Here is a 144,179-nt window from a genome sequence, read left to right as displayed (position 1 = left end):
TGCGCATAATCGCATGTGTGTGCAATCAGAGCCACGTCTGGATTTCTTGGAATGTGGATTGTTTGGGGTGAGTTTATCTCTGGATGTGTGCAAATGTATGTGCATTCATGTGTGCCTGCGTGGAGATCTGAGGTTGGCTGGTAGGGTGGACCTCTGCGCATAATCGCATGTGTGTGCAATCAGAGCCATGTCTGGATTTCTTGGAATGTGGATTGTTTGGGGTGAGTTTATCTCTGGATGTGTGCAAAGGTATGTGCATTCATGTGTGCCTGCGTGGAGATCTGAGGTTGGCTGGTAGGGTGGACCTCTGCGCATAATCACATGTGTGTGCAATCAGAGCCATGTCTGGATTTCTTGGAATGTGGATTGTTTGGGGTGAGTTTATCTCTGGATGTGTGCAAATGTATGTGCATTCATGTGTGCCTGCGTGGAGATCTGAGGTTGGCTGGTAGGGTGGACCTCTGCGCATAATCACATGTGTGTGCAATCAGAGCCACGTCTGGATTTCTTGGAATGTGGATTGTTTGGGGTGAGTTTATCTCTGGATGTGTGCAAATGTATGTGCATTCATGTGTGCCTGCGTGGAGATCTGAGGTTGGCTGGTAGGGTGGACCTCTGCGCATAATCGCATGTGTGTGCAATCAGAGCCACGTCTGGATTTCTTGGAATGTGGATTGTTTGGGGTGAGTTTATCTCTGGATGTGTGCAAATGTATGTGCATTCATGTGTGCCTGCGTGGAGATCTGAGGTTGGCTGGTAGGGTGGACCTCTGCGCATAATCACATGTGTGTGCAATCAGAGCCATGTCTGGATTTCTTGGAATGTGGATTGTTTGGGGTTAGTTTATCTCTGGATGTGTGCAAATGTATGTGCATTCATGTGTGCCTGCGTGGAGATCTGAGGTTGGCTGGTAGGGTGGACCTCTGCGCATAATCACATGTGTGTGCAATCAGAGCCACGTCTGGATTTCTTGGAATGTGGATTGTTTGGGGTGAGTTTATCTCTGGATGTGTGCAAATGTATGTGCATTCATGTGTGCCTGCGTGGAGATCTGAGGTTGGCTGGTAGGGTGGACCTCTGCGCATAATCGCATGTGTGTGCAATCAGAGCCACGTCTGGATTTCTTGGAATGTGGATTGTTTGGGGTGAGTTTATCTCTGGATGTGTGCAAATGTATGTGCATTCATGTGTGCCTGCGTGGAGATCTGAGGTTGGCTGGTAGGGTGGACCTCTGCGCATAATCACATGTGTGTGCAATCAGAGCCACGTCTGGATTCCTTGGAATGTGGATTGTTTGGGGTTAGTTTATCTCTGGATGTGTGCAAATGTATGTGCATTCATGTGTGCCTGCGTGGAGATCTGGGGTTGGGTGGTAGGGTGGACCTCTGCGCATAATCACATGTGTGCGCAATCAGAGCCACGTCTGGATTTCTTGGAATGTGGATTGTTTGGGGTGAGTTTATCTCTGGATGTGTGCAAATGTATGTGCATTCATGTGTGCCTGCGTGGAGATCTGAGGTTGGCTGGTAGGGTGGACCTCTGCGCATAATCACATGTGTGTGCAATCAGAGCCATGTCTGGATTTCTTGGAATGTGGATTGTTTGGGGTGAGTTTATCTCTGGATGTGTGCAAATGTATGTGCATTCATGTGTGCCTGCGTGGAGATCTGAGGTTGGCTGGTAGGGTGGACCTCTGCGCATAATCGCATGTGTGTGCAATCAGAGCCACGTCTGGATTTCTTGGAATGTGGATTGTTTGGGGTGAGTTTATCTCTGGATGTGTGCAAATATATGTGCATTCATGTGTGCCTGCGTGGAGATCTGAGGTTGGCTGGTAGGGTGGACCTCTGCGCATAATCACATGTGTGTGCAATCAGAGCCACGTCTGGATTTCTTGGAATGTGGATTGTTTGGGGTGAGTTTATCTCTGGATGTGTGCAAATGTATGTGCATTCATGTGTGCCTGCGTGGAGATCTGAGGTTGGCTGGTAGGGTGGACCTCTGCGCATAATCGCATGTGTGTGCAATCAGAGCCACGTCTGGATTTCTTGGAATGTGGATTGTTTGGGGTGAGTTTATCTCTGGATGTGTGCAAATGTATGTGCATTCATGTGTGCCTGCGTGGAGATCTGAGGTTGGCTGGTAGGGTGGACCTCTGCGCATAATCACATGTGTGTGCAATCAGAGCCACGTCTGGATTCCTTGGAATGTGGATTGTTTGGGGTTAGTTTATCTCTGGATGTGTGCAAATGTATGTGCATTCATGTGTGCCTGCGTGGAGATCTGGGGTTGGGTGGTAGGGTGGACCTCTGCGCATAATCACATGTGTGTGCAATCAGAGCCACGTCTGGATTTCTTGGAATGTGGATTGTTTGGGGTGAGTTTATCTCTGGATGTGTGCAAATGTATGTGCATTCATGTGTGCCTGCGTGGAGATCTGAGGTTGGCTGGTAGGGTGGACCTCTGCGCATAATCACATGTGTGTGCAATCAGAGCCACGTCTGGATTCCTTGGAATGTGGATTGTTTGGGGTTAGTTTATCTCTGGATGTGTGCAAATGTATGTGCATTCATGTGTGCCTGCGTGGAGATCTGGGGTTGGCTGGTAGGGTGGACCTCTGCGCATAATCACATGTGTGTGCAATCAGAGCCACGTCTGGATTTCTTGGAATGTGGATTGTTTGGGGTGAGTTTATCTCTGGATGTGTGCAAATGTATGTGCATTCATGTGTGCCTGCGTGGAGATCTGAGGTTGGCTGGTAGGGTGGACCTCTGCGCATAATCGCATGTGTGTGCAATCAGAGCCACGTCTGGATTTCTTGGAATGTGGATTGTTTGGGGTGAGTTTATCTCTGGATGTGTGCAAATGTATGTGCATTCATGTGTGCCTGCGTGGAGATCTGAGGTTGGCTGGTAGGGTGGACCTCTGCGCATAATCGCATGTGTGTGCAATCAGAGCCATGTCTGGATTTCTTGGAATGTGGATTGTTTGGGGTGAGTTTATCTCTGGATGTGTGCAAAGGTATGTGCATTCATGTGTGCCTGCGTGGAGATCTGAGGTTGGCTGGTAGGGTGGACCTCTGCGCATAATCACATGTGTGTGCAATCAGAGCCATGTCTGGATTTCTTGGAATGTGGATTGTTTGGGGTGAGTTTATCTCTGGATGTGTGCAAATGTATGTGCATTCATGTGTGCCTGCGTGGAGATCTGAGGTTGGCTGGTAGGGTGGACCTCTGCGCATAATCACATGTGTGTGCAATCAGAGCCACGTCTGGATTTCTTGGAATGTGGATTGTTTGGGGTGAGTTTATCTCTGGATGTGTGCAAATGTATGTGCATTCATGTGTGCCTGCGTGGAGATCTGAGGTTGGCTGGTAGGGTGGACCTCTGCGCATAATCGCATGTGTGTGCAATCAGAGCCACGTCTGGATTTCTTGGAATGTGGATTGTTTGGGGTGAGTTTATCTCTGGATGTGTGCAAATGTATGTGCATTCATGTGTGCCTGCGTGGAGATCTGAGGTTGGCTGGTAGGGTGGACCTCTGCGCATAATCACATGTGTGTGCAATCAGAGCCATGTCTGGATTTCTTGGAATGTGGATTGTTTGGGGTTAGTTTATCTCTGGATGTGTGCAAATGTATGTGCATTCATGTGTGCCTGCGTGGAGATCTGAGGTTGGCTGGTAGGGTGGACCTCTGCGCATAATCGCATGTGTGTGCAATCAGAGCCACGTCTGGATTTCTTGGAATGTGGATTGTTTGGGGTGAGTTTATCTCTGGATGTGTGCAAATGTATGTGCATTCATGTGTGCCTGCGTGGAGATCTGAGGTTGGCTGGTAGGGTGGACCTCTGCGCATAATCACATGTGTGTGCAATCAGAGCCATGTCTGGATTTCTTGGAATGTGGATTGTTTGGGGTTAGTTTATCTCTGGATGTGTGCAAATGTATGTGCATTCATGTGTGCCTGCGTGGAGATCTGAGGTTGGCTGGTAGGGTGGACCTCTGCGCATAATCACATGTGTGTGCAATCAGAGCCACGTCTGGATTTCTTGGAATGTGGATTGTTTGGGGTGAGTTTATCTCTGGATGTGTGCAAATGTATGTGCATTCATGTGTGCCTGCGTGGAGATCTGAGGTTGGCTGGTAGGGTGGACCTCTGCGCATAATCGCATGTGTGTGCAATCAGAGCCACGTCTGGATTTCTTGGAATGTGGATTGTTTGGGGTGAGTTTATCTCTGGATGTGTGCAAATGTATGTGCATTCATGTGTGCCTGCGTGGAGATCTGAGGTTGGCTGGTAGGGTGGACCTCTGCGCATAATCACATGTGTGTGCAATCAGAGCCACGTCTGGATTCCTTGGAATGTGGATTGTTTGGGGTTAGTTTATCTCTGGATGTGTGCAAATGTATGTGCATTCATGTGTGCCTGCGTGGAGATCTGGGGTTGGGTGGTAGGGTGGACCTCTGCGCATAATCACATGTGTGCGCAATCAGAGCCACGTCTGGATTTCTTGGAATGTGGATTGTTTGGGGTGAGTTTATCTCTGGATGTGTGCAAATGTATGTGCATTCATGTGTGCCTGCGTGGAGATCTGAGGTTGGCTGGTAGGGTGGACCTCTGCGCATAATCACATGTGTGTGCAATCAGAGCCATGTCTGGATTTCTTGGAATGTGGATTGTTTGGGGTGAGTTTATCTCTGGATGTGTGCAAATGTATGTGCATTCATGTGTGCCTGCGTGGAGATCTGAGGTTGGCTGGTAGGGTGGACCTCTGCGCATAATCGCATGTGTGTGCAATCAGAGCCACGTCTGGATTTCTTGGAATGTGGATTGTTTGGGGTGAGTTTATCTCTGGATGTGTGCAAAGGTATGTGCATTCATGTGTGCCTGCGTGGAGATCTGAGGTTGGCTGGTAGGGTGGACCTCTGCGCATAATCACATGTGTGTGCAATCAGAGCCACGTCTGGATTTCTTGGAATGTGGATTGTTTGGGGTGAGTTTATCTCTGGATGTGTGCAAATTTATGTGCATTCATGTGTGCCTGCGTGGAGATCTGAGGTTGGCTGGTAGGGTGGACCTCTGCGCATAATCGCATGTGTGTGCAATCAGAGCCACGTCTGGATTTCTTGGAATGTGGATTGTTTGGGGTGAGTTTATCTCTGGATGTGTGCAAATGTATGTGCATTCATGTGTGCCTGCGTGGAGATCTGAGGTTGGCTGGTAGGGTGGACCTCTGCGCATAATCGCATGTGTGTGCAATCAGAGCCACGTCTGGATTTCTTGGAATGTGGATTGTTTGGGGTGAGTTTATCTCTGGATGTGTGCAAAGGTATGTGCATTCATGTGTGCCTGCGTGGAGATCTGAGGTTGGCTGGTAGGGTGGACCTCTGCGCATAATCACATGTGTGTGCAATCAGAGCCATGTCTGGATTTCTTGGAATGTGGATTGTTTGGGGTTAGTTTATCTCTGGATGTGTGCAAATGTATGTGCATTCATGTGTGCCTGCGTGGAGATCTGAGGTTGGCTGGTAGGGTGGACCTCTGCGCATAATCGCATGTGTGTGCAATCAGAGCCACGTCTGGATTTCTTGGAATGTGGATTGTTTGGGGTGAGTTTATCTCTGGATGTGTGCAAATGTATGTGCATTCATGTGTGCCTGCGTGGAGATCTGGGGTTGGGTGGTAGGGTGGACCTCTGCGCATAATCACATGTGTGCGCAATCAGAGCCACGTCTGGATTTCTTGGAATGTGGATTGTTTGGGGTGAGTTTATCTCTGGATGTGTGCAAAGGTATGTGCATTCATGTGTGCCTGCGTGGAGATCTGAGGTTGGCTGGTAGGGTGGACCTCTGCGCATAATCACATGTGTGTGCAATCAGAGCCACGTCTGGATTTCTTGGAATGTGGATTGTTTGGGGTGAGTTTATCTCTGGATGTGTGCAAATGTATGTGCATTCATGTGTGCCTGCGTGGAGATCTGAGGTTGGCTGGTAGGGTGGACCTCTGCGCATAATCGCATGTGTGTGCAATCAGAGCCACGTCTGGATTTCTTGGAATGTGGATTGTTTGGGGTGAGTTTATCTCTGGATGTGTGCAAATGTATGTGCATTCATGTGTGCCTGCGTGGAGATCTGAGGTTGGCTGGTAGGGTGGACCTCTGCGCATAATCACATGTGTGTGCAATCAGAGCCATGTCTGGATTTCTTGGAATGTGGATTGTTTGGGGTTAGTTTATCTCTGGATGTGTGCAAATGTATGTGCATTCATGTGTGCCTGCGTGGAGATCTGAGGTTGGCTGGTAGGGTGGACCTCTGCGCATAATCACATGTGTGTGCAATCAGAGCCACGTCTGGATTTCTTGGAATGTGGATTGTTTGGGGTGAGTTTATCTCTGGATGTGTGCAAATGTATGTGCATTCATGTGTGCCTGCGTGGAGATCTGAGGTTGGCTGGTAGGGTGGACCTCTGCGCATAATCGCATGTGTGTGCAATCAGAGCCACGTCTGGATTTCTTGGAATGTGGATTGTTTGGGGTGAGTTTATCTCTGGATGTGTGCAAATGTATGTGCATTCATGTGTGCCTGCGTGGAGATCTGAGGTTGGCTGGTAGGGTGGACCTCTGCGCATAATCACATGTGTGTGCAATCAGAGCCACGTCTGGATTCCTTGGAATGTGGATTGTTTGGGGTTAGTTTATCTCTGGATGTGTGCAAATGTATGTGCATTCATGTGTGCCTGCGTGGAGATCTGGGGTTGGGTGGTAGGGTGGACCTCTGCGCATAATCACATGTGTGCGCAATCAGAGCCACGTCTGGATTTCTTGGAATGTGGATTGTTTGGGGTGAGTTTATCTCTGGATGTGTGCAAATGTATGTGCATTCATGTGTGCCTGCGTGGAGATCTGAGGTTGGCTGGTAGGGTGGACCTCTGCGCATAATCACATGTGTGTGCAATCAGAGCCATGTCTGGATTTCTTGGAATGTGGATTGTTTGGGGTGAGTTTATCTCTGGATGTGTGCAAATGTATGTGCATTCATGTGTGCCTGCGTGGAGATCTGAGGTTGGCTGGTAGGGTGGACCTCTGCGCATAATCGCATGTGTGTGCAATCAGAGCCACGTCTGGATTTCTTGGAATGTGGATTGTTTGGGGTGAGTTTATCTCTGGATGTGTGCAAAGGTATGTGCATTCATGTGTGCCTGCGTGGAGATCTGAGGTTGGCTGGTAGGGTGGACCTCTGCGCATAATCACATGTGTGTGCAATCAGAGCCACGTCTGGATTTCTTGGAATGTGGATTGTTTGGGGTGAGTTTATCTCTGGATGTGTGCAAATTTATGTGCATTCATGTGTGCCTGCGTGGAGATCTGAGGTTGGCTGGTAGGGTGGAACTCTGCGCATAATCGCATGTGTGTCCAATCAGAGCCACGTCTGGATTTCTTGGAATGTGGATTGTTTGGGGTGAGTTTATCTCTGGATGTGTGCAAATGTATGTGCATTCATGTGTGCCTGCGTGGAGATCTGAGGTTGGCTGGTAGGGTGGACCTCTGCGCATAATCGCATGTGTGTGCAATCAGAGCCACGTCTGGATTTCTTGGAATGTGGATTGTTTGGGGTGAGTTTATCTCTGGATGTGTGCAAAGGTATGTGCATTCATGTGTGCCTGCGTGGAGATCTGAGGTTGGCTGGTAGGGTGGACCTCTGCGCATAATCACATGTGTGTGCAATCAGAGCCATGTCTGGATTTCTTGGAATGTGGATTGTTTGGGGTTAGTTTATCTCTGGATGTGTGCAAATGTATGTGCATTCATGTGTGCCTGCGTGGAGATCTGAGGTTGGCTGGTAGGGTGGACCTCTGCGCATAATCGCATGTGTGTGCAATCAGAGCCACGTCTGGATTTCTTGGAATGTGGATTGTTTGGGGTGAGTTTATCTCTGGATGTGTGCAAATGTATGTGCATTCATGTGTGCCTGCGTGGAGATCTGGGGTTGGGTGGTAGGGTGGACCTCTGCGCATAATCACATGTGTGCGCAATCAGAGCCACGTCTGGATTTCTTGGAATGTGGATTGTTTGGGGTGAGTTTATCTCTGGATGTGTGCAAATGTATGTGCATTCATGTGTGCCTGCGTGGAGATCTGAGGTTGGCTGGTAGGGTGGACCTCTGCGCATAATCACATGTGTGTGCAATCAGAGCCACGTCTGGATTTCTTGGAATGTGGATTGTTTGGGGTTAGTTTATCTCTGGATGTGTGCAAATGTATGTGCATTCATGTGTGCCTGCGTGGAGATCTGAGGTTGGCTGGTAGGGTGGACCTCTGCGCATAATCGCATGTGTGTGCAATCAGAGCCACGTCTGGATTTCTTGGAATGTGGATTGTCTGGGGTGAGTTTATCTCTGGATGTGTGCAAAGGTATGTGCATTCATGTGTGCCTGCATGGAGATCTGAGGTTGGCTGGTAGGATGGACCTCTGCGCATAATCACATGTGTGTGCAATCAGAGCCACGTCTGGATTTCTTGGAATGTGGATTGTTTGGGGTTAGTTTATCTCTGGATGTGTGCAAATGTATGTGCATTCATGTGTGCCTGCGTGGAGATCTGAGGTTGGCTGGTAGGGTGGACCTCTGCGCATAATCGCATGTGTGTGCAATCAGAGCCACGTCTGGATTTCTTGGAATGTGGATTGTTTGGGGTTAGTTTATCTCTGGATGTGTGCAAATGTATGTGCATTCATGTGTGCCTGCGTGGAGATCTGAGGTTGGCTGGTAGGGTGGACCTCTGCGCATAATCGTATGTGTGTGCAATCAGAGCCACGTCTGAATTTCTTGGAATGTGGATTGTTTGGGGTGAGTTTATCTCTGGATGTGTGCAAATGTATGTGCATTCATGTGTGCCTGCGTGGAGATCTGAGGTTGGCTGGTAGGGTGGACCTCTGCGCATAATCGCATGTGTGTGCAATCAGAGCCACGTCTGGATTTCTTGGAATGTGGATTGTTTGGGGTGAGTTTATCTCTGGATGTGTGCAAATGTATGTGCATTCATGTGTGCCTGCGTGGAGATCTGAGGTTGGCTGGTAGGGTGGACCTCTGCGCATAATCACATGTGTGTGCAATCAGAGCCATGTCTGGATTTTTTGGAATGTGGATTGTTTGGGGTGAGTTTATCTCTGGATGTGTGCAAATGTATGTGCATTCATGTGTGCCTGCGTGGAGATCTGGGGTTGGGTGGTAGGATGGACCTCTGCGCATAATCGCATGTGTGTGCAATCAGAGCCACGTCTGGATTTCTTGGAATGTGGATTGTTTGGGGTGAGTTTATCTCTGGATGTGTGCAAAGGTATGTGCATTCATGTGTGCCTGCGTGGAGATCTGAGGTTGGCTGGTAGGGTGGACCTCTGCGCATAATCGCATGTGTGTGCAATCAGAGCCACGTCTGGATTTCTTGGAATGTGGATTGTTTGGGGTTAGTTTATCTCTGGATGTGTGCAAATGTATGTGCATTCATGTTGCCTGCGTGGAGATCTGAGGTTGGCTGGTAGGGTGGACCTCTGCGCATAATCACATGTGTGTGCAATCAGAGCCACGTCTGGATTTCTTGGAATGTGGATTGTTTGGGGTTAGTTTATCTCTGGATGTGTGCAAATGTATGTGCATTCATGTGTGCCTGCGTGGAGATCTGAGGTTGGCTGGTAGGGTGGACCTCTGCGCATAATCACATGTGTGTGCAATCAGAGCCACGTCTGGATTCCTTGGAATGTGGATTGTTTGGGGTTAGTTTATCTCTGGATGTGTGCAAATGTATGTGCATTCATGTGTGCCTGCGTGGAGATCTGGGGTTGGGTGGTAGGGTGGACCTCTGCGCATAATCACATGTGTGCGCAATCAGAGCCACGTCTGGATTTCTTGGAATGTGGATTGTTTGGGGTGAGTTTATCTCTGGATGTGTGCAAATGTATGTGCATTCATGTGTGCCTGCGTGGAGATCTGAGGTTGGCTGGTAGGGTGGACCTCTGCGCATAATCACATGTGTGTGCAATCAGAGCCACGTCTGGATTTCTTGGAATGTGGATTGTTTGGGGTGAGTTTATCTCTGGATGTGTGCAAATTTATGTGCATTCATGTGTGCCTGCGTGGAGATCTGAGGTTGGCTGGTAGGGTGGACCTCTGCGCATAATCGCATGTGTGTGCAATCAGAGCCATGTCTGGATTTCTTGGAATGTGGATTGTTTGGGGTGAGTTTATCTCTGGATGTGTGCAAATGTATGTGCATTCATGTGTGCCTGCGTGGAGATCTGAGGTTGGCTGGTAGGGTGGACCTCTGCGCATAATCACATGTGTGTGCAATCAGAGCCATGTCTGGATTTCTTGGAATGTGGATTGTTTGGGGTTAGTTTATCTCTGGATGTGTGCAAATGTATGTGCATTCATGTGTGCCTGCGTGGAGATCTGAGGTTGGCTGGTAGGGTGGACCTCTGCGCATAATCACATGTGTGTGCAATCAGAGCCACGTCTGGATTTCTTGGAATGTGGATTGTTTGGGGTGAGTTTATCTCTGGATGTGTGCAAATGTATGTGCATTCATGTGTGCCTGCGTGGAGATCTGAGGTTGGCTGGTAGGGTGGACCTCTGCGCATAATCGCATGTGTGTGCAATCAGAGCCACGTCTGGATTTCTTGGAATGTGGATTGTTTGGGGTGAGTTTATCTCTGGATGTGTGCAAATGTATGTGCATTCATGTGTGCCTGCGTGGAGATCTGAGGTTGGCTGGTAGGGTGGACCTCTGCGCATAATCACATGTGTGTGCAATCAGAGCCATGTCTGGATTTCTTGGAATGTGGATTGTTTGGGGTTAGTTTATCTCTGGATGTGTGCAAATGTATGTGCATTCATGTGTGCCTGCGTGGAGATCTGAGGTTGGCTGGTAGGGTGGACCTCTGCGCATAATCGCATGTGTGTGCAATCAGAGCCACGTCTGGATTTCTTGGAATGTGGATTGTTTGGGGTGAGTTTATCTCTGGATGTGTGCAAATGTATGTGCATTCATGTGTGCCTGCGTGGAGATCTGAGGTTGGCTGGTAGGGTGGACCTCTGCGCATAATCGCATGTGTGTGCAATCAGAGCCACGTCTGGATTTCTTGGAATGTGGATTGTTTGGGGTGAGTTTATCTCTGGATGTGTGCAAATGTATGTGCATTCATGTGTGCCTGCGTGGAGATCTGGGGTTGGGTGGTAGGGTGGACCTCTGCGCATAATCACATGTGTGCGCAATCAGAGCCACGTCTGGATTTCTTGGAATGTGGATTGTTTGGGGTGAGTTTATCTCTGGATGTGTGCAAATGTATGTGCATTCATGTGTGCCTGCGTGGAGATCTGAGGTTGGCTGGTAGGGTGGACCTCTGCGCATAATCACATGTGTGTGCAATCAGAGCCACGTCTGGATTTCTTGGAATGTGGATTGTTTGGGGTTAGTTTATCTCTGGATGTGTGCAAATGTATGTGCATTCATGTGTGCCTGCGTGGAGATCTGAGGTTGGCTGGTAGGGTGGACCTCTGCGCATAATCGCATGTGTGTGCAATCAGAGCCACGTCTGGATTTCTTGGAATGTGGATTGTCTGGGGTGAGTTTATCTCTGGATGTGTGCAAAGGTATGTGCATTCATGTGTGCCTGCGTGGAGATCTGAGGTTGGCTGGTAGGGTGGACCTCTGCGCATAATCACATGTGTGTGCAATCAGAGCCATGTCTGGATTTCTTGGAATGTGGATTGTTTGGGGTGAGTTTATCTCTGGATGTGTGCAAATGTATGTGCATTCATGTGTGCCTGTGTGGAGATCTGAGGTTGGCTGGTAGGGTGGACCTCTGCGCATAATCACATGTGTGTGCAATCAGAGCCACGTCTGGATTTCTTGGAATGTGGATTGTTTGGGGTGAGTTTATCTCTGGATGTGTGCAAATGCATTTGCATTCATGTGTGCCTGTGTGGAGATCTGAGGTTGGCTGGTAGGGTGGACCTCTGCGCATAATCACATGTGTGCGCAATCAGAGCCACGTCTGGATTTCTTGGAATGTGGATTGTTTGGGGTGAGTTTATCTCTGGATGTGTGCAAATGTATGTGCATTCATGTGTGTCTGCATGGAGATCTGAGGTTGGCTGGTAGGATGGACCTCTGCGCATAATCACATGTGTGTGCAATCAGAGCCACGTCTGGATTTCTTGGAATGTGGATTGTTTGGGGTTAGTTTATCTCTGGATGTGTGCAAATGTATGTGCATTCATGTGTGCCTGCGTGGAGATCTGAGGTTGGCTGGTAGGGTGGACCTCTGCGCATAATCGCATGTGTGTGCAATCAGAGCCACGTCTGGATTTCTTGGAATGTGGATTGTTTGGGGTTAGTTTATCTCTGGATGTGTGCAAATGTATGTGCATTCATGTGTGCCTGCGTGGAGATCTGAGGTTGGCTGGTAGGGTGGACCTCTGCGCATAATCGCATGTGTGTGCAATCAGAGCCACGTCTGGATTTCTTGGAATGTGGATTGTTTGGGGTGAGTTTATCTCTGGATGTGTGCAAAGGTATGTGCATTCATGTGTGCCTGCGTGGAGATCTGAGGTTGGCTGGTAGGGTGGACCTCTGCGCATAATCGCATGTGTGTGCAATCAGAGCCACGTCTGGATTTCTTGGAATGTGGATTGTCTGGGGTGAGTTTATCTCTGGATGTGTGCAAAGGTATGTGCATTCATGTGTGCCTGCGTGGAGATCTGAGGTTGGCTGGTAGGGTGGACCTCTGCGCATAATCACATGTGTGTGCAATCAGAGCCATGTCTGGATTTCTTGGAATGTGGATTGTTTGGGGTTAGTTTATCTCTGGATGTGTGCAAATGTATGTGCATTCATGTGTGCCTGCGTGGAGATCTGAGGTTGGCTGGTAGGGTGGACCTCTGCGCATAATCGCATGTGTGTGCAATCAGAGCCACGTCTGGATTTCTTGGAATGTGGATTGTCTGGGGTGAGTTTATCTCTGGATGTGTGCAAAGGTATGTGCATTCATGTGTGCCTGCGTGGAGATCTGAGGTTGGCTGGTAGGGTGGACCTCTGCGCATAATCACATGTGTGTGCAATCAGAGCCATGTCTGGATTTCTTGGAATGTGGATTGTTTGGGGTGAGTTTATCTCTGGATGTGTGCAAATGTATGTGCATTCATGTGTGCCTGTGTGGAGATCTGAGGTTGGCTGGTAGGGTGGACCTCTGCGCATAATCACATGTGTGTGCAATCAGAGCCACGTCTGGATTTCTTGGAATGTGGATTGTTTGGGGTGAGTTTATCTCTGGATGTGTGCAAATGCATGTGCATTCATGTGTGCCTGTGTGGAGATCTGAGGTTGACTGGTAGGGTGGACCTCTGCGCATAATCACATGTGTGCGCAATCAGAGCCATGTCTGGATTTCTTGGAATGTGGATTGTTTGGGGTGAGTTTATCTCTGGATGTGTGCAAATGTATGTGCATTCATGTGTGCCTGCATGGAGATCTGAGGTTGGCTGGTAGGATGGACCTCTGCGCATAATCACATGTGTGTGCAATCAGAGCCACGTCTGGATTTCTTGGAATGTGGATTGTTTGGGGTTAGTTTATCTCTGGATGTGTGCAAATGTATGTGCATTCATGTGTGCCTGCGTGGAGATCTGAGGTTGGCTGGTAGGGTGGACCTCTGCGCATAATCGCATGTGTGTGCAATCAGAGCCACGTCTGGATTTCTTGGAATGTGGATTGTTTGGGGTTAGTTTATCTCTGGATGTGTGCAAATGTATGTGCATTCATGTGTGCCTGCGTGGAGATCTGAGGTTGGCTGGTAGGGTGGACCTCTGCGCATAATCGTATGTGTGTGCAATCAGAGCCACGTCTGGATTTCTTGGAATGTGGATTGTTTGGGGTGAGTTTATCTCTGGATGTGTGCAAATGTATGTGCATTCATGTGTGCCTGCGTGGAGATCTGGGGTTGGGTGGTAGGGTGGACCTCTGCGCATAATCACATGTGTGTGCAATCAGAGCCACGTCTGGATTTCTTGGAATGTGGATTGTTTGGGGTTAGTTTATCTCTGGATGTGTGCAAATGTATGTGCATTCATGTGTGCCTGCGTGGAGATCTGAGGTTGGCTGGTAGGGTGGACCTCTGCGCATAATCACATGTGTGTGCAATCAGAGCCATGTCTGGATTTCTTGGAATGTGGATTGTTTGGGGTGAGTTTATCTCTGGATGTGTGCAAATGTATGTGCATTCATGTGTGCCTGCATGGAGATCTGAGGTTGGCTGGTAGGATGGACCTCTGCGCATAATCACATGTGTGTGCAATCAGAGCCACGTCTGGATTTCTTGGAATGTGGATTGTTTGGGGTTAGTTTATCTCTGGATGTGTGCAAATGTATGTGCATTCATGTGTGCCTGCGTGGAGATCTGAGGTTGGCTGGTAGGGTGGACCTCTGCGCATAATCGCATGTGTGTGCAATCAGAGCCACGTCTGGATTTCTTGGAATGTGGATTGTTTGGGGTTAGTTTATCTCTGGATGTGTGCAAATGTATGTGCATTCATGTGTGCCTGCGTGGAGATCTGAGGTTGGCTGGTAGGGTGGACCTCTGCGCATAATCGTATGTGTGTGCAATCAGAGCCACGTCTGAATTTCTTGGAATGTGGATTGTTTGGGGTGAGTTTATCTCTGGATGTGTGCAAATGTATGTGCATTCATGTGTGCCTGCGTGGAGATCTGAGGTTGGCTGGTAGGGTGGACCTCTGCGCATAATCACATGTGTGTGCAATCAGAGCCACGTCTGGATTTCTTGGAATGTGGATTGTTTGGGGTGAGTTTATCTCTGGATGTGTGCAAAGGTATGTGCATTCATGTGTGCCTGCGTGGAGATCTGAGGTTGGCTGGTAGGGTGGACCTCTGCGCATAATCACATGTGTGTGCAATCAGAGCCACGTCTGGATTTCTTGGAATGTGGATTGTTTGGGGTGAGTTTATCTCTGGATGTGTGCAAATGTATGTGCATTCATGTGTGCCTGCATGGAGATCTGAGGTTGGCTGGTAGGATGGACCTCTGCGCATAATCACATGTGTGTGCAATCAGAGCCACGTCTGGATTTCTTGGAATGTGGATTGTTTGGGGTTAGTTTATCTCTGGATGTGTGCAAATGTATGTGCATTCATGTGTGCCTGCGTGGAGATCTGAGGTTGGCTGGTAGGGTGGACCTCTGCGCATAATCGCATGTGTGTGCAATCAGAGCCACGTCTGGATTTCTTGGAATGTGGATTGTTTGGGGTTAGTTTATCTCTGGATGTGTGCAAATGTATGTGCATTCATGTGTGCCTGCGTGGAGATCTGAGGTTGGCTGGTAGGGTGGACCTCTGCGCATAATCGTATGTGTGTGCAATCAGAGCCACGTCTGAATTTCTTGGAATGTGGATTGTTTGGGGTGAGTTTATCTCTGAATGTGTGCAAATGTATGTGCATTCATGTGTGCCTGCGTGGAGATCTGAGGTTGGCTGGTAGGGTGGACCTCTGCGCATAATCACGTGTGTGCAATCAGAGCCACGTCTGGATTTCTTGGAATGTGGATTGTTTGGGGTGAGTTTATCTCTGGATGTGTGCAAAGGTATGTGCATTCATGTGTGCCTGCGTGGAGATCTGAGGTTGGCTGGTAGGGTGGACCTCTGCGCATAATCACATGTGTGTGCAATCAGAGCCACGTCTGGATTTCTTGGAATGTGGATTGTTTGGGGTGAGTTTATCTCTGGATGTGTGCAAATGTATGTGCATTCATGTGTGCATGCGTGGAGATCTGAGGTTGGCTGGTAGGGTGGACCTCTGCGCATAATCACATGTGTGTGCAATCAGAGCCACGTCTGGATTTCTTGGAATGTGGATTGTTTGGGGTGAGTTTATCTCTGGATGTGTGCAAATGTATGTGCATTCATGTGTGCCTGCGTGGAGATCTGAGGTTGGCTGGTAGGGTGGACCTCTGCGCATAATCACATGTGTGTGCAATCAGAGCCACGTCTGGATTTCTTGGAATGTGGATTGTTTGGGGTGAGTTTATCTCTGGATGTGTGCAAATGTATGTGCATTCATGTGTGCCTGCGTGGAGATCTGAGGTTGGCTGGTAGGGTGGACCTCTGCGCATAATCGCATGTGTGTGCAATCAGAGCCACGTCTGGATTTCTTGGAATGTGGATTGTTTGGGGTGAGTTTATCTCTGGATGTGTGCAAATGTATGTGCATTCATGTGTGCCTGCGTGGAGATCTGGGGTTGGGTGGTAGGGTGGACCTCTGCGCATAATCACATGTGTGTGCAATCAGAGCCACGTCTGGATTTCTTGGAATGTGGATTGTTTGGGGTTAGTTTATCTCTGGATGTGTGCAAATGTATGTGCATTCATGTGTGCCTGCGTGGAGATCTGAGGTTGGCTGGTAGGGTGGACCTCTGCGCATAATCGCATGTGTGTGCAATCAGAGCCACGTCTGGATTTCTTGGAATGTGGATTGTTTGGGGTTAGTTTATCTCTGGATGTGTGCAAATGTATGTGCATTCATGTGTGCCTGCGTGGAGATCTGAGGTTGGCTGGTAGGGTGGACCTCTGCGCATAATCGTATGTGTGTGCAACCAGAGCCACGTCTGGATTTCTTGGAATGTGGATTGTTTGGGGTGAGTTTATCTCTGGATGTGTGCAAATGTATGTGCATTCATGTGTGCCTGCGTGGAGATCTGGGGTTGGGTGGTAGGGTGGACCTCTGCGCATAATCACATGTGTGTGCAATCAGAGCCACGTCTGGATTTCTTGGAATGTGGATTGTTTGGGGTTAGTTTATCTCTGGATGTGTGCAAATGTATGTGCATTCATGTGTGCCTGCGTGGAGATCTGAGGTTGGCTGGTAGGGTGGACCTCTGCGCATAATCGCATGTGTGTGCAATCAGAGCCACGTCTGGATTTCTTGGAATGTGGATTGTTTGGGGTGAGTTTATCTCTGGATGTGTGCAAAGGTATGTGCATTCATGTGTGCCTGCGTGGAGATCTGAGGTTGGCTGGTAGGGTGGACCTCTGCGCATAATCACATGTGTGTGCAATCAGAGCCATGTCTGGATTTCTTGGAATGTGGATTGTTTGGGGTTAGTTTATCTCTGGATGTGTGCAAATGTATGTGCATTCATGTGTGCCTGCGTGGAGATCTGAGGTTGGCTGGTAGGGTGGACCTCTGCGCATAATCACATGTGTGTGCAATCAGAGCCACGTCTGGATTTCTTGGAATGTGGATTGTTTGGGGTGAGTTTATCTCTGGATGTGTGCAAATGCATGTGCATTCATGTGTGCCTGTGTGGAGATCTGAGGTTGGCTGGTAGGGTGGACCTCTGCGCATAATCACATGTGTGCGCAATCAGAGCCACGTCTGGATTTCTTGGAATGTGGATTGTTTGGGGTGAGTTTATCTCTGGATGTGTGCAAATGTATGTGCATTCATGTGTGCCTGCATGGAGATCTGAGGTTGGCTGGTAGGATCGACCTCTGCGCATAATCACATGTGTGTGCAATCAGAGCCACGTCTGGATTTCTTGGAATGTGGATTGTTTGGGGTTAGTTTATCTCTGGATGTGTGCAAATGTATGTGCATTCATGTGTGCCTGCGTGGAGATCTGAGGTTGGCTGGTAGGGTGGACCTCTGCGCATAATCGCATGTGTGTGCAATCAGAGCCACGTCTGGATTTCTTGGAATGTGGATTGTTTGGGGTTAGTTTATCTCTGGATGTGTGCAAATGTATGTGCATTCATGTGTGCCTGCGTGGAGATCTGAGGTTGGCTGGTAGGGTGGACCTCTGCGCATAATCACATGTGTGTGCAATCAGAGCCACGTCTGGATTTCTTGGAATGTGGATTGTTTGGGGTGAGTTTATCTCTGGATGTGTGCAAATGTATGTGCATTCATATGTGCCTGCGTGGAGATCTGAGGTTGGCTGGTAGGGTGGACCTCTGCGCATAATCACATGTGTGTGCAATCAGAGCCACGTCTGGATTTCTTGGAATGTGGATTGTTTGGGGTGAGTTTATCTCTGGATGTGTGCAAATGTATGTGCATTCATGTGTGCCTGCGTGGAGATCTGAGGTTGGCTGGTAGGGTGGACCTCTGCGCATAATCACATGTGTGTGCAATCAGAGCCACGTCTGGATTTCTTGGAATGTGGATTGTTTGGGGTGAGTTTATCTCTGGATGTGTGCAAATGTATGTGCATTCATGTGTGCCTGCGTGGAGATCTGGGGTTGGGTGGTAGGGTGGACCTCTGCGCATAATCACATGTGTGCGCAATCAGAGCCACGTCTGGATTTCTTGGAATGTGGATTGTTTGGGGTGAGTTTATCTCTGGATGTGTGCAAATGTATGTGCATTCATGTGTGCCTGCGTGGAGATCTGAGGTTGGCTGGTAGGGTGGACCTCTGCGCATAATCACATGTGTGTGCAATCAGAGCCACGTCTGGATTTCTTGGAATGTGGATATTTTGGGGTGAGTTTATCTCTGGATGTGTGCAAATGTATGTGCATTCATGTGTGCCTGCGTGGAGATCTGAGGTTGGCTGGTAGGGTGGACCTCTGCGCATAATCACATGTGTGTGCAATCAGAGCCATGTCTGGATTTCTTGGAATGTGGATTGTTTGGGGTGAGTTTATCTCTGGATGTGTGCAAATGTATGTGCATTCATGTGTGCCTGCGTGGAGATCTGAGGTTGGCTGGTAGGGTGGACCTCTGCGCATAATCACATGTGTGTGCAATCAGAGCCACGTCTGGATTTCTTGGAATGTGGATTGTTTGGGGTTAGTTTATCTCTGGATGTGTGCAAATGTATGTGCATTCATGTGTGCCTGCGTGGAGATCTGAGGTTGGCTGGTAGGGTGGACCTCTGCGCATAATCGCATGTGTGTGCAATCAGAGCCACGTCTGGATTTCTTGGAATGTGGATTGTTTGGGGTGAGTTTATCTCTGGATGTGTGCAAAGGTATGTGCATTCATGTGTGCCTGCGTGGAGATCTGAGGTTGGCTGGTAGGGTGGACCTCTGCGCATAATCGTATGTGTGTGCAATCAGAGCCACGTCTGAATTTCTTGGAATGTGGATTGTTTGGGGTGAGTTTATCTCTGGATGTGTGCAAATGTATGTGCATTCATGTGTGCCTGCGTGGAGATCTGAGGTTGGCTGGTAGGGTGGACCTCTGCGCATAATCACATGTGTGTGCAATCAGAGCCACGTCTGGATTTCTTGGAATGTGGATTGTTTGGGGTGAGTTTATCTCTGGATGTGTGCAAATGTATGTGCATTCATGTGTGCCTGCGTGGAGATCTGAGGTTGGCTGGTAGGGTGGACCTCTGCGCATAATCGTATGTGTGTGCAATCAGAGCCACGTCTGGATTTCTTGGAATGTGGATTGTTTGGGGTTAGTTTATCTCTGGATGTGTGCAAATGTATGTGCATTCATGTGTGCCTGCGTGGAGATCTGAGGTTGGCTGGTAGGGTGGACCTCTGCGCATAATCACATGTGTGTGCAATCAGAGCCATGTCTGGATTTCTTGGAATGTGGATTGTTTGGGGTTAGTTTATCTCTGGATGTGTGCAAATGTATGTGCATTCATGTGTGCCTGCGTGGAGATCTGAGGTTGGCTGGTAGGGTGGACCTCTGCGCATAATCGCATGTGTGTGCAATCAGAGCCACGTCTGGATTCCTTGGAATGTGGATTGTTTGGGGTTAGTTTATCTCTGGATGTGTGCAAATGTATGTGCATTCATGTGTGCCTGCGTGGAGATCTGAGGTTGGCTGGTAGGGTGGACCTCTGCGCATAATCGCATGTGTGTGCAATCAGAGCCACGTCTGGATTTCTTGGAATGTGGATTGTTTGGGGTTAGTTTATCTCTGGATGTGTGCAAATGTATGTGCATTCATGTGTGCCTGCGTGGAGATCTGAGGTTGGCTGGTAGGGTGGACCTCTGCGCATAATCACATGTGTGTGCAATCAGAGCCATGTCTGGATTTCTTGGAATGTGGATTGTTTGGGGTGAGTTTATCTCTGGATGTGTGCAAATGTATGTGCATTCATGTGTGCCTGCGTGGAGATCTGAGGTTGGCTGGTAGGGTGGACCTCTGCGCATAATCGCATGTGTGTGCAATCAGAGCCACGTCTGGATTTCTTGGAATGTGGATTGTTTGGGGTGAGTTTATCTCTGGATGTGTGCAAATGTATGTGCATTCATGTGTGCCTGCGTGGAGATCTGAGGTTGGCTGGTAGGGTGGACCTCTGCGCATAATCACATGTGTGTGCAATCAGAGCCATGTCTGGATTTCTTGGAATGTGGATTGTTTGGGGTGAGTTTATCTCTGGATGTGTGCAAATGTATGTGCATTCATGTGTGCCTGCGTGGAGATCTGAGGTTGGCTGGTAGGGTGGACCTCTGCGCATAATCACATGTGTGTGCAATCAGAGCCACGTCTGGATTTCTTGGAATGTGGATTGTTTGGGGTGAGTTTATCTCTGGATGTGTGCAAATGCATGTGCATTCATGTGTGCCTGTGTGGAGATCTGAGGTTGGCTGGTAGGGTGGACCTCTGCGCATAATCACATGTGTGCGCAATCAGAGCCACGTCTGGATTTCTTGGAATGTGGATTGTTTGGGGTGAGTTTATCTCTGGATGTGTGCAAATGTATGTGCATTCATGTGTGCCTGCATGGAGATCTGAGGTTGGCTGGTAGGATGGACCTCTGCGCATAATCACATGTGTGTGCAATCAGAGCCACGTCTGGATTTCTTGGAATGTGGATTGTTTGGGGTGAGTTTATCTCTGGATGTGTGCAAATGTATGTGCATTCATGTGTGCCTGCGTGGAGATCTGAGGTTGGCTGGTAGGGTGGACCTCTGCGCATAATCGTATTTGTGTGCAATCAGAGCCACGTCTGGATTTCTTGGAATGTGGATTGTTTGGGGTTAGTTTATCTCTGGATGTGTGCAAATGTATGTGCATTCATGTGTGCCTGCGTGGAGATCTGAGGTTGGCTGGTAGGGTGGACCTCTGCGCATAATCACATGTGTGTGCAATCAGAGCCATGTCTGGATTTCTTGGAATGTGGATTGTTTGGGGTTAGTTTATCTCTGGATGTGTGCAAATGTATGTGCATTCATGTGTGCCTGCGTGGAGATCTGAGGTTGGCTGGTAGGGTGGACCTCTGCGCATAATCGCATGTGTGTGCAATCAGAGCCACGTCTGGATTTCTTGGAATGTGGATTGTTTGGGGTGAGTTTATCTCTGGATGTGTGCAAATGTATGTGCATTCATGTGTGCCTGCGTGGAGATCTGAGGTTGGCTGGTAGGGTGGACCTCTGCGCATAATCACATGTGTGTGCAATCAGAGCCACGTCTGGATTCCTTGGAATGTGGATTGTTTGGGGTTAGTTTATCTCTGGATGTGTGCAAATGTATGTGCATTCATGTGTGCCTACGTGGAGATCTGGGGTTGGGTGGTAGGGTGGACCTCTGCGCATAATCACATGTGTGCGCAATCAGAGCCACGTCTGGATTTCTTGGAATGTGGATTGTTTGGGGTGAGTTTATCTCTGGATGTGTGCAAATGTATGTGCATTCATGTGTGCCTGCGTGGAGATCTGAGGTTGGCTGGTAGGGTGGACCTCTGCGCATAATCACATGTGTGTGCAATCAGAGCCACGTCTGGATTTCTTGGAATGTGGATTGTTTGGGGTTAGTTTATCTCTGGATGTGTGCAAATGTATGTGCATTCATGTGTGCCTGCGTGGAGATCTGAGGTTGGCTGGTAGGGTGGACCTCTGCGCATAATCGCATGTGTGTGCAATCAGAGCCACGTCTGGATTTCTTGGAATGTGGATTGTTTGGGGTGAGTTTATCTCTGGATGTGTGCAAAGGTATGTGCATTCATGTGTGCCTGCGTGGAGATCTGAGGTTGGCTGGTAGGGTGGACCTCTGCGCATAATCACATGTGTGTGCAATCAGAGCCACGTCTGGATTTCTTGGAATGTGGATTGTTTGGGGTGAGTTTATCTCTGGATGTGTGCAAATGTATGTGCATTCATGTGTGCCTGCGTGGAGATCTGAGGTTGGCTGGTAGGGTGGACCTCTGCGCATAATCACATGTGTGTGCAATCAGAGCCACGTCTGGATTTCTTGGAATGTGGATTGTTTGGGGTGAGTTTATCTCTGGATGTGTGCAAATGTATGTGCATTCATGTGTGCCTGCGTGGAGATCTGAGGTTGGCTGGTAGGGTGGACCTCTGCGCATAATCGCATGTGTGTGCAATCAGAGCCACGTCTGGATTTCTTGGAATGTGGATTGTTTGGGGTGAGTTTATCTCTGGATGTGTGCAAATGTATGTGCATTCATGTGTGCCTGCGTGGAGATCTGAGGTTGGCTGGTAGGGTGGACCTCTGCGCATAATCGCATGTGTGTGCAATCAGAGCCACGTCTGGATTTCTTGGAATGTGGATTGTTTGGGGTGAGTTTATCTCTGGATGTGTGCAAATGTATGTGCATTCATGTGTGCCTGCGTGGAGATCTGAGGTTGGCTGGTAGGGTGGACCTCTGCGCATAATCACATGTGTGTGCAATCAGAGCCACGTCTGGATTTCTTGGAATGTGGATTGTTTGGGGTGAGTTTATCTCTGGATGTGTGCAAATGTATGTGCATTCATGTGTGCCTGCGTGGAGATCTGAGGTTGGCTGGTAGGGTGGACCTCTGCGCATAATCGCATGTGTGTGCAATCAGAGCCACGTCTGGATTTCTTGGAATGTGGATTGTTTGGGGTGAGTTTATCTCTGGATGTGTGCAAATGTATGTGCATTCATGTGTGCCTGCGTGGAGATCTGAGGTTGGCTGGTAGGGTGGACCTCTGCGCATAATCGCATGTGTGTGCAATCAGAGCCACGTCTGGATTTCTTGGAATGTGGATTGTTTGGGGTGAGTTTATCTCTGGATGTGTGCAAATGTATGTGCATTCATGTGTGCCTGCGTGGAGATCTGAGGTTGGCTGGTAGGGTGGACCTCTGCGCATAATCACATGTGTGTGCAATCAGAGCCACGTCTGGATTCCTTGGAATGTGGATTGTTTGGGGTTAGTTTATCTCTGGATGTGTGCAAATGTATGTGCATTCATGTGTGCCTGCGTGGAGATCTGGGGTTGGGTGGTAGGGTGGACCTCTGCGCATAATCACATGTGTGCGCAATCAGAGCCACGTCTGGATTCCTTGGAATGTGGATTGTTTGGGGTGAGTTTATCTCTGGATGTGTGCAAATGTATGTGCATTCATGTGTGCCTGCGTGGAGATCTGAGGTTGGCTGGTAGGGTGGACCTCTGCGCATAATCACATGTGTGTGCAATCAGAGCCACGTCTGGATTTCTTGGAATGTGGATTGTTTGGGGTGAGTTTATCTCTGGATGTGTGCAAATGTATGTGCATTCATGTGTGCCTGCGTGGAGATCTGAGGTTGGCTGGTAGGGTGGACCTCTGCGCATAATCACATGTGTGTGCAATCAGAGCCATGTCTGGATTTCTTGGAATGTGGATTGTTTGGGGTGAGTTTATCTCTGGATGTGTGCAAATGTATGTGCATTCATGTGTGCCTGCGTGGAGATCTGAGGTTGGCTGGTAGGGTGGACCTCTGCGCATAATCACATGTGTGTGCAATCAGAGCCACGTCTGGATTTCTTGGAATGTGGATTGTTTGGGGTTAGTTTATCTCTGGATGTGTGCAAATGTATGTGCATTCATGTGTGCCTGCGTGGAGATCTGAGGTTGGCTGGTAGGGTGGACCTCTGCGCATAATCGCATGTGTGTGCAATCAGAGCCACGTCTGGATTTCTTGGAATGTGGATTGTTTGGGGTGAGTTTATCTCTGGATGTGTGCAAAGGTATGTGCATTCATGTGTGCCTGCGTGGAGATCTGAGGTTGGCTGGTAGGGTGGACCTCTGCGCATAATCGTATGTGTGTGCAATCAGAGCCATGTCTGGATTTCTTGGAATGTGGATTGTTTGGGGTTAGTTTATCTCTGGATGTGTGCAAAGGTATGTGCATTCATGTGTGCCTGCGTGGAGATCTGAGGTTGGCTGGTAGGGTGGACCTCTGCGCATAATCACATGTGTGTGCAATCAGAGCCACGTCTGGATTTCTTGGAATGTGGATTGTTTGGGGTGAGTTTATCTCTGGATGTGTGCAAATGTATGTGCATTCATGTGTGCCTGCGTGGAGATCTGAGGTTGGCTGGTAGGGTGGACCTCTGCGCATAATCACATGTGTGTGCAATCAGAGCCACGTCTGGATTTCTTGGAATGTGGATTGTTTGGGGTGAGTTTATCTCTGGATGTGTGCAAATGTATGTGCATTCATGTGTGCCTGCGTGGAGATCTGAGGTTGGCTGGTAGGGTGGACCTCTGCGCATAATCGCATGTGTGTGCAATCAGAGCCACGTCTGGATTTCTTGGAATGTGGATTGTTTGGGGTGAGTTTATCTCTGGATGTGTGCAAATGTATGTGCATTCATGTGTGCCTGCGTGGAGATCTGAGGTTGGCTGGTAGGGTGGACCTCTGCGCATAATCGCATGTGTGTGCAATCAGAGCCACGTCTGGATTTCTTGGAATGTGGATTGTTTGGGGTGAGTTTATCTCTGGATGTGTGCAAATGTATGTGCATTCATGTGTGCCTGCGTGGAGATCTGAGGTTGGCTGGTAGGGTGGACCTCTGCGCATAATCACATGTGTGTGCAATCAGAGCCACGTCTGGATTTCTTGGAATGTGGATTGTTTGGGGTGAGTTTATCTCTGGATGTGTGCAAATGTATGTGCATTCATGTGTGCCTGCGTGGAGATCTGAGGTTGGCTGGTAGGGTGGACCTCTGCGCATAATCGCATGTGTGTGCAATCAGAGCCACGTCTGGATTTCTTGGAATGTGGATTGTTTGGGGTGAGTTTATCTCTGGATGTGTGCAAATGTATGTGCATTCATGTGTGCCTGCGTGGAGATCTGAGGTTGGCTGGTAGGGTGGACCTCTGCGCATAATCGCATGTGTGTGCAATCAGAGCCACGTCTGGATTTCTTGGAATGTGGATTGTTTGGGGTGAGTTTATCTCTGGATGTGTGCAAATGTATGTGCATTCATGTGTGCCTGCGTGGAGATCTGAGGTTGGCTGGTAGGGTGGACCTCTGCGCATAATCACATGTGTGTGCAATCAGAGCCACGTCTGGATTCCTTGGAATGTGGATTGTTTGGGGTTAGTTTATCTCTGGATGTGTGCAAATGTATGTGCATTCATGTGTGCCTGCGTGGAGATCTGGGGTTGGGTGGTAGGGTGGACCTCTGCGCATAATCGCATGTGTGCGCAATCAGAGCCACGTCTGGATTCCTTGGAATGTGGATTGTTTGGGGTGAGTTTATCTCTGGATGTGTGCAAATGTATGTGCATTCATGTGTGCCTGCGTGGAGATCTGAGGTTGGCTGGTAGGGTGGACCTCTGCGCATAATCACATGTGTGTGCAATCAGAGCCACGTCTGGATTTCTTGGAATGTGGATTGTTTGGGGTGAGTTTATCTCTGGATGTGTGCAAATGTATGTGCATTCATGTGTGCCTGCGTGGAGATCTGAGGTTGGCTGGTAGGGTGGACCTCTGCGCATAATCACATGTGTGTGCAATCAGAGCCATGTCTGGATTTCTTGGAATGTGGATTGTTTGGGGTGAGTTTATCTCTGGATGTGTGCAAATGTATGTGCATTCATGTGTGCCTGCGTGGAGATCTGAGGTTGGCTGGTAGGGTGGACCTCTGCGCATAATCACATGTGTGTGCAATCAGAGCCACGTCTGGATTTCTTGGAATGTGGATTGTTTGGGGTTAGTTTATCTCTGGATGTGTGCAAATGTATGTGCATTCATGTGTGCCTGCGTGGAGATCTGAGGTTGGCTGGTAGGGTGGACCTCTGCGCATAATCGCATGTGTGTGCAATCAGAGCCACGTCTGGATTTCTTGGAATGTGGATTGTTTGGGGTGAGTTTATCTCTGGATGTGTGCAAAGGTATGTGCATTCATGTGTGCCTGCGTGGAGATCTGAGGTTGGCTGGTAGGGTGGACCTCTGCGCATAATCGTATGTGTGTGCAATCAGAGCCATGTCTGGATTTCTTGGAATGTGGATTGTTTGGGGTTAGTTTATCTCTGGATGTGTGCAAATGTATGTGCATTCATGTGTGCCTGCGTGGAGATCTGAGGTTGGCTGGTAGGGTGGACCTCTGCGCATAATCGCATGTGTGTGCAATCAGAGCCACGTCTGGATTTCTTGGAATGTGGATTGTTTGGGGTGAGTTTATCTCTGGATGTGTGCAAATGTATGTGCATTCATGTGTGCCTGCGTGGAGATCTGAGGTTGGCTGGTAGGGTGGACCTCTGCGCATAATCGCATGTGTGTGCAATCAGAGCCACGTCTGGATTTCTTGAAATGTGGATTGTTTGGGGTGAGTTTATCTCTGGATGTGTGCAAATGTATGTGCATTCATGTGTGCCTGTGTGGAGATCTGAGGTTGGCTGGTAGGGTGGACCTCTGCGCATAATCGCATGTGTGTGCAATCAGAGCCACGTCTGGATTTCTTGGAATGTGGATTGTCTGGGGTGAGTTTATCTCTGGATGTGTGCAAAGGTATGTGCATTCATGTGTGCCTGCGTGGAGATCTGAGGTTGGCTGGTAGGGTGGACCTCTGCGCATAATCACATGTGTGTGCAATCAGAGCCATGTCTGGATTTCTTGGAATGTGGATTGTTTGGGGTGAGTTTATCTCTGGATGTGTGCAAATGTATGTGCATTCATGTGTGCCTGTGTGGAGATCTGAGGTTGGCTGGTAGGGTGGACCTCTGCGCATAATCACATGTGTGTGCAATCAGAGCCACGTCTGGATTTCTTGGAATGTGGATTGTTTGGGGTGAGTTTATCTCTGGATGTGTGCAAATGCATGTGCATTCATGTGTGCCTGTGTGGAGATCTGAGGTTGGCTGGTAGGGTGGACCTCTGCGCATAATCACATGTGTGCGCAATCAGAGCCACGTCTGGATTTCTTGGAATGTGGATTGTTTGGGGTGAGTTTATCTCTGGATGTGTGCAAATGTATGTGCATTCATGTGTGCCTGCATGGAGATCTGAGGTTGGCTGGTAGGATGGACCTCTGCGCATAATCACATGTGTGTGCAATCAGAGCCACGTCTGGATTTCTTGGAATGTGGATTGTTTGGGGTTAGTTTATCTCTGGATGTGTGCAAATGTATGTGCATTCATGTGTGCCTGCGTGGAGATCTGAGGTTGGCTGGTAGGGTGGACCTCTGCGCATAATCGCATGTGTGTGCAATCAGAGCCACGTCTGGATTTCTTGGAATGTGGATTGTTTGGGGTTAGTTTATCTCTGGATGTGTGCAAATGTATGTGCATTCATGTGTGCCTGCGTGGAGATCTGAGGTTGGCTGGTAGGGTGGACCTCTGCGCATAATCGTATGTGTGTGCAATCAGAGCCACGTCTGAATTTCTTGGAATGTGGATTGTTTGGGGTGAGTTTATCTCTGGATGTGTGCAAATGTATGTGCATTCATGTGTGCCTGCGTGGAGATCTGAGGTTGGCTGGTAGGGTGGACCTCTGCGCATAATCACATGTGTGTGCAATCAGAGCCACGTCTGGATTTCTTGGAATGTGGATTGTTTGGGGTGAGTTTATCTCTGGATGTGTGCAAATGTATGTGCATTCATGTGTGCCTGCGTGGAGATCTGAGGTTGGCTGGTAGGGTGGACCTCTGCGCATAATCGTATGTGTGTGCAATCAGAGCCACGTCTGGATTTCTTGGAATGTGGATTGTTTGGGGTTAGTTTATCTCTGGATGTGTGCAAATGTATGTGCATTCATGTGTGCCTGCGTGGAGATCTGAGGTTGGCTGGTAGGGTGGACCTCTGCGCATAATCACATGTGTGTGCAATCAGAGCCATGTCTGGATTTCTTGGAATGTGGATTGTTTGGGGTTAGTTTATCTCTGGATGTGTGCAAATGTATGTGCATTCATGTGTGCCTGCGTGGAGATCTGAGGTTGGCTGGTAGGGTGGACCTCTGCGCATAATCGCATGTGTGTGCAATCAGAGCCACGTCTGGATTTCTTGGAATGTGGATTGTTTGGGGTGAGTTTATCTCTGGATGTGTGCAAATGTATGTGCATTCATGTGTGCCTGCGTGGAGATCTGAGGTTGGCTGGTAGGGTGGACCTCTGCGCATAATCACATGTGTGTGCAATCAGAGCCACGTCTGGATTCCTTGGAATGTGGATTGTTTGGGGTTAGTTTATCTCTGGATGTGTGCAAATGTATGTGCATTCATGTGTGCCTGCGTGGAGATCTGGGGTTGGGTGGTAGGGTGGACCTCTGCGCATAATCACATGTGTGCGCAATCAGAGCCACGTCTGGATTTCTTGGAATGTGGATTGTTTGGGGTGAGTTTATCTCTGGATGTGTGCAAATGTATGTGCATTCATGTGTGCCTGTGTGGAGATCTGAGGTTGGCTGGTAGGGTGGACCTCTGCGCATAATCACATGTGTGTGCAATCAGAGCCACGTCTGTATTTCTTGGAATGTGGATTGTTTGGGGTGAGTTTATCTCTGGATGTGTGCAAATGTATGTGCATTCATGTGTGCCTGCGTGGAGATCTGAGGTTGGCTGGTAGGGTGGACCTCTGCGCATAATCACATGTGTGTGCAATCAGAGCCATGTCTGGATTTCTTGGAATGTGGATTGTTTGGGGTGAGTTTATCTCTGGATGTGTGCAAATGTATGTGCATTCATGTGTGCCTGCGTGGAGATCTGAGGTTGGCTGGTAGGGTGGACCTCTGCGCATAATCGCATGTGTGTGCAATCAGAGCCACGTCTGGATTTCTTGGAATGTGGATTGTTTGGGGTGAGTTTATCTCTGGATGTGTGCAAATGTATGTGCATTCATGTGTGCCTGCGTGGAGATCTGAGGTTGGCTGGTAGGGTGGACCTCTGCGCATAATCGCATGTGTGTGCAATCAGAGCCACGTCTGGATTTCTTGGAATGTGGATTGTTTGGGGTGAGTTTATCTCTGGATGTGTGCAAATGTATGTGCATTCATGTGTGCCTGCGTGGAGATCTGAGGTTGGCTGGTAGGGTGGACCTCTGCGCATAATCACATGTGTGTGCAATCAGAGCCACGTCTGGATTCCTTGGAATGTGGATTGTTTGGGGTTAGTTTATCTCTGGATGTGTGCAAATGTATGTGCATTCATGTGTGCCTGCGTGGAGATCTGGGGTTGGGTGGTAGGGTGGACCTCTGCGCATAATCACATGTGTGCGCAATCAGAGCCACGTCTGGATTTCTTGGAATGTGGATTGTTTGGGGTGAGTTTATCTCTGGATGTGTGCAAATGTATGTGCATTCATGTGTGCCTGCGTGGAGATCTGAGGTTGGCTGGTAGGGTGGACCTCTGCGCATAATCACATGTGTGTGCAATCAGAGCCACGTCTGGATTTCTTGGAATGTGGATTGTTTGGGGTGAGTTTATCTCTGGATGTGTGCAAATGTATGTGCATTCATGTGTGCCTGCGTGGAGATCTGAGGTTGGCTGGTAGGGTGGACCTCTGCGCATAATCACATGTGTGTGCAATCAGAGCCATGTCTGGATTTCTTGGAATGTGGATTGTTTGGGGTGAGTTTATCTCTGGATGTGTGCAAATGTATGTGCATTCATGTGTGCCTGCGTGGAGATCTGAGGTTGGCTGGTAGGGTGGACCTCTGCGCATAATCACATGTGTGTGCAATCAGAGCCACGTCTGGATTTCTTGGAATGTGGATTGTTTGGGGTTAGTTTATCTCTGGATGTGTGCAAATGTATGTGCATTCATGTGTGCCTGCGTGGAGATCTGAGGTTGGCTGGTAGGGTGGACCTCTGCGCATAATCGCATGTGTGTGCAATCAGAGCCACGTCTGGATTTCTTGGAATGTGGATTGTTTGGGGTGAGTTTATCTCTGGATGTGTGCAAAGGTATGTGCATTCATGTGTGCCTGCGTGGAGATCTGAGGTTGGCTGGTAGGGTGGACCTCTGCGCATAATCGTATGTGTGTGCAATCAGAGCCATGTCTGGATTTCTTGGAATGTGGATTGTTTGGGGTTAGTTTATCTCTGGATGTGTGCAAATGTATGTGCATTCATGTGTGCCTGCGTGGAGATCTGAGGTTGGCTGGTAGGGTGGACCTCTGCGCATAATCGCATGTGTGTGCAATCAGAGCCACGTCTGGATTTCTTGGAATGTGGATTGTTTGGGGTGAGTTTATCTCTGGATGTGTGCAAATGTATGTGCATTCATGTGTGCCTGCGTGGAGATCTGAGGTTGGCTGGTAGGGTGGACCTCTGCGCATAATCGCATGTGTGTGCAATCAGAGCCACGTCTGGATTTCTTGAAATGTGGATTGTTTGGGGTGAGTTTATCTCTGGATGTGTGCAAATGTATGTGCATTCATGTGTGCCTGCGTGGAGATCTGGGGTTGGCTGGTAGGGTGGACCTCTGCGCATAATCACATGTGTGCGCAATCAGAGCCACGTCTGGATTTCTTGGAATGTGGATTGTTTGGGGTGAGTTTATCTCTGGATGTGTGCAAATGTATGTGCATTCATGTGTGCCTGCGTGGAGATCTGAGGTTGGCTGGTAGGGTGGACCTCTGCGCATAATCACATGTGTGTGCAATCAGAGCCACGTCTGGATTCCTTGGAATGTGGATTGTTTGGGGTTAGTTTATCTCTGGATGTGTGCAAATGTATGTGCATTCATGTGTGCCTGCGTGGAGATCTGAGGTTGGCTGGTAGGGTGGACCTCTGCGCATAATCGCATGTGTGTGCAATCAGAGCCACGTCTGGATTTCTTGGAATGTGGATTGTCTGGGGTGAGTTTATCTCTGGATGTGTGCAAAGGTATGTGCATTCATGTGTGCCTGCGTGGAGATCTGAGGTTGGCTGGTAGGGTGGACCTCTGCGCATAATCACATGTGTGTGCAATCAGAGCCATGTCTGGATTTCTTGGAATGTGGATTGTTTGGGGTGAGTTTATCTCTGGATGTGTGCAAATGTATGTGCATTCATGTGTGCCTGTGTGGAGATCTGAGGTTGGCTGGTAGGGTGGACCTCTGCGCATAATCACATGTGTGTGCAATCAGAGCCACGTCTGGATTTCTTGGAATGTGGATTGTTTGGGGTGAGTTTATCTCTGGATGTGTGCAAATGCATGTGCATTCATGTGTGCCTGTGTGGAGATCTGAGGTTGGCTGGTAGGGTGGACCTCTGCGCATAATCACATGTGTGCGCAATCAGAGCCACGTCTGGATTTCTTGGAATGTGGATTGTTTGGGGTGAGTTTATCTCTGGATGTGTGCAAATGTATGTGCATTCATGTGTGCCTGCATGGAGATCTGAGGTTGGCTGGTAGGATGGACCTCTGCGCATAATCACATGTGTGTGCAATCAGAGCCACGTCTGGATTTCTTGGAATGTGGATTGTTTGGGGTTAGTTTATCTCTGGATGTGTGCAAATGTATGTGCATTCATGTGTGCCTGCGTGGAGATCTGAGGTTGGCTGGTAGGGTGGACCTCTGCGCATAATCGCATGTGTGTGCAATCAGAGCCACGTCTGGATTTCTTGGAATGTGGATTGTTTGGGGTTAGTTTATCTCTGGATGTGTGCAAATGTATGTGCATTCATGTGTGCCTGCGTGGAGATCTGAGGTTGGCTGGTAGGGTGGACCTCTGCGCATAATCGTATGTGTGTGCAATCAGAGCCACGTCTGAATTTCTTGGAATGTGGATTGTTTGGGGTGAGTTTATCTCTGGATGTGTGCAAATGTATGTGCATTCATGTGTGCCTGCGTGGAGATCTGAGGTTGGCTGGTAGGGTGGACCTCTGCGCATAATCACATGTGTGTGCAATCAGAGCCACGTCTGGATTTCTTGGAATGTGGATTGTTTGGGGTGAGTTTATCTCTGGATGTGTGCAAATGTATGTGCATTCATGTGTGCCTGCGTGGAGATCTGAGGTTGGCTGGTAGGGTGGACCTCTGCGCATAATCGTATGTGTGTGCAATCAGAGCCACGTCTGGATTTCTTGGAATGTGGATTGTTTGGGGTTAGTTTATCTCTGGATGTGTGCAAATGTATGTGCATTCATGTGTGCCTGCGTGGAGATCTGAGGTTGGCTGGTAGGGTGGACCTCTGCGCATAATCACATGTGTGTGCAATCAGAGCCATGTCTGGATTTCTTGGAATGTGGATTGTTTGGGGTTAGTTTATCTCTGGATGTGTGCAAATGTATGTGCATTCATGTGTGCCTGCGTGGAGATCTGAGGTTGGCTGGTAGGGTGGACCTCTGCGCATAATCGCATGTGTGTGCAATCAGAGCCACGTCTGGATTTCTTGGAATGTGGATTGTTTGGGGTGAGTTTATCTCTGGATGTGTGCAAATGTATGTGCATTCATGTGTGCCTGCGTGGAGATCTGAGGTTGGCTGGTAGGGTGGACCTCTGCGCATAATCACATGTGTGCGCAATCAGAGCCACGTCTGGATTTCTTGGAATGTGGATTGTTTGGGGTGAGTTTATCTCTGGATGTGTGCAAATGTATGTGCATTCATGTGTGCCTGCGTGGAGATCTGAGGTTGGCTGGTAGGGTGGACCTCTGCGCATAATCACATGTGTGTGCAATCAGAGCCACGTCTGGATTCCTTGGAATGTGGATTGTTTGGGGTTAGTTTATCTCTGGATGTGTGCAAATGTATGTGCATTCATGTGTGCCTGCGTGGAGATCTGAGGTTGGCTGGTAGGGTGGACCTCTGCGCATAATCGCATGTGTGTGCAATCAGAGCCACGTCTGGATTTCTTGGAATGTGGATTGTCTGGGGTGAGTTTATCTCTGGATGTGTGCAAATGTATGTGCATTCATGTGTGCCTGCGTGGAGATCTGAGGTTGGCTGGTAGGGTGGACCTCTGCGCATAATCACATGTGTGTGCAATCAGAGCCATGTCTGGATTTCTTGGAATGTGGATTGTTTGGGGTGAGTTTATCTCTGGATGTGTGCAAATGTATGTGCATTCATGTGTGCCTGTGTGGAGATCTGAGGTTGGCTGGTAGGGTGGACCTCTGCGCATAATCGCATGTGTGTGCAATCAGAGCCACGTCTGGATTTCTTGGAATGTGGATTGTTTGGGGTGAGTTTATCTCTGGATGTGTGCAAAGGTATGTGCATTCATGTGTGCCTGCGTGGAGATCTGAGGTTGGCTGGTAGGGTGGACCTCTGCGCATAATCACATGTGTGTGCAATCAGAGCCATGTCTGGATTTCTTGGAATGTGGATTGTTTGGGGTGAGTTTATCTCTGGATGTGTGCAAATGTATGTGCATTCATGTGTGCCTGCGTGGAGATCTGAGGTTGGCTGGTAGGGTGGACCTCTGCGCATAATCACATGTGTGTGCAATCAGAGCCACGTCTGGATTTCTTGGAATGTGGGTTCTTTGGGGTGAGTTTATCTCTGGATGTGTGCAAATGTATGTGCATTCATGTGTTCTTGCGTGGAGATCTGAGGTTGGTTGGTAGGGTGGACCTCTGCGCATAATCACATGTATGTGCCAGCATTGCCACGTTTGGATTTCTTGGAATGTGGATTCTTTGGGGTGAGTTTGTCTCTGGATTTGTTCAAATAGCTGTGCATTCATGTGTGCCTGCGTGCAGATCTGAGGTTGGCTGGTAGGGTGGACCTCTGCGCATAATCACATGTGTGTGCAAACATTTCCATGTCTGGATATCTTGGAATTTGGTTTCTTTGGGGGAGTTTATTTGTGGATGTGTGCAAATGTCCTGTTATCTTGTCTTCCTTCTCTCACCCCAACCGTTCACAGCTCCCTGAGCCTGGTTCTGCCTGAGGTTTCTTCCTGTTAAAAGCGAGTTTTTCCTTCCCACTGTTGCCAAAGTGCTTGCTCATAGGGGGTCATATGATTGTTGGCTGTTTCTCTGTATCTATGAAGCGCCTTGAGGCAACTTTTGTTGTGATTTGGCGCTATATAAATAAAATTGAATTGAATTGAATTGATGTATGTTCATCATGTCTGCCTGCGTGGAGATCTGAGGTTGGCTGGTAGGGTGGATCTCTGTGCATAATCACATGTGTGTGCAAACATTTCCATGTTTGGGTATTGTAACTTTGGGTTGTGTTGCGTGGTTGAGAGGAGGCGGTAAAACACCTAGTAGGCTAGTCGGAAGAACACACACCCACGCTGGTATCGGTAATCCACGGTGGTTCTTTAATACGCCTTCTTCAACAACCATATAAAAGCCCGGCTGAACGGCAGCGGTTTAACAACATAACGCCCAGCGTCCATACAACCCAAGCGTTGCAAACAAAACAAAAAAGGTTTAGAGAAGAAAACATAAATCCGTCCCTCGTTAAACACAAGCGTGCAGGCACGTGTCCTCATAATCCCAGAGAGAGAGAGCAGTGGCACAAACTGATGACACCATCAACCCTCGACTTGGGTGTCTTAAAGAGACACCACACCATTGTGACTGTTACATATTCCCCCCGGGTTAAACAAAGGCTGTCCCCAGCCGAACACAGCAAAGGTACAGTTCAGACTTAACCAGCCTCCATACATGGTCAGCAGGATAAGACGTTAAAACCAAAACAGGGAAATGTACAGTTCAAAATTGACAAACTGGCATACATGACAGTGTCCCACATGGTGAATGTCCATTTAAATAAATGTTAAAGAAAGAAAATAAACTCAGGAGAGCCAGGACAATTACAGAACGAAATTCCCTCTTTTTCTTACATTGCGTTTCTTCCTTTTCCCCAAAAACTGTAACAGTAAGCATGAACATATTACCACAACATGAAAACATTGCCAACATGAATCGTAGAAAACTCAAACAACGGTCCTGTTACAACAGTAGACCACATGAAACACATCAAAAAGCAAACAAGGTCACTTTAGGTCAAATCTGTCAGTATGAAAAGGGTTGGTCCACCTATTGACTGACCAGTCAGCGGTCACTCTAGGAACTCGTCTTGGTCTGAGGTTATAATAACCTCTAACAGCACACCCATCGTCAGCAGGAGGTGAACTGTTAACCTCTGTCTCCAGAGCAATGTCAGCAGTCTCTTGGAAAGAGTTCTGGTCCACGAAAAGCGGGACAGTGTCAGCATAGTCAAAGTCAGTCTCAGCAGAGGCGTTGCTAAAGACCGCGGGAGTGGTGTCAACAGCGTCACAGTCAATGCGGCCTGGGACTGAAAGAGCAGGAGGCAAGCTGCTGTCCGGGACACTGAGATCCAAAGCTGCTGCAGCCTTTAGGTTTGCACGCTTGCCAGATAAAGCTGAGGCCCAGGTGTAGAATGGTTGCAGGTTTGCAACATGAAAAACTCCAACTCTCTTCCCAGTGTCCACTGTGGTGAGACAGTAATTCACATCAGACATCCTCTTGGAGATGCGGTAGGGACCCGTGTAAAGGGGGGCCAACTTAGCAGAAAAGTTGGACGATGCACATGATTTTGGGTGCGACTTTACTCTGACGAGGTCCCCAACTTCATAAGAGACTGTGCGACGTCTCAGATCATAGTAGTGCTTTTGCCTTTTATGACTCTCTCCGAGCACCAAGCGAGCATGTTCATGAGCATCCCGAAGTAAAGCTCTCAGGTCATCTGAGTGGGACATTTCAGGGTCGCTCAGTCCCTCCCCGGAGGGCTGAGTGACAAGGTCCAAGGGCGTGTCCAACTCTCGCCCATACAGCATCATGGACGGGCTCAGGCCTGTGCTCTCGTGAGGCGCAGTGCGCAGTGCAAAACAGATCTGGGGAATATATTTGTCCCAAGAGGTGTGTTTATCCCCAACATAGGCTCGAATGGCCGTTTTCAAAGCGCGATTTACACGCTCAGTTGCATTCGTTTGAGGATGGTATGCAGTCGTTAGTCTGTGTTCAGTCCCAAGAGTCAACAAAACATGCTCAAAGAGTTCACTGACAAAAGGCGTTCCCCTATCAGAAATAAGGTGAAAAAAAAAAAAGAAATAAGGTGGGAGGGAGAACCATGTCGGGCAAAAATGTCAGTAATGAACTTGTTCGCAGCATCTTGAGCAGTGGCTTCTCTCACAGCACTCACCTCGACCCATTTTGAGAAATAGTCCACAAAAACAAGGATATAAGCATTCCCTCTTTGTGTGCGGGGCAGTGGGCCAACATAGTCCACACCTGTGTACTCCCATGGTCTTTGTGGCTGGATAGGGACCATAAGGCCTGCTGTTTTTCTTTGACTTGGCTTAGTGGCTTGACATGAACAACATGAGACCACATACTTTTTCACATCAGAGTTCATGTGTGGCCAGAAGAATCTGAGACGCAAGCGTGCCAGCGTTTTTGCAATGCCCAGATGTCCGGCTGTAGGATGATCGTGGTAATACTTGAGCAGATAACCACGGAGTGTAGTAGGAGCAAACAGTTTAAGCTGCTTGAGTGGGTGGAGACCACATTTTGTTTTTGGGTCGAGGAAATAGAGGAGACCATCATGTACAACATACTTTTCCAGATCTTGATTATCCTCCCCAGTTTGTTGGTCACTCTCCAGCTGATTGAGCAATGAGCCTGTGACTGGGTCCTCAAGCTGCAGTTGACGAACATGCGGGCGGTCTGAAACAATTACAGAAGGCAGAGCACGAAGGTCCATGCTCCCAATCATGGCAGAGGGAGGGAGAAGATCAATGGGGGCATCCACATCTGGTAGAGGATTACATGAAAGGGCATCGGGCACCTTATTACGTTCTCCAGGTTTGTGGATAATGCTGAAGTCAAAGTCTTGAAGGCGAAGAGACCACCGAGCAAGCCTGCCAGAGGGGTTTGGTCGAGACATCAACCACTTGAGGCTGCTGTGGTCAGTGTAAATGGTTACGTGCAAGCCTTCAACATAGGGTCGGAAATGTTCCAAGGCCCAGATCACGGCCAGACACTCCTTCTCTGGAGTTGAGTAGGGCTTTTCCGATTTGTACATAGCACAGCTAGCAAATGCTACAGCAACATCTTTGCCATCCTCATCTTTCTGCATTAATGCTGCTCCAAGACCAGCATCGCATGCATCAGTGTGAATGAAGAATGGACGCGAAAAATCTGGGAACCTGAGGACTGGTGCTGAGGTTATAGAATGTTTCAGAAAGTCCACAGCTGCCTGGCACTTGTCATCTCAGTGACACTGCACGTCCTTTTTAGTGAGGGCGAAGAGTGGCTCTGCATGGCGGGCATAGTCCTGTACAAAGCGGCGATAGTAGCCAGTTAGGCCAAGGAACTGTCGCACCTGCTTTGTTGTGGTTGGCACTCTGAACTCAGTCACAGCTCTCACCTTGTCAGGGTCAGGATGAATGCCAGCCGGCGTAACCCGATAACCAAGGAAGGCGAGTTCTGAAAGGCAGAATTGGCATTTGCTCAGCTTTAAAGAGAGGCCAGCGGACTGAAGCCTACCAAGGACCTCTTTTAAGCCAAGCAGGTGTTGCTCAAAGGTCGGTGATGCGGCAACAATGTCATCTAGCTACACCACGCAGGACTTATAAATCAGGCCAGCTAGAACATTGTTCATAAGCCGCTGAAAAGTCGCAGGGGCGTTACACAGGCCGAAAGGAAGGACTCTGAACTGAAACAGGCCACAGTGCATGATAAAAGCAGTCTTTGGTTTAGCTTCTTCAGCAATGGGGACCTGCCAGTAACCTCGAGCGAGGTCTAGTGTCATGAGAAACTTCCCTCTCGACAGAAAGTCCAGTGATTCATCCACCCGCGGAGTGGGTAAGAATCCTCCACGGTCAGCTGATTCAGACCACGGAAGTCAACACAGAACCGTGGTTCGCGGGGGGGGTTTGTTCACAATGACCACGGGGGCTGCCCATGGTCCTGATGCAGGTTCGATGATGTTATCCTGTAGCATTTTTTCCACTTGCTCGTCTATGATTTGCTTTTTAGCTGGTGAGGTGCGGTATGGTGGCAAGTTAACAGGCTTTGCATCCCCAGTTACAATGACATGTTCTGCCAGAGAAGTGCGACCAAGGTGGCCATCAAACAGGTCACCAAAACTATTTAACAACTCCAACAGTTCTTCCCTCTCCTCAGAATCCAAGTTAGCTTCTCCAGCCTTATCATGGAGGGAGAGCTGTGGGGTGTTCTGCAGGGTCATAGTTCCACACTCAAGATCAGCTTCCACAAAGCCATTTTCACCGAGTTCATCAAGACATGGGGGGTTATCGTCCATAATTACAGTTCTTGTTGGGACATGTATTGTTAGTGAAGTGCGAGTCATAAAGTCCATCCCAAGAACAAAGGGGGATGACAGGTCCTGCACTATCACAAACCGCTGATAGACTCGCTTGCCCATTAATCCAATGGTTAACCAGGTTATTCCCAATGGACTGCAGTTAGTGCCATTGGCCAGTCTTATGGGTGGAGAATCCCACGGATTCTTTAATGACTGATTTTGGTTTTTCTCAGACAACAGGTCTGCATTTACTGCTGAAAGAGATGCCCCTGTATCTAGTGTGGCATCCAGAGCTGCCCCATTAAAGTTCACTTTAACTCTGAGAGGGGTGTTCCACGATGCTTGCGAAGTTCCATCTTCAACGTGACTGAGCACTGGTGGCACACTTTGATCTGACAAAGGCGATGAGGGCTGAGTTATTGGCTGGGGGGAGGGTTGCACCTGTGAAACACTCTCCCCCCCTGAAGTTTCCCTGCCTCCTGCCAGCTGCTCTCGTCTCCCTGACAACGCCAGTTTCATCTGGATCCACAGGATGAGTTACTGGATGTTGGTCGGGAGACAGCGTTTGAGGAAGCTCCGGAGCCATCCTGGGAGAGTGTCGAGCTCCCTGAAAATCAGTGGAACAGTTAGGGCACGTACGAGATGTAACACCAGGCATGGCACATTTGAAACAGCGGGGTCCTCCCTCAGCTCTGTTTTTCAGCTGAGCTCGGGAAGGCTGTGAAAGGCTGGTGCCAAGAACAGAATGCAGCTCGTGGGCACGCAGCACTAGATCAATTTCTGACCTTACAGGTGTTCCATACAGTGTTACTCTGTACTTCTCCACTGCGTGTTTACAGATGAGCTCAATTTGCTCCTGTTCAGATGGTGGGTTCCTCAGTCTAAATTCACTGAGCATATGGGCAACAAATGTTGGCAGAGGCTCTTCAGGGTGCTGGAAACGGTCCAGGATGCCTCTCAAAATCTGCTCCTGGTTGTCAGCAGGCAAGAAGACAGTTCTGAAAAGTTCACAAAACTTAGCCCATGTAGATACATGAGGAATGAGCACATTAAACCACTTTCTTGGTTCCTTAGCTAGGAAGTGTGGTAGCTCTCTGAGGATTTGGGCGTCTGTTAGGTCTAAGGAGGTTTTATAAGCATTAACAGACTGTAGCCATTCTTCTGGGTGAAGACTGGCATCATTAGTGAGCACATTGGGCTCCAATTTAGCTTGGTGCAATGCCGCAGCAAGGACTCTGGTTGTATTAATTAGCTCCAGTGAATCTGACTGGGATTGGGACAAGGCCCTGGCGGGCTGCGTGGGGCCAGGTGCTGAGATAGATCGCTCCGTTTCCCTGGTTGGTAGGCCTGGCACATATGGAGTAGAGGAGGCCTGAGGAAAAGGGTGAGTAATCTGGGCAGCTGGTATTTTTGGGACTGGTCTTTTTTGTTGAATCCACTGCTCCAAAATATTCCTCTGGAGATCCAAAGAGTCATGAAGGCACATCTGTAACCGGAAGGTCGCCGGTTCGATCCCCGGGCTCTCTGTCCTGGTCGTTGTGTCCTTGGGCAAGACACTTTACCCTACTTGCCTACTGGTGTTGGCCTGAGGGGCCGATGGCGCAATATGGCAGCCTGGCTTCTGTCAGCCTGCCCCAGGGCAGCTGTGGCTACAACTCTAGCTGCCTCCACCAGTGTGTGAATGTGAGAGTGAATGAATAGTGGCATTGTAAAGCGCTTTGGGTGCCTTGAAAAGTGCTATATAAATCCAATCCATTATTATTATTATTATTATTATTATTAATAATATTTTTAACTGTATTTGTTTTTTGAAAAACGATGTCATGAAATAACAGTTTTTTAACTGTTTTACCATACTATATTCCTTTTTTAACACTGATGTTTATGCCCTGTCCCATGAAACTGTTTTTTCAGAAAATATTATTTTGAATACACTGATTTTAATGTTTCACATGATTCCACGGTTTTTTAATCTAAATATAATTTTTTTATCTCTGTGAAGGTTCTCAGTCATCCAGGTCATTGTAGTCAAAGGAGCTTGCAAAGAAAAGCGTCTGGACTTCTTTAAGTTACTTGAGGACGTTTCACCTCTCATCCGAGAAGCTTCTTCAGTTCTAAGGTCAAATGGTGGAGAGTCCCAGATATAAACCTAGTGGGAGTATCCTCCCACAGAGGGAATTTTTTATCCAATAAAAAGAGGTTTCAATCAATTTTTGTAATGTAGAGAATATCCATGTCCAATTGTAATTTACTGTAAACATTAAGATGAGGGTTTTGTGTTATGGCCCCCAGGGTAAGATTAGAATTAGGATGGGGGAGGGGGTATGGTTAGGGTTAGGGGGTTTAGATGGGGGAGTTCAAGTTGGGAGGTTGGCCACCGAAGGTGGCCAAACTCCATGCACAGACCACACCTGTTCCCATCCCTGGCCCCCACGTCACTCACGGATTGCTCTCCAGGAGGGAAGTGTCCTCTCTTATCCCAAATAAAGGGGTTTGAAAGTGGGCTTAGGGAACCCAGAGGTTAGGTTTAGGGCCGGAAGATAGGGGATGAAGTTAGGGCCCAATGTTCAATCAGGGCTCTAGGCGGTTAGGTTTAGGGCCGGAATGAAATCCCTGCATGGGGTTAAAGGAGGTTAAGGTTAGGGAAGGCTTCAAGGCCAGGTGTTTATAATGGGATGGCCATAAAAGGGCCTATACAAATAAAAAATGAAGAAACAAGGAGAAAAGTAAAGAGGAGGGGAAAATTCCCTTAAATGGAGTTACAGCACCCTCTAGTGGGTTATATTGGGGTTAAACTCTCACAAAATGGCATCTGAAGCCTCCCTCAAGCACAGAAGTACATCAAATCAGTCCCTCAAATTGGTTTCATGGAGATGCTCCATTAACATGATCATTCCAATGATCCAACATGTGCTCTGCAGTCTTGTCCGTCCAGCGAAGATTGTCCGATTCTGTGCTGAACTTATCAGCAGGTAGAGCAGGTATGTGCTCCTTTAAACCTGTAATAAAATTGTTTATGTGTAATAATGTTTCTTGTTCTGTTTTGGGAAGGGCAGAAGAAAAGTTAATCAATGGAATATAAATGTCAGCTTGGGGGAATTTGTCTTGTGCCGACCTCAGTGTTCTTCTCAGCTCCCTTATTGGTACATTTTTATCCCTCTGACACCTGTTATTCAGGCCGAAGGAGAGAACCAGCTTCTCCACCGATGTGTCACTGTCTGCTTTATCCAGAAGGATCTCTGCATGGCCCCATTTGGCTCCTGGGAAGCTGTCAATTTGGACTCCCTCCGCAACATAAGGAGGAATCAAGCCCACATTGGTGTCTCCAATGATCACCGATGCTTCCTTTGTGTGCAGTCTCCACTCTCTGAGCTTTTTCTTTGAGCTTGGATGTCTCGTCGGGGTGCATACCTGTTGTCCAGCTGAAGCTGTGTTGGTCTTCTTGGGGGTGGATTCCCCCTGTATGAGGTCCATCGCCTCCGTGTTCTGTTGTAGCTGAATGGCGGGAGAAGATTTCCTCTCAGAAGAAGCCCCATGAAGTGCTGTAGGGATTCCCCTCACCCTCTGGTCTCTCGGTGCCACTTGATTGGGCCCTGGTTCCTGTAGATGCACAGGAGGAGTGGCAGGTCTCAGATCGCCGTCTCTTCCCTCCTCTGTCTTACTGGAGAGTGACAGTTCACCTCTTTTTTTTTTTTCCCCACCTTTTATTGTTTATTTTATTTTCACTTGCTAAATACGGGACAGACTTGACTGGGGGAAAGAAGGGGAGAAAGAAAGAGGGAAAGAGAAACAGCTGAGAAGAGGGACGGGGGAGAAGGGCAAAAAACAAAAACCAACAGAATGGGCAGAAAAAAAAATGCATCTATCGATCACCTGGATCACCTGTTGAGAAAGAAAAAAGAAAACAAGCAGAAGAGAACAAGAGTAATAGAATAAACAACATCACAATGATATATGGGAATATGACAGTAAATACTAAATATTAAACATTATTGTGCAGCACATAAGATCAACAGAACACAGTGTGCTTTGAGGTAGGAGCCAAAAAGGGTGTAGTTTGTGGGTGTGATCACCCGTGTGTACACCTGTGAGCATGGACGCGCTTGTTTTTTTTAAAAGGTTCCTTCATGTAATGATCTGCTGGAGGGTGTGGGGGGGCCACAGCCCCGTCCTCCAGGGCATGAAGCAGGTATGGAGGAGATCAAAACTCCAGACATCCAGAGGCCCCCAGAATACAAGAGACCAAGGAAGACCAACAGAGGGGCAGCCGCGCCACTGTCCCAGATAGAGCTGAGGAGAGTCCCAGATGAGGGCTCACTCAGCAGCTGCGGAGCAGAAGCCAGGGGGAGTTGCAGTGACGCGCCCGTGAGCTCCGCCGGCAGCCAGCTGTGCCTGAGTGACCGAGCCCCAGGCCGAGAGGCCGGGGGCACCCCACCTCCGAAGTGGCCCGAGCGAGCCCCAGGCTCCAGGCCCCGACAAGCAGCCACCAAGGAGTGAGCCGGTGTGTACCCGGACGCCCATCCCCAGACACAAAGAACCACCAACGCACCGATGTCTGAGGGAGTCCGCCACTGGCAGGGGAAGTGGTGGTGGGGGGAGATATGCCTTCAAACCTTGGAGGGCCTGAGATGTCCCCAGAGAGGTGGCGTCTGATACCCGACCTGATATATAGACACAGAAATACAGGCACACACATATACAAACATCCATTCCCACCCTCATGCTCTCATATGCACTTACTCCACACTCAACCAACGTGGAAACAGACATAAAGAGACGCTGTACACACGATCACACTCCCCAAGCGTACTCTACAAACCGGGTCTAGGTACCCTTGCCCCTGGAGGGGGGGAACTGCACCCAGACCCAGGTGGTGTTACCCTTTTCCCTGCGGTGGGGAGAGGCAGACCGCCCCGACTCCGCAGCAGCAGGGAGGCCCCACACTCCAGACCGCAGTCGGACGGCCAACTCCTCCTCCTAGCCCCCCCGCTCCAGCAGGCCGCAGAGAATGGGGGTGAGAGAAGACTCCAAACCTCCCTCCACCCGCTCATTGTAGTGTTGATGCATGTGTGTTCTAAGGTGCATTTAAAACCCAGGAGGGCATGGAGCTACCTGCCAGAGAGCAGCAGGTAAGCGCATAGTCCCTCCTGCTAGCCCTCAATGTCTACGTGTATTTAAAATTGAGAGGTGGGCAACAACGCCAGGGGTGGGGTGTACACCCCGATGGTCTTTTGGAATCCGTGTAGCGTGCCCACCCCCAAGATCCTATATGTATGTGTCAAGAAATATACTCTAAAACACTTCTTCAGTAAGGACTCAGAGAAGAGAAACACACAAAACTTCTTGCTAGCAAGGGCAGCCCCCAGCACTGAGGCTCGCACTGAGAAACTGCCCCGGTCTTTATTTATACTTCAGTGAGCGTTTTTTCCTTACATTGGAATGTGTGTGTGTGTGTGTGTGTGTGTGTGTGTGTGTGTGTGTGTGTGTGTGTGTGTGTGTGTGTGTGTGTGTGTGTGTGTGTGTGTGTGTGGTCAGAGTGTGGCCCCATAAACAACTTCCCTTAACCTGCTGGTCTGGAAAATCCAACAGTTCATCTATATGTAAAGAAGCACTTAAACTAAAACTGACATAGCTACGTTAATCGTACCGTAAAACAATAAGACAAGGTATGACCTCTCTCATGCTCCTAGGATGTGGGGGTGAACACCCTAGAATGTTACAGACCTCCTAGGATGAAACATTCTTTCAATATGCCACCAACTATATACTTCTACACACAAATGATTACATGCAGCATTCTACCATATGCAAACTTATATCATTAAAAGATTATACTGACTAATAAGTACAATTTTCCTATTAACAGTATGTGTAATGAGAGTGTGAGTAATGTGAATGTCTAAGTTGTGGGATAAAATTGAGGCAGAGGCAGCCAGAAGGGGACAGAGGGGGGGGGGGGGGGGTAGCCTCCTCTGCACCCTGGTGACACACCCCTACTCCAAGGCCCTGCATGTGGGGGTGGTTGTGGTGGAGCGGGCAGAGGGAGGCAGCTGGAGATGGGGAGGGAAGGAAGGGAGGGGCAAGTGACCCCTCCCTGGGGCCAGCTCCCCCGCTGACCCCAGTAGGCACTCCCATACTCCGCGACCCGCCAGGGAAAGGGGGCCCAGGCCCATCCAGACCGGGGCCCAGTGCAGCAGCGCCCCCCGGCCCCACAGAGCCCGGGACAGTCCACCCAACCCCACCATCCACTCATCTTCCAGACTACATAAGACAATAGACGCCCAGGCTGAGATCTTCCTCCACCTCTCCACCTCTCCTGTATCTCCCCCTCCTGCAGAGAGAGTTCCTGAAGAGAGGAAAGCAAGATGTGACAACCTCCCTCACCAGTTGAAGAGCCCCCCAGCATTGCCCTCTATTAGAGTCTGCCCTGGTTCCTGTAGATGCACAGGAGGAGTGGAAGGTCTCAGATCGCCGTCTCTTCCCTCCTCCGTCTTACTGGAGAGTGACAGTTCACCTCCAATCGGGTCAGACGTCGTAGCAGTCGTAGTTTTGGGTGCGGTGTTAGCTGTGGGTGGAGCATGAACTTGTGCTGTGACAGAAACGATCCGGCCAGTAGTGGCCTGCAGTGCTGCGGGTTGTGTGTGCAGAGAAGCTGATTGTGATGCTTCAATCAGGGGTGCAATCATGTCCAAATGTCTCACCTCTCCATTTACTTGTGGCTGATGATCTGATTCATTGATGGTGTTGCTCCACTCCGTCGATCCAATAGTTGCCTGCACGTCTGCCAGCTTCGCCACAATGACAGCCTCAGTTTGCTCCAAAGATTCAGGCTGAAGACGGCGGCCCAGATTCCTTTTGGCCCAGGATGTCACGATCTGAGGGGACAGACCGTGCGGTGGTGTGTGTGGTGGACCCAGGTGCGAACACAAGAGAGTAGACCGGAGTTCTCAACACAAAGCAGAAACACCGTAACTAAACTGAACCTAAACTAAACTGGGAAACAGATACTGATAAACTAAGGAGACTCAGAAAACCATGACGATGATTGTACAGACTGGCTGTGAGGACATGGAGGGTGGGAACACAGACGACGCGACACAGACTGTATGAAACACAGAGACTAAATACACATGAGGGATGATCAGGAGAAGTGGCCACACATGGGAGCACAGCTGACACACATGAACCTAACGACAGGACAGGAGGAGTGAAACTGAATACACTGACATTGAATACAGACTTTCAAAGTAAAACAGGAAACATGGAGATTAGACATGACATGAACTATAATATAACTGTAATATATCTATATCACTAAAGCACTTCTGGATGGATGCAAACTGCATTTCGTTGCCCTGTACCTGTGCATGTGCAATGACAATAAAGTTGAATTCTATTCTATTCTATTCTATTCTATTCTATTCTAACTAAACATAACCACGCAGACATGACGCATGAACCAGGGAGACTTAGTACAGGGGGAGATGACATAAACAACTAAGGAACAAGGACTAAACAGCAATCTCAAAATAAACTAGATGAGCTAAACTAGGGCACAAATGAATACAAAAGATACATAAAACTCAAACACTGGGTCACTCGACCCAGGACCATGACACCACCCCCCCTCCAAGGGCTGGCTCCAGACAGCCCCAAACAAAACAGACCAACGACCCCGGGCGGGCGGCGGGGGGTCCAGGACGGAGGGCACAGAACAGGAAACAAAAGTAGTCAACAGAGAACACTGGAGCTCATGACCACAGTTCAAACATGGCTCCGGGGGCCGGCCCGGAGGACGGTAACACAACAGCCCACAGTTTATGAGTTCAGGGGGCCGACCCGGAGGTTGACGGCACAACGGCCCATACCATCCTCTATCAGGAGGCCGTCCACGACGGCAATGATGTCCAGCTGACGGCTTGGCAGGGGCCGGTCGTGGACGTGGCTTGGCAGGGCCAGGCAACATAGGCACTGCAGGGGACGGAACTGCAGGCTGGGACTGGACGGGCTCCTCGGCCCTCCAGCGGACGAGGCGTGGGACTGGACGGGCTCAGACAATGATCCAAAGTTCATAGTGGGTTGGACGAGCTCGAGTGAGCTCTCCACTGCTGGGCTTAGAGGGCCTGAGTCTGCTGAGGTCTGTAGTTTGGCATCTGAGGAAGCCCTGGAGAGAGTCTCAGGCTCAGAAGTGAGTGGTGAGGCAGCACATAGAACACCGTTAGCATGACAATCTTTGAAACCATAATTTCTCAGGTCATGAACACTTTCGGTAACTCAAGTGGTAGATGCCAACTCCCTGTCGGCATTGTCAACACAATAGTTCATGGTAGGATTACACATAAGTCCATGGCTGAATTCAGAGTCACATAAAGAGACAGACATGCTCATGGCTGGCCTAACAGTCTGCAACTGAGAAGCAGTATCATCAGAGCTCACGTTCCTGTACATTTGGTCTTGATCACTGTCTGCAATTCCAACATCAGGGAATACAGTATTAGACTCCACTACAATCTGCACACGGGGGCAACACTCTGTCTCGGCTGTACGAGTTGGCTGCGGTAGAAAACAGTCTGAGGCGGAGAGAAAGCTCACGCAGCCCTTGGCCATCTTTGATGTTTCACAATCATTCCCAGCAGGCTCAGAAGCAGACTGTACAGTTGACGTATGAACCCCTTTCACTGTCTCATGAACCTTGGCTTCATGTGGTGCGGCTATGGGAGCAACACTAGAAAAAGTCCTGATTTCTACAGAGTCAAGAACATGGTCTGTGATTTCATTGTGCGCTTCTTCAAAACAGTTACACACAGTCTTTTTATTATCACAACACGACTCTGACTGGCCCTCAGTCTTAACCAGAGTTAGGTCGGCCACAGCATGGAAGTCTATGAAATCATGATTAACACCTGGAGTCCCAGGCTTCTACCGTTCTACCTATAAAACCCGAGAGCAGCCAAATGGCTGGTAGGCTTTTAGCTAAGCTTTAGCTTCAGCCAAGTGGAAGCTAAATTGGCTAGTCATTCATATGTATATTAGGTCGTTACCTGGGAATTCTGGAGGGAGGGGAGTGGGGGTGTGTGATTGAGGGCGTGGGGGAGCGGAGCTGCTAAAAGCTGTGCACTTCCTTTTGTGTTTCATCTTGATGCATTCTCAATCATCCAGTGAAATAAATCTCAAAGTCACCAACTTGGAGTGTTTCAGTTTGCCATCTTAGGGAGAAATCAACACACATGGGTGTATGTCCTTTGTTGCTGAGATTTATTGATAAAGACAGTACAAAAAACCAACCATTTGTACACATATTTACAAATAATAATAAAAAGTGAGTGAGTACATTTCAACATTTTCAGCAATCACTCACAATCCTGGCACTGCCATGGTATCTGTAGTCTGCATTTACCACATGTGTATCTGTTGCAGTGAACACATCGCACAGTGGCATGATTGTTCTTGCATTTGTGTGTTTGTGTCCCAAACTTGTCAGGTTTACTTGCAATATACTGCAGGAAACAGCACCGAGTCTTTGATGGGAAAAGCTGTTCATCAACGGTGATATGTAGACCAGGGTTGTAGCACGTGATGCAGTTGGTGACAAATGATCCCCACACACTGGAAATTGCAGCGAACTTTGCTCGATCACTGCGGGTGGACTTGTCATCAAAGCGTAGGTGTTGCATGATGTCTTGGAAGCGGTTTCGTGCCATAGTTCCAATTATCTGTGGGTTTCCCAGGTTTGCTGACCAGCAGTCATTTAGAGATGGAACCCTGGTAACCCCCCGCAAGATGCATGGCCAGACTAGACTGTCAAAAGATACATGCGAAAAATAAAAAGTAATATTAACTGGCACCATAGAAAAATCGTGAACTGGTTCTTGTAGAAAACCGGTACCCAGCATCCAATTTTTTGAATTTGCTAGTCTGCTTGTTTATCCATCCGATTTCAGGTTGTGTGCCAGAGGAGGGAAATGGCATTGCAGTATATAGTGTGGATATGGACATAACTTTTATTTTTATTGCACAACAGCGCGATGGTAAAGTGGAGGAATTAATTTTTCTTGGTGTAATTAACATACTGCATTACTTTTAGGGAAACGCATTCAGTGTAATGTGTGTAATAATTACTTTTTCTGAGTAGAGATCCGAACACTGATCACAACAAACATGCAACAACATTGTATCAATGTAATGTCTTTCGTATGCAGCTTAGCAATGGTGGTCATTGTCAAAGTGAATCAATGAGGAATCGAATCAGTAAGTGATATCAATAATAGAATCAGAATTACTAAATTCTTATCCATTCCCATTCCTTGTTCACAGTACTCAAATGGACTCCACAGTCACCAGATCTCAATCCAGTAGAGCACCTTAGATGGGAAATGTGCATCATGGATATTCGCTGACAAATCTACTGCAACTGTGTAATGCTATCATGTCAAAGTCTAAGGAATCTTTCCATCATCTTGCTGAAAATTAAGGCAGTTCTGAAGGCACAAAGCCCGTAAATATGTGTACAAATGGTTGGTTTTTGTACTGTTTTTATCAATAAATCTCAGCAACAAAGGACATACACCCATGTGTGTTGATTTCTCCCTAAGATGGCAAACTGAAACACTCCAAGTTGGTGACTTTTGGAGATTTATTTCCCTGGATGATTGAGAATGCATCAAGATGAAACACAAAAGGAAGTGCACAGCTTTTAGCAGCTCCCCCACGCCCTCAATCACACACCCCCACTCCCCTCCCTCCAGAATTCCCAGATAACGACCTAATATACATATGAATGACTAGCCAATTTAGCTTCCACTTGGCTGAAGCTAAAGCTTAGCTAAAAGCCATTTGGCTGCTCTCCCGGGTTTTAAAGGTAGAAAAAGCCAAATGGCAGTCCGTGGGGGTTTAAGTAAGTTAATGGTAGAGCAGTCTTTGGCACCAGTTTCTTCGTAGCTGGGCTCACAAAAGGGCAACCCAGTACACTCCACTATATCAGGCTCATGGGATGAAAAAGCACAGTCACTCACCTCCGTTATAAGAGGAGTCTGGGACAAAACTAGGACGGGTGCTGACTGGACAGCTGCTGCCCCCACCTGGGAATCAGATGCGGGTATAAGGTCAAGCAGTGCCACAGCCGCCTTGGAAGTGCACCCAGAGTCCTGAACATGCAATTCAAGGGGTGCTAGCAGAGGGGCAACAACAAAATTAGATCTTAACTCTTCAGAGACTTCAGCACAGTTCAAACAGTCTTTAGTTGCTCCTTGAGGAAAGCTAGACAGTCTCTCTTCAGACTTAGAAAATGGTTTAAGCAAAGTTTCAAACCTGGCATGAGGTGGCTTGGTAATTGTTAAATTGTCTGAGGTAACAGGATTTAATTCTTGATCACACATACAACTAGGACTGCTCGCTGATGATTTCAACACATTAAATCAAAAGTCATATGATACAGAATACTTTGAGTCTGAACCTTTACTCCCAGCATCTTTCATTATTTCAGAAAAACCCACCGACTGCAGGTTCACTGTGTGAGACTTAACGTCCTCATCACTAGTTAACTCAGAAAAACCCTTTGATTTGGTAGGAAGACACAGTACAGAAGTACAACGGTTGGTGGCTGCAAATAATGGTGGGTTAGTTATCACAGTGTTGCACGTTACAGACAATCCGTCCTGTACTGCGCTAAAAACCCCTGTAGAGCTGGGTGCTAGGTTAGTGTTGGCGGATACAGACACATTTTCATCAACGGCAACATTGGGACTGTTGATCGTAGTACCAGATTCAGACATTGTCTGCTCAAAGCTTGCTGTACCAGGGATAAACAACTCTAGAACAAGACAGTTATTGTTTGCATCAGTACAACATTCAGGTTCAGAAGTCATAGAATAGAATAGAATAGAATAGAATAGAATAGAATAGAATAGAATAGAATAGCCTTTATTGTCATTGTACAGAGTACAACGAAATTGGAGTGCCACTCCCTTGGTGCAAGTTTCAATAATAAATATAAATGTAAAATATAAAAAGTACAAAAAAAACAATCGTAAGTACTCAAACAATAGTATGTACAATATATACAGGATAGCAGCATTAATATAATGACAGTATGAATAGCAGCATAATATAATGACAGTGACGGTATGGAATAGGTTCAATTGTTTTTGTGCTTATTTACTACGGTGGTAGCTCTGGGAAAGAAGCTATCCCTGAATCTGTTTGTCCTGGTTTTATGTGACCTGTACCGTCGGCCTGACGGTAATAGTTCAAACAGTTGGTTGCTGGGGTGAGAGTGGTCCTTGATGATATTGCCAGCTCTGCTGAGGTACCGAGAGTTTGCAGTGACCTCCAGGCTGGGCAGAGAGCAGCCAGTGATCTTCTGGGCTGTGTTGATGACCCTCTGCAGTACTTTCCTGTCCGCAGCTGAGCACCCTGCATACCATGTTGTTATGCCGTACGTTAGGATGCTCTCTATGGTGGCTCTGTAAAATGTCACCAGCAGCCTCTCCTCCAGGTTGTTCCTCCTGAGCACTCTCAGAAAGTGGAGACGCTGCTGGGCCTTTTTAACCACCGCCGTGGTATTTGCAGTCCAGGAGAGGTCATCAGAGATGTGCACGCCCAGAAACCTCATGGAGTGTACCCTCTCCACACAATTCCCGTGGATGTAGAGTGGGGCCGGGTCTGCTCTGCCCTTCCTGAAGTCCAAGATAAGTTCTTTCGTTTCGTGGTGTTCAGTTGGAGGTTGTTAACTGAACACCACTCAGTCAGTCTGTTGACCTCATCTCTGTAGTCCGACTCATCCCCCTTGCGATGAATCCAACCACTGTGGTGTCATCCGCGAACTTTATGATGGTGTTTGAGAGATGGGTAGGGGAGCAGTCGGATGTGTAGAGCGTAAACAGGAGGGGACTCAAAACACATCCTTGTGGAGACCTGGTGCTGAGTGTGATGGTGCTGGACCGGTGGGGGCCGAGTCTGACAGACTGTGGTCTATTTGTCAGGAAGTCCTTGATCCAGAGGCAGATGGGGGTGTAATCAGGACCATGATACCGGATGCCGCTATCTCAAATGGGCCTCTCCAGTCCTGTTCAGGAAACTCAAAAAGAGTCTTAACTGCCTCCTCAATGCGTTCATTAGGTTCGAGGTTCTTTATTTGTCACATGCATAGTTATACAAGTATAACACACAGTGAAATGTAGCCTGACACGCTGGGGGGGGGGGGGGGGGGGGGGGAGGTGTAGAGGAAGAACATTATATATATATACATATAGTATATACACTGGGTGAATGTGCAGTAGTAGCAGCAAGCAGGTGAATTCTGTACATTAATATGAATAGACATCTGACTATTTTACAGGATAGACAATATAAACATATTTAAAATTAAAGGAATTGAAATGTACATTGTGCCTTGGTTTAGTGTCTGGAAGAGTCCTGTCTCAGTCAATTATAGATGATGTGAGAGGGCGGGTGTGTGTGTTTAGGGCACGGATGGCTTGGGGATAGAAGCTCCTCTTGAGTCTCTCTGTCCTTGCCCGGAAGATGCGGAACCTTCTACCAGATTGCAGAAGTTGGAACAGTTTGTTGCCAGGATGGGACGGGTCCTTCAGTATCTGCGCTGCTCTAGTCCGGCATCTCCTGGTGTAGGTGTCCTGAAGCGGGGGGAGAGCAATCCTGCAGCAGCGTTCTGCTGTACGGATCACTCTCTGGAGAGCTTTTTGGTCCTTCACACAGCTGTTCCCGAACCACGATGTCATGTTCTGTGTGAGGATGCTCTCCACAGCGCCTGTATAGAAAATCCTGAGGATCTTTGGAGAGACCCTGAACTTCCTCAGTTGTCGTAGGTGATACAGGCGCTGCCTAGCCTTTTTGGTCTGGACCTGAATGTGGGCAGCCCATGTCAGGTCTGAGGAGATGTGGACACCAAGATACTTGAAGGACTGCACCCTCTCCACTGGAGCTCCATTGATGATAATGGGCTTGTAGTCTCTGTGCTGACCCCTTCTGAAGTCCACCACCAGCTCCTTGGTCTTGCTGACGTTCAGCTGGAGGTGGTTGTCCTGGCACCACGATGCCAGATTCTTCACTTCATCCATGTAGGCCGCCTCATCTTTGTTGGAGATGGCACCCAACACCACTGTGTCGTCAGCAAACTTCACAATGATGTTGGAGCCATGGGTGGCCACACAGTCTGAAGTGTAGAGGGAGTAGAGCAGTGGCGAGAGGACACATCCCTGAGGTGCTCCTGTGTTGATGGTGATGCTGTTGGAGAAGCACCTGCCCACCCTCACCACCTGAGTTCTGCCAGTGAGGAAGTCCAACACCCATGCACACAGACGCCTGTTAAGTCCCAGATGCCTCAGCTTTGTGAACAGTCTGCAGGGCACTATTGTATTAAACGCTGAACTGTAATCAACAAACAGCATTCGCACATAGTTACCCTGTTTCTTGTCCACGTGGCTGAGAGTGGTGTGTAGGACGTGGGCGATGGCATCCTCTGTGGATCTGTTGGATCTGTAGGCGAACTGCAGCGGATCTGTGGTGTCTGGGATGGAGGAGGAGATGATGTTCTTCAGCAGCCTCTCAAACACCTTCATTACTACCGAGGTCAGTGCAACTGGCCGGTAATCGTTCAGGGATGAGGGTTTGCTGTTCTTGGGCACAGGGATGATGGTGGATCTTTTGAAGCATGTGGGGACCACAGACTTCGCCAGGGACTCGTTGAAGATGTAAGTGAACATACCTGCTAGCTGGTCAGCACAGCAGCGCAGCAGACGGCCGGTGATGCCGTCTGGCCCCGCCGCTTTCCTTGTGTTCACTCTCCTCAGTGCCGCTCGGACGTCATGCTCCGCGATGCTGGTCACCGGTCTTTCGCTGATGACGTCACTGTCCTCGGTAGTCAGGCGGTAGATAGCATTAGCCGCCTGACTCACCGCACGCCGCACGCCGTATGAGGCCGCTTTGTAGGCGCTCATATCGCCAGTGGCGAGACCCGCGTTGTAGGAGGCGGTCCTGGCGTTTACTGCAGTGCGGATCGATCTGTCCATCCACGGTTTCTGGTTTGGGAATGTGGTGACTCTCGCAGTGGGGATAATCTCCTCCGCTAGCATATTGACGAAGCATACTGCTACTTCCGTAAACTCGTTGATGTTGACTGCGCATGCTCTGAACATGTCCCAGTCTACGTCGTTGAGTGCGTCCTGTAGCGTAGCTTCTGATTGGGCAGTCCACCGTTTTACTTCCCTCGTGGTCACGTCTTCCCTCCGTATGCTTTGTTTATACTGGGGAATGAGGAAGATGGCGTTGTGGTCAGACTTCCCAAAAGCCGGGTGTGAGACAGCTTTGTAGCCCTGCTTGTATGGCGTGTAGCAGTGATCCAAAATCCGATCCCCTCTCGTTGGACACGAGACATGCTGGTAAAAGTTTGGCATGACTTGTCTGAGGTTCGCTTTGTTAAAGTCTCCTGCTACAATGAGGGCTGCGCCCGGGTCCTTGTTTTGAAGCGAGCTCAGCACATCATGTAATTCGGACAAAGCCATACCTGTGTCCGCTTGGGGTGGGATGTAGACCGCCGTGGCGATGACTGAGGTGAACTCACGGGGCAGATAGAAAGGGCGGCACTTAATGCTCAGGAACTCCAGATGTGGCGAGCAGCCGCTGGAGAGAGTAGAAATGCTCCTGGCATCACACCACTTTCTGTTTACCATGAAACACACTCCTCCACCTTTGGTTTTGTTTGACTCTGCCGTTCTGTCCGCGCGGAGCACAAAGAATGAATCCGACGGAGTTACGGCCTGGTCCGGCACGGTGGGGGTCAGCCATGTCTCCGTGAAGCACAGAATGTTGCAGTCCCTCATGTCACGTTGGAAGGTGACCCTTGCTCTTAGGTCATCGAGCTTGTTCTCCATGGATTGTACATTGGCCAGTAGGATACTGGGCAGTGGTGCGCGATGCGCCTGCTGTCTCAGTCTGTTCCTAATACCAGCGCGTTTTCCCCGGCGCTTCTTTGTTCTGCGCCTCGGATGAGCGGCCCGTCCTTTGTTGTTCTCCGCGCCGCGTAGAATCTCTGGCGGCCAGGAAGGGTCAGGTTTAAAAGTGTCCAAGATTAGATGTTGCAACCTTGGCACCGATGTTTACAAGTGATCCGCTGTCGTATACTATAAGACTAGAGGATTTTGGGATGTAAACCAGAGCAAAAAATAAGTAAAAAACAAGAAAAGTGGATAGTTATAATTATAATGATCCCGAAGGATTATGATGGTTGTATGAGCCCAGTTCTTAGCATTGCCCTCTATTAGAGTCTGCCCTGGTTCCTGTAGATGCACAGGAGGAGTGGCAGGTCTCAGATCGCCGTCTCTTCCCTCCACCGTCTTACTGGAGAGTGACAGTTCACCTCCAATCGGGTCAGACGTCGTAGCAGTCGTAGTTTTGGGTGCGGCGTTAGCTGTGGGTGGAGCATGAACTTGTGCTGTGACAGAAACGATCCGGCCAGTAGTGGCCTGCAGTGCTGCGGGTTGTGTGTGCAGAGAAGCTGATTGTGATGCTTCAATCAGGGGTGCAATCATGTCCAAATGTCTCACCTCTCCATTTACTTGTGGCTGATGATCTGGTTCATTGATGGTGTTGCTCCACTCCGTCGATCCAATAGTTGCCTGCAAGTCTGCCAGCTTCGCCACAATGACAGCCTCAGTTTGCTCCAAAGATTCAGGCTGAAGACGGCGGCCCAGATTCCTTTTGGCCCAGGATGCCGCTATCTCAAACGGGCCTCTCCAGTCCTGTTCAGGAAACTCAAAAAGAGTCTTAACTGCCTCTTCCATGCATTCATTATAATGATCCCGAAGGATTATGATGGTTGTATGAGCCCAGTTCTTAGCATTGCCCTCAATTAGAGTCTGCACTTCTCTATTGGGGATAGCTGGCTTAATCACAGTCATTAGATTTTGAGCTATCTTGTTCAGAGAGGGAGGAGGAACGTCCCCTGAAACATTTTTTAAATGGTGCACTGTCTTAATGAGTTTATGAATGATGCGAACCTTTGCTGAGAAGTCAGGATCATCTGACTGTATTTTCTTCTGTGGAGGTTCGGCCCGGTCCGTTCGCAGTGGCGTGTCCAGTGGGGTGGCCTGGGGGGGCACAGGCCACCCCCCTAACCAGACTGGCCACCCCAGGTGCCACCCCAAAGGCAAAACAATAAAATTCAATCAAATATCAAATGTACGATTATGTTTTCACGGTGAAGCTCAGATATCCAAGTGTAAGTGAATGCAGCATCGGCTTCTGCACTATGTGCATCACGTTAGCAAAGGTAGGAGAGCCAAGCACGAAAGACGGCACCGCAGGAAACAATTTTTCGGTGAAAGAAAATGAGGAGAGAATAAATGTCCCGGTAAGTAATATTAAGTTTGAGTTTAGTAAACTTCGGTGAAATTAGAATACCAAGAAAAAATAACACTTAAAGAATTATTGCAGCCGTCGAATATTTCAGACAGTAGGCTACTGAGGGGAGCTAACATAAGAGTTATGAGTTATAAGATATAATCTAAGTCGTAACATTGCTGTATGGAGCTGCAGATTTGGTTGCAGGTTAACATAGCTGGACTGGCCATCGGGCATACCGGGCATGTGCCCGGTGACTTATTTTTTATTTATTTTTTGTAATGGCATGAACAATGAGAGGTGGTGGATTGGCCAGATGCAGGTCGATGTGTAAAAATAACTCAGTTGTTTGGTGGTGGCTATAGCGGGGCTTCCACAGAGGCCAGCAGGTGGATGAGGGAAGGGGAGGCAGGAGGAGAGCCCCGAGGCAGCCGCCACGCTTGTGGTGATGAAGTGCTTTGAGAGACTGGTCTGTCAGCACATCAGGGCCGGTCTGCCTCCCACTCTGGACCCCCACCAATTTGCCTACAGGACAAATCGATCCACCGAGGACGCTATCACCATAGCGCTCCACACTGCTCTGAGTCACCTGGAGCACCGAGGAAGCTATGTGAGAATGCTCTTTCTGGACTTCAGCTCAGCATTCAATCATATCATCCTGGAGATCCTGGTCCAGAAACTGTCTCACCTGGGACTCTCCACCCCCATCTGCCTCTGGATCAAGGACTTCCTGACAAATAGACCACAGTCTGTCAGACTCGGCCCCCACCGGTCCAGCACCATCACACTCAGCACCAGGTCTCCACAAGGATGTGTTTTGAGTCCCCTCCTGTTTACGCTCTACACATCCGACTGCTCCCCTACCCATCTCTCAAACACCATCATAAAGTTCGCGGATGACACCACAGTGGTTGGATTCATCGCAAGGGGGATGAGTCGGACTACAGAGATGAGGTCAACAGACTGACTGAGTGGTGTTCAGTTAACAACCTCCAACTGAACACCACGAAAACGAAAGAACTTATCTTGGACTTCAGGAAGGGCAGAGCAGACCCGGCCCCACTCTACATCCACGGGAACTGTGTGGAGAGGGTACACTCCATGAGGTTTCTGGGCGTGCACATCTCTGATGACCTCTCCTGGACTGCAAATACCACGGCGGTGGTTAAAAAGGCCCAGCACCGTCTCCACTTTCTGAGAGTGCTCAGGAGGAACAACCTGGAGGAGAGGCTGCTGGTGACATTTTACAGAGCCACCATAGAGAGCATCCTAACGTACGGCATAACAACATGGTATGCAGGGTGCTCAGCTGCGGACAGGAAAGTACTGCAGAGGGTCATCAACACAGCCCAGAAGATCACTGGCTGCTCTCTGCCCAGCCTGGAGGTCACTGCAAACTCTCGGTACCTCAGCAGAGCTGGCAATATCATCAAGGACCACTCTCACCCCTGCAACCAACTGTTTGAACTATTACCGTCAGGCCGACGGTACAGGTCACATAAAACCAGGACAAACAGATTCAGGGATAGCTTCTTTCCCAGAGCTACCACCGTAGTAAATAAGCACAAAACAATTGAACCTATTCCATACCGTCACTGTCATTATATTATGCTGCTATTCATACTGTCATTATATTAATGCTGCTATCCTGTATATATTGTACATACTATTGTTTGAGTAATACGATTGTTTTTTTTTTGTACTTTTATATTTTACATTTATATTTATTATTGAAACTTGCACCAAGGGAGTGGCACTCCAATTTCGTTGTACTCTGTACAATGACAATAAAGGCTATTCTATTCTATTCTATTCTATTCTATTCTATTCTAGTTTATTTTCATTGTGCTGACTTTTTACAGTCAGTTACAGTAACTCGTACTGCTACTAGCTAGCATGACGGAGTTTCTATACAGCTGGGTGGGTGCTATGATGTTACTGATAGTAAGCTTTATTTTATTCATAAGGTTAGTTAGTAGAGTTGCCAACAGCTCCTTAAAAAAATGGAATGGTCCCTCATTCAGAGAAAATATTACGCGTTTCGTATTGAGCTGAGAAGAGACGCAGTTTGTCCTGGTCTTTTGCTATAATGAAAAAAAGACACAAAGCTGGAGTTATTCTGTCGTTACGCTGCACAGCTGCCTCTTCTTTTCTCATTCTCTCCCCTCTCTCCCTTGTTGCTACTTCAATCATGAAACTGATCAATGATCAGCTGATCGGCTTTTCTCTCTTGTTTATTTATTGCCCACTTTTCGCCAGAAAGAGGAAACCAGGAGATGTCCTTATTGAATCATCAGAGCTGAACAGGTGATAGAGAAACAGGTTTACCTTTTAGGTGACATGAATGAGTTGAAGGGAAGTTATGAACTGTTTCTGAGAGACAAATAACACCAGGATCCTTTTCTAAGCAACTGACAGCTGGTAACTGTGCAGGGGCGGGTCTAGGAAAGTTTTGCCAGGGGGCCAGGTAGGCATTAACAGGGAGAGGGGGGCACAAAGAAATACTTTTCTTTCTTATTCTCATTTAAAATATCTAGCTTTTATTAAATAATTATCTGAATCTTACAACCAAAGTTTTTATCTGACGTAAAATGTATAGAAATCATACATATACCAACAAGACTGTACATCACTGTCACAACAGCGTTTGTTTTCATTCAAAGTTTTTATGGCTTTAATACCTGGTGGGCCGGTCTGTAGTCAAAATACTACAATACCGTCTACATATGTCTGTGCTTTCCATCTGACATGTTCATTGTTTTTTTCAGAGGCGAGCGGGACAAAGTATCTGCTGTCCAGAGTGATTTTCCTGGGGCGTACGGCACACTGTACGAGTCTCATGAGTCTCGTACAGTGTCTCGTACAGCATGAGTCTCATTCTGAATTGCTTGATCCTGGGTGGCAAGAGATCCAGAGCTTGTCCTCCCAGTAAGGAAACGTGAGGTTTGTGGTCAGTTTTGAGACAGAAATGTTTTCCAATCAGAAAATCACGAAATTGCTCACACGCCCATGTAGACGCCAGTGCCTCTTTTTCCACTTGTGCTTTTTGTTGTTCAGTAGGAGAAAGTGACCTTGGGTCGCCATCTTTCTTCTCACAGTTACAAAAGAACACCAACGAGACCATAGGATGAAGCATCTGCTGATACTTTAATGTCTCCGTTGGGGTCATACATTGCAAGTAGGGCTGGGTTTTGATTATCGATTTATCGATTAAAATCGATTCTAGCTTGGATAACGTGATATCGATTCATTAAAATCCTGAATCGATTTTAAAAATTTTAAATTTATTTTGTCCTCAGGTTAAACCTCACAAAATTTCAACAACCACCAAACAGCTAAAACAGTAAATGAGAGCAGGAACACGGATTCTGCACTAAGACGAAAACACAAAGCGCGGAGCTGCCGATGCATCAGAATCAGTGAGCTGAGCTTTCTCACCCGACGGCACGGACAGCTCGCTGATTCTGATCCGTCGGCAGCTCCGCGCTTTGTGTTTACGTCCTCTTTGCGCTGATTCTGAAACTGCAGGTTTTATCTCTCTCCAATATTGACTGAACCAGCAGCAAAAGAAGATCCAAACTACGCTTCACATTTCGCTTCAGATAAACATCGTCATGAATTCGCTCTGACTTTTCCTGTTTTGCTTCCACCAGGATAAAATCACACTTCATACAGAGCTCTCTCTCTCTCTCTCTCTCTCTCTCTCTCTCTCTCTCTCTCTCTCTCTCTCTCTCTCTGTACTTCAAGAACAGTTTCCCGTCTAAAAATCTGTTTTCTGCATTATTCGCTTGCTTGTTACGCACAAGTCTACCGTTGTTTACAGCGCTGTGGGCCGCTGTGTTTTCCTTTTACTTACTTCCAACAAGAAAGCCTCATTTCTGCTGCTCAATAGGCTTCTGAACAAATTTAAACTTTTTAAAATTATGCAAAATTGCAAAACGCTTGGTTGTGTCTCTAATAAAACCTCTGTAACTTTGCTCTGCTTCACTTCAGCAGCATCAGGAAATGTTCATATGGTGATTCTTCATTTTTGATCTACTGCAGAATATTTTTAAGGTTATCTGCTATAAAATCCCAGGCCAGGAAAATCTCCTTCATGTTTTTCTGTGTTTTATCTTCAGTTACTTTGACACAAAGGCCTCTGCTGTGATGCTTACACCTTGGATAAAGTCTCGCAGGTGTCAGCTTTCTTTTTATAGACAAAAAAATATAGAAATGTACTGATGCGTGATCAGAATTATAATTTCCCCGATTCAAATTTCCCCGATTCAATTCGAATCGGAATAGAATCGAATAGAATCGAATCAAATCGTGGATCGACTCGATTCGGGACCTTGTGAATCGGAATCAAATCGATTCTAGAGATTAGTGACGATACCCAGCCCTAAGCACTGGAGGTGAGGTCAGGGCATCTGTTAATGTTTTGAAAGCTCTCGCTTGGTCCGTTCCCCAGTACCATGGATCATATTTGGAAAGAATATCTTGCAGGGCTTTGTCTTTTTCAGCTAAATGGGGGAAGAACTTGCCCACTTGATTCACCATGCCCAGAAAAATGCGCAACGTCCCCACACCAACACATCATCAATGTGACACACCACTCTTTTGAGACCCTCAATGACCCTCAAAAGTGTTCGGGCGCTGAGTTGATCCCGAATGGTAGGCGAGTAAAATGGAACCGCCCAAAGGGTGTGATGAAGGTGGTGAGTTTGGCAGACTCATCGGACAGGGGAATCTGCCAGGAGCCCATGTCAGCGTCCAGTTTGCTAAACACTTTGGCTCCTGCGAGCATTCCAAGATTTGTTCAACCGATGGCAGCACATATTTCTCCCTGCACACATACTCATTTAGTCCAGTAAAGTCTACACAAAGTCTCAGCCTAGGGCTGTTTTTCTTTGGAACAACAACCATGCTGGCACACCAATCCGTTGGTTCCTCAACTCGGTTAATGACACCAAGTTCTTCCATTCGTTGGAGTTCCTCCTTTACCCTTCACATTAGAGGCAGAGGAAGCCTTCTCGGAGTTTTGAGCGAGTACGGCACAGCGTTTGGTTTGAGTTTAATATGACAGACCCGCTGCACTTTCCCTAGACCATTGCAAAGTTTAGGGTAAGTAGTCTTCAGAGTATCCACTGATACCACATCAACTCGCACCAGCAGGCCAAGAGCTGTAACACAGGCAGGCCTAGCAGTGGAGTGCTCAGGTTTCTTACAACATAGACCTTCTCTGTTGTTTGTTTTGCTCCGTAGTTGAGCTGTAGCTTTGTAAAACCTGCAACGTCCAGTGGTGTTTTTCCAGGGCCTAACAAAGGTCTTTCTGGCTGCTGGAGAACTGGTCTTTGTTCGTTAGCAAAGATCTTTGACAGAGAAAGTCAGAGTCAGCTATTACAGTCACATCTGCTCCAGTATGTTGGCTGTCCACGCCTGGCTGTCACTGGAAACTGAGCCTAGGAAGAAACCTTGCTCCTCTTCCTCCTCAATACTTTGTACTGTCTTGCTTTGTCTGCAGACGTGCTGGTAGTGACCTTTTTTTATAAACGACATTTTACATCATTTGCTGGGCACTCAAGTTTCAGATGTGGAGAGTCTCCGCACTTGTAGCATTTGTTACTTTGTCTCTCGCTATATTGCTGTTGTGTTTTGACAGTTTTATTCTTGAACATGTTGAACTTTGTTTTGTCGTGCTTTTTTATCACTCTGTCAATTGCATTCACATTTACTTGCATCGCGTTTGTTTCAAAGCTGACTGTTGCTTTTAGATGTCTTCTGACGGCCTGGCCATATTTATAGCTTTATCCAAGTTCAAGTCTTTTTCCATCTGCATGCGCTCAGACAGCCTCGTGTCAACCAAGCCCACCACTATTCTGTCTTTTATCAGCTCATCGTGGAGCGGTCCGTAGTTACAGTGCTCTACTAATGCATGAAAGGCAGTCATGAATGCATGAATGACGAAATCTCTCGAAGTGACGGACCCATCTTGTCCATTCATGTGGTTTGGAAAAATCAAAGGGCTCCGGTGTTCTGGCAAACCATCCTACCCGTTGTTTCTGCGCATGTGCACAACTCAAAATTAAGTGGCGAACCATCCTACCTTTGTGAATATTAGCTAGAAAAATATTGTGATGGCTAAAATTAAGTGGCAAATCATCCTACCATTGTGAATGTTACCTATAAGCATATTTTAACGGGTAAAATGAAGTGGCAAACCATCCTGTCTTTAAGAATATGAGCTATAAGCATACTCTGATGGGCAACGTTAAGTTGCAAACCATCATACCTAGTTAAATTTGTGCTGGAATTATTCTGTGACAGCAGAAATGTGCATAAACTACTTACGGTAGGATGTTTTGCCAAAGTAGGATGGTTTGCCAAAGTAGGATGGTTCGTCAGAACACCAGTGGTTGGATGCTAAACATAGTGCTGGGAGTGCTAGCCGCAATGCTAACTCCTGCCCTCGGACGATCGTCTGCATCATCATTTGGCATTTCCTTTTTACCTTCCATTTCTCCTCACACTTGGCAGATGTATGTCTTAGTCACACAGCACTTCTGACACCATGTGTGATTCTTTCTCTGAATCGGAATAAGTACGCGGGACAACTGTGTGCGATAAGGCCAACTCTTTACTCACTTTATTGCCAGTGCGTAACACGTAATTACACAATTACACAATTATTACACAATTGAACAATAAACACATACAACAAACAAATGTACAACATATGTACCAGGGACAATTATTCAATTTTGAATACATAACAGTTGCTTGGATTCTGATAAAAGGTGGTCTTTGGAACATTTTGTCCTGAAAGTTAATTTAAGCTAAAAATAAATAAATAAATAAATCTCAAAATCAAAGTCAAATTAATCAGACACACTGACATTTAATATTTCATGTGGGACATTAATCCTATGTTTCACCCATCAAATTCTTCACCACCTGCTCACTACACGGACTGTTTTACTCACTTGGAGTATTACATGTAAATAAACACAAAGTTTAAAAACTGAGATAACTGTATGCAAATGTACTGTTCTCTTCCCTATAAAGCAGCCATGTGAGCTGTATGATTTAACACACTGTGTGGACCTCTTACTGCGTTCTGTCTATAGAAATTAAAAAGAAACAAAAAAAACTTTAAAGCCTAAATGCATAGTTTCATATTAGCTTTTACATTTATGCAAATAAATTTCTGGTTGTTTGTCTTGCCAAGATGGGAGCCTGTGCATGGCTTAAACTGTCAGTTTTAAAATGTATGGAGATTATATGTCCTGTAAATGTCTTGTTCTCTGATTTTATAAGCTGTTGGCTCTCTTAGCTTCCTGGAGGTTGGAAAAGTAATAAAGGGCTTCCACGGTGTTGCGGCTCTCCTTTGATTTCACAATACAATGATGTTTTGTACCACTAGAGGGCAGTAGACACACACAATGACCTAATGGATTTCATCTGATCCTCCGATCATATATGAATATAGTTTGAATGAAATGACGCTGAATATTTACAATGAAAACATTTATCTGCTAAAAATAAAATCAAGAATGGATTCATTTCGTAGGAACCACTAGTGTTAGTACTGGTACCTAAATTTTGTGCTTTTACTTTATATAAATAAATATTCTTTCGTCATGAATTATGCACTTCTGCATTGTGTGCTACAGCTATATATAAATTCAGCACCTAGTACATTCAACACATGCACAAACAACCTATCAGCATAATGCTAAAGACTGTTACAGGTTATTGAATAAATTGGTTTTTAAATGTTATCTGATCATAGATTCTTTTTCTTTTTTTTCTCTCATGGACTGCTCGAGATAAGATAAGAGCCAGTCCATTACAGTTTTCCAACATTCGGAAGAATTGCGGCCATTTCAAACAGAAGGAGCAGGTGAAGAGTCACAACACGGACATGAAAGGAACGAACTTCAGTGTAAACGATCAGTTCCCAAAAGAGATCCTGGAACGACGCAAGGTCCTGTTCCCCGTCTGACGCACCTTAATACAGATTGGCTCCCGTGCATCGCCATGCAGGTCCGGCTCTACCCTGTTAGTTTGTACTAACGCCATTCCAGATAAGAATCCGCGACGTTTTTCTCTCCTCCTCTTGCATTAACATAAATCTAACTTATCAACTTTTTAATACAATGTGACGTCATAATAGAGAAAACCCATCAGTCTCCATAGCGCTAATGCATTAGTTACAGTGTTCTTCAACGTTCTTCAACGTTCTTGAGAAAACTTGAACGAAGAAAACTTCGTTTAGGTTTTCTCTTTCATCCCTCCCGCTTGCCCTTTTCCATGGTTTTCCTCCTTCTAATTTCTTTCATGCACCGATCACCTGTTTTTCTACGCAGTCACAAACGTCACCTGCTATTTTTACACAACTGCACAGCATGATCACGCACATTCACATCACCACATCACCACAGCCTCACAGCGTACACAGACATAGAGGACACACATGTGTCATATATATGAATATGCACGCACATAATAAGACTTATGGAGCCTCTCGCCACACATGTTTTTCTCTGTTTCTTTCTTACACTCGATTGATGTATTTCCTTGTTCCTCACTCATTTGAGCTGCAACGTTAGCTGCACACACACAACTGTGGGACGCTAAGGTTTGTCACATGGAATGTGCATGGAGCTGGCTCCACAGGGAAGAGGTTAAAAACTAGGGCTGGGTATCGTCACTGATTTCTAGAATTGATTAGATTCCAATTCACAAGGTCCCGAATCGATTTGAATCGGGAAAATTTTGCCTCAGAAATATTATAATTCCGATCACGCATCAGTACATTTCCATATTTCTTTGTCTATAAAAAGAAAGCTGAAACTTGCAAGACTTAAACCAAGGTGTAAGTGTCACGGTTTGCAATGGCAAACCGTGGGGAAGGAGGACCCAAGATGCAGGACTCTGCCATGCAAACTGCATTTATTTACAGTGTGGTTAACAATAGATGCACAGTTTATCCCCGTTGCTCCCCAAGACTCCCGTGTGTGTTTCCCACTCAGACGTCCGTGTTCGTGCTCCCCGCTGTTGTGTTTGCTGTCCTTCCTGCAGGAAAACAATAGAAGCAGCCGTTAAACACTGACCCCCGCGGGGACACACGCACGCACGCACGCACGCACGCACGCACGCACGCACGCACGCACGCACGCACGCACGCACGCACACACACACACACACACACACACAGACTTGGAGTCTAACTCAATGATCCTGCGCCGGTGGGAGCTCCAACACTCTCCTAAATAGCTCCCCTGACGAGCCCTGATCAGCAGCAGGCGTGTGGCAGGGGCTTCAGGTGTGGCCAGTCCCCTAGCAGGGCCATACCCACCAGGCCTGAAGGCGCCTGTAAACAGGTGTTCGCAGAAACACCTGCATCCACACACACACACACACACATCTGCAAACAGGAAGAAGAGGGAAAGCACTACCAAAAATACATATAATGAAAGATAAGTCCATAACTGCTCAGGACAGTAAGCATCACAGCAGAGGCCTTTGTGTCAAAGTAACTGAGGATAAAACACAGAAAAACATGAAGGAGATTTTCCTGGCCTGGGACTTTATAGCAGATAACCTTAAAAATATTCTGCAGTAGATCAAAAACGAAAGAAAACCATGAATCAGCATATGAACTGTAAGTCCGCTGCTGCTCTGCTGGTTAATAAAACCACGTCAGTTGAAACTACTGCTTCATCATTATCATACTGGTGAACATACAACATGGTGTCAGAAGCGACGGAACACGTACTCCGTAGTTAACGGTATTTTTTTTTCGTTTATGCACCCACAAAAAGTCTATTTTGTGGGTGCATTTTTTTTTTGTCTCTGGACTGTAGCCGACATGGCAGAAGGATTCAGGAGGCCCGACCCGCTTGTTTTCAATGGTAATGTTGCTGAAAATTGGCGCATTTTTGAGCAAGAATATGACATCTTTATAGCGGCGACACACTCTGACAAGCCAGCGTGCACACAAGCCTACATATTGCTCAACTTAGCCCCAAAGCTATAGAACGAGAGCGGCCTTTTGTTTACGCGCCAGAAGTGAGAGAGCCCGGCGATGGAGGACGAGTCCTTATTCCTGCAGAATCGAAGGAGGATCCTGAGTGCCTCAAAAGGAAGTTCAGAGAAATGTGCAGCCCACAAACCAACGTCACGATGGAAAGACACAAGTTCAACATGCGGAATCAGAGGACGAGACTGTTGAATCCTATGTAAGTGGTTTACGGATTAAAGCAAAAAGCTGCAGATTTGGTGATCTGAGTGATGCACTAATAAGAGACAGACATCAACAATGACAATTTAAGGAAAGTGCTACTGCAGTGATTTAACGTTAGCGAAAGCCATATCTGTCTGCCAGATTCATGAAATGACTGAAGAGCACAATAAAACACTTGCTTTTCCTCAACAATCTGCGACAAATGTTGATGTGCTCCAGCCCAAATTTACAAGAAAGCACAGAGGAGATAAAATAAAAATGCAAGGAGACAGGTCTGAAACACAGCATATCACTAACTGTACTAACTGTGGGGGCGATCATTTGGTTTGCAAATTTAAATGTTCCTAAGGACCAGCATATGTGACCTTTAATGCTGTGATTATTATTATTTAGCATGCATTAAACTTTATATCTGGTTAGGGATGTACTAAAGAAGGGGGGTGTAGATAACCTCCTGTCAGTTTCGTATTTTGTCCTAATCCGCTTGCCGTACCTCCGTGTAGGTCTGTATATGTTTGAGTGGTGTATGCGGCATTCGGCTATTGAATCCAAGCGCTGCTGCTCTGCCGGTTAATAAAACCACGTCAGCTGAATCTACTGCTTGATCATTATCATACTGGTGAACATACAACATGAACATTACCTGATGTTGCTGAAGTGAAGCAGAACAAAGTTACAGAGGTTTTATTAGAGACACTGTTACGGCCCTGGGCCTTGGAGGGACTGAGACTGCCTTTTTTTTGTTCATGCAAATCCAAGTGTGCTATGACTCGCGGATGATTGGTTGCTGGGAGACCCGTGCCAGCCCTCTTCTATGCAGATTGCAGTGTGCCAGACCACGCGGACGATTGGCTGCCTGGAGATCCCATGACACTCCAAAAGGAAATGACTGGCTGATTGTGTGCACCTGTGGGTATAAAAGGCAATTGTTTGCCCAGTGGTCTGTTGAACAGTCCTGTTGGTTTTCTGTTTAAAGTTTGCAATAAACCCTTTTATTTTACTCAGTTTTCATGTGGGGGCTTGTGTATGTTACTCCCCTCCTGTCGCCCAGCAGAGGGGGTCATAACAGACACAGCCAAGCGTTTTGCAAATTTTAAAAAGTTTTTTAAAATTTGTTCAGTAGCCTGTTGAACGGCAGAAATGAGGCTTTCTTGTTGGAAGTAAGTAAAAGGAAAACACAGCGGCCCACAGGCTGTAAACAACGGTAAACTTGTGCGTAATAAGCAAGCGAATAATGAAGAAAACAGATTTTTAGACGGGAAACTGTTCTTGAAGTACAGAGAGAGAGAGAGAGCTGTGCATGAAGTGTGATTTTATCCTGGTGGAAGCAAAACAGGAAAAGTCAGAGGGAATTCATGTTTGCGTGAAGCGAAATGTGAAGCGTAGTTTGGATCTTCTTTTGCTGCTGGTTCAGTCAATATTGGAGAGAGATAAAACCTGCAGCTTCAGAATCAGCGCAAAGAGGACGTAAACACAAAGCGCGGACCCGCCGACGGATCAGAATCAGCGAGCTGTCGGCTTTCAGCCCCGGCCGTGTCCGTGCCGTCGGGTGAGAAAGCTCAGCTCACTGATTCTGATCCGTCGGCGGGTCCACGCTTTTTTTGTTCACGTCTTAGTGCAGAATCCGTACTCCTGCTCTCATTTACTGTTTTAGCTGTTTGGTGGTTGTTGAAATTTTGTGAGGTTTAACCTGAGGACAAAATAAATTTATATTTAAAAATCGATTCAGGATTTTAATGAATCGATATCACGTTATCCAAGCTAGAATCGATAAATCGATAATCAAAACCCACCCCTAACCACAACTTCTGAGGGACAAGCTGGAGCTATCAGGAGTGGACGACCACATGTCCCAGTGGATACTGGACTACCTCACAGGACGCCCACAGTATGTGAGGACACAGGGCTGTGTCTCTGACACGCTGGTCTGCAGTACGGGGGCCCCACAGGGAACTGTGCTGGCACCGTTCCTCTTCACCCTCACCTTCACGCAGACCCACCACACTGACAGCGGTGAACATCCAGGGAGTGGACATTGAGATAGTGGACTCTCATAGGTACCTGGGTGTTCACCTGAATAATAAACTGGACTGCAGCCACAACACTGATGCTCACCAAACTCAAAATGCTGGGACAAAAAACCCAGAGCCAACCATGACATAGAGCAGGATACAGGACTCTAAGACCAGGCAGACCAACCTAAGAACCACCTGGATTGGGTACCAGAGAGCCTGTAATTCAATAGATGAAACAATCCTGTCACCACTTGTGGACACAAGCAGTTAAAAACATTCACTACTCTGAGATCCACTAAACGTATCATTTACATTGTATTCGTTTGTCTGTTTTCTTCTTATATGGCTTTGTTTTTTTGGTCATGTAATTTTATTTTTCTGCCCTATTGCTGAAAAACCTACATTTGATCAAATGTGCTAGTTTCTCAGTACTATTTGAGCCTGCAAAGCTGTTGCTTAAAATACTAGCATTCATCACCACCTCCAATTATATCTAGCAGCCCCTGAGCAGGGCACTGAGGCTGCTGCACAGTGAACATGGAAACCTGACTGTAAAACCAACCTTTTCCTGTTCTCGTCTTCGTCTGTGAGTAAAACAATGCATTCCCCTCCAAGCATAATTTTCTCCAAAAGTAGAATGAGATGGCCCAGCCCATGTAATTGGTTACATTATTAGTCATTAGTTCCATCGTATGCTAATTAGCTCATATGTTAATTTGCAGGGCCCGATGAATCCCAACGCCCGTCTCTGTGTAATTAGTCTGTAATTCCTTTGCATCCTGTGGAACAGGCAAACCAAAGTGTGTCTGAGCCAACAGAGGGAGGAACTGGGGACTAATTAGAAATATCTCACATGAAGCATTTCTGTATTAATTACAACAGTTTCTGTGTCCTTCCTTCTCCCCATAACTGGGCTGTGTCAGAGGAGGACATCGCAAACCAACAAGGAGCCCAACTGCTGCTTAATCAAAGATGTGGCTCTTTTTTTTTTTGCATCTTTAATTGGAATTAATTAGGATTGCCCAAATACTGTGTGTGTGTGTCTGTGTGTATTCGCTGTACTCTGAGATGTTCTTACTTCTTTTGGATTTCTTCATTTATCTGATGATGTCATTCTCAACAACACACAGGCAGCAGGATTGAACCAACATATCAGAGGGAGTCGGCTGTTTTTAAGGCGGACACATTGTTGTGTCCAAAACTGCCGATGCCCACTGTAATGTACTGCAGTTTAACAGATATCACTATACTCTGTGTCCCGTAGATCAGCTTTCAATCACATTCTTGGCGTATGGTTTCTCTTTTTTCACACCTCATTTTGTCCAATTAGCAGTCTTTGGTTGCTTCATCATCTTCATGCTTTCCATCAGCCCGATGTCATCTCCCGCTGCAGCTGTACAGGGCTTTCTGACCCTAACGTTTCAACAGTAAATATTACAGGTCGATGCTTTCATTTTTTAGAGCCTTCTTAGAAGACAACATTAAGTTAAGGGAAGAACAACCACTGAACCTGTGAAAGAATCATGGGCACATAAGGCTCAATAATTGGCATCGAGAGCAAAAGCTGGCTGCGTAGATTCAGAATGGACAAAGTGCCAACGCCAAAAGATCCTACATTGAACGCAAGCATCACAATTGAACCACGAAGAGGTGGTTACGCTGTGTTTTAGTTAAAAGTGCTGAGTGAGAAACCTCTGGCAGAACTTTTAACAGTATTTGCTCTGATTGCTTGTTTTCTCTCCAATACTGTGGGATCTTTACAATACAAAGCACCATTGCTGTGGTTAAATCTGAATTCATCTCAAACACTTCCAGTACCTAATGTATCTGCTGCTGTGTCTGCGCTCAGTCTCAGGAATGCCTGCACCCACAGCTTTAGTCAGGCTTATTGGTGTATTCAGTGACACGCCAAGTGTGTATGATGGCTCTTTTTCAATACAGCAACATGAATCTCTGTGCAGTTCAGCCATGATTCTGCACGGTCAGCCATGAAACATCAAATCTCACGTTCATGTAAATACACATCGAGCAGTGCTACTGGCACCCGCACGTGGAATATGTAGTACATGACCTTGGCTCAGGCTGTGTCTAATTCAGTCTGTCGTTTTTGAGGACAGCACCGCAGGCGACGCCGCACGTCTCACTTCCACCCACATGATCTCAGGCTGTCTGTCTGACAGCCAGCAATTAGAACTTCACCAGTAACTACCCCAGACCCTCATTAGCAGTTAATTAAATTAATTCTATCAGGAATTATCCGTTTAAACCTGGGAGGAATAACATCGAGAAAGCGTTGAAACCCTCAAAAACATGAGAAGTCAACAGACCTTTTGTTCTCAACATGTCCATCTTTTACTGCGTGACTGCTTGAATTGTGAATTTAGCATACTCTGCTATGAGGCTTTATTGCACATGCACAGACATTAACTTTATCTAAAATGCTAATGTTTTACTTTAGTTATTAACAGTTTTCTTGATCAGGTATGAAGCTGAAAGCATTTTTCACAATCAAAGTGTAGTTTTTATTCCAAAAAGCAGCATTTGTGAGCTGAAGCTTTACACATCCTATTCTCAACAACAGAAAACAAAGTTTCATCCTCCATAATTTAAACAATTATTTCACAAAAATAACATCCATTTAATTCGTCTCAAACAGGTAACAAAAGGCTACAAAAAGACTGGAGACATCTGCACAGAAATAAAAACATAGAAAAGTCAGTGTGGCTGGACTGTACACACGGTCGTCCTCATTCTGTCCCGCGTCCTCTTCTTTATGCTTCACTGCTGCGTCATCAAGTGAACTTATATGTGTGACTGTCAAGGAAACTGACTGAACACAGTAACACCACCATCCGGTCACTCTACATCACACAGCAAAACATTTCTCCATGGGCTCAAACGCAGCTGCAGTTCTGGCCTCTATCTGGTAATAACATCCACATTAGTATTACAGGGGAGGGGCTCCAGGCCGCTTTGGAAAATACCCCTATTGCGTACTTTTGTTGATGCCAAACGATTGGCATGTGTGCATTAGTTCATAGATAACATGACAGTAAGTGAAGACCTGTGCAATCTCAGGCAGACTTATTAGATTCATCACTGTGGATTCATCATGAGTGATGAATCCACAAATCTCCCAATAGTGTGTTTAGTCCACACTGCAGTGAAGAGGACATGTGACTAATGCGTTTGTTTCCCACTGACTGCATGATCCCTGCCTGGAAGAACAACTCTACAGCTTTAATTTGGGATCATTTTGGGTTTAAAGACTGAAAGTATCATTCAGCCATACAACATGTCAGCAAACTAAACTAGTTGCTGTGAGACTGTAAAGGATATGATTCATAGTCAAGTTTCTGGGTGAGAACTCCAGTCAGAATGAACTCAGCATTGTGGACATCTGGAAAACAGAGACCACAAGAGTGCAAATGAAACACAATGTCAACTTTATGAAGACACTCTGTAAAAAAAATAAAATGAGGATAAATACAAGTGGGCCCTGGGAGAGAATCTTACCAATGTTTTTCAAGAAGTATTCCCTACAGAGGTGAAGGTCATTGTCGCAGGAAATTAATATGATCTCCGGAAGGTTCTGCAACCAAATGCCAACATGTGGTTACTGATTTATAGAGAAAAACTGTAATAAAAGACTTCTGTCAAACACATGTCTGTTTTATTTTGTGCTGAAATGAAAATACATGAAATAAAAGCTACACTCCTCCCAGGTTTCTGCCATATTGTCACAAGAACCCACCACCTCTGTGGACATTTACGAGTGCCTAGAGACATGAAAGAGTTGCAGCAACTTTCAGCACCTTATTCTGATTGTGCTCCATGATCTTTCTGTATGAGGGCTGCTTGGTCAGCAGCTTTCCTCCGGCGCTCTCCAGAATGGACTTCATTGTGCTGAGGCTTGGACAGATCCCTGGTGTGAGGTAGAAGTACTTCCCCTGCATCACCGTGTCACAGGAAACGCAAAAAGAGACTCAACCGTTAATCATCAGAACAATTAGTACACTGGTTTCCAGTTAGTCCAGCTCAGTTTAAATATACTAGTTCAGTCAACTGACCCACTATATATAAAGGCCTAATATATTTAAATGTTGTTGTGTGATCATCAGCACGAGTGACTTTTTAATAGTTGAACAAAAAGGTAAAATGAGTTTAGCACTTCTGAATAGGGCTGTGCAATATGACGAAATACATCAGATATGAAAACATCTGTCGTTTCAAATTATACGCTATCGTTTGTTTCATGGTGTTGCAAAGCACACTGTTTACAGCAATATTTGTTCATCGGGGCACAGAGAATCCCAGCATGGCCAGTGAAGAGGAGGCAGGAACAACTGGCTCCAAACAGACCAGTCAAAACAAATCAAGGACCTTATTCCTAAACGAGGGGCTGTAGCATGGACATGGTTTGGTTATACAAACTCTGACATGGACCAGAAAACTGTACTATGCAAATTATGCTGCAAACCGGTCCACCTCAGACTCAAACACAACAAACCTCTTCTAATGCAAGAATCACGTGAAAGAGGATGGAGAGAGCTGAGAAGCAATAAAAAAAGAGCCGTCAGGTGCTCAAAATAAACCTTAGACTCAAACGCTTTTCCCCGCAGCGCCGCATGTAAGAAATACAAAGAAAACAGCGGCCGTTACAACTTATATCTAAAAATATAGTTTCATGCATCGGTCAAAACACTTGACTCCAGGTACAGGACGCCCAGCTGAAAACACTTCACACAAGTCGGGTTCCCAGAACATATATTGTTATCAGGATATGATTTTGGTCACATGGCACAGCCCTACTTCTGAATTCTTTAACTGGCATCAAGAAAAAGACGGTTTTTGGTTGAACACAGCAGTTATGTTGTCAGAGGACCTTAAAGAGAGGTGCACTTTGGGCTCTCTTTAGCGACTCCTCCAGGCTGAAGCCAAACAACACCTCCGCTTCTGCGTCCCTCAGAGTGCAACTCTGCTCGTCTGTAACACACACAACAGGTTTGCTCCCGTTAACGAAACATATACAGGTAAAACCGCAGCACAAGACCAATTTCAGTTCCACTTTGATCTCTACAAAACACAGTTAGATAAGAAAAAGGAGGGGTGGGACGCAAACATACCCACAAACTTCTGACTCCTCCAGCTTTCCTCCAGCCACTCTGGGGTGACTATGTGTTTGACCACCGACATGGCAGTGAGGAACTTGACGGTGCGAGTCACCTTACTGGCCACAAGGTGAGTGACTTTCTGACTGCTGTCTGCAAGCTCACCACCTAAAGCATGTAACCTCTGCAGGAGGAAAGGGGACACATTCAAATAGCAGCTGAGGCTGCAGATGTGCTTTGAGAGTAACTTCAGCGTTCTCACTAATCTGAGCTTCAGTCTAACAACACACTAAATGTTTGAGCGTGGGAAGGCTGCTTTCACCTTGGTGTACTGCTGTACTTGCATAGGCTCAAAGCCTGTGAACATGACCCGAGGAGTGGACTCTGGAGGAAGCTTCTTACTCGGGGACTGGATCTCTTCCAGTCTTCAGAGACAGAAATGCAAAGTATCATTAGAACATGGCAGTCTGGAGGGTGTGTGGTCCAACTCTGTTCTCGTGCAGAGGAGTGACAGGCTAGTCCCTAACCTGCTATACCGACCTGGCCTTCTTGTTTGCAGGTGGGTTTGCTGAGTCGCTGATCTTCTGCTTCTGCAGCAGCTGGAGGCTCTAAACACCAAACAGACGCCACAAAAGCACAATCAGACGAGCCGGTACACTGTTCCTCTGTTGCTTCTCTCTCTTCTATGACTGATTCAACTTTTTAAGGACAAACGCACTAAAAAACAAATCACTCTCACACAGATATTTTCCTGTGAATAACTGCCCCCAACAACTGAAGAGGTGTGTGAGGTGTTGTGGTTAAAGCTAGAAATGTGTGACGTTATGTCAATCCAAGAGTCGGAAAACTGTCTGGAGCAGAGGATTCAGAGCAGGCTGAGAGAGGGGTTACGGAGCTTCTCGACATTCCAAACAAAAGAATGTGAAGAACACTGTGACACAAAAACTCACCGCCAAAGCTTCAGAAGAGACTTTGATTGGTGTTCTCCAAGCAGCTACAGAGAAATGCACAAGGTAATCAGGACAGTATCTTAAAGTGTGGCCATTCCAAGTGATAAAACATCAAAAGCTCTTCACTCTCCTGACGAACCAAAATCAAGCCACACAAAACCAGAGCTGTGTGGCTCCAGTCAGGTTAGACTAACTAAGCATACCCCACAGGAGAGAGTGTGTGGCAAGTAAGAGATATTGGGTAATATCTTCATGTAATTGCTCACTACGTAACAACTCCAGTGACGGCGTACATACCAAGCAGGTTCTGGACCAGCTGTGGGTTAGGCACCAGTGGTTCAGGATGTGTGTAGATGGAGTATCGGCTGTGCTGGATTTGTCTCAGTGCTTCAAAGTTGCCCAGCAGTATATCACACAGCCACTGGGCATTCACACAAGGGATCTTCCACTCCTTGGCCTTCTCATATTTAAGCCCACTGGGTCTAAAGTGATATTAGCAAGACAACCATAAAACTGACAGTGTGCTTGAGAAGTGAAGGTTCTCAAGCAAACTGAACGTTCAACCTTCACACAAGAAGGTTCAACTGAAAAATGTTTAAAAGAAAATGAGACATTTCAAACAAGTTGCAACAAAGTTGGGAAATAAAAGAGTGAAAATGCTGGATTAACAAAACAAAGCATCTGATCTGACTAAAAAAGGTTAACACTTAGGATAAAGAGAAGCTTGAAGATAGGCTGAGTCCTTCACACATACAAATGAGGAGGAGTACACTCCAAGAACGACATAAAACCAAAAGTAAGATAGTTCTTGTATAGTTTGAGTTCTATGGATATACTGCGTGCAGTACAAAAGAATACCCAAAGAGGAACTCATCTACCCGACCCCAACTCTTACTCTTTGCAAATGAGGACAGTGTTACTGCGACAAAGATATCCGGTGTATCTGGCACCAGCCAGGTAGGCCATCAGTTTTAGATCATCTCTGTCAGCATCCATAAAACCCGTCACTGATATGATCTGAGGAAAGACGGCAACAGAGAGCTGGAGTAAAGATCTGACAAGCAGAAATGCTTCCTGCCAATTGGAGTACAGTATTTTGAAGTTCATTAAGTTCACCAAGTACAAAGACTGTAGAAAAACTACTGTTAAAAGAAACGGCAGACGTACATGCTGAGAACAGGGTTTGGCTCCAGGAGGGAAGGCAAATGGCACATGTAACATCCGGTGAGGAGGAACCATCCTCTTCTTCTTCAGCACAGTGTTGAGCCAGTGGGCGGTTACACAGCGTTTCCCCTCTCTGAGTGCCTGGAAGAGGAAACGTGCTTTTGGTTCAATTTCAACCAGCAGAAGTTCAGTATTTATCCTCTATACTCTGAGGAGACAGCGGGTAATATCGGTCCCATTCAAGGGTTTGTCTCATTCCATCGCAATAAAGTATCAATTAGGTGATACTAAATATTGCACTCCAGTTAAAGGCCAATAATGATTAGGGATGGGTACCGGTATCGCACCGGTTCTGACATAAACGGTAGTAACCAGACCGAAAAGCAGCGCACATTTCAGTGCTTTATTTTGGTGCTTTTTTTCCCCCTGAGACGTGATACACTTTGGATTCTAGCCAATCATTTTACCTTTGTAAGCGTAGTAGGCGGGCCCAGGTACGTACGTTCTTTTAGAGCAGAGCTACAGATTAAAAATGCCCAAGGCGAAGCGGTCAAAGTCTGGCTGTACTTCACAGCAAAAGATGCAAACTCAGCAGCAACAAGTGCTTTAAGCTGATACTGTGATACTGTCAAAGGAGGTAACACCTCAAATCCGATGAAACACCTGGCGACGCATAGCGTTTTTTTTTAAAAGCCGAGAAATCCACCCTATTTGATAGCTTGCTGCGAGACCTCACACCGAGCACATCTACTGCGGGTGTAGCCGTAGCCCTGCCAGTGTAGCAGAAATGATGAGGATGATGATGCAGCAGCAGCCGTTCTTCTCTGCGTGAGTAGCTTAATGTTGTTCGTGTGTAATTTACGTTGAGTAGGCTAACCACGTTATTACATGAATGCATGTAAGGTGAACTAGCAAACACCGTCGTAGTTACATGCAGCTGTCTTCTTGTTTGATGGCAGATACTCCCTTCACCCTGGCCAAAAAGGCTAAAATGACCAAAGAAAAGTGGAAAACAGTTAAACATGAGAGGTTTTTGGACAAAGTTTGTGTTTTTTCCATTGTTTAAGCACTGCTTCCAGCCAAGAGTGATACCATATATGCCCCATAGCTGCAGAAAAGGCTAACATTGTTATCTTTTCACAAAAAAACAGCTGAACATGAGAGGTTTTTGGACAAAGTTTGTGTTCTCCATTCTTTAAGCACCGGCACCATTTCAAAAGTACCAGTTTGGTACTGGTATCGGATAAAACCTAAACGATACCCATCCCTAATAATGAATGAGTACGAAAACATTTATGATAGTCATACTGGGATTCCACACTCCATAAACTGTGTCTGTTCTCATGGGAGACATCCTTACCTGTACGTACATGCTGCTGACCTGACTTTCACACAGCAGATGTGTGCAGCGGCTGGTTAGGGTTGGATCAACTGAGCCTCCACACGCCTGAATGACCTGACGAAGGAGATCGGTAAACAAACACTGTCTGATGCTCAGCATTGTTTCCTGTCTTTCACCCTACTTGGGTACTCATACTCTCTCTCAGTGACTTACCCTCTTCCATGTAGCAAGGAGCTGTTTGTCAGCCATCTGTTCTGGATAGTCGGCAATACCAAACACACAGCCCAGGAGGAAGCCATCCTGTGGGACTGCGGAAAGAAAGAAATTACTGTCACTGAATCACAGACTGAAGAGAGTGCAGGACTAACAGCAGTTTCAATCCTGCAGTTACCAGAGACCCAGCCTTCTATAGAAATTCATCTCAATCAGCAGGTGTGCTTATTTTCTTAATTAGACTTAAAAGACTTGGACAGGTTCAGTTTGTGGTCACACAGACTTTGTGTGACTGTGTTTCAGTGCATTCTGTGATCGAAGCACAAGTCACGCAATAACACAAAACAATATCAAGCCAGCAACAGATAATCAGTCACCCTGTATTACTTGGAGTCTCCTATGTTGGAAAGATAGGTGGTGAAAACAGCTGCTGTCCTCTCAGCCATCAGAGCTGACTCTTTCTCCCGTCTTCGACCTGTGCTGCTGCTGACTGTGAGCACAGCAGCACATCAGTTTCTGTGTGGCCATTACACCACCTATTAGTGTTTAACCCAATGACTATACATGACCTTTCACCTCTGTTGGATAAAATGAAAATCACGACTTGTCCAAATGACATACTACCTGCTGGGCTGTTTAAAAAAAGCTCTCTCTGCTATTGGCTCCTCACTGTAGAGATATGCCTCTGTTTTAACAGGTGTGGTCCCTCGGCCCTTTAAGCATGCTGTTGTTTTTCCCGATATTAAAAAAGAGCAGTTTGGACCCAACAGAGTTTAAGAATTATAGGTCCATCTCCAAGCTCCCGTTATTGTCTACAATTCTGAAAAAAGGAGTTTCACATGAACTTGGGGCTTTTTTAGAAAAACATGAGATGTATGACAAATTTCAGTCTGGATGCCACTCAAAGGAAACCACATTACTTAAAGCGACATAGTCACAGTTATGGTTTTGCTGGACTTTGAAACCGTCGACCCTACCAGCCTGATGAACAGGCTCCGGGATGTAGTCGATGTGTCCGGTCTGGCTTTGCAGTGGTTTCAGTCATAACTTTCCAACAGATCTTGTAGCATTTTTGCAAATCAGTTTATGTCACACTGTAAGAACCTGACTAGTGGGGTACCAAAGGGTTCAGTTCTTGGACCTATTCTTTTTCTCCTGTACACCTCTAGGACTTATAATTAGTCAGTTCCCTGATTTGTTTATCACTTCTATGCTGATAATATTCAGCTTCAAAAGTTGTTCTTTTTAAATGCTTTGTTTAGCTTCCACTGAACAGTGGCTTGCAGGTAGGGCCGCCACAAACTATTATTTTGATAGTCACTAGTCACCAATTATTTTTAGTCGACTAATCAGATCATCATCCACTGGATGTAAAATGTACAGCTTATTGCACCAGCAGCATCTGCTCTTATTTAACTATCATTAGCTTACAGCTTGAAGTGTTTAAGGTCTGTGCTAACTAAAAATAAAGACAAGATGATAGTTTATTAAATTTTAATGAAATTTGCAGATTGTCTCAGGTTTAAAAATATTTTAAAAAAAATTTAAAAAACATTTTAAAATATAACAGCACACTGGAGTAAACTCTCGACCATCTCACACTTCTGTTTTATCAGTTCTCTCTTTGACGTTTATTCAGCTGTGTGAAAACTATAACTTTAATCTCAGTCAAACCAATTTACTGAGGAACAAATAAAACACTGAAAAAAGCCAAACAATAACATTTTTAAATTATCTGAGTGACTTATATATCATGTTTAACCTGAGTAGCGAAAGACCGCGGGGGGTTTGAAAACGATGTGCCGGGAGTCCGGTGTTCTCGCCGGCTCTAGTGAGCCTCGAACCCCAGCTAGCTATCGAGCTGGTGGGTAAGAATAGAATAGAATAATCCTTTAATTGTCCCACAAGGGGAAATTTGGTTGTAACAGCAGCCAAAAAGACACATATACAAACAAACAGTACGCAGGACACAGAGCAGAAACATACACAATTTTTCTTACATATTTACATTGAGGACAATGGTTACTATATACAGAGTACTGTACAGTTATTAAATTAAATAAAAATAACTACAGATAAGAGGCAAACCAGGTTGTAGTGCGAATCGGTTAACTTTTTGCAGTTACAGCGCTGATGTGAACATCTATGTTTGTTGGGAGCAGGTCTGATTGTACAGTCTGACAGCTGCAGGGAGGAAGGACCTGCAGAAACGCTCCTTCATGCATCGAGGATGCATCAGTCTGACACTGAAGCAGCTCTGCAGTTCAGCAACATTTACATGCATGGGCTGGGAGACTGTCCATCAGAGATGTTATTTTGGCCAAAGTCCTTCTGTCTCCCACCACCTGCACTGGGTCCAGGTGCATCCCAGAACAGAGCTGGCCTTCCTGATGTGGTTATCCAGCCTCTTCCTCTCAGCTGCTGATAAACTGCTGCTCCAACATACAACACTGTAAAAAATGACAGATGCCACCACAGAGTCATAGAAGGTCTTTAAAAGCGCTCCCTGGACTCCAAATGACCTCAGCCACCTCAGCAGGTAGAGTCTGCTCTGACCCTTCCTGTAAAGAGCATCAGTGTTGTGGCTGCAGTCCAGTTTATTATTCAGGTGAACACCCAGGTACCTATGAGAGTCCACTATCTCAATGTCCACTCCCTGGATGTTCACCGCTGTCAGTGTGGTGGGTCTGCGTCTCTGGAAGTCCACCACCAACTCCTTGGTTTTCCTGGCGTTGATCAGCAGGTGGTTCTGCTGACACCAGTCCACAAAGTCCAGAGTCCACTGTCTGTACTCTGAGTCGTCCTCACCTGTGATGAGGCGACTATGGCAGAGTCGTCAGAGAACTTCTGTAGGTGGCAGCGTGGGGAGTTGATGGAGAAGTCTGCAGTGTAGAGGGTGAAGAGGAACGGTGCCAGCACAGTTCCCTGTGGGGCCCCCGTACTGCAGACCAGCGTGTCAGAGACACAGCCCTGTGTCCTCACATACTGTGGGCGTCCTGTGAGGTAGTCCAGTATCCACTGGGACATGTGGTCGTCCACTCCTGATAGCTCCAGCTTGTCCCTCAGAAGTCGTGACTGGATTGTGTTGAAAGCACTGGAGAAATCAAAGAACATGATCCTCACAGTGCTTCCAGGCTTCTCCAGGTGAGTCAGAGCTCGGTGCAGGAGGTAGATGATGGCGTCCTCCACCCCAATGCCAGGCTGGTAAGCAAACTGTAGCAGATCCAATGAAGACCTCACCAGGGGGCGCAGATGGTTTAGAACCAACCTCTCGAGGGTCTTCATCAGATGCGATGTCAGGGCTACCGGCCTGTAGCTGCTGGGGTCCTTGGGATGGGAGGTCTTTGGTACCAGTACCACACAGGAGGTCTTCCACAGCTGTGATACTTTCCCCAGTGACAGGCTCAGGTTGAACAGATATCCTAGGATGCCACACAGTTCATCTGCGCAGCATCTCAGGAGCCTGGAGCTGACGCCATCTGGACCTGCAGCCTTCCGCACCTTGATCTTGCGAAGCTCATTCCTCACTTGAAGTGCTGAGATAGAAAGAGAGGATTTTGGGGGAGGGGTGTGTATGTTGGAGTCCACAGAAGCTGGGGGTGGGTGTAATGACTGGGAGCTGGGAGGTGTGAAGTCCTGAGATGAAGGACAGGCAGGCCCTGAAGATGAAGGAGATTGCAGCAGGGGGGACGATGCTGTGGGAGGGGTGGGTGTTTGATCAAACCTATTAAAATATTTATTTAGGTCATTCACCCACCCCAAGTCTCCTGCAGCCTGGGGGGTTGGTTTTTGTCCTGAGATTGTCTTCAGGCTGTTCCAAACCCCTCTGATGTTGTCCTGTTGCAGCTGCTCTTCCATCTTCCTGCTGTAGTTTTCCTTTCCTTGCCTTATCTTCCATTTCAGCTTCTTCTGAACAACTCTCAGCTCCTGTTTGTCTGCAGATCTAAAGACTCTTCTTCTCCTTGAGGAGAGCCTTAATTTCAGGATTTATCCATGGCTTGTTGTTAGAAAAACAACGTACCTTTTTGATGGGTACGGTGTTGTCCACACAGAAGTTCATGTAATCCGTAATGCAGTCTGTGATGCTGTTGAGGTCATCCTACAGGGGGCTGCAGAGGTTGTCCCACACAGTAGAACGGAAACAGTCCCTCAGGGCCTCTTCAGTCTCTGCCGACCATTTCCTTACTGTGCGTTTCACTACTGGTTCTCTGTGTACCAGAGGTTTATACACAGGATGGACATGAACCAGGTTGTGATCTGAGCCCCCCAGGGGAGGAAGAGGTGATGAGCTGTATGCCTCCTTGGTGTTGGCATACAATAAGTCCAATGTTTTATTGTCTCTGGTGTAGCAGGTGACATACTGGGTGAAGGTGGGGAAAGTGGAGGACAGGGAGATGTGATTAAAGTCCCCAGAGATCAGGAAAAGGGCCTGAGGGTGCTGTGTTTGGAGTCTGCTGGTTACAGTGTGCAGGACCTCACAGGCTGCTGCAGCGCTAGCAGAGGGCGGGACATACACAGCTATCATAATCACGTGTGTAAACTCTCGCGGTAGATAGTACGGTCTCATGCTAACTGCTAGCAGCTCAATGTCCTTACAGCATAGCGTCTCTTTGATAGATAAACTCTGTGAAGCACATCAGGCTGCACTCCCTGTAGCTCCTCTGATGTCGGGTAAGGGCTGCCAGTTCGTCTACTTTATTGGGGAGAGATCTCACATTCCTCATAATAATAGATGGAATCGCTGGCCGGTACCTGCTAACTTTACTGCGACGCCCGGTCCCGGCCCAAGAACTACGTCTCTTCCTCCTCACCTCGCGGGGGATGTTAGCTTGCTCGGCGGTAGGCAGGGCAACGGAGGCTCCAAGGGCTAACAGCTGATCCCTGCTGTAAACAATGGGAGGTCGGACCTCCGAGCGCTCTCCGGACAAAGACGCCGTAAAAATGTAATAAAGAACACGATAGAATTCTGAGCTCCATTGTGGGGGGAAACAAAAACAAACACAAAACAACAGAGAAACATATATTAAAGAGAAAAAAGGACTGTCAGCTCGGAGCTGCTGATACTGGCTGCCAGCTCGGAGCGGCGCCGGAAGTACTGTAACAGACGTCTCCAAAAACATCGGAGAACTTTTTGCAAATATGTGGTGTCTTGATAAACCGAGCAGATATTTGAAGTTTACACAGCTACATTCTCACCTGAAAATATGTCAAAAGTTTATTTTGTGACCCAGAAACAGTCATAAGAGTAATATTCAAACTAAGTAGCCGCCGCCATTGTTGGAAACTGGAATTGGCTGGACCGCGCTATGAATTCTGGGATAGGTTGGGCCACGAAGGATACGCCCGACCCATTCTTCAAACCTGGGGAAATGAAGGACGCATTATTCCGCCGCATTTAGGGGAGTCTTCGAATTTGGACAGGCTTTGCCGCGTCGCTGTAACGTAATCGGCCTACAAATGCAGCCTCCGAAGGATGCAGCCACTAAATTTGGACACAGCTATGAAAGCGGACACTAGCGCTGGGCCATTTCATACCGTTCACGGTAATAGTATAATGTTGGGCAACGATAAGAAAATGAAATATTGCGATAGAATATGGGTAAAACGTGCATGCACAGTGCCTTTGTTTTCATACGCACATGGTGAAAAAAGCATGGCGGTGACACAGAATGAGAAGAGCGAAAGCGGATCGTTGAATGAAACAGATGAACCAGAACTGGTTTGTAAAAATGCTGCAGCTTCAGTGGTGTGGAATTGGTTTAGCTTTCGTCCGTCAGATACAACCGAACACTATTTTTGGTAGAGCATGCTAGCGGGCCGTCGTTATTACCGTGTTGTTTGGAAAATACGGCGCACTTAAAATCAATCCTTTGATTTTTCTGAAAGTCGACAGAGCCCCTTATAATCCCGTGTGCCTTATGTATGAACTCTGGTTGTGTTTACTGACCTCGAAACGATTTTATGTACACGGCGCTCAAAAATCTGTCAAATGTTTCAGTACGACTTTGCTAAGCTACGAAGCCGCACCGCTTGATGGATTGTCGGAGCATTACGGCTATCGTAGGCGGAGCCTCGCGGAGTGATACGTACTGTGCTTCAACATAATATTACCGTACTGTGTGTGTATAACCTCTTTAAGTTTTGTGGATATTATACATGGTTATGCTGAGGATACGTCGGCCAGTTTCCACTGGAAATGCCTTTTAGTTAAACTGTCAGCAAGGAATTTGCACTGTTAAAGTTTATATAACTTTAATGCATACAGTGGGGCAAAAAAGTATTTAGTCAGCCACCGATTGTGCAAGTTCCCCCACTTAAAATGATGACAGAGGTCAGTAATTTGCACCAGAGGTACACTTCAACTGTGAGAGACAGAATGTGGAAAAAAAAAAATCCATGAATCCACATGGTAGGATTTGTAAAGAATTTATTCGTAAATTAGGGTGGAAAATAAGTATTTGGTCACCTCAAACAAGGAAAATCTCTGGCTCTCACAGACCTGTAACGTCTCTGTAAGAAGCTTTTCTGTCCCCCACTCATTACCTGTATGAATGGCACCTGTTTGAACTCATCATCTGTATAAAAGACACCTGTCCACAGCCTCAAACAGTCAGACTCCAAACTCCGCCATGGCCAAGACCAAAGAGCTTTCGAAGGACACCAGGAAAAGTATTGTAGACCTGCACCAGACTGGGAAGAGTGAATCTACAATAGGCAAGCAGCTTGGTGTGAAAAAATCAACTGTGGGAGCAATCATCAGAAAATGGAAGACATACAAGACCACTGATAATCTCCCTCGATCTGGGGCTCCACGCAAGATCTCATCCCGTGGGGTCAAAATGATCACGAGAACGGTGAGCAAAGATCCCAGAACCACACGGGGGGACCTGGTGAATGACCTGCAGAGAGCTGGGACCAAAGTAACAAAGGTCACCATCAGTAACACACTACAACGGCAGGGAATCAAATCCCGCAGTGCCAGACGTGTTCCGCTGCTGAAGCCAGTGCATGTCCAGGCCCGTCTGAAGTTTGCCAGAGAGCACATGGATGATACAGCAGAGGATTGGGAGAATGTCATGTGGTCAGATGAAACCAAAGTAGAACTTTTTGGTATAATCTCAACTCGTCGTGTTTGGAGGAAGAAGAATACTGAGTTGCATCCCAAGAACACCATACCTACTGTGAAGCATGGGGGTGGAAACATCATGCTATGGGGCTGTTTTTCTGCCAAGGGGACAGGACGACTGATCCGTGTTAAGGACAGAATGAATGGGGCCATGTATCGTGAGATTTTGAGCCAAAACCTCCTTCCATCAGTGAGAACTTTGAAGATGAAACGAGGCTGGGTCTTCCAACATGACAATGATCCAAAACACACCGCCCGGGCAACAAAGGAGTGGCTCCGTAAGAAGCATTTGAAAGTCCTGGAGTGGCCTAGCCAGTCTCCAGACCTCAACCCCATAGAAAATCTGTGGCGGGAGTTGAAAGTCCGTGTTACTTGGCGACAGCCCCAAAACATCACTGCTCTCGAGAAGATCTGCATGGAGGAATGGGCCAAAATACCAGCTACTGTGTGTGCAAACCTGGTAAAGACCTATAGTAAACGTTTGACCTCTGTTATTGCCAACAAAGGTTATGTTACAAAGTATTGAGTTGTATTTTTGTTATTGACCAAATACTTATTTTCCACCCTGATTTACCAATAAATTCTTTACAAATCCTACCATGTGGATTCATGGATTTTTTTTTCACATTCTGTCTCTCACAGTTGAAGTGTACCTCTGGTGCAAATTACTGACCTCTGTCATCATTTTAGGTGGGGGAACTTGCACAATCGGTGGCTGACTAAATACTTTTTTGCCCCACTGTAAATAAAAAGCAGCTGCTTGTTTAAGAGAAAATACATTGATGGTTTTTTTTGCACTAATAAAGTTGTGGAGTTGTAAAGTATTTTGTCTCGCGTCAGTTATATCGTTATCGTAAATTTTCAAATGTATATCGTGATAAATATTTTTGGTCATATCGCCCTGCTCTACCGCACACAGCTTCTTCTTCAGGGTTCGGGGTCCAGCTTGCATCTCTGGACATGCAGTGCTGCCATCTTCTGTTTTAGTCCGCTATTACACTCTTAAATCCTGCTACTTATTCCTGCACCTTTTGGGATCTTACAAAGCTTCAAACGACGCGTCGACTATTAAATTAGTCGTCGCCGATTCGTAATCGTGACTAGTCGACTAATCGTGGCAGTCTTACTTGCAGGTGAACTCAGAGAAGTCCGAAACAGTAATTATTGCTCCCGACAGCGAAATATCTGTAATCAAACAGCATCTTGGTTCTCTTGGCTCCTCTGTTCAGCCGAGCCTCAGGTACCTCAGTGTTATTTTTTGAGTCTACCATATCCCTAGAGCAACACTCTCGACAGATAATTAGGAACTGCCTCTTTCAGCTAAAAAATATATATATATTTATGAACCCTGTTGTCTAAATCTGAATTGGAAATAGTTAATCATGCTTTTATTTCATCTCGCTTATTGCAACAGCCTTTTTCTTTGTTTGAGAATGCTGCTGCAAAGCTCTTAACAAAGACACGAAAAAGAGAGCTGGTTTTATTCTCATTACACTGGTTTCCAGTACGTTTTAGAATTCGTTAAAAAAAAAAAAAATCTTAGTACTGACTTTCAAAGCTCTGAGTCGTGACGCTCCTGCCTACATCTCTGACATCATCATCTCAAAGGCTAATCAAAATCAGTCTTTTAGAGCGGCGGCCCCGAAGACGTGGAATGCTTTGCCTCCATCTTTACATCGCCTTGATTATATTCATTCTTTTAACTCATTCACTGCCAGCCATTGGCAGTGAATGAGTTAAACCCATTGACTCATTCACTGCCATTGACGGCTATAGACGTCAATGGCAGTGAATGAGTTAAACAAAAGCTAAAGACTCATTTATTTAGACTGGCTTTAATTAGATTTGTGCTAAATGATCGATTGGGTTGTTTTTGCACATCTGTTTTATATTATTGTGAAGCATTTTGTGGTTCTTATCCTGTGAAGAATGCTATATAAATTATTACTATTATTAATTATTATCACTATTATACGTGACACTCATTCTGTCAGGCCCTTAAACAAGCCCACCACAAAGAACCTGAAGCATCTCTAGCTGAGTCTAAGCAATTTAGATGTTGTTATAGCAGAGAGCAGAGCAAGTATGGAAAATCATTGTACTAAATTTCCTGAAGACTGCAGCAGCTTCTGGTAGAGCATGCAGCTACTTTATTGAGGGCCTAATAAAATTATATTTGGCTCACTTCAAGCCATCACATCGAAATAAAAACTTTATGGGCCAAAGTTTGGGTATAGACAATGATTGTACCAAAGCAGTTGTTCCCTCACAGCAAGAAGGTTCCGAGTTTGAATCCACCACTGAATCTGTGTGGGTTCTTTCCAGGTACTCCAGCTCCTCCCACAGTCCTGAGATGTGCACCTTAAGGCCCTTCACATGCACTGTGCTCACCGCTAACTAGAGCGAAGGACCCAAAATCATCATTTATTGGATGAAGGTGTACAATTTCTCAGTTTAAACATTTGTCATGTTATTTGTTTTGTTGTGAATAAAAAAAAAATGGCTCATGTGATTTCAAAGTGTTTCAAATTAAAAGAAAGTCCCAACTTTTCTGGAATTTGTATTCATTTTTAGTAAACTCTGGCTCTCTTTTGTTTTCGGTTTCTCCCCTCACCCCCAGCCGTGGCAGATACCTCCCTGAGCCTAGTTCTGCCAGAATTTCTTCCTGTTCAAACGGTGTTCTTCCTTCCCACTGTTGCCAAGTGCTTGCTTAAAAGGTGTTCTTTAACTGTTGGGTCTTTTCTCTGTATTATTGTGGGGTCTTTACAATATAAAGTGCCTTGACGCAACTGCACAATATAAATTAAATTCCACTGAATTGAATTAAACTGAAAAAAGATAAATTTAATAAAATAGCCCATTCACCCCTCTTAAGAACCTGAAATTTTCTCTTACCATAGAAATGAATCAGGATCTATAATTTGTGAAAGATGCATCAAAAATCAAAAGTCTGAGTAAAAATTATTTAAAAAAAAAAACAAACAAAACTAAAACCAAACTGTCCTGTACAAACTTAATATGATTAAAAGTCCAAAAAACAATTAGTGAATATCTGAATGGTATATAGTTGTGGTAAATGGACGGATTCTTATATAGTGATTTTCTATTCTCCCGGAGCGCTTTATACTACATGCCACATTCACACAAGCATTCCCTTCTATGCTTTTAATTGTTTACTAACTAAAATTCAAACAACATTGTTCAAACCCTGGGGAGCCAGGGATCAAACCACTAACCTTCCGATCAGTAGATGACCTGCTCTACCTCCCGAGCTACAGCCACCCCAGTTGTGTTACACAATGATGCAACAATAGACACTTAGAATTTCACATCAAAGTTTTCTAAGTCACAAAAATGAACAAAATGCTATTTTAACTCTTATAACTTGGAAAACATGTGTATACTTTTCATATTCAAGGCCCACGTTTTTGACGTGCACATTGCCCTGCAGCAGTCTTACAACTGTACTGATATTAAAAACGTAACAATCTAGCATATTCATAAATTATTCAAATTCTTGCACTATTACTACTAATCCCTTTTTCATTGCTCTTAATTGTTTGACATTTCTTTTTACGACAATAAATTATTCCCGTACCTTTAAATGTTTTGATCTTTTAAACTGTAACTTCAGATTCAGACACACTCCTACAGGGCAGTAGGTCTAAACAAAATTATTTTTTCTCTGTTGTAATTTCTCAGTCATTTAATTTTCACACTTTTCCATGTGTGGAAAAAAGGTCTGAACGTGGATGGTTGGGTTGAAAATGATTTTTTTTTTAATGTGATGATTTAAATACAATGAGGGAAGCTTCACTCTGGCCTTCTTTAGTTCTAGCAGTATAAATGTGACCCTAGCCCACAGTAATCAAGACTTCACTCACTTTCTTGGCCCGGCTCGTGTCCAAACAGCTGGGAGACGTGAGGAGGCTGCTGGAGCGGTGGCTGCAGCATAGCTGTCTGCTGCTGCTGCACGGCCTGCTGGTTCTGATGCTGGTTCTGCAAATGCTGCTTTTGTTGCATCTGATGGTGCTGTTGCATGAAGTGCTGCTGCTGTTGTAGATGCTGTTGGTGCATCTGCTGTTGATTCTGCTGTAACATCTGCATTCTTTGCTGCTGCTGCAACTGCTGCAGCTGTTGTTGCAGCAGCTGTTGCTGCTGCAACTGCTGTAGTCCAGGCCGTAAGGGCTGCTGAGGTCGCAGCTGCTGCTGGGAGAACACATGCTGCTGCTGTTGCTGGGAAAACATCTGCTGTTGGTGCATTTGTTGCTGCTGCTGCTGTTGTAGGAACTGCTGCTGCTGTAGAGGCAACTGTGGGAACCCTTGTTGTTGAGCAGCCTGTGGCTGTTGTTGTGGGTGGTGTTGTAGCTGCATCATCTGTTGTTGCTGCTGAAGGTGCATCATGGGGTGCTGTGGTTGCTGTGATAACTGCTGATGTTGCTGAGCGGCCTGGTTTGACTGCTGCTGTTGTAGTAATTGCTGCTGCTCGGCTGTCAGGGGCTGACTGGTCAGTTTGGCCTGATTGAAGAGAAGAACATTGGTGCTGTTCAGGGTCTGAGCATGACTCTGATTCGTCTGCTGCTCCAGTGGCTTTGTTTGATTAGCAGGCTGGATAATCTACAAAAGAGATGATCAAATGAAATGAGACAATGAGAATTTGCTGGGGGAACAGCAAATTGAGGATGTTTTCAAAAGGAAAAGGCATGAGGAGCACATCTGGAAACATGCCCGCTGTAAGAAACAACCCAAGGAGCATGAGCCCCTAGTGTCAGGTTGTCTAGAGTCAGACTTTCCACACAACTTTGTGTTCTCCAGAAGCCTGTCATTCACTGACAGTCTCTTGGACAAACTGGCGACTGTGTTTGTCTGACGCAGATCAAAACATTTATTTCAATTTTATTTAAACAACGCCAAATCACAACAGCAGTCACCTCCAGAAAAATGAGGTGAAGTACCTTCATCTTGGCTGACCTGCTTGCTGCTTATCTGAGACAGCTCAGAACTCCTATTATTCCTGTGTCTTTATAGTTTGTTTAGTCCCAAAACTTATTTCCAAAAATCTTGTTTATTTTTATTCTCCGATTTAAAGACAGTTGTATGAGATTAAGTCTCTTCTTTTTACTTTGTCTTGATGATAACATAACCAGTGTTGGGCAAGTTACTTTGAAAAAGTAATTATTTATAGTTACTAGTTACTTCTTCAAAAAAGTAACTAAGTTAGTAACTAATCCCGTGTGCCTTATGTATGAACTCTGGTTGTGTTTACTGACCTCGAAACGATTTTATGTGCACGGCGCTCGAAAATCTGTCAAATGTTTCAGTACGACTTTGCTAAGCTACGAAGCCGCACCGCTTGATGGATTGTTGGAGCTTTACGGCTATCGTAGGCGGAGCCTCGCGAAGTGATACGTACTCTGCTTCAACATAATATTACCGTACTGTGTGTGTATAAGCTCTTTTTAGGTTTTGTGGATATTCTACATGGTTATGCTGAGGATATGTCGGCCAGTTTCCACTGGAAATGCCTTTTGGGTAAACTGTCAGCGAGGAATTTGCACTGTTACGTTTTTATATAACTTTAATGCACATAAAATAAAAAACAGCTGCTTGTTTAAGAGAAAATACATTGATGGTTTTTTGCACTAATAAAGTTGTGGAGTTGTAAAGTATTTTGTCTAGTGTCAATTATATCGTCAGTTATATCGTTATCGCAAATTTTCAAATGTATATAGAGTGATAAATATTTTTGGTCATATCGCCCTGCTCTAGCTGCAGGTCTGACAGCAGCAGGTGTGTCACTCCTCCTGTTTTTACCTGGAGACAGCAGTCACCTCATTGTTCTGACACACAACACAAAATTATAAGTTAGTATTTATCCTCCAGCTAACATAGCTGTGTCACTAGCGACCACGTAGCACATCATTATATACCAGCTAGCCAAACTTCAGTAACCCTACAAATGTCCCTGCTGTTTACTTTCCTGTCTTCACTTATGTCGGAAATGATAGCAGAGCTGTACGTCTTAACTCAGGGCTCTAGACTAACTTTTTGCCATGGGCGTACCGGTACGCCTAACTTTAAAAAGTTAGGCGTACCGGCACAAAAGTTAGGCGCACACAAATTTTATAATAATTTATATAATATAATGTGTTTTTCTGGATACACTGTGCTTTTTCAGCATTCAAAGATTGATGACACCGTGTCAGAGCACTGGCTATGATTTTCAGAAGGATCAGGCCTTAACTTAACAGAAAAGTTAGCAATAGTTCTTTTCCTATTACAGCTACATCCACTTCTGTCGTGCCTAGGCTGCTCACTAGGGCTGGGTATCATCACTGATTTCTATAATCCATTCGATTCCGGTTTTCAAAGTCCCGATTCGATTCAACTTAGCCTCAGACAGTCAGATATATTATAATTCTGATCATTTATCAGTACTGACTTCATCAGAATTGTGAACATCACAGCAGATGCCTTTGTGTGAAAGTAACTGAGAATAAAACACAGAAAAACATGAAGGAGATTTTCCTGGTTTGGCTTTTTATAGCAGATAACCTTAAAAATATTCTACAATGTTCTGCATATAAAGTTTAAATTTCTTCAGTATTGAACAACAGAAAAAAAATGTCCGAGGTCATTTAAGTGAAAAAAGAAAAAGAAAAGAAAAAGACAGCAGCCGACAGCGCTGTAAACAACACAGAGAGAGAGAGCTAGCTGTGCATGAAGTGTGATTTTAATAGTCGTGGAAGCAAAACAGCAAAATTCATGACGACATTGATCAAATGTGACGCGCAGTTTGCTGCTTCTTTTGCTGCTTCTTTTGCTGCTTCTTTTGCTGCTTCTTTTGCTGCTTCTTTTGCTGCTGGCTCGGTGAATTTTGGTTGGAGAGACAAAACCTGCAGCTCAGAATCAGCGCAAAAAGACGCAATCACAGCGCGGACCCGACGCATCAGAACCGCTAATCTCCGACAGCGTGTCCGTCTACGGGCCGTCGGGTGAGAAAGCTGAGAAAGACAAAGTTGATTCTGAAGCGTCGGTCCGTTCTGTGTTTATGTCTTTGCGTGGAATCCGTGTACCTGCTCTCGTTTGCTGTTTGGTTGTTGTTGAAATGGTTTTGTGAGCTTTAATCTGAGAATCTGGCGTTTCTGGCAAAACAAAGTTATATTTAAAAGTCGATTCAGGATTTAATGAATCGATATCGCTTTATTCAAGCTACTCACCTCCCACTTCCACCTGCACTTTCAACTGGACCATGGCCAATCAGAGAGGTCCCGCCCCTGACTATCTCTGATTGGTTTAGTCCACGATAGGGGCAAAATGTGTGTCTGTTGTTGACCACAGGGAAGGTTGCAGGTTTGTTTTTGTTTTTTTGCTACCGGAACAGTTGGTCGCACAGGTGCAACCAAATATATTTTTTTAGTCGCACCACTGAAAAATTTGGTCGCATTTGCGACCAAATTGGTCGCACTCTAGAGCCCTGTAACTTGTTTCATAAATCCCTCAGTCAGAACATGGTATATTATATTTAGATGCAAACTAGCGAGCCAACTTCCTGCTAACTTCTAACTCCGTTAAATTTCATAAATTCCGTTTTCATGGATGTTAAACCTAATTGTTACACCTGGTAGAGCAGAACGCTGATCATTTTATTACAGATGAAAGGATTTAGACAGTTTTTAACTGTCAGTGATGCCGCAGTGATCGTTGAACTTACGGACCTGCAGCAGAGTTTGGGCCCAGGCACGGCTAATGACGTCAGATTTAAAGACCGGATTGTTTATTATGACCCTGGTTTTACGTGGCCTATCAACACAATTTAAAAACTGGTACATATCACCTTGTTGCTTTGTGATCTTGAAGTGGTCATGTGATTGGCTTACCACGACTACTTTATTCTTCCTCAGTCAAACGGCAGCACTCCTGCCATTGTTTTGCCCCCTGAGCTCCAGGTGTTGTGCCAAAAAGTTATTGTTTCCCGCGGGAGCGTGCAGCTGCTTTAAAGCTGTAGCGCCCAGATTACTTACAGCTACTTCCGTGCAACTGATATAAGGTGCGGTAAGCTGAACACAGCTTCAACTGTCCGTTGAAAAACAGTAACGCGACCGCATTTTCTTGTTAGTAACGGTAACGGCGTTGTAACGATAGAAATAGTAATTAGTTAGATTACTTGTTACTGAAAAAAGTAATGGGGTTATTCCCATCACTGAACATAACTATTTATACATGTACATGACATGATTACAGCCTCTACATAAAAAGACTTGGTCACCATCCCCCAATGGTATGTAAGCCTTATGTCACCGTAACATATTTCAAACCAAATATTACAAGTGCAGCTGAAGATCTGAATGAAAAACTAACAAAGCGGGATTTATAGTCCAGCAGAGGTTGAGTTTATAGTCTGCTCTGCTGCAGTCAGACCATCTGTCTGCAGAGAGCTCTGCTGTCGTTGGAGGCAGTGTACAATACATGCATTCCAGTCTGTGGACAACTCTTGCTTGCGCTGTAGTTAGTCTGTCAGCCAGCCACAAAGAACAGTGAAAATCCAAAGAGTAGAAGTGAAACTGAATGTGCGCTTCATGCTTGATTTTTTTTTATGTTTTTTAACACTGCATGCTCCTAACTGTTCTGCCCATTCAAGACCTGAAGTCTTTATTGGATCATAAGGTGATTGCGGGGCACATAGAAGAAGCTGCCTTTCCACTGATTTCTACACCAGTGATTCTCAACGGGTGGGTTGCAACCCAAAAGTGTGTTTTTTTGTATTGTCATACTGTGATATTATGATCTACCATCTCAGATTCAAACCGCACAATATTTTCATTCACCAAATTTCAGAATCTGAAAATCTGGGTCACGGCTTATCGTTAAGAGGTGATGGTGGTGCGTCCTGAAGCCAGACAAGTTGAGAACAATTAGATTTGGAAGCCAAGTTCAACTTATACATACAGAATTTGGTCAGAAGTGTGTTACCCGTATTGGCCACTAGTAAAAATGCCTACAGCCAGCTTAGAACCCCCGTTAACCTAATGTGCATGTAGATTAGAAGACACACAGGCTCTTCTTCTGATTTTTGTTTCCGTCTGTATTTTAATGTAGTGCTACTCATTCGGACTACATCCAGCAAACTTCGAGCTACGCGGGCAGGAACAGCTGTGACTGGATATGCTATATGCAGCTGTGTTGTTGGGATTTAGGGAGTGCTAGATTTGCTTCTCATTCTATTTGATAGAACATTCATTTTTTTGTATCGGTTGATCAGATTAACCGTGGGAAGTCACATCACGATTGAGATTCAAATGTGAGTTGACGTGTGCAGTCTCATGGAGCATCCATCGACTCAGCATAACTCACCACCCAAGACACAGTGAATATCTCAATGAAATCTTCTACGCACCCTGTGCTCCCACTTTGCAGTACTATCCAAATATTCCATCTATGCTGTTCTAACAACTGTACAACTCTTAAGGTTCACGGCCCTGTCTGTAATAGCTACTGCCCGCGCTCTTACTTTCTTCAACAGCATGTGTGTCACTGTCGCAGTGCAAAAGTAATGATTGAAAATGTGAAACAGAACCAATAAACACAGAAAACAAATAACCACTCAAAGCACACTCCTTTAGCATCGTTTCCTTTCTAGCCAATGTGAGAAGTGCTGGTGCTCAGTGGAAGCAGGCTGTGTTTCTTACATGAACGCTGGCTGCTCGATTGGCAGGCTGCATGTCGGAGTTGTTGGTGATGTTGCGGAGCGTTCTAACAGCCGGGCTCCACCCTGACATGCTCTCTGGAACAGATACACCTGAAGAGGCGAGAGAAGTAGCATCTTCATCATATTGCATCAGGAGTAACAAAACAGAAATCATACAATTTAATACATTGTGCTCAAAGAAAAAGATCATTAGAATGTCCTGGGCATTTTTCACTTTTATTGGACAGTGCAGAACTGAAGAGTGCAGAACTGAAGAGGGACTCATGACGGGGGACATGGACCCGTACAACGCCGCGTCATATAACGTGCGGAGGGCGGTGAAAGAGGCGAAGCAGCGCTACGGGAGGAAACTAGAGTCACAACTCCAACAGAGTGACTCTAGGAGCCTGTGGCGGGGACTAAGGACAATAACGGACTATAAAGCACCAACAACCGGTATGACGAACGCGGCCGTGACTCTGGCAGACGAGCTGAACACTTTCTATGCTCGCTTCGAGGCTGCAGCTAAGGACTCCAACAATGCTAGTGTTAGCGGCGCTAACGGCTGCAGACAGGAAGATACTGCCAGCACCGGAAACGTGCTCGTCATCTCCGAGCATGAAGTAAGGAGAGCCTTCAAGAGAGTGAACACCAGGAAAGCAGCAGGACCAGACGGCATCCCAGGTCGTATCCTCAGAGACTGCGCATACCAGCTAGCTCCTGTGTTCACTGAGATATTCAACATCTCTTTATCTCACTCGGTGATCCCCACATGCTTCAAAGAGTCCATCATTGTTCCTGTCCCGAAGAAACCCCACCCTGCTTCTCTCAATGACTATCGCCCTGTAGCCCTCACCTCAGTAGTGATGAAGTGCTTTGAACGCCTGGTCAGAGACTTCATCATTTCTTCACTACCAGACACACTGGACCCACTACAGTTTGCTTACCGTCCAAATCGTTCCACAGACGATGCCATCTCTCATCTCCTCCACACATCACTCACTCACTTGGACACTAGAAGGGGGAATTATGTTAAAATGCTCTTCATAGACTACAGCTCTGCATTTAACACCATAATTCCCTCCACACTCACCACCAAGCTGGAGCATCTGGGACTCAGCTCATCTATGTGTCAGTGGATCTCCAACTTCCTAACTGGCAGACCACAGGCAGTAAGGATGGGCGGACATGTCTCAGCCTCCACCACTCTCAGCACTGGAGCCCCCCAGGGGTGTGTTCTGAGCCCCCTGCTGTACTCTTTGTACACATATGACTGTGTGGCCACTACCAGCTCCACCACCATCATCAAGTTTGCTGACGACACCGTCGTGGTGGGCCTGATCTCTGATAACAACGAGACGGCCTACCTGAAGGAGATTAGGAATCTGGAGAACTGGTGCCAGAGGAACAACCTCCTTCTAAACATCAGTAAGACAAAGGAGCTGATAGTGGACTTCAGCACTAAGCAGGAGAGGAACTACCAGACCCCCGTCATCAACGAGTGCCCAGTGGAGAGAGTGGACAGCTTCAAATACCTCGGAGTTCACATCACGCAGGACCTGTCATGGTCCTGTCACATCAACACCGTGGTGAAAAAGGCCCGACAGCGTCTCTACCACCTCAGACGCTTGAGAGACTTCCAACTGCCCTCCAAGGTGCTCAGGAACTTTTACTCGTGCACCATAGAGAGCATCCTGACGGGAAACATCTTAACCTGGTTCGGGAACAGCACCATGCAGGACAGACGAGCTCTACAGAGGGTTGTGCGGTCAGCTGAGCGCACCATCCGCTCCGAGCTCCCTGACCTGCACTCAATCTACAGCAGGCGGTGCTGGACCAAGGCCAGGAAGATCGTGAAGGACCTCAGCCATCCCAACAACAGACTGTTCTCTCTGCTGAGGTCAGGAAAGCGATTCCGCTCCCTGAAGACCAACACAGAGAGACTGAGGAGGAGCTTCTTCCCGCAGGCGATACGGTCTCTCAATCACACCACCACACAGTACTGACCCACACATACAGTTCTTACACACACTGGACATTCTGGACTTTGTTTCACTTCATTACTTAAATCACGCTGCTGTTATTGTGTATATATTTATTTATATTTCTTCATACATTCTTATATAGTTCTATATTGTGTATTTTGTTGTACAGTTATTTTATTTTCAACTTTAATTTATATATTTTATCTTATTCTTCCCAGTTAAATTTACTCTTCATTCTAATTTGTGTTGTACAGTTATTTCATTTTTAACCTTAATTTATATTTTATTCCTTCCTAGTTAAATTTACCCTTTTTAATTTTTCATATTTATTTCCTATCTTATTCATAGCCTTTTCCTTTTTTGTTTTCTTTAGGTCACGAGCAGTTGTCCAAGCATTTCACTACATATCGTACTGTGTATGACTGTGTACGTGACAAATAAAATTTGAATTTGAGTAGACTGGAAAGAGAGAGAGAGTGTGTGTTTGTGTGTGTGTGAGAGAGAACGTACATGTAAACAAAATCTAAACAACACTGAGTTTGGCTCTGCTGGCTGCTCTCCCAGCGCACTAAGTCCTGTGAGCTCACTGTACTCACCTCAGCATCAGCGAATTTTCTATGTTTTCAGACATATATGTCTAAGTTTTATTTAGAGAAATGCTCAGTGACCGACTGCAGTTTTCTTGGCTAATTCCGACTTGCAATTTCTTTCCAAGGGTGACCTGCTGAATCTCCTAGTACCGTATTTTCACGACCATAAGGCGCACTGTGCTAAAAGGCGCAGTCTCAGTTATGTGTGCCATTACTGTATTTAACACACACATAAGGCGCACTGGATCATAGGGCGCATACAAGTACCGTTTGCGTATTTAAAAATAAAGCGGGAGCAAACCTGAGTTCGGTACCTTACTCACATTTTTATTACCAGTAATCGTCATCATCAACAACACACAAGCATACAAGTGTGCGTATTTAAAAATAAAGCAGGAGCAAAACGAAGTTTGGTACTCACATTTTTATCATCAATCAAACCCATCGAAGTCCTCATCCTCTGTGTCTGAATTGAACAGCTGCGCTAAATCTCCATCAAACATGCCAGGTTCACTTTCTTCACCGTCAGAGTCACTTTCCGTGCCGTGCGGCTCCTCGGAAATGATGCCGGCTTTTGCGAAAGCTCGAACAACAGTGCCAGCAGACATGTTAGCCCAAGCATCTACAATCCATTCGCAAATTGTGGCGTAACTCGCCCGGCGCTGCCTTCCACTCTTGGTGAAACTGGTCTCCATCGGTCATCCATCGCTCCCAGGCCGCTCGGAGCCTTACTTTGAACGGCCGGTTCACACCGATGCCCGGCGGTTGGAGCTCCTTTGTCAGGCCTCCCGGAATGACAGCAAGCTCACAGTTCATTTGTTTCACTAGTTTTTTTCACATCGGCTGTGAGATGGGCACGCATAGAGTCACAGATCAACAGCGATGGTGATGTGTGGAAAAGACCACCTGGTCTCCTTACATACACCTCCCTCAGCCACTCTTTCATCATTTCCTCATCCATCCAGCCCTTTTCATTTGCCTTAATGATGATTTCTGCTGGAAACTTCTCTTTAGGCAAAGTCTTTCGCTTAAAAATCACCATAGGCGGCAGTTTCTGTCCATTAGCATGGCAGCCAAGCACAACAGTGACAGAAGACTTTTCATACCCCGTTGTGCGTATCGCTACCGTGCTGGTCCCCTTCTTCTCTACAGTGTGACTCACCGGGATGTCAAAAGTGAGCGGCACCTCGTCCATGTTTGTGATGTGGCTGGGCTGGATGTTTTTGTCGCCGATGTGTTTGCTGCAGTAGGAGCGGAAGATGGCCAGCTTTTCCTTATAATCCGCTGGAAGTTGCTGCGCTACCGTAGTCCTGGTCCGGATGGAGAAATGGCACCGTTTCATAAAAAGTGAAAGTGAAACTGCTTTTAGCCGAATGGTGACCATCGAAACGCTTCTCCCGCTCGTTCTTTGCTCGATGATCCACCGCTTGAGTCTTTCCTCCAACTCGGGCCACCTCGCCTTATGTCCGCGGAAACTCAGCTGCGTTTTGACCTGCCGGAGCTTGTTTTCTAGCTTCCTCCATTTGCGAACCATCGATTCGTTAATCTTAAATTCTCTCGCCGCTGCTCGATTTCCATGTTCCTCCGCGTAGCTGATGGCCTTCAGTTTAAACTGTGCTTCATAAGCGTGTCTCTTTGCCATTTTCAGGGTTGCGCCCACACTTCACCCTTTAGCGTTCTCATGGTGTTCTCTACTACGTCCTCCTTACAACACACAGGGCGCACTGCGCTATAGGGCGCGCCATACTTTTTGAAGAAAATCTAAGACTTTTAAGTGCGCCTTATGGTTGTGAAAATACGGTACTTGGATGGGAGACTGCCTGGGAATACCAGGTGCAGTAAGCTTGGGCTTTTTGTAGCTCAGGAGGTAAGATAGATGATAGAAAGCGCTGAGATGGTAAAATCATAGAAAAGGTTCTTGTGTGAATGGGTGAATGAGGCAAGTGCGTGAGTATTTTGAGTGTTCAAGTAAAGTAGAAAAGTGATACATAAGAACCAGTCCATTTACAAACAAACAAAAAACGCAACTTTTCTTCAATGCAAAACATTATTTTCATAATAAAAGAAATTCTTATACTTTAAACTGCACTCATTTATAGGACCTATTCTCAGTGAAACAACTGAATATGCAGTGCTTTGGGCAGCACCGTATACACCTCTCTGCAAACAATTTCCTGCTAATGATTGGCAACACCCATTCACAGAATACGCACTTTTCCCCATCAACGTGTGGTTGCCAGGAATCCCTGACGGGTCCAGCACGAATGGAGTTTTAGGAATCGATTCCATAGCGGCTGCCACCAGCCTCTAACCACCACTAACTGACTTGTCAGGGAGGACTGGTTTTCCCTGTGACTGGTGGTTACCAGGTCGCCACAAAGCAAATCTTTAGGCCCAAATCATTAATTGCTGCCTTGAGGAGACTGTTGTTGTGATTTGGTGTTACAAGTGAAACTGAATTAACCTGATTTATATGAGCCAGAGGTCTCTCACTTTACAGCTGTTTATGTTGGCACAAATCCAATGCTCTCTCTGTTGCGCACATGATGCATTATAGTGGCTTAACAGTGTTGCATTCATTTTTGTTTCCACAAATACTTCCCATACTATCTGACATTTCTCAACACACAGTGTGCAAGAGAATCTAATGCAGGCCTGAGCAGCAAACGAAGCTTTTAAAAACCTACCTTGCTGTGCGGAGTGAGCGATGGCGGCAGCAGCGGAGCGAGCCTCTGCAGGCACGGCACCGCCACTACCGGGCACAGGAGGCACATTCGCACATAGGTTGATCAGCCCACTGCCTGTGGACGACACTGGGTCTTTGATGCCGGGTGGCCCACTCCGACGCCTGGCTGTACCGGTTGTAATAGGGGGAGCTGGGGTGACCACCTCAGCCGGCGTCCAGTTGAGGTTGGTGCCCTCCTTCTCTGTGGAAGAGTCGTCGTCAGAATCATCAAACATCCGTTCGCTGCGGCGCTCGGGTTTGCGTGGAGAGGTCGGGGAGACAGAATTCAGTCTTTTGGGTCCCGGTCGTCTGCGGGGGCTGGACTCCTCATCTGATGAGCCACCACTGGACAGCCGGGATCGCTGGGGGCTGTAGCTTCCATCAGAATGACGGTTGTATGACTCTGCTTCACTCTCCTCCTCTTCCTCTGGCTCCACATATGTGAGTCTGGGGTGATAGAGTGCCTCCTCCTTCCTGGCTTTATCTTTAAATGGTGAAGAGAGGGACAGGTTATTACAGATCTTCTGTCTGACAATGATTACTAGCAGCTCCATTATTGGTCAGAATTTATACATTATTAAAGTTGAATAAGGAAAATGAACTGATACAGGCATACACTTTCTTTTTGCAACAAAAATAGTGAAAATGCCCGTTTCTCAGTAATTTAGTCCAAAACCAAAGATATTCAGTTGAACATACAATGTTAAACAGAAAAATACAGTTTGAAGAACTGATAATTAACAACTTGCCTTTAAGAGAACAACAACTTGATAAAACGCATCATTAGACTGCCTGCACTGATGTTACCTTTAACAGAATCTGTGATCCAGTCAGGGGTGACAATCTTGATGCCGGAGTGCTTCAGGGCACACTCAAATTTAGCCTGGAGACAAATATATATATGTATATGCAATCAAACACCATCTGTAGTGAAAACAAATAAGTGAACCTATGAAAAAGTCAGATATGACTTTGTGCCAAGAAGAAAGTAGCCGCTAACACCGTATCAGCACCGATGGCAAAGAATGAACTGTGGCAAAAAGCTAGTTTAGACTCAGCTCCATGGAGCGCACACTCACCCCTTTAGGTTCCTTCAATACTAAATGAGTGACCTTCTTGTTTAGGTTAAGCTGGCATTCTCCTCCATAAAAGGTTATGTAAGCCCACAGAGCATTGAGATCATCAGGAAGCTGCGTACAAACACAACAAACAAGCTTCACATTTTTCAGAGTGCAATAACACCAAACACACACACCTGATAGTAAGCCCCCTCTCTCTCACACACACACACACACACACACACACACACACACACACACACACACACACACACACACACTTACTCTGGGAAGACAAGCTGTGACACCAAAGAATATCTGCCCCGATTCTGGCGAGAAGCCAGTAACTCTGTGGCGTTCTTGGTTATGGAAAAAGTAAGAAAGGGAGAAGCCACTGTTATTTGACAATTTGTTATTACCAACGTGGTTACATCAGTCTGTAGGAACAGACTGAGGTTTAAAAAAAGGATTTGACCATTAGCTGATGCTCACATTGATGTGAACTGTTTTTGTTTTTCATAGGTCTAGTTATTACCCTTCAGTACCAATCAATGAATTAATATAGATTTATGTATTGGCAAACAGCAGTCTGAGCTGCGCTGGTCTGGACAGTGGAAGGATACGGTAACAGGTCTCCACATCGGACCGACAGAATGACCCAGGATGGCTGAAAAACATGAGCAGAACTGTAAGTCAAAGGCTGTAAGCTGCTGGTACAGATTCAACCAGAATGCATAAATGATCAGGCAGAAAAAATACTGCTGTATGACAACTTTATGGCAGAGGAGCTAGAGCTGTCTCAAAAGTTATGCTGTTACAGAATCAAGTGAGAAACAGAAAAACTTGGAGTAGTGAGTATGTTGTAACACAACCCTTACCTTGACAACAGGAAGGTCAAAAACCTCTCTTGACTCGCCCACCTCAGGGTTGTCCCCATCCTCTGCAATGATGTGAGTGGCCAGAGCATTGTAGGACACCTCCTTTGCTTTTCCTGCTTTTAGCAGCTGCACCACCTGGAGTACGAGCACAGAATTCCAGTTACATCAATTTAACTAACTAACACAGACGCTGTGGGAGCCACAAGTTCACAAAGTTATTTTGAACTAAATAGGTCAGAAGGATAAATACAAATACTGACATTCTTAATAAACTGTAGATGCTCTGAGCACAGTGTTTCCAACTAAAGTCTTGTGCAAGTATATCTTGTGATTTCTTTATCATCCATGTGAGAGTATCAGTGATTATGAAAGCTCAGTTGCTGCTAACCAGAGAGCTTTGATCTAGTGTTTCTCTGAAGGCAGGCTGCTGTTGTTGGCTTCCTCAGTGTCAGTCAGCAGTCTCAGCTCACTCTCAGTCAGACAGGTGGAAACTCCTACATCTCTGACTGCAAAGAGACTAAGTGGACACTTGGTTTTATTGTAGCTCACCTTTGTTGCTTAGCAGAACAAGTACTGCCAGCTAAGTCCAAGACCTTAAAGTCTATCCACACCGGCTTTGGACAATGTCCACGTTATGAAAACTGAAGACTAATAGTCATCATTCTTTGGAGGAGGAGCACAGAGTCTGAGAGACAACTTCAAACTACCTTCACCCAGGCACCGATTCAGGGCAACCTCCAACATTTTAATGAGGAAGTCTTATTGGCAAAGGAGCATTGTTTAAGCTGACGCTTGTGGCAACTATCTGGCAGCGTGAGCACTTATCTGAGAAGGCCCATCCCTGACAAACAAAATTATGACTAGTGGATTTCAAAGGCTGTAATGCTTCAATTAAACTTTGCATCAAAGATTTGAGACATTTCATTTATATCTTGATGCCTATTTTTATCACTGGAACCATTTCCACACATTCTGATCAGGACATGATCCCTTAAGAGACAGCAGTGTCAGATCTGTTGCTGGCAGACCAAAAACCTTGCTGGTTTATGGTGTAAATGTCAGCATATTATCGTGACTGTAAATGTGTACAAAAATATAATCGTTCAATGCAATGTTCAAGACTAAACCGCCGTTAAAGCCCCTTCTCACTGGCTGAAAATTGGCCTGTCACATCCCTTAACCTGGACTGCATGAAGCACTAACAACTAATCATTTAAGAGATGAAGAAGCCCTGTGCTCCACCCAAATCTAGTGTTAATAACAGCATGTTTGATAATAATATTACAATTATTACCTGTGTGCCTTAACAGACAAAGACGGAGCTGGTTACTGTCATTTTTTCAGTGACTGATGTAACAAAAACTGAAATACTTTTTTTTTGGATTTATTTTTCATCTCTCCCACCGTGCACGACTGCATTCTAAAGGAAGACACGGCACTGTCCACCACACCTCTCTGCTCCGAATAAGTGTAACTCAGCCTTTAACCGCAGCCAGACTTCAACACGACCCACCAGCTTTTAGAATGTGAGGTTTAGCTTGGAGCAATCCCAATAAGACATCAATCCACGAGAAGACTGTAAATGATAATTGTATTGTTTGTTCTCGGTGCAGACTCAAAGCGTCTGGATAATGCCATTTGACAAGAAGGACAGCTCTTTACCACAGGTGTTCAGTACCAACGAGTGGAATTGTGGACACATGCGCAGTAATGGGCGAATAACTGAGCAAGATGCTGACAGTCATAGGTTGATGAAAAGTAACACAATACACCGGCAGTGCAGCGTTTCACTGCTTATCAGAAGTTCCGAGCAATATTACTGAGGCTAATCGTTTAGAAAATAATGCTAACAAGCGGCAGCAGCAAGCCTTAGCCTCACAAACCGCAAGCTAGGAGCTAGCAGCTAACATGCAAAACTCGCAGCTAGTGCTAAAGGGCTGCGTGAAAGTGCAGTTTGAAGGAGCTTCTGCACAAATTATTCAGTGAGCGAGCGTCACTTGAAAGTCTCAAGCACCGTTACGTGGCCTGACAGAGGTTAGCTAAAGACAGCTCGAATACTTAGCTACTACTTAGCTTCTCTTGCATCACCTGCTTTAGAGTCAATGACTTTAGCTAGTTAGCACAGGCTACCAACTTGGCTAAAGCTGCTAACGTCCAGAATCTCACCTTTTGGTCAATATCCCCAACCACGTAGAATTTGACATCTTTGAAAAGCTCATCGGAAACCTTGATCTCTTCTTCAGACATGACTGGCCATGAAGGTCACGGCACTGTATGATTCAAAAACAGCCAGAAGCTCAAAGTGGAAAGTGTCTGCGCTGCAGCAGCTGATTACAGAACACCGGACACACACTAGCGCCAAATCGCTTAGCGCGCCTTGGACTGCAGCATTATGTGCTTGCTGAGGGGGGTCTGTCGCAAATCAACACTAATGTATTCAGTCGCTTTGTTTTTCATAACTCTCTAAACATTGCATCGCTAAATGTAGTTTATCGTAAATATTACTGGGGTAAAAGAACCCATATAACAGAATAACGGCGACGGGAATTTACAAATATGTTTTCAAATAGACACATAACCCCCTGTGACGTAAAGGTTATTGTTTTGATCTAAACGTGTAACCAGATTATCTCAAACAGACTGAGCTGGGTTCATTTGACTTTAGGACAAATGCGATAGAATGCTTCGAAAAACGACAAACACACACAAAAAAAGCCTGACCGTGGAAACCAGCGGTGGTGTATTCATCTAAGAGAACCAAATAAAAGCATTCATTTCATCCTATATTTAACACTGCCAACAGAATAATCTGTCATATCAAAAATATTGATACAAATATTATTAAATTAAACACTGTTAGTGGAATCTGGGGGGATTAGCACATGGAAGACCAAGAACCAGTTGGGCGATGGCACTGTCAAATCCGAGAAATCTTTTAGGAAAGAACAACTCAACCTAAAAACAGAAAATTCTGCAAGCTTCAATGCAGACGTCCTGTTTCAGTAAGCAACATTAGTAAAATCAGAATATGTGACAGCTCCTTAAATATATGGCAGCCACATAAAAGTTTAATTTTTGTATTGGATATTTATTTATTTATGTTTTTGTTTTTTGCAGACTGTATCAAACATATCCATGATCCTATCTGTTATGGTGTTAGGCACTGTAAGATGTTGTAGTCCAGTATACCCACCTCCACACACCCCAAGTCTTGCTCTTTGTGTCTTTTGAATTGTAGTTCAGCTAGACTGGTGGTATGGGCATGTGTGCGGAATCAGTCTACACGCACATATAATGATATACCATTGCAGAGATGCTGTGTTTGGAAAAGATGACATGTTCTGCAGGAAACTTTGACAAAAAAAATCTTTATGTTGGTTTGTCGAGTGTTTTGGCTCCTTGTTGGTATTGCAGTGCTGACAGCGTTTTTTTCCGAGTGGTGACACAGTTTAGAGCATCCACAGTCCAAGTATTAAATGGTCTGTCTTGACAAACAGTCCATATGTTTGAGCTTCATGCCAGAAAGGCTGAGTCAATTGCTGGCACAAAGCTCGCCACCTTGGAGGAGGTGGTCGGTGACAGAATGCTGGTAAGACTACTAGCAATCAAGGCTGACTCCCACCCCTCCGTAACACACTGGACAACTGGAATCCTTGAACCTTGCTGTCAGAGGGAATGTTACAGAAGGTCGTTTCTTCCTGCTGCAGACTCTTTCATTTATCCACGTACAATCCACCTTCACTCCCACACCTCACTGTACTCTGTCACTTTTGTACACCATGGCATGTATTTGCGTCCTTTTATATTTATATTTTAATTTTCTTGCCTTTTTTCAGTTTTTATTAGATAAGTACAGCGAAGACTTGACAGGAAAGTGGAGGAGAGGAAGACATGCGGCAAAGGGCCGTGGCCGGCTGCTCTCAGTCATACGGCATATGGTCACCTGCTCATCCCACTGAGCTAAACCGGTGTGTTAATATTATATATTACAATATCTCATTACCCAGTTGATCCATGTACCCATTAAAAAAGCGGAGTAATGAATGGTTAGTCAGGCACAGCTATGGGTATATGGTCAGCAATAGTACTGATGAGCATTAATGGATCAGACATTAAGTTTGCCCATTACTCTTCAAAATCGGTCGCGGGTACACGATATAAAAGAACAACGAAGCATAACACAAAACCATCACTTCCTGTTTGCACGCGCTGTTCTTTGTATGTAGTTTTGACTGTTTACATTGTTTCGCGTACTGATTTTGGAATATGGCTAATGGACGATGACTATGGCTGATGTTACAACAGTTGGGTTAACACATCCACTTTGTATTGTCTCTGTCCTGTCTTTGTTTATCGTACTGTTAGCATTGTATAGTTATCATTATAGTATTGTATAGTTAGTAATTAGTACCTTTTTATCCCTTAATTTTACTGAAATTTAGCATGTTATTTATTTGTAATTCCTAGTATATCTTTTATATACTTATAAATGCACCGTGGGGGGGTTTGGGGTGAAACAGCATTTCAGTACACTCTATACTGTGTATACTGCTGTATTGACAATAAAGCTCTTGAATCTTGAATCTTTCTTGTAATAATTGGGAACAACAAAGCCAGCTAGCAGTGGTTCTCTAAGGTAACACTACAAGAGTTTGATTCATTAAGGGACCAAGGGATGTGATGACCGCTGGAGTTAATGACTGCTTGACTGATTTCTGCTGCTAAACTGCAGAATGAAGAGTGCATCCATTTCCTAACACCAGAATGTATGGCCCTGTTTTGATGTAGAAGTGTCAGGCTTTTTTCTTTTTAAAAAATATAATTGTTATTGACATTTAGGAATCACTGTACAGTATCATGTGCATCAGCTTCAATAATTAGATATCCATCTACATGTGGTTTTTTTTCAACAACAAAAACATCCACACAAAAGCAGAAAAAAAGAAGAAAATAATAAGAAAAAAACATAAACACTTAGGGAGTGAGATTTAATTACCAGTAATATAAATAATATATTATCTAATGTTAACAAAGTCAGAATCTGGCCTCCGTGTTATTCCATCTATTTCTTCCAGTGTGATACACACAGGTCCGTCTCGTAGTTCACATCCGCTGTCATTTTCTCCATCCTGTCCAGTGTGACATCCATCCACATGTTCATAGTTGGGCTCTCACATGAACGCCAGTTTTTGTGAGGGCTTTTTTGCCTGCCACCAATAAAATATTAAACAAATATTTATCGTTCTTTGTCCATCTTTCTGGCATGAGTCCAAAAAATAAAGTTTTACTTTCTAAATGTAAATAACGTCCAAATATCTCTTGTTGCATGTATTCCCTTCCAATACGTTTTAATAACATGACAGTCCCAGAAATATGATAATGATTTGCATTTGTGTTTCCACATTTTCTCCAGCAAACGGGAGGGTTACCTTCATAGTGAGATTTTTGGTGAGGTGTAATAAAATATTTTATCAGGCTTTTCCAACCAAATTCCCTCCAGCTCTGTGAGCGGCTACATTTCCATTGATATGTGCATATTGTTGTCCACTCTTCCTCCATTATATCTATTCCTCCCTCCATTTCCCATTTTGTTTTGATACATAGGGTCAAGTGTGATTTCATGTTTTATAACCCATTATACAAATAAAGATAGAGATCCTTTCAAATAAGTCCAACAGCTGTTTGCTTAATTCAGCCTTAGATTTTATCCTTTTGCTGACAAAATGCCTCATCTGTAGGTATCTATGAAAATCCTGTTCCTAATGAATATTTTTCTTTAATCTTTTCAAAACTAAGTAATCTACCTTCCTCCATTACCATACATAAAGTAATCCTTTATTTGTCCAATCTTTGAAGCTAGTATCCAGCGATCTAGAATCTAGTGTCAGCCTTAAAGTTTTGTAGCTTCTTCCAAAAGCGGCGGACCGACCATGACCAGTGATTCTCTGCCTTCACAGGTTTCAGACGAAAGAGCTCATCATCAGGGAGGCGTGCTGAAGGGGAGTTCTCAACTGCCGGCATGTAGATCATTTCTACTTAGTTAATTTATTCATTTATTAATTTTTATTACTATTTCTTATGTTATTTTATTTGTTTTTAGTCTTTTTTGTAATTAATAAATTAATTAATTCATTAATTTATTTATTTTTCATGCATTCTTCTTTACTGAGCTGCTTATGCCAATAGAGTGCGCTGTTGGTCACTTTTCTTTGCAAGGTTTCTCCACATCTTTGAGTAATGCTTCAGTGCATACTTCAGATCGGGGTGAGAGCCGAGTTAGTAGTTTTGACCTGGAAGTTGTTTTTTTCTTGGAGGAACAAATGTTGTATGGGTGAGCTGCTGCTGCGTTCTTCAGTAGGTGTCCAGTGATTGGGGTGAAGCAGGAGGGATCAGGGGGTTTGTGTTGTTGGAAAGCCTTTTTTCCACCACAGAACTCATATCCACATAGGGTGTTATCCTATGTTCTGTACTGGGCTTCTTTCATTCCTCTTTTCACTTGTATGACAAACTCTGTTTTTGCATTCCTTCTTTATTTTAATCTTTATACAAGATTACCATCGTGTATGATCAGTGCCTTAGATTTGCCCAGAATGTTAAGGGATTAAATCATTCAAATCAATCATTATTTTGCACAAATAAAGCAAGACGATGCTTCTGTTGCCTTTTAACATGAAACTCATGTCAGAGGTTCAGGTAATTTACAGCTTGGTAGTTCCATTCATGTTTTGAGGCCAAGGCTAGAAGAGTATCCATTCTCATCAGCAACAAGGTTTCAGATCGGTAGGTTGTTTTGTTATTGTTTCAGTGAGATTATATAACATACAGATAGTTTTAGTTAATGTATACGCTCCTAACATTGATGATCACAAGTTTTTCAAACACCTCTTTGATACTCAGGGACCTCAGTTGCTGGTTAGACCCTGTTTTGGACTGAGCCTCGTTAAAACTGACCTGTCTGAGTAAATCAGTCTTGCACATTCACTATTTCTTCTCTACATACGTTGTTAAAGATATATGGCAAAATCTTGATGTGACTGATGGACTGATAGTGAGTATTCCTTGTTCTCTAATGTGCATCACACCTTTTCTAATTTTAGGATGATATTTTTTCTTGGATAATTATTTAACTAGTTTTATGAGTGCCTGCGAATACTTTGCCATAGTAATATCAGATCACGCCCCCTTAATTCAACATTGCTGTCAGATGATACCTTTCTGGAATTTATGAACAACCAATTAACTTGTTCTTTTTTTTTTTTTTTTTTAGAAACAAACATCTCCCCAAATGTTTACAGCTCTTTAGTTTGGGACTTTATGAAAGCCTACCTCTGAGGACAGATCATTTCATATACAGCTAACATGAAGAGGGAAAAGTTAAAAGAAATTTTGGCTGATAAAATAAAAGATTTGGATCATCAGTATGCACACATTAAGGATCTTGAGGTTTACAGGAAATGTACTGAACTTGAAACTAAATTTGAACTTCTTTCAACTCATATCGCTGAGAGGCAACTTTTAAAAAGTAGGAGCACATTTTTTGTACATGGGGAAAAATCCAGCAAACTTTTAGCTAACCAAATAAGGCATCTAAAGCCGTGCCAATGTATAACTGCTATTAACTCGGATGATGGGCTTGTTACTGACCATAAAAAAAATTAATGACATGTTCAGGGAATACTATCTGAAGATTTATACCTCTGAACCTCCTACTCGTACCTTTACTCCATTCAGATTTATCAGAGTCGTTCATACAGGGCACTTTGCCAACTTCCTGGTACCATGCATCTATAACTTGAATTTCTAAAAAGGGGAAGGATCCAGGAGAGTGTGCGTCATACAGGCCAAATTACTCCTGATCGCTGACTTCAAAATTTTAGCTAACATGCCGGCCTATAGGCTGGAAAGGGTCTTCCCAACAGCTTACTACAGTGGTCAATCTTGAACACAACTCTGGTCAGTCGAATTAATTCCATTAAAATGAACATTCTTTCTAAGTTTATATATATTGGTTTAGAGCAGGTATTATCTACTTTAAAGATCTCATTATACACAACAAACAAGCAACATTTGAGCTGATGTCTGCAGAATACGCTCTTCCCAAAACTAACATTTTTAGATACTTGCAACTCAGACATTTCTTGCAATCCCACCTCTCCAGCTTTCCAGAGCTCCAGATGCTAATTTACTGTTTGCAACTATCAGGCAAAGGTATCTTCTGCATTTACAATAAAATATGCAGTGCAACTTCAGCTCTCTCCGAGGGCCTCAAATCCACATGGAGAAAAGAGTTGGATCTCTCTATGTCAGATGATGTTTGGGATTGCGTCCTCACTTTGGCAAATTCCACTAGTCTCTGCTGCAGCTGCCTTGCTGACTGTCTGCGGATGCTGCTTCATTTCCCTACCTGAGAAAATTGTTCTAGAGCACGTGTCAAAGTCAAGGCCCGCGGGCCACATCCGGCCCGGCGTACATTTATATCCGGCCCGCGAGATCATTTTATACAGATGTACTATTATTGTTATGCATGGCCCGGCGATATGAGGCGCTAATAATATACAAACTACAGATCCCATAATGCAGCGCTGCAGCCTCCTTGCTGAACCTAGGCTAACGGAGAACATTCCCGTGTAATCAAGTCAAACATCTGTTATTGCGAAGCTCGCCGCTCACAATGGTGGAGAGAAAAGTTGATTCTGAAAGCAGAGCCTTTCAGCACCAGTGGGAGGCTGAATATATGTTTACAGACATGCTGGTAAAGCCGTGCGTCTTATTAGTGGAGCTAATGTGGCTGTAAGGAATTTAGTTTAAGACGGCACTACGAGACAAAACGTCAGGATAAGCTGAAAAACCTAAACGCAGAAACTACAGGAAGTAGAATCTAACATTTCAGCAGACGTTTGTCATCAGAGCAAAACCACAAAGTGAAGCTGTTGTGAAAGCAAGTTTTATCGTAGCAGAGGAGCCAAATGAGCCCGGTACCACTCTGAAGAGCTGCAGGATGAAGCTGTGTGACGTCTTCCGTCCAGACAAAACGCAGATTTAGGCAAATGTGAGCCTGAGCAGAAATACGATTGCTGATCGGGTTTGTGAGACAGCCACTGATTTAAGAACACAGTTGTGTGAAAGAAGCAAAAACTTCACTCCATACTCTCTTGCTGTGGATGAAAGTAGACATGATGGACACTGCACAGCTGGCCATCTTCATCCGTGGAGAGGAAATATTGAACATTAAATCGATGCACGGGACAACGACAGGAAAATACATTTTTTAAAACGTATGTCAAAGTGTAACGACGTGAAACTGTCCTGGGACAAACTTGTTGGACTTACAACAGATGGAGCGCCGGTGCTGTGCGGTGAAAAAAGTAGTCAGCAGGATGCGAGTAAAGATGCAGGAGAAATGTACCGGTGAGTTATCAGCATATCACCGCATCACACACCAGGAAAGGCTGTGTGGTCCTAAAAATGGAGCATGTAATGGTCACCGTGACGCAGACCGTACATTTTATCTGAGCTAAAAGTTTAAGTCACCGTCAGTTTCAGTCTTTTATGTGGGAAATAGATTCAGAGTTTGCCCACATTCCTTCATGCAGAGCTCCGCTGGCTGAGTCGGGATAAAAGTTCTCAATAGAGTTTTTGAGCTCAGCAAGGAAACCTGTCAGTTCATGGACATGTATGATGCGGTGAAGGCGTTTCAAGCTGTCACAAATGCACCAGTGCAGCCTGCCTCACTTCCCCTGTTGCCAAGTAATGTTGAACCAAGTCAGCGCACTTTGCTGAGCTGCACCTGTGCAGATTCAGATGCAGCTGCAGTGTAATGATGCACTCAGGGAAAGCACGACACTGAATGACCGCACAGTTTATTAGCTCCACTCCTGCAGCAACGCCCAGCTCCGTCTACATGCGGCTCCAACCTTGTGTTTGCTTTCATTTACTTTTTCTGGGGGTTTTGGCAGCATGTTCATAATTCTAACTTGCATAATTTTGACAGGATATTTAAAGTTGTTTTTTTTAAGTTTATTTAATCTGGAATTATATTCCTGTCTGTTTTTATTCATATTTATGTTAAAAAAAAACAGTTTTAGTGTGTTCAATAAATGTTTATCTTGTTTGGCCCCCGACCTAAAGTGTGCCTTGAGTTTGACGCCCCTGGCATAGATCATCGTGATGTTGTTTATTTTGTTGCTCTTTGTTTCCTTCTGCTTGTTTTCTCTTTTTTCTTTCTCAACAGGTGTTTTTTCTAAAATAAATAAATAAATAAATAAAATAAAATAAAATAAAAAGAAGTGTTTAATAGAGTTTGGGAGGGAGGGAAGTTGCCACAAAGCTGGAAGGAGGCAGTGATAATATCGATACGTAAACCAGGGAAGGACAAAGCCTGGAAACTACAGACCAGCAGCTTTAACATCCAACGTCTGCAAAATAATGGAGAGAATGATGGTGAGAGCTCATTCCACCAGGGGGATGGCAACCTCATGGGCTCTTTTTAAAGGGGTGCCTGTGGCTGATATTTGTGCGGCAGCTAGTTGGGCATCATCGCACACTTTTGTGCGGTTTTATCGGTTGGACGTTACAGTCCCTTCGGTGGCTCATGCTGTCCTTTCTGCTGGGTCTACCACTCACTAAGGATGTGGTGGTCCGATTCCGGTTCGGTGGCTGCTCTGCGGGGCGTGTATATATGTCCCATACCTATGTGTTGTACCGAGTGAATCGACTGAAAGGGAACGAATAGTTATGTCTATAACTTCTGTTCCCCGAAGGAGAGGAACGAGGTACAACACAAGGTGGGCCCACTGAGCAGTTTGGCTCGGTGAAGAGCAGCTATCGAACTGATGACTGTGATGACAGCGGCTATATGTGCAGGCGGGGCCGTGCGCGTGTCATCACACGTCATCTGCCTTAAAGGCGTGAATAAAGGTTTTGTGGAGCAGGGAAATTATTTTACTGCTATTGTTAAATAATTGTCATTATTACCATTGCATTAATAATATAATCTGGAGTTTATATTGCATTCAGATGTTGAAACAGTGTGTGTCTTTCAGAAAGACTAAGTTGCAGGCTGACAGGAAGTTGCAGGTTTGCAGAGTGTGCCTTTTGCAGAACTGAAACCGAAAGCAGAGTCTAAGTGTAGGTTATTTTGAGGAGCATTTGAGGACGAGACACAGACAGTAGGTGAAGAGGTGACACAAAGAGCATGTGAGGTCAACACATACACACACATTAGTTAGATTGATTTAGAGGAGAGAACGGAAAGTACCAAGCCATGAAAATAGAAGATGATTTTCTAGGTGAAAAGTCATTCTGGTGTTGATCTGATCTATGTATAAAATGTACCGGTGACGCATGAAGGGGCGTCAGTAAACAAACCCTGATGCTATAAAATATCTGTTCATGCTCTGATTAAGTTGAAGACTACTTCCTGTCTGCGTACAGAGTTGTCTTCCCACACGTGTGTAGTCATTAAAATCATTGTTTGACCAAAGACCTACTGGACCAAGAGTGGTTTGTACTCTCCCTCCTCAATTTTGAATCTTAACAGTTTCTTCAGCCAGGACACGCGAGGGCGTGATATCCCGTACTTATGTATGCACCTCGTTCCTCTCCTTCAGGGAACAGAAGTTATAGACATAACTATTCGTTCTAACAATATACTTTTCATGTTAGTACAAAATACATAATTATCACGTTCTTACAATATTAATATTATATTGTACAAACGTGATATTATATTTTTCAAACGTGAAAGGTATATTGCACGAACACTTTTCACGTTCTGTGTTTGTGCGTGTGCAGTGTGAGAGGCTGCGTTGAGGGGCGACAGGATTTCAAACAGGTTTGATTATCATGTGACCATACGATTGATGATTGGGAGCTGGTCGTGAGGTGGTAACTGCTTTTCGTTACCCCATGTATACTACATGATGCACACACGATTAAGGCAAAGCTCGGGCCGATCCCCAAAACGGTTGCGCGACTGAAAAATCGTCTCAAAATGGGCCAAAAATCACACAGTGTATGGCCAGTTTTTGGAGGCTAGCTCCAAACAAACATCTGCAGCTTAGTAGTGTATACAGCACTAGTTCAATCAATAGATCAAGTTTTGTAGTGACTATGAAATATATTGTAATTATCTGTTTCCTGTTTATCCTAGACAGGGCAAAAAAGGACTCCAAATTAAAAAAAAGATAAAAATGAAAGACTGGTGCATTGTGCAGTTTAGCACTGGTGGTACAGAAATAGTCCCTAGATCATGGATAAATGGGGAGAAATTGTCATGGCCTCCATATCCTCCGTGAGACACATTCAGGATCCACGACGCAGTAAAGAGGAGAGTTCATCCTGGTGCAACATGGCTCACCTATGCACCAGTCCGACTTCTAATAAGCCATGGTGGGTATCATCTGGATTGGTGTTGTATAAATGTAACAATAACAAGTTTTTCGTGTCCTAATTTATGTCTGGCCATACATTGTGTTTGTACTTCCAGACACATTTCACGAAGCAGAACGCAGTCTTCAGAAATATCTAAGTGAACACTGTGATATGTCTGACCTTCAGTCCGAAGCTGAAACTCAGACCAGTCATAAGAGAAAGCACAAGTAAAACTGTTTTTATTTCACAAACACATCTTTGATTGCTAAGAATTTATGATCTTGTCTTTTATACATATCTGTGGTGCTTGCATACTGCAATATCACCACATAATATAGTCCAAAAAGTGGAAGCTTGTAAACTTTTTATAAATGCAAAGCCGTGTACACTTGTGCACTTCAAAAAATTCCGTGTATACTGTACCTTCTTGCACATCTGTTTCCTGTGTGTGTTGTTATAAATCAAACTGTAACTTTAGGAAAAAATATTCCAAAAGCACATTTGTAATTACTTATGACCGTTTTCAACTTTTTTTCTTTAGACCAAATCCCCTGTACACATAGTGACTCAGAGGATGAGCAGCCCACAAAAAAATGGTTTCCCCAGGCCCCTCGAGTGAAAGTACCAGGTAATAAAATACTGTCTAGTGTCTTTGTACATATCTGTGTGTGACACAAGGAAACGTTTGACAAGTTGTCTGTATTCTTAAATACTTAAAAAAATATTATCTTTTTCTGTCAGACCTGACGAGAGCTGTTAACGAACTCCGTGAGGAGGTCAGAGCCATCCGCAATACCGGCTGCAATGAATCGGTAGATGCTGGGGTACTGCCTCTGGATTTGCCTTTGCACAACATTGAGGAGCTAAACAATGCAGAGCCAGCTCTTCAATCACAAGAGGCAAATAAGGCAATGGTAAGTATATAAAGGTTATGTACACTTTGTAACTATAAAGTGTAATAGCTGTCAGATGTGATTTAAATACATAACAACGGCCTGTTGATTAAACACACAAGCACTTGCATACACATTTAAGACATGAGACACGCTAATTCCATCTCTTAAAATGTGTCTATAGGTGAGACGCTTTGCCTTGATTGGAGCCTGACGCAGCAGTTAGGGGCAAACTCTATGTCCGAGTTTGTCTTTGCACAAGCAGTGCAGAAATGGCTCCGATACGCCCCAGATCGTTTGGGTGGTGCAGGACGCACATCATGCAAAAAATTACAAACTTCTGTGAATCATATAAACGTAAATAGGAAACTGTCTTTTAATAAAGTATTTAGCAAACGAAACATGCCTATTGACCTTTTTTTGTTTAGTTTTTTCTCTGTTACATCACATGCAATGCTTTCTTATTTTAGGATAATAATATTGACATGATACATTGTGAGACATTTGGTTTTTTTTTATAAAGGGTGTCCAATTTAAGGAATAAGTACAATTATGTGTTTAGGTGGTTTAAGTATTGATGGAAACATGCAGTAGTTTAGTATTGGTTAAAATACCTATAAAGAGAGGTAGATTTCCAGTCATGATTTAACTGTTGTTTTAATAAAAAGCAACTGTGCGAAAGAGGTGGAAAATCAACACCATAGCTCAACAGTGTTTCAATATCAGAATCTGACATTGTTTCAATGTCAGCAGTATTAGAAAATATAACGTTGAATCAACGTCAGGTTTCAACATTGATTCCACATCAAAACCTGACGTTGTTTCAACGTTAAAAAAGGGTGCAAGAGTGACGTTAGGTCAACGTCGCACTTCAACGTTGATTCAATGACACAGCCTGATATTGACTCAACATTGTTTCAATGTTTCCTTGCTATCTGGGTATTGACCAGACCTAATTCTTTTGAAAACCTTACATCTTTCCACAGGTCTCCACTTCATCAGACATCACCTAGACTCAGAGCTGGATGAGGCCAGCACAGACAGCGGCCTAACCGACGAAGATGATGGATCCATGGTGTCAGGAAAGCCAGAAGCAGGGGAGCTGGAGAGGTACCTTTCATGTCCATTCACTGGAGGTGTGGATCTATTGCATGGCGTTCCTCACATCAAGAAGCTGTTGATCAAAGTCAATACAGCTCTTCATGCATCTGGAGCTTGTGAAGGACTTCTCAGTCATGCTGGACTCCTGTTCACTGTTGCTGAAGCTTAACCATCACCTCACTGAGTGAAGAAAGGGCACATTTTTGCTAAATATGCAGAAATAGATGCACACTTATACAATTTATGGTAAACTGAGCTGCCTTGTATGTACATATGATGAAGATGCCTCGTTCTGTTTTCTCTGAGGCTGCTGTGCCATTTGGAGCAAAGATGAATATAAAGTTTACAGCATATCTTGTCACTGGAAATTGTTTGCACTGTTTATATATTTATATTATTTACTGCAGGTATTGGTGAAAAAAGCTTTATGTTGTGAAAAACTGAAATCTGGAAATTAGAATCATTGTGCCTTATTTTGTTGATGTTTTTACATATATTCCTGTTGAAAATAGTAAAATTTGTATATTTATTTATTTTTGTTTGTCTGGTAACATTTATTGAAAAAATAAATCGGACATTTCAAACAGTTACTCGCTACTTGAGTAGTCTTTTCACCAAGTACTTTTTTACTCTTACTTGAGTAACTTTGTTGACGACTACTTTTCACTTTTACTTGAGTAATAATATTTTAAAGTAATGCTACTCTTACTTGAGTACAATTTTTGGATACTCGACCCACCTCTGACACTAGTGTGTAAGGTAATGCCATCCAGGCTAAGTACAAATAACCTGTTTTATCTGAATTGAGAAGCAGGAAAGTAGAGGTCATATCTAGGTCTTTAAGACATTCTTCCGATTTAACAACTTGGTGTGTATTATCTGGGTTCATGGATAGAAAAAGCCAGGGATCATCTGCATAGCAGTGAAAATATATGCTATGCTTTCAAATGATACTGACTAGAGCAGAAGTTCCCAAAGTGTGGGGCCCGCCACCTAGGGGGGCGCAGAGCCATTGCAGGGGGGGCGCGGTATGAAAAGAAAAGACAAAAAGAATGCTTGGACACTGCTAGCATAACGGACAGGTTTTTGGGGCGCCCACACAAACGCAAAGCAGGAGATGAAGCGTCGCTGAATATGTTTCCAAACCAACTTCATTCTAAGCCAAAGACTAGAAAATATAATGAAGCAAATCTTCCCTTTGGCTTCACCTGCACAGGTGCCGAGGTCGGTCTCCCTGCAGGGTTGGTTTTCCCTTCGTCGGGAGCAGCGCTGGGCTGTTCAAATCACGGACAAACAGGATCCCACATTCGTGATTTTTATTTCACAAACACTTGTTGTAATGACTAACTACTCCTGACATTTTGGAGATGTTTGCTCTTTATACAGTAAAGTTACAGCGGGATACAAATAACATCAGGCTGATCCTGCCATGATTTGTTCCCTCGGTTCAAATCCCGGACAAACAGGATCCTACAGCTGTTTATGTTTTTGAACCTATTTTGCAGAGGGAGTGAAAAATGTATTGACAGCAATGTTGAATATTATTACACAGGAAAAAACAACTACAGTAAAATAATGACACCGTGACGCCTCTGCCTTTGTAAATGGAGGGACAGTAACTGCGTGTAAAACCTGCAGACAGTCAGATTAACAGTATTTTGTCTCTATCTGCCATTCTGCAATTCATCTCATGTAAACAATAATGTGGCCACAGCGTGACGTGATAAAAGGCGCATACCTTTGATGTTGTGTTACAAACTCCACACGTAAAGGCAAAAAATAAGTTTTAAAAAATCTCAGTTTTCTGTGATTTGAAACACGTTTACGTGGACGAAAGGTCCAAACACACAGAAACAGCTGCGTTTTTAAAAAAACCTGTGTGGGTGTTAACGCAGTGTAAAAGAGTTAGTAGTTTATTTTCTTACTACCTGTAATTTATTGCTGTTTACTTGCATTTGCTTAATTGTTTACTAAATGTTTGAGGTGTGAAATAAACCGCAGTGGAGCAAAATATGGGCGTGTGCGGTTGGAGGATGTGTTGTTTTCGTCAAACAAAGGGGGCCCTAGCAAAAAACGTTTGGGAACCACTGGACTACAGGAAGAGTGTATAATGTAAACAGAATTGGTCCTTACGTGGAATTCTGTGGAACTCCATAATTAACCTTAGTGTGTGTATAGGACTCATTTACATGGACAATTTGGAGTCAATTACACGTTTTCCTCCAGCGAAAACATGAAAACCACTGCTGTCAAAAAAAACAAAAAAAACAAGGCTCGTCTCGCATCTGTGATGATTCCTGAGACTTTTAGGAAAATATTCTGTGGACTTGTGAACTGTGGATAAAAGTTTAACTTTTTGGAAGGTTTAACTCAATTCAGTTCAATTCTAACATAGTGCCAAATCCCAACAACAGTTGCCTCAAGGCGCTTTACATTCCAAGGTAAAGACTATAAAATAATACAAAGAAGATCCAGCCATGACATGACCTCCTATAAACAAGTGTTTTAGTGACAGTGGGATGGAAAAACTCTCTTTTAACAGGAAGAAACATCCAGCTAGGACAATGTTCCGAAACACACCAGCAAGTCCACCTCTGAATGACTCCAAAATCCAAAATGAAGGTTCTGAAATGGCCTAGTCAAAGACTGACATGCTCTTGCATAACCTTTAACAGGCAGTCATGCTTGAGAACAATTACTTTTTCAAATAGGGCCAACTAGCTTATTTGCTTTTGTGTAATATAATATGAAAGAAAAATTTAAAAAAGAAATCAGCGAGGGGGCAAATAAATGATCATCATACTGTAATACCTTTAGTCCAACAGCTGCAGCTCTGGCTAGATTTTAACCAGACCCTGGCTGTTTTCCTAAATGTGCTTTAAACCCAGAAGTTTGTGTCATTTGTGTCTAAGAGTGCAGTTTAGGCAGAGAAGGTTTTGTAGCATCTAATTCTGTAGTATCGAATTTAATCTGATATGTTCCCAGTTTAAATCTAGTTGTAAAATTATTTAAAGAGTGTAGAGGTTGTTGATGACGATATGGGAACCTAAGCGCCAGATTTATTTATTTTCTAATTTTAATAATAAAATCACAAATTCTTGGCCAAATCTTAGAAAGAAGTGTGATTTGTAAGTCCTTCATCATGAGGACAATATTTCAGGCTCTTTATCATAATAAAAAGCCATAACGATTGCTGTGAAGTTAATGACCTAAAACTGAATATGAGATATATATGTTTCATTCCTCTTTGCAAATGTTCTCACTCAAGCATTCGTAACAACGTATGCATGTTTTGTTGTATGCCATTCTGGTGATCATATGATTTAAAAGTGGGTACACAGAGGACCATGTCAGTCAGCAGCTGACATGTTGAGAAGTGGGCCTGTACTCTGTCACAACCACCATTCGAAACCTTGTGCTTTCCTACTGAAGGATGTGTAATTCTGATTTTCCACGATGTCATTCCGTCTTCAGTTTGCTCCTCTGGTGATCAGTTACTTCATTCATTAGTAGGTGCCTGAGCAGCTGTCAAGTACAAACGCTCAAGTAGTTCAATTGGTTTGCAGACACACATGCTGCATGGTGGATCATGGATGCATCAGTGCTAAGAGACCTTGACAAACTGAGTCGCAACCAATTCAGGGCAATAATTAGAGGCAGCTACATTAATGATGTAGAATGTTGCCTTTTGACCTTGCTGCTACAAAATGTAGACATTACTTCAGACACACCGCCTGTCATTACACGATGCTGGTTTCAGGTTTTACTCCCACATGTCACCTTCAGTTCTGATCAAATTGAAACACAGCAGCAGGAACAGTGACCGGATGAGCCATTTGACAGCTGCATTATTGCTTATCACCTGATGATCATATACAGTCAAGCTCAGAGTTACTCTGGCAAATTTTATCTTGAAGTTACTTTTATTCAACCAGCAAGTTTTGTTTGTTTTTTTATACAGGAAATGACACAGGCATCTTCCAAAAGATAATAAGACAAGAAGCAACATTGTGTGAATTTCTTTTAGCTTTTATTTACATTTGAGCAAAAAGTGTCATGTCCAAAATTATTCATATTCTCAGTAATCGATAGAAATGCAAAAGTTCTCTGGAACATATTCAGGTTCTTCAGGATGTTGCAGCAAGGCTTTGGACTAAATCTTCTCAGTGCTCTCATGTCACACTGCTGCTGGTCCAGTTGTACTGTCTCCCCATTGAATTCATGAATAGTACAGCGCAATTCACTGTCATTTTAAAACAATACATAGAAGAGTATGGCCATTGTGATGGCTGGAGGTTGCATCAGATGATCAAGAACACTTCTCTCAACTCCATCATTCCTCACTGAGAATTTCTTTTCCTAACCAACAACTGTCTTCATCTAGAATAAATCAGAAACACAAATCCACTCAAGAGCGGTTAATGACCACGCTCCTGTCTCTTTTACGCTTAATGACAAACTTAAACAAAAATAATCCACCAGATGGCGTTTTAACACATCTCTGCGAAAGGACTTCAATCATTTTCAAGAGGGAGTAGACATAGATATAAGCTGTTTTCCAAATGCCTCCCCAATCTTATTCTGGGAAAGCTGTTTTAATGGGCAGGATCATTTTATGCTCATCCTACCAAAGAAGAAAGACACAGAATTTAAAAATATTTTGCAAGAGAAAATAAAATCACTAGAAATAATCTATGCAACCTGAACTTATTCTAAGTGATTTAGGAAAATGAGCTAATGGCACAATTTCTTCTACAGCACCTGAGACATGACAAATGTGAATACAATAGTACATCTTGTAAATATCTGGCAAACATGCAAAACGAAGAAAAAACTACATCCCAATAATCAAGGACTCAGCAGGGAAGCCTTGGCCTAATTCTACATGTATATACATATATATAGTATTGTATTTTGTATATGTAGAAGTGATATGTAGTTTTATATGAACTTAAACACCTCTTAAAAGATAAGAGGTATTCAAAGATATTGATCAGTACTACATTTCTTCCTACAATAACACAAGCTAGGATGTTAGATAAACCAATCTTTCTAGAACAACTATTTTGCACTCTTAATCAAACGTCAAATAACCGTGTAATTTTACGTCAAATATCATGGTTAAATAAATTGGCCTATCTCCCCCCACCACTCCCCTGCCAGTGGCGGACTCCCTCAGACATCGGTGCGTTGGTGGTTCTTTGTGTCCGGGGATGGGTGTCCAGGTACACACCGGCTCACTCCTTGGTGGTTGCTTATCGGGGCCTGGAGCCTGGGGCTCGCTCGGGCCACTTCGGAGGTGGGGTGCCCCCGGCCTCTCGGCCTGGGGCTCGGTCACTCAGGCACAGCTGGCTGAGCTCACGGGCGCGTCACTGCAACTCCCCCTGGCTTCTGCTCCGCGGCTGCTGAGTGAGCCCTCATCTGGGACTCTCCTCAGCTCTTTCTGGGACAGTGGCGCGGCTGCCCCTCTGTTGGTCTTCCTTGGTCTCTTGTGTTCTGGGGGCCTCTGGATGTCTGGAGTTTTGATCTCCTCCATACCTGCTTCATGCCCTGGAGGACGGGGCTGTGGCCCCCCCACACCCTTTAGCAGATCATTACATGAAGGAACCTTTTAAAAACAAGCGCGTCCATGCTCACAGGTGTACACACGGGTGATCACACCCACAAACTACACCCTTTTTGGCTCCTACCTCAAAGCACACTGTGTTCTGTTGATCTTATGTGCCGCACAATAATGTTTAACATTTAGTATTTACTGTCATATTCCCATATATCATTGTGATGTTGTTTATTCTATTACTCTTGTTCTCTTCTGCTTGTTTTCTTTTTTCTTTCTCAACAGGTGATCCAGGTGATTGATATATGCATTTTTTGTCTGCTTATTTAGTTGGTTTTTTGTTTTTGACCTTTATCCCCGTCCCTCTTCCCCACTGTTTTTCTTTCCCTCTTTCTTTCTCCCCTTCTTTTCCCCAGTCAAATCTGTCCCGTATTTAGCAGGTGAAAATAAAATGAAATAATTAAAAAAAAAAAAATTAAAAAAATAAAAGCACTGTTTTCCTGTGCTTTCTTTCCTGACCCTAACATTGAAGGTTATAGATTTGTTTTCAGAAGTCTTCACCTATTCAATAAACTGGTCAAAATTGACCAGTTTACCAGTTTGTATGAATGAGGGGGGTGTGGCAGCCATTTCAACAACCTACCACCTCCACACAGGAAACCTGAAATATTTAAGATTCCCCAATATTCACCTAGCTCAGCATGTGCATTTTCAAAAGGAAAGCTCTGCTGCTTAAACCAACTGAAAATTATTAAAACCTTTGGGTCAAACTCTCCATATCACTCTGTAGAAGGCCAGGCAATTATCTTGTATCCTTTCTCAGTATTTCCTAGCACTTCCTGGTTTCAAACCATTAATTTACCATTTGGAAAATTTTATTGAAAAAATAAAATTCTCCTCATAAAACTTCAAATTTCCAAAAACCCAAATCTCAAGGAAGTCTAGAAACACCAAAGATCATCTAGCTAATCAACTAACTGACTAACTTAACAGCCTTATTAAATGGTTGAGTAACACTCAGTCTGACTCATTCCGGTTGCAAACTGAATAAGTACTATGCCAAGACATACTTTTTTCAGACCTCCCATTTATCAGTCAGATGATTAAGAAACACTGCCCTTTTCACAGCATATCCGTAACGTCAGCTCTTGTCAGCATGTTGGAAAACATGACAGATTACCAACTCGACAGCTTCCCTGTCTTCACTCCCAAATTTGGAACGACTCAGACTTCACAATCATTAATAAAACATAAGACTTCACATATTGGAAAATCAAAGGAGTTGCACATCTTCTACGTGTTATTCAAAATAAAAAAATGTATTAATTTTCATAATATAATCCAGATTTTCGGCATGGATGCTTCACAATTTTGTCCTGTTTCCGGATAACAGTTCATTGTAATTTTGTGAGTGTTTTGGTGTTATTATAATTTAAGTTTAACCAGTTCAGTACTAACTGGTTAAACTTAAATTATAATAATAGTTCATTCTTACTATGTCTCTGAGCTTGCTTACAATGAGTTTAGTTTGTTGTCTATTAGGTTCCCCTTGTGTCTTTGTCCTCTGTGTCCCTCTCTGGCAGCAGACGGACACAGGCGGGAATCAAACTTGTGACTCTCCGCTCCAAAGGCATGTAGTCTTACCACTACCCCATCCAGCTGCTTTACCTATGGAATCTTCGATACCCAACATCCACATTGACGGCAAAACCACTAGTAGTTCCAACATTTGAAAGAAGGGACTGCTCTCACAGCTAGAGATTGACGAGGTACAACACGAATGCTACTGGCAAGGGGGAGCAAGGACACCAGGTCAGGGGGGAGATATCATCACCCCCACCCGAGATTGGGTACATAGCCCCAAGTGCGATAGGAGAAGGATCGTTGAGTGCGAGAGGAACTGACCTGAAAAATAGGATCATGGCCAAGCTTGAAACCTGGATCCCCCGTAGCCGGTTACCAAGATTACGTGAAGTACCCTCAGAAGGTCTGCTAGATGATGTTAATGCAGCACTACGGACAATACCTACAACCACGATTACCGACACTAACAAACTGATCTACAATACGGCAGCAGTGATCAGTGAGATGCTTGGCTACAAGTTGAACAGCCACAAGGAGCAGTACCCTCCATGGAGAAGGAGGCTAGAGGCTAAGATCAAGGTAGCACGGCGGGAGGTCAGACAACTTTTGGAGCTGCAGAAAGGTGCAACAAAGAAGGTGCCTAAGAAGTATAGCAAGCTGTCCAAACCTGAGGCCTTGGAAACTGCCAAGCAACGACTCACAGCCTTGGCCAGCCGCTTGAAGAGGTACACCAGAGAGACCAAAGGCAGGAGAATAAACCAGCTGTTCTCCACAGAACCAGCAAAGGTGTACTCTCAGTGGCAAGGGAACAATAATAATAAGAGAACAGCACCACCAAGGCTGGAGACGGAGCAATACTGGAAGAGCATATGGGAGAAGGACGCAACCCATGACGACAATGCTCAGTGGCTAGATCTGAGGGCTGACCACAGCGACCTCCCTGAACAGGGTCCAGTACCATCACAGTGGCAGATATCCAAGAAAGGGTCTCCAGTATGAAGAGTTGGACAGCACCAGGGCCGACATGGTTCACGCCTACTGGCTAAAGAAGCTGACTGCACTCCACGAGCGTCTGGCAGCACGAATGAACCAGCTGCTAGTTAACGAGAGACACCGAGGTGGGGGAACCTAAAACTGGTTATAATGGCTCAGCATGGAGAAAAGAATAATAGCTCACATTCACTTCCATGGAGAGTTCCAGTAGATTTTCTTAATGTACAGGCTGTGATCAGCTGATCAGACGTACACAACTGGTTGAATGCAGTTGTTTTATGAGTTGCCCTGGAGATTTCCATCCTCTGTACTGACAGTACATTATTTATACTGTCTTTTTTCTAGATGGTATAAACTTGGTGGAATTCAGTCAGTGGATCTAAGTATCATCAAGTAAAATTCTGAGGGGGTTAGGCTAACCCTTATTGCAGCAAACTTTGATAAAAATGTGTACAAACCTAACAATTTTTTCACAATAATAAACAGATTGATTAATCCGCCTCAGTGTGCCCTAGGAAAAGCTGAAGGAGGTGGATCTGTACGGGCATCTATGCATAGAGTGCTGCTCCCACAATATATAGAATAAATGTAAATTGTTTTAAACATTGTTTTAAACACTGAACACTGGTGCTCCACAGGGGTGTGTACTGAGCCCTCTCCTGTACTCACTCTACACCTACGACTGCACAGCCACTAACAGCTCCAACATCATTGTGAAGTTTGCGGACGACACTACAGTGGTGGGTCTTATCACCAACGGTGATGAGACGGCTTACAGGGAGGAGGTCAGCGCCCTGACCCACTGGTGTCAAGACAACCATCTCACCCTCAACGTCGCAAAGACAAAGGAGTTGATAGTGGACTTCCGGAGGTGCAGAGAAGTACACACCCCCATCACCATCAACGGCGCTGCTGTGGAGAGAGTGAGCAGCTTCCGGTTCCTTGGAGTACATCTGGCTGAGGATCTTACATGGTCAGTACACACAAACAAAACAGTGAAGAAGGCGCAGCAGCGCCTCTTCTTTCTCAGGAGACTGAAAAGATTCGGCATGAGCCCCCGCATCCTCAGGACCTTCTATCACTGTGCCATTGAGAGCATCCTCACTGGATGCATCACCACCTGGTATGGCAACAGCACCGCCTACAACTGCAAAGCTCTCCAGCGAGTAGTGCGGTGCTCTGAACGGATAATTGGAGGTGAGCTTCCCTCCCTCCAAGACATCTACAGGAAGCGGTGCCTGAGGAAAGCGGGGAGGATCATCAAGGACTCCAGTCACCCCAGCCATAAACTGTTCAGACTGCTTCCATCAGGAAGGAGGTTCTGCAGCATCCGGTCCCGTACCAGCAGACTGAGAGACAGCTTCTTCCATCAGGCCATCAGACTGCTGAACACGTCATAGACACCTCAGCTTCACTACTGGAACTTCAACATTATGCACTCCACACTGTATATAAATGCCACTTGTTTTGCACATATTCAACTCTGTATATTTTATATATTTTATTATTATTATTATTATTATTATTTTATTTTATTTTTTTACTATTTAATTTGTAAAAATGTGTATATATACACACACACACACACACACACACACACACGTAGGAAAATATTTAGTATACACATCCAGAAATGCATACACTATTATATATTGTACATATATTTATTAGTTTCAGGTTGGCCATTCTTGTATTTTGCTCGTTTGTGTTGTTGTGTTTGCACATCTCTGTTGCTTGTGGGGCTCGCACACAAGAATTTCACTCGCATGTGCTGTGCCAGTGTGCCTGCACATGTGATGTGACAATAAAAAGTGATTTGATTTGATTTGATTTGATTTGATTTGAAATGTTATTACTCTGTTTTCTTGCAGCGAGCTCAATGAGAACACTGATAGCAGTGTTACAAGTGAAGCTGTATCAGTTAAAGTGAAACTGGTGGCGTGTTACTGTGTAGCTGTATGGAAAGTCTTTCTGTGTGGAGTGAATCACTCTGTCACACACTGCCAGGGAGGTTTGTTTTTTCTTTCCCTTAATCATAAACAGCCTCATTTAGAAACTGCATTTTGTGTTTACTTGTGTTATCTTTGTCTAATATTTAAATTTGTTTGATGATCTGAAACATGCAAGTGTGACAAACATTCAAAAGAAGAAGAAATCAGGAAGGGGGCAAACACTTCTTCCCACCGCTGTACCTGTGTGAAGGAAATGTAGACCTGTCACATATCCATCCAGACCTCCTCTATCCACTTTGTATTCTCTGTAGATTAAATGTTGTCAGACCATAATGGAGAAACAGTACATTTTAATATAATGATGTTAATTGAAAAAGAGAAAATGACCTCTAAGATCCAAAGAGGAGAGAAAGAAGCAAGAGATTGTCTAATAGAAAACTTCCCCAGGGTTTTACAGAAAGTGGTACTTACTGCCACCTAGATTCAATCAGCAGAATCAGATTAAAGATATGGAGCAACACAGTTTTAATTAGGGCATTTTCAAGTATGATATTTTGTTGGAATAATAATTGCCTTTGAGTGATGTTTGGTAGAAAGCTGACAGAATGTGGACAGAAATGGTTGTTCGTCGGTCAAGGTCATATCACAAATGTGCAGCGGTTCTCTTTTTGTTCTTTCATTGTGAGGTAAATGTCTTGCATTAAAGCCTTCTGCTCCACTGTCATTAATAATTCAATTCCACTTTCAATTCAATTTTATTTATTTAAGTGGTCATGGCAGAGGACTGCCCCTCCCTGAGCCTGGCTCTGCTGGGGTTTCTTCCTGTTAAAAGCAAGTCTTTGCCCTCCCACTCTGCTGTTTTTGGGGTGGCTGTAGCTCAGAGTAAGTCGCCTACTAATCAGAAGGTTGGTGGTTCAATCCTGCCTGCTCCAGTCTCCATGGGCAAGATACTACCCCATGTTGCTCTCTGATGCATTCATTGGAGTGTGAATGCATGTGAATGTTGGATAGAAAAACATGCTTGTGTGAATGAGACAAGTTCTGTCTTGTCTTGAGTGGTCAGAAAGTGATCTAAGAACAACTCCATTTACCACTATCCCCAGCTGCGTGCTCTAGGGGAGTTTACTCTGTTATTGTAGGTCTTCAGCTTACAATATAAAACACCTTGAGGCAACTGTTTTTGTGATGTGGTGCTATGTAAATAAATTAGAATTGAACTGAAGAGTGACTAATGTCACTACACGTTAGTAAGTTTAATGAGGTTCCCTCTGCACTTCTGTGGTCATTTGCTAAAGTCTGAAGTCTTTTCTGTTCTACTCTGCTGCATAAGATAAGGAATATATGCGTGAGGAACTCTGGGTTCACACAGGCAAAACTTTCCCTTGTCCTTTAGAACACATTAACAATAGGTAGATGTTTCAGCTCATGCTTTTGTCCCTGGTTTGTGTCCTTCCGCAGAACTCAGTGTGTGCTGCATGCTTTTTCTTCTGCAGAGGAGCCCTTAAAATTAAAAGAGCAACAGAGCAAAACCATCCTTTGTCAGTCAGTACTGCTGTGAACTCATGCAGGACCAAGCAACTGTCTAAGATGCCAAGCTCCCTAGAGCTCAGGAGGCCCATCAGTCTGGCCTGTGGGCTTCTTTCACACTGGTTTTATCCATGGCACAATGATCAGGAGGATTAAAGTGGTAACTGATAGCAAAAAGCCTGCTCACAGCTTTTGAGGATGCTGTCAGAGGCCAAAGGGGAAGACAGAGCTAAGTAGAGCTGGACGAGCTGAGCAGAAGATGATGTCCAGGTATGGCTCTTATTCTTCCTTTAATAGGAAAATGATTATTACACTACGTGTTGTTCTGATGACTGCTGAGTCATTTGTATCAAACGCATTCTTGCCTCGCCTAAGTGCCTTTTAAATTGTGTTAGTATTTTATTCCACAATAAAAAGTGTGGTTTACAGGGAAACAGGGGCTTGAATTTCAACTAAAACTGTGTAAGTATGGTTGTCTGCATCCAGGACGCAGATAAATACAAACTGACTGAGCCATCAGAGGAAGATGCAGGCTTTTATTGAAAGCAGACCTCGTTGGGTAAATGCATTTAAAAAACAGATTTGACTTTTGAATGATTTTATTTCTGTGTTCTAAAAATACATAAATCCAGAATTATTTATGCTACCTTTGAGCTACATATACACTGTACTGAGGCCATAAGCAGTAGTTTGGGCATGTAGTTCAGATCTGCAGTGACAAAGAAACACTTGTGAATTGTATTTTCTTTTTTTGCCAAAGATCATCAGAATTCTACAACTTCCCACTCTAAGTGCAGTTTGCTACATTTAACAGCTCTGTGACCTGTCATCTGACACATGAACGGTTTGTCTGCTCTGTGGGGCTAACAAAAGTAAATCTCACAACATGGACTGTGCTTAAATCTCAGCAGCATCCTGGAAAGATTGAAGTTTTCACAGTGAGGAGTGCTTTTCAAAGCCCAGTGTGGCCAATTTAGCTTCACATCAGTTGGAGCAGTTGCTGAATTTGTTGATATGTTGTCCTTTCTTTTTTTAGTTGTGATGCATTTACTAATGTTAATATTCACGTCTCAGCTTTGCCTTTGTAAGTCTCATCTTCAGCGTTCAGTAAGGAGGAAGAATGGCCAGAGAGCTTCTGACGATGACTTGATGCTTTAATGGTTTATTTCATATTTGTTTAAAAATGGTTTTTGTCCAAAAATCAAAAAATCCACAATTCTGTGTGATCTGTGACAGATATCAGTGACATCATAATGCCCTGTATGTGCTAGACTGAAACAAAAGCTTTGAGCTTTTCTGCCTCGTGATGATGGAGGTCACAGTTCAGCCAGCTTTTTCATTCCCTACTAGCGATAAGTTAGAGTCAAAGTGTGAGTGATTATTGTAGCTCACCACCACCACCCTCCACCACCTACTTAAAAAAAAAGCGGCTAGGGAGGAATCGGAAGTGTCCTCTAACCTTAGAGCTCCCCTCGCTCCTTCCCCCCCTCCAGGAGGCTTTTGAAAAGGCAGACAAGAAGCTGATGGTCCTGGCTGACCTCTGCTTTGTCTTCTGGCTCATCTGGGCACAAATGCAGTTTCATAAAGCCTGCTGCTCAACCTTAAGAAATCCAAAAGCTGGGACAGATAATTATTGTAGAAATGTTGCTGCTCATCACTGAGATGGACCAGTTTAGCTGTTTTTTTATTTTTGATATCAGAGCTCTGATTCCCATACACTTATCAAAGTCCTTTAGCTGTTGCCTGGCATTAGCTTGTATCTTTTATTTAAAAAATCTGGGGCTGGGATATGTATCAAGGAGTCCTTGTACTCACCAACGGCAGATAAAGAATGAAGGGGAAAAAATAACACCACAAACTTTCTGCTCTAACACATGGCCACGGCATATTTTACAAGCATTCAATTTCCACCTGTGATCTAATATCACTCCAGGGAAAATTCCAAATAGTACATCATGACTTGGAGTTTGCAGGATTGTTATCCAATATTTTGTACATATACAAAACAGAGAGATATTCCAAATATTCCAGTTCAAATAACACCACCTATTATGAACTCAAAGCAAAAACAACTGATCAGTGTAAGATTGTGAAACGCATATGATTTTTACCTCTTTGCATGTTTATGTGTGAGGTCATCAGGGTGACGTCTTTAACTGATTCATTTCTGTATTCAAAAACATCTGTTTATGTTAACAAGACGCCGAATTTGTTCCAGGCGGCAACGAAAATATGATAACTCATAACTATCTACAGAAAACGGGTTGGTGCATTTTTAAAGGGAGCAGAAATGACATCAAAGGCACAGCCAAAGCCCTGCTACACTGTAACTCAGCCTGTTAACGTGTTTCAAACATGAAAACACAAAGTTAAAGAACAGAAACACAGCGACCTGCAGGTGTGTGTGTCTGTGTGTAAGACTAACCTCGTGTGACCAAAGCTAAAAGCCCAGCATGCTCTCCTCTCCGCCCAGCTAACCGAGGCCTCTGAATTCACTGACTGCTGCGTCACATCCCGCACTGAGTTTGTTTTTATTTCAACCGAAGGCAGAAAATTATTACTTGACTACTCAAGACCACTGCTTCACAAGACCTTTGAAGAAACCAGTACATAATTAAAAAATAATTCCTCACGTGTTGTAAAACTCCCACGGTGCACTTTTTGTTGTGTCAGTCCTGCTAAATATTCGAGCTGCGCGTGACTACAGCGCGTGTGCGTGTGTCCGCGCTCACATTTCTCGCTTTCATGATTTTCTTCTTCTATTGAAACTTTTCCTCATTGGATCACTTTCTCACTTCCACCTTATTTGCTCCTTTATTTTATTCAGCTACAATTTGTCTTTCATTCTGAACCAACTTTCGCACACTAGAAAATTCCTGTAGCAGTTGCTTTGTAATATGCTTACATTTATATCAGTGAAAACACAGACTCATCGGACTGTCAGAGATTATTGATGAATGATCGCAGCTGTAGTGCTGGCTTTACATCAGAACTCCGTGTGTTTGGTCATGTTTATGAAACTGGGAGCTCTTCTGCTGAATAGCACGTGGATATTAAAGTTAGTGACAATATGCATTGATGTATTTATATCAGTGTAAATTTTACAGGCTATATTCCACTACATTGTTGAAAATTTCAACAAAATGAGCCCCACAGGGCACAGAGACATGCGTCCCTGCACGACTTTGCGCGCATATTTACGCAGGATGGCAAAACAGAAAAGACTAATGGATGGGAACAGTAAAAAAAACAAAAAAACGCTTGGGAATATTTTTCCAAAGATTTGAAAAAACAAACAAACCCCAAACAACCTTTTTGGTTCCAGTTCAGTGAAAAACATCCCAACGATGAAAATACATCCCTATATTCTGTTTACTGTATCTTCACCCAGACGGGAGGAAGATCGGCCCTCAGGCCCCTTTAAACAATTTTATGCGGGGGTAAAGTACGCACCATGAACAAGAAACTATTATAAACACACACACACACACACACACACACACTTGAGGTATTAAAGCTTGCTGTAAAGGCCCATTTTATCATTAGTTAATTAATAATAATAATAATAATAATAATAATAATAATAATATCATTCAGGCAGTCAGAATGCGGACTGTCTCTCCGACCTCCAACACCGCCACAGCCCCACAGGCCTACCCAACCCCGACCCACGCTTTGGTCCCGGTAATCGGTGTTAAGCTGTTTGTGTTTAGGTGTTGATGCTAAACTTGTGCTGCATTCAGGCTCTGTGAGAGGAGCTGGAATGAGCCCGCGAGTCACCAAAACTTTGCGCGGCATTTCCATTACAGGTCATGGCAGTGAGCAGGCGGCCTTCAGCCGGTTAGGATTCTGTAGGATATTGCAAATGAATTATTTTTTCCAAGATGACAGCCAAAGAGGTGTGCTCATAACCTTATGAGAGCAAACAGCCAGCCCTGCTCATCACTATGTGTGAGCAGGAAACTAACCCAGTCAGTGGAAGCCTAGCCTCTCAATCCTTCGTGGAAATGGAGCTGCTGAGCTGCGTGTTTTCCATTGGGATGTTGGATGTGAATTGGTAGCGCCTGGAAGATCAAAGCTTTCGTTCTTCGTGTCTGTCCACGTTATCTGTTTGTCTTGTAGTTGTAATGAGATAATAAGGAGTTGTGTGGAACTGAAATAATGTCATCACCAATTTCTGAGTATTGTTTCTGCTAGTGTGACTCCAGAGGTCAAACGGAACCTTCAAACATTCAGAGAAGTGGAATTTTCCGCTGGAACCTGAATGCACCGTAAAGTGACTGAGTGGATTGGATTAATTTGCGCCTCCCGGGAATTCCGGAACCTCACATGACACCAACTCTCTGCCTCTATTGGTCGGAGGCACGTGTCTGAACGACCCGTAGTACGACGTCATCGCAGTGTCTCGCAGCCAATCAGAAATGAAAACCAAAAATCAGTAGTGAAAGTATTTGAGCGGCGTCTTGATGAGCGCACTTGGAGCTGCTGGAGCGTCAGTAATTGTGTGCAGGGAGCAAGAAAATCAAAAGAGTGATTTAACAAAGCAAACAAACGAAATGGAGTTTTATGAGATTCAAAGTGACGCAGGTGAGCTGCAGGTCGAGGAGTGAGGAGCACAAACTGAAGCATGTTTTTTTTTCCTTTGTCAAATTCCCCACAGGCGCGTTTGCACAGAAAACAATACAAACTACTGCGCCACGCTCCAACTCGCTCTTCTCACTGCAGCGACAAATATAGATATTAGCTGATAATAAAGTGATATTGGAGACACTACGCTGCGGAAGGGAGCAGGTGCTGAAGCTGCTCAGGCTTCATCAGAATGGAAGGAAATGCTCGCCGAGACCCAGAGCGCCCACGGGACTCCGGGGAGCAGTCCAACCGGGCCATCCTGCCCCTCTTGCAGCCACCTGGCAACCAACAGTCTCACAGGATCACTAACTTTTACATCGACAACATTTTGAGGCCGGACTTCGGCCTGAAGAGGAAGGATGGGGCTCCGGATCGGCAGGGAGACGCTCTTGGAGTGCTCATACAAAGAGAGGAGCTGACAGGGAGAAAGCCTCCCAAAAGTGCTAACCCTCGGCAGGGTGGAGCAGGAGGCAAAGAAGAGGAGAACCCAGGAGAGCATGAAGACCAGCATCCGGACATTGACGCCAGGAGGCCCGGCGATGTGGCGGCTAATGACTGCTGCCGCAGCCCTCAGGCCAGCACTGCCACAGCGGCCAAATCGATGCTGTGGCCAGCTTGGGTGTATTGTACTCGCTACTCGGACCGTCCGTCATCAGGTTAGCAAAAACATTCCTCATCCAGGTCTAATTCATGAAAAGCAAAAGAAGGAAAAGGCAGCTCCTCTTTGCAATTCAGAGTCACTTTAAAGGCTGAATTTCAGGAAGGAGCCAAAAAGCTGCTATTGCATCATTTTCTGAGCAGTGCCGAAGTAATGGCCTCTACCCCCACCTTCATATAATATACTCATCACTTGTAACAACTCATCATTAAATCGACACAACTGATGTTTGAGTAATAATTTCATACTTTAAACCTGAAATGACAGGAGCAGTCTGAGCAGATTTCACATGAATTTAGACGCATATTGGAAACTCGTTTCTATTCTGTACAGAATTCAATCTGAATGTAGCTTTAAAATAAAAACAAAATCCACGAAGCGGCTGGAAAGTGCTCTGAAAAAACGACGAAATTAAACATGAGTCGAAAGTAAAGTTAAATGATATTGAAGTGAAGTAAAACCAAGTTAACGCCATTGTTCCCCAGTCCTCTTTGTTAATATTCTATTAGCATATTTTTGACAATGGGGTAGTCTAAAAAGTGAAGGCTGTGTATCCAAAGTCCGTCGGTTCAATCTAAAAATGCTTAAGAACACAGTTCCAAAGTTAATTTTATTTTATTTTATTTCATCTCACTTGTAAAAAAAAAAATAATAATAATAATAATAATGATGATGATAAGAAGAAGAAGAAGAAGAAACCCCACATCTGCGTAGTAAATGTTTGCAAATGGAGCATTTCCCTCACGTTATGGTGCATCGCGGTGAAGCCTGTTTCCAGCCTGTCCCTCTCTCTGGGAGTTTTTAGGGCTAAAGTGGAAGTTTGCAACGGGCTCGGCTCATTCAGCCAGCGGATGCGTGGAAACTTGGACTTTTCCTTTGTCACCATGTCAGCTGCTAAAACGATGCTACAGCACAGCAGCCGAGCACAGGAAGAGACCGTAGTCATGTATCGAAGACGCGTTTGGAAGAGTTTTTTTTTATTTTTATTTTTTATTCCTAACATTAATATTTATTTGTTTATTTATTTATTTATTTAAATCGATGAATCGAAAGAAAAAAGCGTTCATCGAGTTCATGAAAGGCTCCTGGCCGGAGAGCCCGCAGCCTCCCTCGCATGATTCCGTCCGCGCACCGGTCCGGTTACCTGAGCCCCGGCGCACGTTACAGCGTCCCGATGCGCGTGACCAGGTCAGAGTGCATGCAGGCCTTCAGCGCAGCTGCTTCATGTGCACCTGTACTGATGGGGAGTTCTGTACTGAGCAGGTACGCCTACTGTCTTTTACACTGAGTTCAATCATTTCTCATGGATGGTCCACCTGATCCCACCACGGCAGAAACACCTCAATGTCAGTGCAGAGACAAAAGAAAAGTACTTTTAAAAAATAGAGTTCCTATGCTACAGAGAGGGAAAGAGGCGCCCAACGCCCCCATCCCTCCTCATCTCCAAACCCCACCCCCATCTGCACCCTCTCCTCCTCAGCATTAAGCTGTGCTTAATGCCCAGTGTGGTCCATTGCATCCAGTTGGATGGAATTAAAGGTTGTGACCAATATGTCCTTTAAAATAAGATTAGACTTGCTAAAAACTAATCAACTAGATTAGCCCCAAGTCGCTGACTTTCTTCTTCAGTCCGAATCTAAACAGCTTTGTCAGGAGGTCACGTGAGTCCTGGCCGCGAGGATAAATTTGCCTAATTTGGCGCAAATGTGAACAGAGACGTTTTCCACTCATAACTGAGCCCGTTTCATTTTTGTAAATACAGCTGAGGTGTAAAAATGTGACGTGTGAAAAGTCCACGGTACTGACTCTAACCACTGGCTGTCATTTGTTTCACTCCCGCTGCACTTCAGGGCCCAGATCTCGCAAACCAAAGAAAGCGCCGACCCCGAGTAAAGAAGACAAACGGCCCCGGACGGCCTTCACCGCGGAGCAGCTCCAGCGGTTAAAAACAGAGTTCCAGAACAACCGCTACCTGACCGAACAACGGAGGCAGAGCCTGGCCCGGGACCTCGGTCTCAACGAGTCTCAGATCAAAATCTGGTTCCAGAACAAGCGTGCCAAAATCAAGAAGGCATCCGGGAATAAAAACTCTCTGGCGCTGCATCTCATGGCGCAGGGACTGTACAACCACTCGACAGCCAAGGACGCCAAGTCGGACAGCGACTAGAGGATGACAGTTGACTCTGAACATGCAATAAAATCACCAGCGTTCATATTTCTATTTCAATTACACACACACACACACACACACACACACACACACACACACACACACACACACACACACACACACACACACACACACACACACACACCCCTCTCTGTTTGTGACAGAGATATTATGGCTGTATACTGTGTACTCAGGGCTGTAGATATGACGAGGCCCAGCTCAAGTCAAGATGGAGCCGCATTCATGTCACAGCCGGAATCTCCACCGTTTTCACTCGCTGCAGCCTGAAACCGCGACCAATGTGGCATTCAGGGTCCAACGGAAATATCTGCGGACATGGCGAACAATTAATACTAATGCTGCTCTGTTAAAATTGACCGAGAAGACATATAATAAATTCCAGTCTCATCGAAGTATGGGATAACATATCTTTAGGTAGAATAAAAATAAATAAACGACTTTAAGAACTACTTTTAAAACAGTTAAGTGTACTCCGCAGCTTGAATTAGTTTAAAGTCGCTGGTTCCTGGCAGACCTCTGTTACTGTGACCTGACTGCAGGCCGGGGATTCCACTCGATGGAAACCCGGAACAAACAGGGTCAAAGGTGTTCGGACAACAGCTGAGGAGCCATGTTCCTGGTTTAGTAGGTGTCAGCGTCATGTGACACATCCTACCTGCGTGCCTGCTACATCGTGCCCACAAGAGATTTCGAATCGTGGAATTAAAAATAAATAAAAACTAACAAACCATGTGTGACAGTGATCGCGCTGCAGTGTGGCCTAACTGCCCGCACAGAAAAAGCAGAGTGGATAGAACTTAGATATTGTGGGCCTGCAGAGGAGGAAAATGGCTCCAGCTGCAGCCGAAACCACGACGGGCTCGAGAGCAGGTGATCACGCGATCAAGCATCACGCGCACTGCAGCCCTGTCTGAAAACTCTGAGCTAATATCCAAAGATTTCTTTCTGTTGCATTCCGGGAACTGTGGCGTGGACAAACGGTCCGCTGTGTTCTCCCTGTCTTACTGTACTTTCTGACCACGGGGCTCATTTCTGCAGCGCCTCTTGCTTCCTCTTTGTTCTTGCTGTGTCATGCCGCTGGACTGTATTGAATGTTGACCTGCGGGTCTGCTTGTTGTAGTGGAAGCAGCCCTGTGCGGCCTTCAGGTGCCGCACTGCGCCCGGATGCGGAATGTGAGACCTCACGGTATGTCTGGAGTTAAAGGTGTGCTTTAAATCTGGTGACCAGTGTTTAGCAGCAAAATTGCTCTCAGATATCTGCCAGTAGATGCGCACACAACTTAACACAACCGGCTTTGAATTTTCTGATTTTAGCTATTATTATTATTATTATTATTATTATTATTATTATTATTATTATTATTCTTTTAACTTTCTCCCGAAAGCCAACGACATTTCGAAAAATAAACTATCGCCTTAAAAAGCCAGTAGACCATAGCTAAAATTTCCATTCATATCAAACCGCATCATCCTGAGGCCTCCAGGCAACCCGAGAATGTTCAAGAACACTTCCTGTTGTTGTTAACGAAGATACTTTGTACTCTTATTTTAAATGCAATAAACATCCACCCGCGCGCAGGTGTTTACATAACTTATTTTTCCTGCAATCATTTTTCTGTTTGAACACGTTTGCCGGCTCCGAACCAAATCGTATTGTTACGATGCAGTGAATGTTTGGACTTCTTTATTTTATGTTAAAGCCTCAGTCATGTTTTCTGGGATTGAGTTAGGCACCTGGAAACGTTTCTGCCTTAAAGTATTACGGTGTTAAGAGAGCGGCTGTTTTCTATATGGCAAATGGGACTTTTTGAAATCGATATTTTTAAAGATGAAATATTAGTGTTTTCCCCTCTCATCCGAGGTTCTCTTTTATATACAACGTGTAAATAATTTATATTATAATGGTGTCATTGTAAATAAACGACAACAATGCAGACTTGACTTTTAAGATATTTTTATTTCACAACACGAAATTCATCAAAAAGACAAAAGAAGAAAAAAAAGGAAAAAAGTAACTTTAAAAAAATGAAATGTGTTGATACTGATTAGGATGACATCATGAGAGCGCAACAGGGAGGACACCTGCGGTCTGCACACAAAGTTACGCGCTCAACACGTCTGCACCTCTACTCAAAACCCAGGTGTTCATTTCGTAAAATGTTTGCATTTTACCGTAATCTGCTCCACTTACTGCACAGGTCCTGTTCAGGCTGTGAAGTTCAGCCACAGCATGTCAGATACAATCATCGCCAAAAGCTCTTTATCACAATTTCGATTTTAGCTGATAGTTGTGGTCCACTTTTATTACAAAGAGCATTAAAAAAGAAAGCTAATCTGAAGAAGTTACTTTTCTGTTCCTTTAAAATGTATCTACAGGTGTTTTCCATACATTTCCAAAGGGCATCTTTAAAAAAAAACCTTCTAAACCTCCTAAAAGTGTATTATTTTAATTTTGAGTTTGTTGACCCGATGATTGCAAGCTTTTCACACAGCAGCCCTCAGTAGAATGACATTTAAGGCCATGGGCTAGGGTCCGGATAAAAATTAAGAGGGCAGAGGGGTATCTTCATCATGGAGAGATTTAATATTTGTAAATTTATTTGAGACTTTTATTTTAAAATAAAAAACAGTTCCATATTTGACATAACCCATATGGAGCACGTCAATGTAGTTGGAAAGAAACTATCCATGATTATTAACCTAGGCATTTTTGGGATACAAAATTGGCCCATGTGACAGAACAGTTTCAAAAACTCTCATCTCCAATCACATCATTGGTGTAGTAGTCCTTATGGCTTTAAACTGATGGAAATCATGAACACACCCAAGAAACTATTCATCGCACACATATAATTTTATTTACAGACACACACACACATAAAGAAATCATTTACACTCAGTTTCCGTATTTCAGTTGTGACCACGTGTGACAGAATGCAACACAGTGTGTTCACCATGAGCACAATTTCAAATTCCCTCAGCTGCAGTTTGGGCAGGAACCGAGACATGCAGTCACTTCCAAAAGCCTCACCCTATATGGTGCCTGACAACACTAACAGCGACATATCTGCCAGGCTTGCACCCAAAACTCCTTAATGTGGGAAAATCTGAACCAGATTAGTTGACCGTCTTTATTCTTTGATCTTCAGGACCGCTGCATAGCTGCATCTACATGGTTTCCCTCACATTTTCATTATAATGTTTAATTCAGGATCATTTGCAATTTGCACACCAACACTACTTGAAATTCAATTTGAAACAAGAGCAGAAGAGACTGACAAGAGACAGACGAATGATATGAGAATAAAAAGGTCATTATTTCAGCTAAAACTAGAAACCATCTATAGAGTGCAATATCCAGCAAATCATTCAGTTATAGATTGTCCTTTTGCAAGACACACGTTGAAAAATAAGCCAGTCTCAAATAAGGAGCGTAATTCTGAATAATAACTGTTGTTAATTTGACTTTTCATTCACAAGAAAATGCTTCCAGAGATTATTCATTTCAATCCACATCTAAGTATTATGTATCAGTACAAACCAAGCGTTCCTGTGTTGTACAAATTAGGGTAAACCAGTAGAAAAGCAACAGCCAAAATTATCTGCAAATTCAGAGCCCAAAGAGTACCCTGAGCATCACTGAAATCTTACAAACACGTTTATGTCTGAGGGCAGTTTACCTGAACATCGGTGCATGGTAAGAAAAATCAAACAGAAGCAAAATGAAATGTGGAGAGCAGAGGGAGATCCATTAACCAAAAGCCAGAGATTTGTCTGAGGCGCGTTCACTGGCAGCAGCAGCAACAGCGACCTGGGGTTTCTGAATGGCTGCAGAAGCCTTCATCTGCATTTCCTTTCTTAGCTGGCTTGTATGTGGAAGTAACGCCCAACGGTCTCTGACTTGATGAGCAGAGCTAGTCTTGACTTGGGGGTGGGGGGTGGGGGGGGGGGATGGGGTGGGGGGGGGGGCTTGTTGTGAGTTGGGTTTTGATGCAAAGTCTGGGGATGTCAGTCAAAAGGAGCTGGGGGTGCAGGAGGTTGAGGGTTGGGAGCATATTGGCCATAGAACCAAAATGCTTTTGGTGTCCATGCAAAAAGCAGCAGGTGGCAAAGGTGTAGCCAGGACATCTTTGCAGGGACACTAACATGTTTTTATCATATCTTTGATCATGTATTCTTATTTATATGTGATTAAACACAATGAGTTTAACTTTCCATTTTAAATTGTAGCTTGGTTATGTTAAGGCACCAAAAGCACTTGGCTGGGTTTAGGGACAGATGACTTTTTTCACACCTCGGCAGGTAACACTGGACCCTCTATTGGACCATGCTGGGAGATTTTAGAGCTTAAGGGTTTTTTATCCTGAGCTTAGATTGTGTTTCTATATTAACAGGGTGATGAGATGCATGAATACAAAAACATTTGAATACAAAAACTCGTAAAAACATCAATTCTACAAACTATAAATTGCAGCTATTCTCATGCTGTCATCCTGTGGGTGTTAGACTGTGTCAGAGGTGGCAACAATCCTTCACTCCAGCTTGTTAATCAACCAACAACCCAGACAGAGTTTTAATTCGTCACCCTCCAACCACTCGCAGCAGATGGCTGCCACTTCCTGAGGTTTCTTCCTGTTAAAAGGGAGTTTTTCTTTCTCACTGTGGCCTAGAGCTTGCTCAAAGGGGGTTGTTTGATTGTTGGGATTTTCTCTGTATTATTGCAGAGGGTATCCTACAATATAAAGCTCCTTGAGGTGACTAATGTTGTAACACTGTATAAATACAACTAAAACAAAGCCGCGTCATATAACGTGCGGAGGGCGGTGAAAGAGGCGAAGCAGTGCTACGGGAGGAAACTAGAGTCACAACTCCAACAGAGTGACTCTAGGAGCCTGCTTCTCTCAATGACTATCGCCCTGTAGCCCTCACCTCAGTAGTGATGAAGTGCTTTGAACGCCTGGTCAGAGACTTCATCATTTCACTACCAGACACACTGGACCCACTACAGTTCGCTTACCGTCCAAATCGTTCCACAGACGATGCCATCTCTCATCTCCTCCACACATCACTCACTCACTTGGACACTAGAAGGGGGAAAATGCTCTTCATAGACTACAGCTCTGCATTTAACACCATAATTCCCTCCACACTCACCACCAAGCTGGAGCATCTGGGACTCAGCTCATCTATGTGTCAGTGGATCTCCAACTTCCTAACTGGCAGACCACAGGCAGTAAGGATGGGCGGACATGTCTCAGCCTCCACCACTCTCAGCACTGGAGCCCCCCAGGGGTGTGTTCTGAGCCCCCTGCTGTACTCTTTGTACACATATGACTGTGTGGCCACTACCAGCTCCACCACCATCATCAAGTTTGCTGACGACACCGTCGTGGTGGGCCTGATCTCTGATAACAACGAGACGGCCTACCTGAAGGAGATTAGGAATCTGGAGAACTGGTGCCAGAGGAACAACCTCCTTCTAAACATCAGTAAGACAAAGGAGCTGATAGTGGACTTCAGCACTAAGCAGGAGAGGAACTACCAGACCCCCGTCATCAACGAGTGCCCAGTGGAGAGAGTGGACAGCTTCAAATACCTCGGAGTTCACATCACGCAGGACCTGTCATGGTCCTGTCACATCAACACCGTGGTGAAAAAGGCCCGACAGCGTCTCTACCACCTCAGACGCTTGAGAGACTTCCAACTGCCCTCCAAGGTGCTCAGGAACTTTTACTCGTGCACCATAGAGAGCATCCTGACGGGAAACATCTCAACCTGGTTCGGGAACAGCACCATGCAGGACAGACGAGCTCTACAGAGGGTTGTGCGGTCAGCTGAGCGCACCATCCGCTCCGAGCTCCCTGACCTGCACTCAATCTACAGCAGGCGGTGCTGGACCAAGGCCAGGAAGATGGTGAAGGACCTCAGCCATCCCAACAACAGACTGTTCTCTCTGTTGAGGTCAGGAAAGCGATTCCGCTCCCTGAAGACCAACACAGAGAGACTGAGGAGGAGCTTCTTCCCGCAGGCGATACGGTCTCTCAATCACACCACCACACAGTACTGACCCACACATACAGTTCTTACACACACACTGGACTTTCTGGACTTTGGTTTTGCACAACACTGGTCACTATATTCTATATTCTTGCTGTTATTGTGTATATATTTATTTATATTTATATTTCTTCATACATTCTTATATAGTTCTATATTGTGTATTTTGTTGTACAGTTATTTTATTTTCAACTTTAATTTATATATTTATCTTTATCTTATTCTTCCCAGTTAAATTTACCCTTCATTCTAATTTGTGTTGTACAGTTATTTCATTTTTAACCTTAATTTATATTTTATTCCTTCCTAGTTAAATTTACCCTTTTTAATTTTTCATATTTATTTCCTATCTTATTCATAGCCTTTTCCTTTTTTGTTTTCTTTAGGTCACGAGCAGTTGTCCAAGCATTTCACTACATATCGTACTGTGTATGACTGTGTACGTGACAAATAAAATTTGAATTTGAATTTGAAAACTGAACTGAATTCATTTGAAAACCTGACTTTTCACCTTTCCATGCTTTGATTTGTTGTTTTTTAATCTTTCTGGCCTTTAAGCACAGTTTCTATGTGAATTCTCAAACTTTTTATCTGATTTTCTGCTCAGTTCAGATAAAATTATTATAACGAGTGCTTAAATTGACAGCATCAAACATGCATTTAATCTGTTATTAGACTCGCGTGCTTTCTCTCAAAATATAAATGAGCCCACCCACCATTCGATTTACACTCTGGTGCTCGACATACGGCAAAGAAACTGAACATTTAAGCATTTAGAACCTTAAGGTCACTACTGAATTGAATTGAATTGAGAAAATGAAAAATACATTTCATTCCAGTAGTTGTCTTTCCCAAAGTGTTGTAACTAAGTTTAAGGATATAGTTCCTTCACTGTTATCTTCTTCAATGCCATATCCCAACACTGTGCAGAGAAGCCACCTAAACTCAATTCCCACAAAGGTTATCTTGTTAATAGTTCATAGTCAGTGCATTTCTCACATCGCTTGACCTTGGACACTTGGACTCCGCTGAAAAAGACAACGTCAAATCAGAAGTACTTAACTCCCTAGTATAACTTACAATTGTGCAAATTAAAGCCGGCCACTGAAATAGATCTTCACTTAGCCTTGAAAAAGAGTTTGTTGCTCTACAAAAAAGCCCTCTGTAAAGGTAGGACACCTTATTATTTGTTATTAACTGGAAAAAAAAGATCGACCCCAGATTTCATGTCAGCGCTGTAGCCAGACCGACAAAGTTAGAGCTCTGACAAAAAAACTGTAACCATTATTTGAGAAATTATTCATAACCATCTCACAGACGAACAGCTGCTTTAGTTCTTCTGACATTTATTTCGACTCTATTCCTACAAGGCTGCTCAAAGTTCTGCTATAAATGAATGCCTAAATCTTAAATATGATCGATCCCTATTAATGTACCACAAGCCTTCCAGCTGGCAGTGATTAAACCATTACTTAAAAAGCCATCACTTGACCCAAGTGTCTACATGACACTCACTAATTACTTAAAATGCAGAAATTTCTGTAGTAATTTCTTAATGACATAAAGGCCCGGGGCTTTCATTAAAAACAAACAAACAAAGTAAACAAGAGTACTATACTGTAGTCATAGAGAACACAGGCCAGTATTTCACTTCAGTATATTAAACCATATTAAAATATTTTGTTATGTTCTTTATGTTTTTAAAAAAATAGAAAACAGTGTTATGAATGCCACTGAATGGTTGTTCTCCTTTTAGATCATTTTTGTTGCTCTTTCAGTTTACATAAAAATTGCAGTGTGTAACACTGAAATGCCATTATGTTACCATGCTACTCATTTGTGAACAATTAGTTCAGCTTTATAAAACAAGTGGTTTTAAAGTATTGTTTGACTGTCATTTTGGGCAAATATTTCATTTTGGTAATTGCTTTGATTTACTGGTCTATGTATTATTTTAGAGTCTATATTATTGTATGGTCTACAACATAAAGCAACTGTTGTTGTGATTTGATGCTATATAAATAAAACTGAATTAGACTGAATTGAATTTGCATTGTTTGTCATTTTTGATCTTCATTATGTAAATTTCTGTTGGAATTTAAGATGTTATGCTCCATTGATTCATCCTGATTTGTTAATATATTTTGTTGTTGTAAAGTGTTGTTACATGCCGTAAACTGGTGTGTACTGGGCCACCATGTGGTGCTGAAATAAGCAAGCTATTCTGAGAGACAAAAACCACATTTTTGCTTCTGAATCAACTTTCAAGTTCAACTCTCTTCTTTGGTAGCCTGGCACAAAAGTTTTTGCTGATGATTGCGATCCCCCTACAGTTGGAGCACACACCCCTTCTTGAGCATTTGTTTAACTGCATCAGTGACCTAACCCCCAGTGATAGGCAAGGGTCCCCCTCATCCCCAGGATCCGCTTCCATTATGGAAGGCGTGACAGTAGGATTAAGGAGGTCTTCAGTGTATTCCTTCCACCTCCTGGCTATATCCAAAGTTGAGGTCAGCAGCATTCCATCCCCACTGAATATAGTCTCCCTGCTCCTGAGTCGTCCGAGGCTTTCCAGAATCGCTTTGTCTAATAAGGGGATGAGCAGACCATACTTTCTGCAGAAGTATGGTCATGAAACAATGGTTCTCCGTCATGGACAGCCCATCATACACACTCCACTGAGGCAGCAGAGCTAGTTCTCCCTCAGACTAATGTGTACCTGCTGCCGTAAAGAATGCTTCAGGAATTCATTCAAACCATTCTTGGTGAAACTTTACAATAACACTTCCTGTGAACACACCTTAGTCAGGCATAATATTCTACACATATATTTCTATATTATACCGTGTTGCAACTGTTTTTCTTAAATTTATAGTATACATATTATTAATTAATTCAATTTGCATTATTCTCTTGCACAAGGTCAGTCTTAATTTAAGTATCTCAGGGAGATGGGAGCGGGAATTTAACAGACGGATTGGTGCTGCGGCTGCAACAATGTGGACGCTGTACATGGTGAAGAGATAGCAGAGCTTAAAGGGAAACTCTCGATTTACATCTATATCCGGGGTAGATGTAAGTCGGGTGGGGATCTGAACCCCACCCTGTATGCTAAATGAAAAGGGAAAGTTTTAAGCCCTATCCTAAAAGCAGAGAGGGTGTCTGTCTTTTGAATCCAAGCTGGAAGCTGGTTCCACAGAAGAGGAACCCGAAAGCTGAAGGCTCACCTGCTATTCTACTTTTGAATATCCAAGGAACCACGAGTGAACCAACAGTCTAAGAGCGAAGTGCTCTACTCGGGTGATATGGTACTACGAGGATTTTAAGATGAGATGAAACCAGGTTGGGTTGAGCCAGGACTCTGCAGTCTATTTACACCTACAGGCCAGTGGACACTCTTTCAGTGATGAGGATGTAACATCCTGGACAGGGAGGAACGCTGGTCTGAGCGCGGAGTCAAGGAGGCCATTTACGTGAAAAGGGAAAGACCATCTCTGAATCGAGGAGGGGGCCTAAGGGTACATCTTTCACCATCTTACAATGCTGTGATTGCAGCCATTCCCCAACTCTCTGTAAATGCTACTCATAGCCATTGATCAGTGATCGTGATGCTTTTCATAATGATCATGTGTCAGGGCTCTGTGTGCGGGCAGGTGGAGATGTGGATCCAAGTGCAGGACTCAGAGACGTAAATGTAACTGAAAACTTCAGCTTTATTGCTGGCACCAAACATGAAACCACTAACTGGAACACACAGGCAGGATCTGAGGGGACAACGCGACACTGAGCAAAGGCAACACAGGGCTAATATACACAGGGAGGTAATCAGGGAATGGAAGA

General features: G+C 44.9%; 3 protein-coding genes across 10 annotated transcripts; 2 read left to right on the top strand and 1 right to left on the bottom strand.

Annotated features, from left to right (window-relative positions):
* Nucleotides 1–70,493: 70,493 nt before the first annotated feature.
* paxip1 (PAX interacting (with transcription-activation domain) protein 1) lies at nt 70,494–103,192 on the bottom strand. 2 transcript variants are annotated; one of them, XM_080292587.1, is made up of 23 exons: nt 102,992–103,192; nt 100,826–100,960; nt 100,571–100,614; nt 100,233–100,296; nt 99,969–100,079; nt 99,697–99,772; nt 98,852–99,373; nt 93,591–93,700; nt 87,786–88,518; nt 76,776–76,870; nt 76,581–76,676; nt 75,224–75,361; nt 74,952–75,073; nt 74,354–74,538; nt 74,057–74,100; nt 73,647–73,714; nt 73,429–73,531; nt 73,122–73,290; nt 72,881–72,981; nt 71,811–71,945; nt 71,512–71,587; nt 71,336–71,395; nt 70,494–70,804 (listed from the first exon to the last, which is right to left on the bottom strand). In XM_080292587.1, the coding sequence occupies exons 1-23, from the start codon at nt 103,070–103,072 to the stop codon at nt 70,788–70,790; spliced, it is 3,285 nt and encodes a 1,094-aa protein (XP_080148713.1). In that variant the 5' UTR covers nt 103,073–103,192; the 3' UTR covers nt 70,494–70,787. The 2 variants fall into 2 exon arrangements, with proteins under 2 accessions (XP_080148713.1, XP_080148714.1); XM_080292588.1 differs by having other exon boundaries at nt 87,786–88,419.
* Nucleotides 103,193–109,424: 6,232 nt separating this feature from the next.
* On the top strand, nt 109,425–115,781 carry LOC145421792 (uncharacterized). Of its 7 annotated transcripts, none has more exons than XR_013903160.1 (6): nt 109,448–113,215; nt 113,313–113,424; nt 113,739–113,825; nt 113,939–114,111; nt 114,275–114,447; nt 115,077–115,781. XR_013903160.1 is itself a non-coding variant. In XM_080292586.1 (4 exons), the coding sequence occupies exons 1-4, from the start codon at nt 110,161–110,163 to the stop codon at nt 115,101–115,103; spliced, it is 360 nt and encodes a 119-aa protein (XP_080148712.1). In that variant the 5' UTR covers nt 109,425–110,160; the 3' UTR covers nt 115,104–115,781. The 7 variants fall into 7 exon arrangements, 2 of the variants coding, with proteins under 2 accessions (XP_080148712.1, XP_080148711.1); XR_013903162.1 differs by lacking the exon at nt 115,077–115,781 and having other exon boundaries at nt 109,456–110,233; nt 112,977–113,215; nt 114,275–114,491; XR_013903161.1 differs by lacking the exon at nt 115,077–115,781 and having other exon boundaries at nt 109,457–111,265; nt 112,977–113,215; nt 114,275–114,491.
* A 15,469-nt stretch (nt 115,782–131,250) lies between these two features.
* On the top strand, nt 131,251–134,392 carry en2b (engrailed homeobox 2b). The gene is made up of 2 exons (XM_026149641.2): nt 131,251–132,089; nt 133,942–134,392. Exons 1-2 carry the CDS (start codon nt 131,624–131,626, stop codon nt 134,256–134,258), a joined length of 783 nt encoding a protein of 260 aa, XP_026005426.1. The 5' UTR covers nt 131,251–131,623; the 3' UTR covers nt 134,259–134,392.
* The last annotated feature ends 9,787 nt before the right edge of the window (nt 134,393–144,179 follow it).

This window comes from Astatotilapia calliptera, chromosome 18 (assembly GCF_964374335.1).
Source record: "Astatotilapia calliptera chromosome 18, fAstCal68.1, whole genome shotgun sequence".
Lineage (NCBI taxonomy): Eukaryota > Metazoa > Chordata > Actinopteri > Cichliformes > Cichlidae > Astatotilapia > Astatotilapia calliptera.
The sequence above is the reverse complement of the archived record's forward strand: the minus strand, read 5'-3'. Positions and strand labels throughout refer to the sequence as shown.

What these genes read in the sequence shown, in the direction of transcription:
- paxip1 (XM_080292587.1), bottom strand. Translation starts at nt 103,072, where the DNA reads ATGTCTGAAGAAGAGATCAAGGTTTCCGATGAGCTTTTCAAAGATGTC. An exon ending in CCAAACCCTGTTCTCAGCAT is followed by an intron (nt 75,074 to 75,223) that starts GTACGTCTGCCG and finishes GTCTTTCCTCAG; the next exon opens with ATCATATCAGTGACGGGTTT. An exon ending in CCTGCAAACAAGAAGGCCAG is followed by an intron (nt 73,532 to 73,646) that starts GTCGGTATAGCA and finishes CTGTCTCTGAAG; the next exon opens with ACTGGAAGAGATCCAGTCCC.
- LOC145421792 (XM_080292585.1), top strand. Translation starts at nt 110,161, where the DNA reads ATGGAGCGCCGGTGCTGTGCGGTGAAAAAAGTAGTCAGCAGGATGCGA. An exon ending in GATGCAGGAGAAATGTACCG is followed by an intron (nt 110,234 to 113,738) that starts GTGAGTTATCAG and finishes TTTTTTCTTTAG; the next exon opens with ACCAAATCCCCTGTACACAT. An exon ending in CCCTCGAGTGAAAGTACCAG is followed by an intron (nt 113,826 to 113,938) that starts GTAATAAAATAC and finishes TTTTTCTGTCAG; the next exon opens with ACCTGACGAGAGCTGTTAAC.
- en2b (XM_026149641.2), top strand. Translation starts at nt 131,624, where the DNA reads ATGGAAGGAAATGCTCGCCGAGACCCAGAGCGCCCACGGGACTCCGGG. An exon ending in CTCGGACCGTCCGTCATCAG is followed by an intron (nt 132,090 to 133,941) that starts GTTAGCAAAAAC and finishes GCTGCACTTCAG; the next exon opens with GGCCCAGATCTCGCAAACCA.